Here is a 142,197-nt window from a genome sequence, read left to right as displayed (position 1 = left end):
TCTCTCTCTCTCTCTCTTTCTCTCTGTGTGTGTGTCTCTCATGAATAAATAATAAAATCTTTTTTAAAAGTTTCACTTATGAAGTCCTTGATAAAGCAGTAAAAATTATTCATTTTATTAGACCTTGACCCTTGAGTATATATCTTTTTAACATTCTGTGCAACAGTGGAAATCATGCATAAAGAGCTTCTGCATACTGAAGTTATGATGGTTGTCTCAAGGAAAAGCACTGTTTTGAGTTTGAGCTGAATTAGCTGCTTTCCTTGTGAGATACCAAAGGATGACTGGCAAATACGGTGTTCAGACTTGGTTTTCTTGAAATAGGAGCGGACACTGTCACTCATGAAAAAAGTTTTGTTACCAAGAAAAAAGTTTTTGTTACCTCTACTAATGTGAGCTTGAAAGCTTCTGAATACTCAAAGATTTTTCTGATGAGATCAGGATAGATATTAGTGAAAATTTATTTTTAACAATAAATAATAAAATTATAAACATTTGGAAGATCTGCATAACTTAGTGAAGCAGTATTTCCTAAATTATCAGCACATGATGTTACAAGATCACATATAAACAACCCATTCAAAGGGCAAGAGTCAAAGAACAGTGGATTTTAATGTAACATAGTATAAAAAGTTCATTAATATAGTATCAGATTTCAAGTTGCAACTTTAACTTAACCTTTAAGAAATGACCACCCACTAAATTTTAGTATAGTATCAAAGAAGAACATTTAAAATGATCATTAAAATACTCCCCTCTTTTTCAACCACATATCAGTGTGAGGCCAGATTTTCTTTATATAGTATAACTAAAACAATAAGAGAATACAGAATGCAGAAGTATGAAAAACCAGCTACTTTTCTGTAAGCTGGATGTTAGATTTGCAAAAATGTAAAACAATGCTACCCTTCTCTCTCTCTCTCTTTTTTTTAATGCTACCCTTCTCAATGATTCTTTGTGTTTTTAAAAATTTATTTCTTGGTATACAGAAATTTTAAAAAATTATTTCTTGGGGGTCCCTGGGTGGCTCAGTGGTTTGGTGCCTGCCTTTGGCCCAGGGGGTGATCCTGGAGTCCCAGGATCAAGTCCCGGGATCAAGTCCCACATCGGGCTCCCTGCATGGAGCCTGCTTCTCCCTCTGCCTATGTCTCTGCCTCTCTCTCTCTCTGTGTGTCTCTCATGAATGAATAAATAAAAAAATCTTTAAAAATTTCTTTTAGAGAGGGGGGTGCAGAGGGAGAGGGAAAAAGAGAATCTTAAGCAGACTCCACTCCCAGTGCAGAGCCCTATGTGGGGCTTTATCTCAGGACCCTGAGATAATGGCCTGAGCCAAAATCAGGAGTCAATGCTTATCCAACTGAGCCACCAGGCGTCTTTGATTCTTTATTTTGAAAAAATATTTTTTTTAACTTTCCAAAATGGCCAATGAGTAAGAGACCTTAGCTTTGTCTGGTCCCAGGAATTCAGCTAAATAGCTATCAAATCATTCTGAACACCTGTGAACTCAACCAGAGATCTAAAAAAAGAATTGCTGCAATTCTACAAATAGAAAAGCAACCATTTATTGCAAGAATGACAAGATGGAAAAACTCACCTCAAAAAAGAGAACAAGAGGCAATACTGACTGTCAGAGTCCTAATCAGTATGGATATAAGTAAGATGTCAGAACTAGAGTTCAGAATAATGATTATAAATATACTAACTGGGCTTGAAAAAAAGCATAGAAGACGCTAAAGAATCCCTTTCTGGAGAAATAAAAGAACTAAAATCTGATCAAGTCGAAATCAAGAAGGCTATTAGTGAGATGCAATAAAAAATGGAGGCTCTAACTGCTAGGATAAATGAAGCAGAAGAGACATTTTGTAATAGAGAAGGCAAAATGATGGCGAATAAAGAAGCTGAGAAAAGAAAGGTAAACAACTACTGCATCATGAAGGGAGAATTCAAGGGATATGTTAATCCATAAAGCAAAACAATATTAGAATAATTGGGATCAAAGAAGAGGAAGGCAGGGAGGCAGAAGGTATACTGGAGAAATTATAACTGAGAACTTCCATAATCTGAGGAATTCAAGTCCAGGAGGCACAGAGAATCTCCCTCAAAATTAATAAAAATAGGTCAACACCTCAACATATGTATTAGTGAAGCTTGCAAATCTCAGAGACAAAGAGAAACTCCAGAAAGCAACTTGGGACAAGAGGTCTGTAACCTACAAGGGTAGAAATATTAGACTGGCAGCAGACTTATCCACAGAGACCTGGCAAGTCAGAAAGGACTGACATGATATATTCAAGGTGCTAAATGAGAAAAATATGCAACCAAAAATACTTTATCCAGCAAGGCTGTCATTCAAAATAGAAAGAGAGGTGATAAGCTTCCAGAACAAACAGAAACTAAAAGAATTTGTGATCACTAAACCAGCCCTGCAAGAAATATTAAAAAAGATCCTTTAAGTGAAGAGAGAGCCCAAAAGTAACACAGACCAGAAAGGAACAGAGACAGTATGCAGAAACAGTGACTTTACAAGTAATACAATGGCACTAAATTCATATCTTTCAATAGTTACTCTGAATATAAATGGACTAAATGTTCCAATCAAAAGATACAGGGTATCAGATTGGATAAAAAAGGCAAGACCTGTTAATATACTGTCTGCAAGAGACTGATTTTAGACCCAAAGACACCTCCAGATTGAAAGTGAGGGGTGGAAAACCAAGTATCATGCTAATGAACATCAAAAGAAAGCTGGAGTAGCAATCCTTATACAGACAAATTAGATTTTATTTATTTTTTTAAAAGATTTTATGTATTTATTCATGAGAGACACACATGAGAGAGGCAGAGACACAGGAGAGGGAGAAACAGGCTCGGTGCAGGAAGCCTGATGCAGGACTCTATACCGGGACTCCAGGATCATGCCCTGGGCCAAAGGCAGGTGCTAAACCACTGAGTCACCCAGGAATCCCACAAATTAGATTTTAAACCAAAGACTGTAATAAGAGATGAGCTAGGATACTATATCATAATTAAAAGATCCATCCAACAAGAAGATATAACAATTATAAATATTTATGCCAGTAACATGGGAGCAGCCAATTATACAAACCAATTAATAACAACATTAAAGAAACATATTGATAATAATACAATCATAGTAGGGGACTTTAACACCCCACTGATTGCAATGATCTAAGCATATCAACAAGAAAACAAGGGCTTTGAATGACACACTGGACCCGATGGACTTCACAGATATATTCAGAGCATTCCATCTTAAAGCAACAGAATACACATTGTTCTCAAGTGCACGTGGAACATTCTCCAGAATAGATCACATACTGGGTCACAAATCAGGTCTCAATAGATACCAAAAGACTGGATCATTCCTTAAATATTTTCACACCACAATGCTTTGAGATTTGAACTCAATCACAAGATGAAATTTGAAAAGAACTCACATGGAAGTTAAAGACCATCGACTAAAGAATGAATGGGTCAACCAGGAAATTAAATAAGAATTTTAAAAATTCGGGATCCCTGGGTGGCGCAGCGGTTTGGCGCCTGCCTTTGGCCCAGGCGCGATCCTGGGGACCCGGGATCGAATCCCATGTAGGGCTCCCAGTGCACGGAACCTGTTTCTCCCTCTGCCTATGTCTCTGCCTCTCTCTCTCACTGTGTGCCTATCATAAATAAAAAATTTAAAAAAAATAAAAAAAAGAATTTTAAAAATTCATGGACACAAATTAAAATGAAAACACAATTGTTTAAAATCTTTGGGATGCAGCAAGGGCAGTCTTAAGAGGGAAGTATATAGCAATACAAGTCTTTCTCAAGAAACAAGAAAGGTCTCAAATACACAACATAATGTTACACCTAAAGGAACTGGAGAAAAAAAAACAGCAAATAAAGCCTAAAAACAGCAAGAAAAAAGAATTAATAAAGATTAGAGCCAAAATCAATGAAATAGAAACCAATAGAACAGATCAATGAAACTAAGAGTTGGTTCTTTGAAAGAATTAATAAGATCAATAAACCCCTGGCCAGACTTATCAAAAGGAAAAGAGGAAGGACCCAAATAAATGAAATCATGAATAAAAGAGGAGAGATGACAACCAACATCAAAGAAATACAAACAATTATAAGAACATATTATGAGCAACTTTATGCCAATACACTAGGCAATCTGGAAGAAATGGATGCATTCTTCATTCCTAGAAACATATAAGCTACCAAAACTGAAAAAGGAAGAAAGAAAACCTGAACAGACCAGTAACCAGCAAGGAAATTGAAGCAGTAATAGAAAATCTCCTAAAAAACAAGAGTCCCAGGGCCGATGGCTTCTCCAGGGAATTCTATGAAACATTTAAAGAAGAATTAATACCTATTCTTCTGAAACTGTTTCAAAAAATAGAATTGGAAGGGAAAATCCCAAACTCTTTTTATGAGACCAGCATTGCCTTGATTCCAAAACCAAAGACCCCACCAAAAAGGAAAATTACAGATCAATATCCCTAATGAACATGAATGCCAAAATTCTCACCAAAATACTAGCCAATAGGATCCAACAGTAAATTAAAAGGATTATCCATCACAACCAAGTGGAATTTATTCCTGGGCTGCAAGTGTAGTTCAACATCTGCAAATCAATCAATGTGATACATTACCTTAATAAAGGAAGGGACAAGAACCATATGATCCTCTCAATAGATGCAGAAAAAGCATCTGACCAAGTATAGCATCCTTTCTTGAGTAAAACTCTTCACAGTGTTGGGATAGAAGGAATATACCTCAATATCATAAAAGCCATATATGAAAAGCTCACAGCGAATATCATTCTCAGTGGGGAAAAACAGAGAGCTTTTCCTCTAAGGTCAGGAGCATGACAGGGATGTCCACTATCATCACTGTTGTTCAATACAGTACTGGAATTCCTAGCCTCAGGAATCAGATAACAAAAAGAAATAAAAGGCATCTGAATTGTAAAGGAAGAAGTCAAACTCTCACTCTCCGCAGATGACATGATACTCTATGTGAAGCACCCAAAAGACTCCACCCGAAAATTGTCAGAATTCATACAAGAATTCAGCAAAGTGGCAAGATGGCGGAAGGGCAGGGTCCCCAAATCACCTGTCCCCACCAAATTACCTAGATAACCTTCAAATCATCCTGAAAATCTACGAATTCGGCCTGAGATGTAAAGAGAGACCAGCTGGAACGCTACAGTGAGAAGAGTTCGCGCTTCTATCAGGTAGGAAGACGGGGAAAAAGAAATAAAGAAACAAAAGGCCTCCGAGGGGGAGGGGCCCCGCGAGGAGCCGGGCTGAGGCCGGGGCGAGTGTCCCCAGGACGGGAGAGCCCCGTCCCGGAGGAGCAGGAGCTGCACCAACCTTCCCGGGCGGAAAGGGCGAGGGAGTTAGAGCAGGACCCAGGAGGGCGGGGATGCCCTCGGCTCCCTGGGACACTAACAGGCACCTGCGCCCCGGGAGAGCGCCCGAGCTCCCTAAGGGCTGCAGCGCGCACGGCGGGGCCGGAGCAGCTCGGAGGGGCTCGGACGGCGGCTCCGCGGAGGGGGCTGCGGGGCGGGAGCGCGAATCCAACAGCGCAGGCCCCGGAGCACAGGGCGCCGGGACACAGCCCAGGATCCGGCCTCCCCCGGGACAGGCAGAGGCCGGGAGGGCCCAGGACAGCGAGGACGCTCCTGCCCCGAGCTGAGCAGATCAGCGGCCCCGCCCCGGAGCCTCCAGGCCCTGCGGACCGAGAGCCCCGTAGTTCCTGCGGGGGCTGAATCCAGGCTTCCAGAGTTGCCATAGCAACTGCGGCTGTTCCTCCTGGGGCCTCACGGGGTAAACAACCCCCGCTGAGCCCGGCAGCAGGCAGGGGCAGAGCAGCTCCCCCAAGTGCTAACACCTGAAAATCCGCACAGCAGGCCCCTCCCCCAGAAGACCAGCTGGACGGACCAGTGATACTCCCCCGTGTTCCAATACAACTTGTTTTTGGCCACTCTGCACTGAGCAAAATGACTAGAAGGAAAACCTCACCTCAAAAGAAAGAATCAGAAACAGCCCTCTCTCCCACAGAGTTACAAAATCTGGATTACAATTCAATGTCAGAAAGCCAATTCAGAAGCACTATTCTACAGCTACTGGTGGCTCTAGAAAAAAGCATTAAGGACTCACGAGACTTCATGACTGCAGAATTTAGATCCAATCAGGCAGAAATTAAAAATCAATTGAATGAGATGCAATCCAAACTAGAAGTCCTAACGACGAGGGTTAACGAGGTGGAAGAACGAGTGAGTGACATAGAAGACAAGTTAATGGCAAAGAGGGAAACTGAGGAAAAAAGAGACAGACAATTAAAGGACCATGAAGACAGATTAAGGGAAATAAATGACAACCTAAGGAAAAAAAACCTACGTTTAATTGGGGTTCCCGAGGGCGCCGAAAGGGACAGAGGGCCAGAATATGTATTGGAACAAATCCTAGCTGAAAACTTTCCCAATCTGGGAAGGGAAACAGGCATTCAGATCCAGGAAATAGAGAGATCCCCCCCAAAATCAATAAAAACCGTTCAACACCTCGACATTTAATAGTGAAGCTTGCAAATTCCAAAGATAAAGAGAAGATCCTTAAAGCAGCAAGAGACAAGAAGTCCCTGACTTTCATGGGGAGGAATATTAGGGTAACAGCAGACCTCTCCACAGAGACGTGGCAGGCCAGAAAGCGCTGCCAGGATATATTCAGGGTCCTAAATGAGAAGAACATGCAACCAAGAATACTTTATCCAGCAAGGCTCTCATTCAAAATGGAAGGAGAGATAAAGAGCTTCCAAGACAGGCAGGAACTGAAAGAATATGTGACCTCCAAACCAGCTCTGCAAGAAATTTTAAGGGGGACTCTTAAAATTCCCCTTTAAGAAGAAGTTCAGTGGAACAATCCACAAAAACAAGGACTGAATAGATATCATGATGACACTAAACTCATATCCGTCAATAGTAACTCTGAATGTGAACGGGCTCAATGACCCCATCAAAAGTTGCAGGGTTTCAGACTGGATAAAAAAGCAGGACCCATCTATTTGCTGTCTACAAGAGACTCATTTTAGACAGAAGGACACCTACAACCTGAAAATAAAAGGTTGGAGAACCATTTACCATTCAAATGGTTCTCAAAAGAAAGCAGGGGTAGCCATCCTTATATCAGATAAACTAAAATTCACCCCGAAGACTGTTGTGAGAGACGAAGAGGGACACTATATCATACTTAAAGGATCTATCCAGCAAGAGGACTTAACAATCCTCAATATATATGCCCCGAATGTGGGAGCTGCCAAATACTTAAATGAATTATTAACCAAAGTGAAGAAATATTTAGATAATAATACACTTATACTTGGTGACTTCAATCTAGCTCTTTCTACCCTCGATAGGTCTTCTAAGCACAACATCTCCAAAGAAACGAGAGCTTCAAATGATACACTGGACCAGATAGATTTCACAGATATCTACAGAACTTTACATCCAAACTCAACTGAATACACATTCTTCTCAAGTGCACATGGAACTTTCTCCAGAATAGACCACATACTGGGTCACAAATCGGGTCTGAACTGATAGCAAAAGATTAGAATCATCCCCTGCATATTCTCAGACCATAACGCCTTGAAATTAGAACTCAATCACAAGAAGAAGTTTGGAAGGACCTCAAACACGTGGAGGTTAAGGACCATCCTGCTAAAAGATAAAAGGGTCAACCAGGAAATTAAGGAAGAATTAAAAAGATTCATGGAAACTAATGAGAATGAAGATACAACCACTCAAAATCTTTGGGATGCAGCAAAAGCAGTCCTGAGGGGGAAATACATCGCAATACAAGCATCCATTCAAAAACTGGAAAGAACTCAAATACAAAAGCTAACCTTACACATAAAGGAGCTAGAGTAAAAATAGCAAATCGACCCGACCCCCAGCAGAAGAAGATAGTTAATTAAAATTCGAGAACTCAACGAAATTGAGGCCAGAAGAACTGTGGAACAGATCAACAGAACCAGGAGTTGGTTCTTTGAAAGAATTAATAGGATAGATAAACCATTAGCCAGCCTTATTAAAAAGAAGAGAGAGAAGACTCAAATTAATAAAATCATGAATGAGAAAGGAGAGATCACTACCAACACCAAGGAAATACAAACGATTTTAAAAACATATTATGAACAGCTCTACGCCAATAAATTAGGCAATCTAGAAGAAATGGACGCATTCCTGGAAAGCCACAAACTACCAAAGCTGGAACAGGAAGAAATAGAAAACCTGAACAGGCCAATAACCAGGGAGGAAATTGAAGAAGTCATCAAAAACCTCCCAAGACACAAGAGTCCAGGGCCAGATGGCTTCCCAGGGGAATTCTATCAAACGTTTAAAGAAGAAATCATACCTATTCTACTAAAGCTGTTTGGAAAGATAGAAAGAGATGGAGTACTTCCAAATTTATTCTATGAGGCCAGCATCACCTTAATTCCAAAACCAGACAAAGACCCCACCAAAAAGGAGAATTACAGACCAATATCCCTGATGAACATGGAGGCAAAAATTCTCAACAAGATACTAGCCAATAGGATCCAACAGTACAGTAAGAAAATTATTCACCATGACCAAGTAGGATTTATCCCCGGGACACAAGGCTGGTTCAACACTCGTAAAACAACCAATGTGATTCATCATATCAGCAAGAGAAAAACCAAGAACCATATGATCCTCTCATTAGATGCAGAGAAAGCATTTGACAAAATACAGCATCCATTCCTGATCAAAACTCTTCAGAGTGTAGGGATAGAGGGAACATTCCTCGACATCTTAAAAGCCATCTACGAAAAGCCCACAGCAAATATCATTCTCAATGGGGAAGCACTGGGAGCCTCTCCCCTAAGATCAGGAACAAGACAGGGATGTCCACTCTCACCACTGCTATTCAACATAGTATTGGAAGTCCTAGCCTCAGCAATCAGACAACAAAAAGACATTAGAGGCATTCAAATTGGCAAAGAAGAAGTCAAACTCTCCCTCTTCGCCGATGACATGATACTCTACATAGAAAACCCAAAAGCCTCCACCCCAAGATTGCTAGAACTCATACAGCATTTTGGTAGCGTGGCAGGATACAAAATCAATGCCCAGAAATCAATGGCATTCCTATACACTAACAATGAGACTGAAGAAAGAGAAATTAAGGAGTCAATCCCATTTACAATTGCACCCAAAAGCATAAGATACCTAGGAATAAACCTAACCAAAGAGGTAAAGGATCTATACCCTAAAAACTATAGAACACTTCTGAAAGAAATTGAGGAAGACACAAAGAGATGGAAAAATATTCCATGCTCATGGATTGGCAGAATTAATATTGTGAAAATGTCAATGTTACCCAGGGCAATTTACACGTTTAATGCAATCCCTATCAAAATACCATGGACTTTCTTCAGAGACTTAGAACAAATTATTTTAAGATTTGTGTGGAATCAGAAAAGACCCCGAATATCCAGGGGAATTTTAAAAAAGAAAACCATAGCTGGGGGCATCACAATGCCAGATTTCAGGTTGTACTACAAAGCTGTGGTCATCAAGACAGTGTGGTCCTGGCACAAAAACAGACACATAGATCAATGGAACAGAATAGAGAACCCAGAAGTGGACCCTGAACTTTATGGTCAACTAATATTCGATAAAGGAGGAAAGACGATCCACTGGAAGAAAGACAGTCTCTTCAATAAATGGCGCTGGGAAAATTGGACATCCACATGCAGAAGAATGAAACTAGACCACTCTCTTGCACCATACACAAAGATAAACTCAAAATGGATGAAAGATCTAAATGTGAGACAAGATTCCATCAAAATCCTAGAGGAGGACACAGGCAACACCCTTTTTGAACTTGGCCACAGTAACTTCTTGCAAGGTACAACCATGAAAGCAAAAGAAACAAAAGCAAAAATGAACTATTGGGACTTCATCAAGATAAGAAGCTTTTGCACAGCAAAGGATACAGTCAACAGAACTAAAAGACAACCTACAGAATGGGAGAAGATATTTGCAAATAACAGGGATCCCTGGGTGGCTCAGCGGTTTAGCGCCTGCCTTTGGCCCAGGGCGCGATCCTGGAGACCCGGGATCGAATCCCACGTCGGGCTCCCGGTGCATGGAGCCTGCTTCTCCCTCTGCCTGTGTCTCTGCCTCTCTTTCTCTCTCTGTGTGACTATCATAAATAAATAAAAATTAAAAAAAATTTTTTTTAAAAAAAGATATTTGCAAATAACATATCAGATAAAGGGCTAGTTTCCAAAATCTATAAAGAACTTATTAAACTCAACAGCAAAGAAACAAACAATGCAATCATGAAATGGGCAAAGGACATGCAGAGAAATCTCACAGAGGAAGACATAGACATGGCCAACATGCACATGAGAAAATGCTCTGCATCACTTGCCATCAGGGAAATACAAATCAAAACCACAATGAGATACCACCTCACACCAGTGAGAATGGGGAAAATTAACAAGGCAGGAAACAACAAATGTTGGAGAGGATCCGGAGAAAAGGGAACACTCTTCCACTGTTGGTGGGAATGTGAACTGGTGCAGCCACTCTGGAAACTGTGTGGAGGTTCCTCAAAGAGTTAAAAATAGACCTGCCCTACGACCCAGCAATTGCACTGTTAGGGATTTACCCCAAAGATTCAGATGCAATGAAACGCCGGGACACCTGCACCCCGATGTTTCTAGCAGCCATGTCCACAATAGCCAAACTGTGGAAGGAGCCTCAGTGTCCATCGAAAGATGAATGGATAAAGAAGATGTGGTTTATGTATACAATGGAATATTACTCAGCATTAGAAATGACAAATACCCACCATTTGCTTCAACGTGGATGGAACTGGAGGGTATTATGCTGAGTGAAGTAAGTCAATCGGAGAAAGACAAACAGTGTATGTTCTCATTCATTTGGGGAATATGAATAATAGTGAAAGGGAATATAAGGGAAGGGAGAAGAAATGTGTGGGAAATATCAGAAAGGGACACAGAACATAAAGACTCCTAACTCTGGGAAACAAACTAGGGGTGGTGGAGGGGGAGGAGGGCGGGGGGTGGGGGTGAATGGGTGACGGGCACTGAGGGGGACACTTGACGGGATGAGCACTGGGTGTTATTCTGTATGTTGGTAAATTGAACACCAATAAAAATTAATTTATTTAAAAAAAACTGTCCAGCTCATGGATTGGAAGAACAAATATTGTTAAAAAGGTCTATGCTACCTAGAGCAATCTATACATTCCATGCAATCCCTATCAAAATACCATCAACTTTTTTCACAGAGCTGGAATAAATAATCCCAAAATTTGTATGGAACCAGAGAAGAACCCACATAGCCAACAGAATGTTGAAAAAGAAAAAGCTGGAGGCATCACAATTCCAGACTTCAAGCTGTATTACAAAACTGTAATCAGGGATCCCTGGGTGGCGCAGCGGTTTGGCGCCTGCCTTTGGCTCAGGGCGCGATCCTGGAGACGTGGGATCGAATCCCACGTCGGGCTGCCGGTGCATGGAGCCTGCTTCTCCCTCTGCCTGTCTCTGCCTCTCTCTCTCTCTCTCTGTGTGACTATCATAAATTAAATAAAATAAAAATTATTAAAAAAAAAAACAAAGCTGTAATCATCACGACATTATGGTACTGGCACAAAAACAGACACACAGATCAATGGAACAGAATAGAGAACCCAGAAATGGACCCTCAACTCTATAGTCAACTCATCTTTGACAAAGCAGGAAAGAATATCTGATGGTAAAAAGTCTCTTCAACAAATGGTGTTGGGAAAACTGGTCAGTCACATGCAGAAGAATAAAACTGGACCATTTTCTTACACCATACACAAAGGTAAACTCAAAATGGATTAAAGACCTGATGTAAGACAGGAATCAATCAAAATCCTAGAGGAGGACAGAGGCAGCAACCTCTGTGATCTCAGTAGCAGCAATTTCCTGCTAGACACACCTCCAAAGGCAAAAGAAACAAAAGCAAAACTGAATTAATTCAGAAAATACTTTAACAAGATAAAAAGGTTTTGCACAGCAAAGGAAATAGTTGACAAAACCAAAAAACACCTGACAGAATGGGAGAAAATATTTACAAATGACACATCAGATAAAGGGCTAGTATCCAAAATCCATAAAGAACTTATCAAACTCAACACTAAAAAAAAAAATAAATAACCGAACCAAGAAATGGGCAGAAGACATGAACAGATATTTCTTCAAAGAAAACATCCAAATGGCCAACAGACACATGAAAAAATGTTCAACATCACTTGGCATCGGGGAAATACAAATTAAAACAATGATGAGATACCACCTTACACCAGTCAGAATGGCTAAAATTAACAAGTCAGGAAATGACAGATGTTGGTGAGGATGTAGAGAAAGGGGAACTCTCTTACATTGTTGGTGGGAGTGCAAGTTGATGCAGCCACTCTGGGAAACAGTATGGAGGTTCCTCAAAAAGTTGAAAATAGAGCCACCCTATGACCCAGCAATTGCACTACTGGGTATTTACGCCAGAGATACAAATGCAGTGATCTGAAGGGGCATCTGCACCCCAATGTTTTATAGCAGCAATGTCCATAGTAACCAAACTATGGAAAGATCCCAGATGTCCATTGACAGATGAATGGATAGAAGATGTGATATACATACACAATGGAATACTATTCAGCCATCAAAAATGCAATCTTAAAAAAAATGCAATCTTGCCATTTGCGATGACACAGATGGAACTAGAGGGTATTATGCTAAATGAAATAAGTCAATCACAGAAAGACAATTATATGATCTCACTCATGTGGAATTTAGGAAACAAAACAGAGGACCATAGGAAAGGAGGGAAAAATAAAACAAGACAAAATCAGAGAAGGAGACAAACCATAAGAGACTCTTAATCATAGGAAACAAGCTGAAGGTCACTGAGGGGGGTGGGGAGATGGGGTAATTGGGTGACAGACATTAATGAGGGCATGTGATGTAATAACCACCGTGTGTTATGTAAGTATGATGAATCATTGACCTCTACCTCTGAAATCAATAATAGATTATATGTTAACTAATTGAATTTAAATTTATTTTTTTAATTTTTCACAAAAAATGTTTGAAAATATTTATTTATTTAAAATAATAAAAATCTACTACAGGTTAGCATAAATAACAAAAACAAAAGCTCTTTGGGGTCCTCCAGTTTTAGAGTATCAAGAAGTCTAAAATGTCTGAGACTCACTGACTTAGGGAGATTTTTTTTTTAAGATGTTATTTATTTATTTATTCATGAAAGACACAGAGAGGCAGAGACACAAGCAGAGGGAGAAGCAGGCTCCATGCAGGGAGCCCAACCCAGGACTCAATCCCAGGACCCTCGGACCATGACCCGAGCCGGAGGTGACTTAAGGAGATTTAAAGTTGCCCAACGTTCATACAGTTAGTTAAGTGGTGGACCCAAGAGTCAAATTCAGGCATCCTGACTTCCTGATGTCATTGTTCTCAACATGAATTTTTTGATGCAGAGCTCCAAAAACATCTCTTACCTCTGAGAAACCGGGACTAGATCACATCAGGGGTAGGGAGTTCCAGGTAGGGAAGCAGAAAGCAGGTGCTCCTCATTTTCACTGATTTTGCTTGCAAGAGCCTTAGCATTCAATGCTATTCCAGTTACAGACATAAAGGCCTCTGGAGCCCTTCCCTGAGGCAGAAGATAAAACTTCTGTCCCCCTAAACTGTGAGTAAGATGACCCAGTCCTGTCTTGTTCAGGCATCCCTCATATTTTGAACTTTTTTTTTTTCCCACAACCCATGCTTTCGTAAGTACATATAAACAAAAGCTTCATGAAATAATTTTTTTTTTTACCACATGTGATATTTTTTAATTTGTTGTTTCATTAAAAAGAAAAACTGGGCAGCCCCAGTGGCTCAGCAGGTTAGCACTGCCTTTCAGCCCCGGGCATGATCCTAGTGACCCGGGATCGAGTCCCACATCGGGCTTCCTGCGTGGAGCCTGCCTCTCTCTCTCTCTCTCTCTCTCTCTCTCTCTCTCTCTGTGTGTGTGTCTCTCATGAATAAATAAATAAAATCTTAAAAAAAAAAGAAAAACCAATCATAATTTATTAAACTGATTTTACAACCACCAGCAGTTTGAAAAACTGCCACCCTAGAGGACTTCTCTAGGATGGAAGAGATTTAGGGCTGAGACATGTTAATACAGGCAGTCCTCAACTAAGGATCAGAATCTTTCCAACTGATGCTCATGTATGACTTGGTTATTTGAAATTTGAAACATTTCCCATGAAATAAGGTGGTTGGGAAGGGGAGGAACATTTACTGAAGACCTATTATGTGCATCATCTCATTTATTACTTCAACAAATGATCCTGATAGGAAAAAAATATTCCACTACATAGATGGGGAAAGTGAGGCTCAGAGGCTAATAACTTAATGTAGAATTGCTACTTGACCCAAGGCCATTGGAGTCCAAAAACTGTGCTCTTTGTAGTATACTACAGCATTTCATAGGTTTATAATAGTTCACTCCCAAACCCAACTCCTCAAAAAAACAAAACCAAACAATCCTCATTCAATCCAGATTTGGTAGGACACTATAGAACCTAATTACCATTTATGGGGATAATCTTTGTAGAGATTATCCTTAGTTATAACTTAGGCTCTCCAGAACACATTCTTCACAGTTGTAGCAAGTTTCTCACATCCCATTAATAACCCCAGACTTCCAAAATCAGCCACAGCAAGAATGGAATTCTCAGTGACTTCAGAGGTAGCAGGGAGACAAAGAGGAGATGAGGATTGCTTGAGATTCCCAACACCAGTAGAGAAAATACAGGCATTTCTAGGGTGGAGACAAAAGGAGGTAGTGGTGTCCAGATCCTCTGTCCTGAGTGGCCCACCTCATTTCCATACATATTCTGCTTTCGCGTCGGGCTCCCAGTGCATGGAGCCTGCTTCTCCCTCTGCCTGTGTCTCTGCCTCTCTCTCTGTGTGACTATCATAAATAAATAAACATTTAAAAAAAAAAAACATATTCTGCTTTCGGACATCCTTCTCCCTATTCCCCAGTAATATCTGGAAATGAGATACCCTGAAAGAACAAGCTCTCCTTTTGCTCAGCATTAAAATAACTCTATTATCGTAAAAGCTGAAGTATGAACCACCATTCCTGATACAAGAGTCTGAAGTAGAAACTTTACACTTTTGATATAGAAAGATGGCAGGTAGATGGATGGATAGGTGAATGGTTCTTGAGGGACCAGTTCTGGACATTTCCATCACAAACCCACTTCTAGGCCTGATTAAGTAGCTCCTACAATGAAAAGCGAAAAGCACCTGCACGTCTCCCTGCTGGTCCAAGCCTGCTGCTAGCTGTCCATCACAAGGTGAGAGGAATCCTAGCTGCAGGCCTCTGCCCTGAGTAGTGGCTCAGCTGGGAATAAAGCGTCACATATTTATTATACCCAAGTGGCTGAACACTTAGGAGTCGTTGGGTTTGCTGAGCTTTAGCCCTAGGAAGAACGAGAACTGGAAAGACATTTTCTTGTCTCCTCCCTTCTACTCCTTCCTTCTCCCCTCAACTTGTCTTACCTCTTACATTCTTTCTGACTCCACTTTCTGTGGCCAGGCATCCCAAGCTAAAGTATGAGCAGACAAATGTTTTATTAGTATTTTATTTGCATTTTTGGAGAAGATCTACAGTTTCACAAGAAACACTGATTTTTCTCAAACAATAGAAAAAAGGGGAAAGAAAAGAATCTATTGTCTTAGGAGAACAAAACAAGTCTCTTCAGCAAGCATTGGGCCAATTCAGACTGAAGGAACCAATGAAGCAGAAGGTACATACAGAAAGTTCAGATTTATCCAGTTTTAGGAATAATGCAAATGTCTTCTTGTCTAAATCTGTAAGGTTCCAAGTGGATCATCTCAGTAAAACTGGTACCAAGATGACAAACAGAGCCTCCAGGGTCCCACCTAGTTTGAGCATAGGGTGGCTCACTCTCCAGGAGGCTGCATCTGTTTACAGAACTCATCGAACTGCTGTTGCTCCAGCTCTGTCATGACTCTGTTGAGGGCATAGATCTGATTGGGAGAAAAAGATATGTTAGCAGAGAAGGCAGCTGCTCCACCTGTCTTCAGATGCCACAGGCTGTGGCATTTGAAAATGCCAGGACTGCAGCGGTAATGCAGGCACAGTGAGAACGGAACAGAAAGGCAGGTACTAATTCCATTTGGAGAATCAGGGAAGATGCAGTGAGGCAGGTGCTTGATCTGGCTTTTACGGGATCAGGAGGATTTGAACAAGCAGAGACTGGAGAAAGGACATGACAGGTGATGGCCGGGGGTAGAATGGAAAAGTACAGGATTAGTTCTGGAAACTTCAACTATGCTAATATGAAGGATATTATAAAGTAGAGTTTGGGGAGCTTGAGAAAGTGACAAGTATGTTGGAGCCTTCAATGCCTTGCCAAGGCCTCTGGACTTTGGCCAGACTCTGAAGAGCCAGCGAGATTAGCGTGCAGGGGAACAATCTGATTATATCTCTGCTTTGGGAAAGATAACTGGAGACCATGTGAGGGAGAAAGTGGGGGAAGAAGAGATTATAGGCCACTTATAAGGCATCATTACAATAGTCCAGGGAGGAGGCAGCAAGAATATGACGTAGGGCAGGGAGTGGGGATGGCAGAAAAACAGCAAGAGACATTCTCAGGTGAAAGGTGAGGCATCTACCTCATTCCTCACCTTTATCCTTGTGGTATCAATTTGTCCACTAAAGAACAGAAACATAAAACTTTTCAATGTGTAGAAGAGAAAAATGAAGGAGTGTGTTTATGTGCAGGTGATATAATTTGATTCGTTTAAGAAAAGACGAGGGGAAAAAAAGAAACTGGAAAGTGAGACAAATAGAAAACACAAAATAAAGAGCAGAAAAGGCAACCAAATGTGCAAGAGAGGATCATCAACTCCACAAGATGGTTCTTTGAAAGTACTGGAGAAAATCCTGTAAATCTCTGACATGAATTATCAAGATAAAAATAGGCAGTCATAAACATTATTAGAATCAAAAAGAAAACATAATTACTGATGTAATGGAAATTAAATCAAAATATTATGAACTTTGTGTAAGTTTGAAAACCCAAATGAAATAAATCCCAGGAACATAACATGATCAAAGCTGACTAAATACAAACTTTGAATGATCCTATGATCTTTCCCTCCACTTTTTAAAAAATATTTTATTTATTCTTGAGAGAGAGAGAGAGAGAGAGAGAGGCAGAGACACAGGCAGAGGGAGATGCAGACTCACTGTAGGGAGCCTGATGCGGGACTCAATCCCAGGACCCCGGGATCATGCCCTGAGCCAAAGGCAGACGCTCAACCACTGAGCCACCCAGAGGCCCCAAGATCCTATAATCTTTAAGGAAATGGAGAATTCCACACAGTGATGAAAACAAGTACAAACAACAAACAAATGATTTTCAAAAAGCATAATATTGATGGCTAAAATGGCTAACGTTTATGTTATGTATATTTTACCACAATGAAAACAAAGAAATGAATAGATGCAAATAGTTTAAAAAAAGAAAAGAAGCTGAGCCAAGAGAGTCAGTTACGGAATGTAACATTTATAAAATTCAGCAACATGCCAACTAGACAGTACATTGTTAGGCTACAAAACATTATTTGGGAGTTCACAGAGAAATACTAAAATAGTGCAGAACAGCAACAGCATGATCGGCATAAAATCAGGGAACGAGGGCACTGCTAGTGGGAAGGGCTGGGGATGGGACCAGAGTGAGGCCCCAGGAGCTTCAAATTACTGCTCATGTTCTAATTCTTTAGTTGGGTGGTAGTCACAGGGTGCCTGTTTCATTCATCTTCTTTAAGCTGTACATGCTATATATATGAATATATATATATATGAATATACATACATTCATTCAAACCTGTGCTTCACCCATTTGTGCTTTAATGAGCATGTTAATCTGCATGACTGAGCTGGGGACAGAGAGGGATATTAAGTAGCTTCTTAGAGAGCTCCAGATCCAAAAGGCAGGCTGGTGGAAGGGAAAATAAAATAAGCAGAGAAAGAAGAGACTTGAAATGGGTCAGCAGGTCCGAGCCAAGGAATGAAGGACTTTTAAGAGGGAAAGGGTCACCAACGGTTTCAAATGCAGCTTCAGGCCACACGTGCCCTCTGTTCCCATTTACTGGTCACATAGCTCCTTCAATCTAACTTTCTGGAATGAGGCATCTTTGTAGAATTGAACGGAAACTATGTCTCTTCCTGCCCCCAAGGGTCTTGTCACATTCCTATCTTAGGAGATTACATTCCAGGCAGCACAGATAAAGCAAACAGCAAGGCCCTTGCAGGGCAAAGCGAAAAGGAGCCAAGGTCAGATGTGGTGAGCTCGCAGTCCTGCCCCTCAGTAATTAGGGGTTCTGTACTTTCAAGTGAGAATAGTATCTTCTACTTCACAAAGTCACATATTTTCCATCTCCCTTCCTTATGCCAGGCAGGACTTAACAAAGGTCAGAATGGGAGTAGCAATAGTAAGCCCTGGTGTGAGCATACGCATGGTCATGCGTGTACAGGCTGGCCCTGCGCCTGGCAATATTACATTTCAATGTTCTGATATCCCATTATTGAATTCTGATATTTCATTTCAGCATGTCACCATCAATGCAATCAGTCCTTCCACCCAGGGTCTGCACGGTAAAAGCAGGCCAACTGCTTGGAAGCACGTGGTCCCTAACAACTGCTGCCGTCCACTGAGGGCTTTCTCTGTGCCATGCACTGTGTGAAGTACTTTACACACATTTCTGTTCCTTGTAACAATCTTGTGAGATAGATCTCATCATTCTCATTTTTCAAGGGGGAACCGAGGAACTGAGGTTCAGAGAGGTGAAGCATCTTGTCCAAGGCCCTACGGGGAGAACTGGAGCTCTTAAGGAGCTGGAATTTGGAGCTGGACTAAGAAATCTAACCTGTGGAACCTCACCCAAAGGGTGTCAGTAAGGATGTGAAGAATGTCAATATCTATCCCTACAGCATGCACAAAGGACAGTTTCCTCAGGCTGTTTCTTACAGCAGTCCTCAAACTGTTCCCCAAAGTACAACACAGTCAAATCATCTGGGGGCCTGCATCCAGGTGGGGGCAGGGAGGTGAAGGAAAGGGGAGGACGTGCATTCTAATTTGTTAGAATGCACATCCGTAGCTCTCAGATGGTCTGTCTCAATCCACAGGTGGACTTCAGTTTACAGATTCATTTCAAACATGTTATTCAATTTACTTAGTATATTGACTGCCTCTCCCACAGAACCCAGGCAGGGATTGAGTTCACCAAGGCATTCACCAAGGCAGGGATTCTTCTCTGCCTCGGCCAGTCATGACCCTCAGGCTCCTGCAACAATGTTGGGCACATAGTAGCAGCTCAGTATTTAATAGATGAATCAAATCAACACAAATTTAAAGTGTGCCACTATCAAGTAGGAAAAGAAGTGAGAAATGAGAACTCTCTTACACTGCTGATGGGAGTGCACACGTGTACAATCTCTTTGACAGCAATCTGGCAATGCCTAGTAAAATTGAAATACACACGGTAATTCTACTTCTAGTTATATATGATCTACAGAAATTCTAACACAGGTCCCAAAGGAGACATCTAAGTTTTTCACTACAGCAATGTTTTCAGCAGCAAAAAAAACCCAAATAATTTAGATTTTCATCACTGGAGGAATGGGTATATATACTGAAGTGTATTCATAAAATAGACTATGTATTGCTCTTTCTCCTCGATGCTCATTTGCTTTGTTTCTAAAACCAAGAAATAGAGTCTTAACTACAGAGAAAAAACTGATGGTTACCAGAGGGTAGGTAGGGGGATGGGGTGTGATGGGTGATGAGCACTAGGTGTTATAAGGAAATACTGAATCAGGGATCCCTGGGTGGCTCAGCCGTTTAGTGCCTGCCTTTGGCCCAGGGCCTGATCCTGGAATCCCGGGATCAATTCCCACATCAGGCTCCCTGCCTTGAGCCTGCTTCTTCTCTTTCTCTGCCCCTCCTCCCACTTATGCTTTCTCTCTCAAATAAACAAAATCTTTAAAAATAAATAAATAAAAATAAAATAGACTACTGTAAGCAATGATGAGGAATAAACTAATTATATTAACATGAATAGTTCTAAAAAACATAATGTAAGCAAAATGTAAAATAAAACACAAGATTTTATTAATGTAAAATTTTAAAACACAAAAGAACATTGTATATTGCTCAAGGATATCTATTAATATATGTGAGCATAAAAGCATAAAAAAATTATAGTGGATGCCCAGAGAGGGTAAAAGGGTATAAGACAGGAAATGAACAAAGAGGACTTTAAATTCACACATATTTTTTATCTAAAAAGCTCCAAGCAGGGATCCCTGGGTGGCACAGCGGTTTAGTGCCTGCCTTTGGCCCAGGGCACGATCCTGGAGACCCGGGATCGAATCCCACGTCGGGCTCCCAGTGCATGGAGCCTGCTTCTCCCTCTGCCTGTGTCTCTGCCTCTCTCTCTCTGTGTGTGTGTGACTATCATAAATAAAAATTAAAAATAAAAAAAATAAAAATAAAAATAAAAAGCTCCAAGCAATTATGACAAAATATTAGCCACTACCAATCTGGCAGGCTGAGTACCCAGGTGTTTGTTACAATATTTTGCTTTTCCGTATTTTAAAATTTCTCAAAAAAAAAAAAAAAAACGGCTAGAAAGAGGGAAGATTGTGCAGCAAGCTTTCTTCTGATATTACAAACTAAAATAAAAACACATGTCTGGGGCACCCGGGTGGCTCAGTGGTTGAGCGGCTCCCTTCAGCTCAGATCCCAGGGTCCTGGGATCAGGTCCCGCATCCGGCTCTCCATGGGGAGCCTGCTTCTCCCCCTGCCTGGGTCTCTGCCTCTGTCTCATGAATAAATAAATACAATCTTTAAAAAAAAGAAAGAAAATACATGTCTGGATGTGGTAGTGTGAACAGTTTAGTTTTTCATTTTCAAGGTGATTCTAAGTGTCGATTGAACAAAGAAATACGTTTGGTGGGTGTAGAGCTTGGGTCTCTACTTCTACTTATGAGCAGCTACTCTCCAGGCCAAAGCCTAAACATCTGTGCTCAGGAGTGTCCAACACTTGTCTCCTGCTGACCCCTCCCTTCCACGTCCCTTCTCTTTTCCCTTTCTTTCTCCCACAAAAGATCTGCACACTGGGGCAGCGTGGGTGGCTCAGCGGTTAGCGCTGCCTTCAGCCCAGGGTGTGATCCTGGAGACCTGGGATCCAGTCCCACATCAGGCTCCCTGCATGGAGCCTGCTTCTCCCTCTGCCTGTGTCTCTGCCTCTCTCTCTCTCATGAATAAATGAATAAAGTCTTTAAAAACAAAAACAAAAACCTCTGCACAGGAGTCATGTGGTGATGGGTTCTGGCATCATCCTGGACCTTAGTGACCTCCTAGAACAGCTGTTTCACCTGGAGGCAGGTCGTGCTCCCCTCACAGCTCTCCTCTCTACTAGTCTCTGCTCCAGCACCACCTCCAGCCGACCACAGGTACACCAGGTACACCTGCCTCCTCCTTAATCTCACCTCTGCTCTTTGCCTCTGCTTCAGCTCCTGCTGGGCTGATTTCTGCTTGGCCTTCTCAACTCTGCTGACAGGTTCTTTAACTTTGGATTTTTCTTTACGCGCTGGTGGATCCATGACTTGGCCTCCGAATACTTCTTAGCTCTCACCTGGATGGCGCAGAAGAGGCTGATTAACCAAGGAAAGAAAGGAGGGACGCCTGGGTGACTCTGCGGTTGGGTGTCTGCCTGCTGCCCAGGGCGTGACCCCGGGGTCCGGGGATCGAGTCCCACATCTGGCTCCCTGCATGGAGCCTGCTTCTCCCTCTGCCTATGTCTCTCATGAATAAATAAATTAAATTAAATTTAAATCTTACAAAAAGAAAGAAAGGGGAGAAAAAGGACTTCCAGTCACTTCCTTAACTACGCCCCTCAGGCCGGCCCCCTTTTTTGACAGCTGAGGCAGACTGACCCGGTGCTAAAGGGTTCGGTGGACAGGACGGACAGGGCTGACTCCCACCGCCATGACCTTGCTGGGTGTCCCTGGGAACAACATACATATCACAGTATCTACTTTTCTGCATTTTTAAATTTCTAAGGAAAAAAAAAAAAGAGCAAGAAATGAATAAAACCAACAGAAACAGGGAAGACAGTGCAGCAAGCTTTCTCCTGATATTATTATTATTTTTTAAAGGTTCCACTTATTTATTCCTGAGGGACACAGCGAGAGAGGCAGAGGCGCGGGCAGGGGAGCGGCAGGCTCCCTGAGGGGACTGGATCCCTGGACCCGGGGTCACGCCCCGGGCGCAGGGCAGGCCCTCAGCCGCTGAGCCCCCCGCCGCCCGGCGTCCCTTTCTCCTGACGGTAAATACGGAGACAATCAACCACCACGATCCAGTCTCCACTCTGAGCCTTCGGTCCGTGTCTGCAACACGGGACCGCAGCCCGTTCCGGGGCGAGAGGGCCTGCGGCACGTCCCCTCAGCGCCGCGCTGCCCTGTGAGGACAGGCCCGGCCCGGGCCTCGCGCCCACCCCGGCCTCCTCACCGACGGCGCCCGCCCGGGCCCGCCCTCCGCCCCGGGCCCAAGCCCGGCCCCGGGGGACGCTCCCCCGCCCGCCGCTGCCCCCTCCAGGTGCAAGATGGCGGCGGGCGGCGGGCGGCGGCCAGAGGGGGCGCCGGCCCGCCCCGCCCCGGGACTCCGGGACTCCGCCGCGTCCACGTGGGACAGCCCGGCCTTCCCCTACCTCCCGGCCTGGCGTCGCGAGCCCGCCGCGCCGCGGACTGGGCGGGGCTGGGGCGGCCGCCGGGGGCGGGGCCGGCGCGTGAGGCCCCGCCCCTCCTGGGCGTGGCCGCGCGTGCGCAGACAGTGGCCTCTCCGTTCCTTAACCCGAAAAGCGGGGGTGGTGTTCGTCGCCTCCTTGACCCAGGAGCTGGTTGGAAACAACCCTCCGAAGTGGGGAAACGTTCAAGCTCTCCGCTGAGGCGCGGTCTTACAATCGCGGTGGTTTTACGATTACAATTTCACAGTGACGTGAAATAATGTTACGCATTAAAATAGCGGGCGGTCGTCTTTCATTTGTTAGATTTAGGATTGAAGAAAATGCGCGTCTCCCTCTGCCTGTGTCAATGCCTCTCTCTCTCTCATTCTATGTGACTATCATAAATAAATAAAAAAAAAATTTAAAAAAAAGGGGATCCCTGGGTGGCGCAGCGGTTTGGCGCCTGCCTTTGGCCCAGGGCGCGATCCTGGAGACCCGGGATCGAATCCCACGTCGGGCTCCTGGTGCATGGAGCCTGCTTCTCCCTCTGCCTGTGTCTCTGCCTCTCTCTCTGTGTGTGTGTGACTATCATAAATAAATAAATAAATAAATAAATAAATAAATTTAGGATTGAAGAAAATGGTAGGTAAACGGTTTGACAACAGAAATCTCGTTCAGTCATAATAATAATAATAATAACAGCTGCCTCTCATCGGGGTTTATGATATTCCACACACAGTTCTTAGAGCTTCATATTTATGAACTCCTTTATTCCTGTTGATGACTATGTACAATAATGTACACGTGTAATAACATATTACTATCCCCATTTTACAGGTAAGGGAACAGAGGCACGGAGAAGTTAAGTCACATGTCCTAGTAGGGACCCCAGCAAGCACTTGAGCCAGGATTCAGGACAGGACACGGGCCTATCCAGAGGGAGACATGTCCAGATCTTCTGCTGCTGCTTCTTCTTATCATTATTCTTTTTTTTTTTAAGATTCTTATTTATTTATTCATGAGAGAGAGAGACAGAGAGAGAAAGAGGCAGAGACACAGGCAGAGGGAGAAGCAGGCTCCATGCACTGGGAGCCTGACATGGGACTCGATTCCGGTCTCCAGGGTCACGCCCTGGGCTGAAGGCGGCGCTAAACCGCTGAGCCACCAAGGCTGCCCAGATCTTCTGCTTCTGTCCCTCTTAGAATTAGGCAATAATTGAAACTATTGATGGATGCTAAGCAGGAAGTTGTTCAATGGGTATAGAGTTTCCGTTTTGTAAGATGAAAAGTCCTAAAAGTCTTTTTGCATAAGAATATGCGTATATTTAATACTACTATACTGTAAATAAGGTGGGAAATTTTATATGATTTTTTTAACCACAATAATAAAAAAACCCCACAACCTTTGACACAGCAATTCCAGTTCTAAGTTATCCTAACTAAATAATCAGAGATAGCACTATTCTTCTTTTTTTTTTAAGATTTTATTCATTTATTCATGAGAGACAGAGAGAGACAGAGACGCAGAGGGAGAAGCAGGCTCCATGCAGGGAGCCCGATGTGGGACTCCATCCCGGGATTCCAGGATCACGCCCTGTGCAGAAGGCAGGTGCTAAACCACTGAGCCACCCAGGGATGCCGGAGATAGAACTATTCTTAAAAGCAACAAAATGCAAACAATAAAAATCATTGTAACGGGGTTGATTAAATAAACGGTAGGATAACTGGCATGGGATTCTATGCAGCCATTAAAATGACGTAGAATGATATTTTTTGATATAATAAAACATTTTTATTAAATGAAAAAGTTACAAGGGGGAACAACAACATAATCACAGTATGTGTTTCATTGTTTCAAAAAGATTATTCTATACATATGGAGAAGACAATGTATGAAAACACACCAAAATGTAAATCCAGATTGTTTTAAGAATAGAGGGTTTTTTTTTTTTTTTAAGAGAGAGAGAGAGAGTGCGCACACAAGCAGGGGCAGGCACAGAGGGAAAAGGAGAAAGAGAATCTTAAGCAGCTCCACACCCAGGGTGGAGTCCAAAGCAGGGCTCAGATCTCACGACCCTGAGATCATGACCTGAGCCAAACTCAAGAGTCTGATGTCTTACTGACTGAGCCATGCAGGTGTCCCAAGAATAGAGGGGATTTTCTTTCTTCTTTGTGCTTTTCTGTGTTTTGCAAATTTCTACAATCAACACTTAAACAAGAATTATACTTTATTTAAATTCAGTTAATTGACATATAATGTATTACTGGTTTCAGAGGCAGAGGTCAGTGATTCATCAGTCTTATATAACACCCAGTGCTCATTCCATCACCTGCCCTCCTTAATATCCATCACCCGGTCACCCCATCCCTCTAGCCCCCTTCCCTCCAGTGACCTTCAGTTTGTTTCCTATGATTAAGGGTCTCATGGTTTTCTCCCTCTCTGATTTCATCTTGTTTTACTTTTTTCTCTCTTCCCCTATGATCCTCTGTTTTGTTTCTTAAATTCCACATATGAGTGAGATCATATAATAATTGTCTTTCTCTGATTGATTTATTTCGCTTAGCAAAATATTTTGTAGTTCCATCCACTTCATTGCAAATGGCAAGATTTCATTTTTTTGATGGCTAAGTAGTAGTCCATTGTACGTGTGTGTATACACACACACACACACACACATCTTCTAAATCCATTCATCTGTCAATGGACATCTGGGCTCTTTTCCACAGTCTGACTATTGCGGACATTGCTGTCATAAACATTGGGGTGCAGGTGCCCCTTCAGATCACTGCATTTGTATGTTTAGGGGTAAATACCTAGTAGTGCAATTGCTGAGTCTTAGGGTAGCTCTATTTTCAACTTTTTGAGGAGCCTCCATACTGTTTTCCAGAGTGGCCGCACCAGCTTGCATTCCTACTAACAGGGTACAAGGGTATACTCTCTTTTAATCAGAAGAAAGTCCAGCAAATGTTATTTTAAAATTCTATATAAATGTTGATTGGATTATTATTAATAATAAAAGTGGCCAGACTAGACTGGATTATATTACAGCTGGAAATGGGCAGAGATCTTTGGAAAGCTTTAGAAAGCCGACTAAAACAGACTGGATATAGGGGATGAAGGAGTGGAAAAGCCAAAGCAAAATACTGGAAAAACAGTGGACGCACCGATAAAAGTGATGGTATGCTGAGTTGGCTTGGGAAAGGCTGAGGAGGAGTTAGAGGGGTGTGGGTGCATGCGTGCATGTAAGAGACAGTTAGTTTACACTTAGAGGTGGCAGGAAGAGTTGTCTAGCTCTAGACTGGTACAGGCGTGGAGACACTGGTTTGGGATTCTTCATCAGGAAAGTGAGGCTGGGGCAGCCTGGGTGGCTCAGCGGTTTAGTACTGCCTCCTGCCCAGGGCCTGATCCTGAAGACCCGGGATCGAGTCCCATGTCAGGCTCCCTGCATGGAGCCTGCTTCTCCCTCTGCCTGTGTCTCTGCCTCTCTCTCTCTCTCTGTGTCTATCATGAATAAATAAATAAAATCTTTAAAAAAAAGGAAAATGAGGCTGGAGTCTGGAGGGAGGGAAAGTATCCTTCTTGTTCTTCTATGAGTTTATGATCTTTTCTTTTCTTTCTTTTCTTTTCTTTCCTTTTCTTTCTTTCTTTCCTTTTCTTTTCTTTCTTTTCTTTCTTTCTTTCTTTCTTTCTTTCTTTCTTTCTTTCTTTCTTTCTTTCTTTCTTTCTTTCTTTCTTTCTTTCTACCATCAACAGACTTGGCCAGTATGCACAATTCCCTAGTTGGCTGAGCCAGAGTTTACATTAATATAACTATGGAATATTTTTACAGTTGAGCTATATATCGGACTAAGATTACTTTCACTTTATTGAACAACCTTTCTCTCCTTGAGTCAAAAATTGCCTTTTTAAAAATTAACTTAATTATGCATCTATTATTGATTTTCACCTCAAATTCTTCATCTGGACCAGAAAACATCTCTTGATCTGGTCACATGAATCTGGTGATCTTTCTGGGTCTTTTTTTTTTCTTTTCTTTCTTGGAGACATCCTTCCTTGGGCCCATCCTCCTCTCTCCAAATTTTCATCTTGGCCTCATTGTCCAACTATTGTTCTAGGACTTCCCCTAACCACATTCTGGGGATTCCCATCTCTATTCTCCAGTGCCAAATCCCCTGGTCTCCCATTTCTGATTTATCCTCTCACTTTAGAAGAGCACAGTCTCCACTAACCTCCCAAGAAGGTGTTCATGGGAGGTAAATTTTTGAAACCTTGCTTGTCTAAAGACGGCTTTATTTTACTCTCACACCTGACAGTTTCGAAGGGTACAGATTTCCAAATTGGGAATCATATTCTTTCAGAATTTTAAAGGCCTTGATCCATTGTCATTTAGCCTCTCATGTGGCTAGACTCCGGAGAAATCTGATTTATTCTGATTTCCATCCTTTCCTATGTTATTTTTGTTTGTGAGTTTGTTTTCTGGAATTTTTTAGGGTATATATTTTTCCTTCACCCTTGGTGCTCCGAACCTTCATAATGATGTGTCTTTATGGTAAGTCTTTTTCTTTTTTTTTTTTTTTTTTTTTAAGATTTTTATTTATTTATTTGAGAGAGAAGGAGAGAGAAAGAGCACATGCAGGGGGAGTAGGAGAGGGAGAAGTGGGTGCTCCACTGATCAGGGATCCCGATGCAGGACTGGATCCCAGGACCCTGGGATCATGAATTGAGCTGAAGGCAGATGCTTAACTCACTGAACCACCCAGGCACCCCCCCACGGTTTGTCTTTTTCATTCATTGTGCTAGGCACTCAGGAAATGTGTAGGCTTCAATTTGGGGAGAATTTCTCTGTGCCAGGTTCCCTTATTTTTAAAATCTTTTCTGACTCATTTTGCATCTCTTGGTTTTGCTTATTCTACTTTATAAGAGATTTTCCTGAACTTTATCCTCTCATCTTCTGTTCAATGTTTATGTTCTGCTCTAAAATTTTGATTTCCACGAGTTTTTCTTGGTTCCCTGACTTTCTTTTTGGTAACCTCTTGCTTTGTGTTGTGGATTCAGGATCTTCTCTTATTTCATATTTTTGAGGACATCATTTGTAATTTTCTTTCACTTCCTAGATTGTCTTTGTTGATTATTTTGGTCTCTGGCTTTGAAGTTGGAGGCTTTTCTCAAATATTGATAAAAGCTACCACATCTTGGGTGTTAAGCACTGTCCGGAGTATTTTACATGTTTTGACTATTTAATTCTTACACCATACCAATGAGGTGGTTACCATTCTTATCCTCATTTACCGGTAAGGAAACTGAAACACAGAAAGGTTAGGCTCTCATCCAGGTCACAGAGCTTAGAAGTGGAACCTGAATCTAATCAAACCTCTAGCTTTCCATTGCACAGGAAATATGAGGGATAGAGAAAAAAAATTAAATGACACCACTAGGAAGCAATCAGCCAATTCCAGAATGTGAGACATTGTACAGACAAATTTCTAAGTTTTACCAATAATCAAGAGTATAGAGAAAATTTTTAAAAGAGGGGCAGAAGGATCCTTATAGAATAAAGACACTTTAGAAACTTAACCACAAACTGTAATATGTGTGTCTTGCTTGGAACCAGATTTGAACAACCACCTGTAAAAGACACATTTGATACATTTGCATATGTGTGAATGTAGGCTGCATATCAAATAGTATCAAGGGATTATTGTCATATGTGATAGCATGATGTATGTGGTTGCATGTGTATGTGTGTGTACCTTAAAAATTGAGGACTCTAAGGAGCTTCAGTTTATATGGGTTGTATTTTTTTGTAATTTGCCATAGTAGGAACTAAAGTAAGAAGTTTTAAATATAAAAAAAAGAAGTTTTAAATATAATTGTTAAATATAATTATTACTTCATTTAAAGACAAAAATAATACACATGTTACATGTTAAAACAAACAACATATGTTTTATGAAAACTATTTTCTGGGGCACCTGGGTGGCTCAGGGGTTGAGCGTCTGCCTTTAGCTCGGGTCATGATCCTGGGGTCTTGGGATTGAGTCCCACATCAACCTCTCCGTGGGGAGCCTGCTTCTCCCTCTGCCTGTGTCTCTGCCTCTCTCTCTCTGCCTCTCGTGAATAAATAAATAAAATCTTTTCGAAAAACCCCAACTATTTTCTGAAACAAAAAATTAGTGAGCAGGATGGCACTGTTTTACATATCTATACATCTCTTAAGTGTCTGGCTTGATAGAGGACAGCTGAGTTCTCATTTCAGCTCTTGCCTTTGATCTGTTGCAGTAGGCTGTGTGCTTGAAGTGGACGTAATTGTAATTGCATTTCAATTGCCTTCTCAGGTAATTATGGATATTTTCTTTGATACTATAGCCAAACGTGCTGAGTGATAGTTTCTGAAAGGTTACTGCAGGGTAGGATCTAAAATCATACCAATAAACTTTCTTGTCTTTTTTTCCCCCTTAGCTTTATCGAGATATAATTGACAGGTATGCAACTTGTAGATTTGATACTTATATATTGCAAAAACAGTTACCCCCATAAAGTTAGCTGATACCTCTCCATCATGTCACATAATTACTATTTCTTTGTTGTGGTGGGAACATTCAGGATGTACTTCTTAACAACTTGAACTTTTCATACTCTTATAGTTAAACCTACCGGTTTATCTTGCTTATTATGTAGATCTTTTACCTGTGCATGATTTTGTCAAGACATGCATTAATCTTTTGGAAGCTATTGGTCCATTGAGCTGTGCAGGTCTTTCAAATGTTGACACATTTCATTACACAACATCAAAAAAATCACTAATCATTAATGTCACTGCCAATCTCATGAGAATGATATTTTTTTTATTGGGAAGCTCTCAAGCCCACGGGAGCAGATGATGAAATGCCAACACGGGGTAAAAAAAAAAAGTAAATAACAACTTAGTTTTATTATGAACATAAGAATACTGGGGGACCTCGTGAAAGGGTCTCAGGGGCTCTCGAAGTTCATGAACCCCACAGACCCCACACACTGCTGTCCTAAAGAAACTCTTGCACACTTGGACCATGAAAGAATGTTCCTAGCAGCACTGTTTACAAAAACAAATGCCCAGACACATTTTTATCAATGAGGGAATGGACGAAATGTTGGTATATTTGTGCAAGGTCTATTCCACCACACAGGGGTGAGTGAATGTGAATCAGTGAATCAGTCTGGATGACTTTCAGTATCTTAAGCTGTACTCCACCAAAAAACAGAACATGAACTGAGTCCTTCTGGGCAGGAGTTTACTTAGGAGACGATCCCAGGAATCAGAAATGGTGGGTGAGGAGAAAAGGAAGAAACCAAGAACATGTGCTTTGTTGAGCTACTGATGTCTGTGGGCTACTGTGCTCATCCCCTCTGGGAACTCTCTGAGGTATCATGCGGAACACAGCTCAGAACTGTCCCTCCAAAGGTGTGAGGCTCGAGCATTTTCCACTGAGGCCTGTCACTGCCCAGTTGATCCCCTAGGGCATTAAGGTTCTTGAACCCCCGGGGCTGTGTACAGGTTGAACAGCCTTCCAGCCTTTGTAGAGCCCAGATTCAGATAAGCAAAGAGACACTATGGACTTTGAGGTGGCTTCCTGGCAGCTTGCCTGCAAGTTTCAACTACCTCAGAACCAGGTTGGGCATGGTGGGGGGGGGTGTCGAGGGGATGGCTGGGGGCCACCAAAAGTGTCTGCTAGACTCAGAAACTAAGACTGAGTGAAAGAAAATCACAGGGAATTATGTCCACAGTGCTCCATTTTTTTTGGTAAAGTTCAAAAATACATAACACATTATTAAAGGTACAATTATGGATATTATGAACATAGAGTTTTGGGTATTTTTTAAGATTTTATTTATTTTATTTGAGATAAAGAGGCAGACCATGAGTGGGGGGAAGGGGCAGAGGGAGAGGGACAAGCAGGCTCCCCGCTGAGCAGGGAGCCCCATCAATCCCAGGACCCTGGGATGCTGACCTGAGCCAAAGGCAGATGCTCAACCGACTGAGCCACCCAGGCACCCCAGTTTGGGATATTATGAAAGCAAGACAGGCAGGAAAGGGTTTATCACATGTTGGGAGACAGTAAGCAAGTCCGTTTGTCAGAAGGCACACGTCAGGGTGCAGCTAGAGATAAAAGCAGTGGGTAATAGAGGGTAGCTAATTGGTGGGTGTCTTTGAACCTGATCTTTGATTTAATTCTCATATGGAAAGTAAAGGAGTGCAAGCTTGTCAGAAAGAGTGTGATAGGATGAAAACATATTGAAGGAAATCACTACACAGCTTGGGAGGGAAAGGGGAGCTGAGGGGCAAAGATCCCTCACACTGGGTAGCCCTGGGAAGTTCCCTTGCTTTTAGGGAGCCTCCTCTCTGCTCTGTTCCTTTATCAGGGGCAGGCAGGCAGGGTGCGGCTTGTTGGTGTATAGCAGACAGCTAGAGGGAAGTGTGGGGGACAGGGGAGCCCCTGGCTTGAGGTTTGGGGCTTAGAATAAGAAGGTGAACTCTTCCCATGCTCACCTCCCTAGCCCTTCCTGATGTTTCTGGCTGACGCCTGATTTCCCTGAATGGACGGAGGGAGTGTTCCCAGCTTGGAGACGCCAGCTCTGCAGGTGAGGGACAAAGGGCCCCGATTCCAAAGGTGGTGAGTCCCTCTCCCTCTCCCTTCTCTTCATTCTTCTTAGTCCTTTGACTTTCTCAGGATCCTCAAGTTTGTTGCAGAAACTCACATTTTAGAGGATGAAATGGGGGAAGGGGAAATGAGCACAAAAGCATGAGTGACAAGGGGGCTGGATAGGTTTTGATGAGACACTCTCATCTCTCGTTTAAGTATTATTGTTATCATTATTCCAGCTATTATTTGCTTAACCCTTATTATTAGCCAGGTCCTGTGATGTGTGCATTTGGATTGAGCAATTGTAGATTTTCAGGGTCTTCTTAGCCTGCTTGGAGTTGTCAAGGAAACTTCTATTGCATGTCTTTTCTGACTTAGAAGCTTTTGAAATTAAACTCTTTAAAACTTAAATGTAAATGAGCACCTGAGGACAAAATGTTTCCAGCATGTGTAGTTGGAAAAAAAAAAGTTGCTATATGAAGAATTTTGCAAACCATTAAGGAGACAAATGCCCACATTAAAAAAGTGAACAAAGTATTTAGACAGGTAATTGACAAAATTCGAATAACAAATCAAAAAACATAAATTAAAACAAAACACCATTAATTTTTTTAAGAGAGATACCATTTTGTCACTTATTAAAATGACAAAGATTTTGTTAAAATCTTTATATTAAAATATAAAGCCCTGTGATGACAAGGCTGTGGGAAACCAGCAATTTCATAACTTTGGTAAATTGATATGACCTTTCTAGAAGGCAATTTGGCAGTGCGAATTAAAAGTCTATTTTAGGGATCCCTGGGTGGCGCAGCGGTTTAGCGCCTGCCTTTGGCCCAGGGCGTGATCCTGGAGACCCGGCATCGAATCCCACATCAGGCTCCCTGTGCATGGAGCCTGCTTCTCCCTCTGCCTGTGTCTCTGCCTCTCTCTCTCTCTTTCTCTCTCTCTCCCTCTCTCTCTCTCTCTCTCTGTGTGTGTGTGTGTGTGTGTGTGACTACCATAAATAAATAAAAATTAAAAAAAATAAAAGTCTATTTTAAGGATGGGAAATGATTAAAGTTACAGAGTCAACAGTTAGGGACTAAACCAAAATTAGGGCTAAGACTTCTAACTCTGGCCCTCAGTGCATTATCAGCTGTAGCCAAGCTTCTAATAGCAATGGATAGGAAAACCTAAATATCCTATAATATAGAATTATTTTAAAAATTCCCTGATATCCATGATGGAAAACCTAAGTCATTAAAAGAATATTTGATGGTATGGGAAAATGGACATAATGCAGTGCTTAGGGAAAATATCAGATATCAACAGTATCCACAGTGTGGTCCAATTTTTTTTAAAAAAAGCTATACACATGCACAGAAAAAATACTTGAAGAAACATATCTCTGGGGTGAAAGGATTACAGATAATTTAAAATTTTTTTAGCCATTCTTTTGGGTACTTTCCAGATTCTCTACATTAAGTAGGATAGAAAAAGCAATACATTTTATTTAATAAAAGCCTTTTTTAAAAATAGCTGAAATTCTATGGGGTTATCCTGGAAGTTAGTTGGAGCTGGCTGACTGGTGGGTGCCTGTCAGGGCAGGAAACACCTGTCCCAGAGGGCAATGTGAAGGGCTCACAGATCAGGGAATTTGAGGCTACAACCAGGGAACATAGTGAGGAAAAAGGGCTTTTGGTTCCTTGAAGTTGGATGAGTATAAAGAAAAGAATTAGAATTTTGATATAGCAATAAAAAAAGCATGTTTACATACAGCTGTGTATTGGGGGGACGTGCTGTACTGGGGGGACTTACAATAACAGAGGTAGCATCTAGACAGCCAGTGATGGAGGACTCCAACAGCCTCTATGTTCACCCTTTTATATTTTCAGTATTTTTTTCTATCCTGTCTCCCCTCTACCATCTTTTAGTTTCCTCCCCTGTTCTTAGGTTTCTTCTCCCCATCGGACTTGGAAATGCACGTTGAATACCATGGTTTTCCTTCACCCCTGCTCTGCTCTGCCCCCCCAAAGACATATTGTATTTAAAGTTATTGTTTTGATTATAGTAAAAACTTCCCAGTACTATTTTTTTTTTATTTATTTATGATAGTCACAGAGAGAGAGAGAGAGAGGCAGAGACACAGGCAGAGGGAGAAGCAGGCTCCATGCATCGGGAGCCCGACGTGGGACTCGATCCCGGGTCGCCAGGACCACGCCCCGGGCCAAAGGCAGGCGCCAAACCGCTGCGCCACCCAGGGATCCCCCTTCCCAGTACTATTAAAGATTGTCCTATGACGTGTATGAAATGCTGCATAGAATTTCGTTGTAGGAATGTATCATAAATAGTTCACTATTCTCATTTTAGTGGACTTTTCAGTTTCAGTTTTTCCTTTTCAAAAATAACTTTGTGATGAGCAACCTCACCAGCAAATCCTTATGCACATCCTTACTAATGCCTGTAGGATTCTTTTCTGGAAGTGAAACTCCTGGGTTAAAACTTCTGCATCTTTACAAATCGTTTGATACTTATGGCTACATTATACTTGTGACAGTTGCTTAGCATTGAACAAGAGAGTTGGTTTGCCCATGTGTGTGATAACTTTGGGGGTTATTATTTTTTTTTAGTATTAGATAATTTGAAAGGAAGATGCAACACATCTAACAGTGATCTTACTTTGTGGTTCTCTTCTTTGACTAGAGAATGGATGTCCTACTTCTGGTATCATCCTCCCCTGGGTTAGTCTGCTCCCACTGTGGCTTTCTCTGTTCTTTAATAACTTGTAATGTGCTTTGGGGAGACTCCCCTCCTCAAGCCACCTCAGCTGCCCTCATTACAGAGTGACAGCATGATGGAAGGATTTCATTTGCTTTTTATTCTCGAAATCTCGTGCAAATTATTTCACATGTATTTTCTATGAATCCTCACTATAGCCCTAGCTATGAGATAGGTACTCTTCTATTATTAGCTTCCTTTCATGTGTGAATGGAGAGGACACTTGGAGAAACTGACCAACTAAGTAACTAACCTGTCTAAGGTCACATAGCCAGGTAATGGCAGAGCCAGGGCTGGAACCCAAACCGATTCTAGAGTCTATCCTCTTTTTTTTTCTTTTAGTTTTTATTTATTTTTTAAAATTTATTTTTTATTGGCGTTCAATTTGCCAACATATAGCATAACATCCAGTGTTCATCCCATCAAGTGCCCACCTCAGTGCCCGTCACCCAGCCACCCCCACCCCCCACCCTCCTACCCCTCCACCACCCTTTGTTCGTTTCCCAGAGTTACCAGTCTCTCATGTTCTGTCTCCCTTTCTGATATTTCCCACTCATTTTTTCTCCTTTCCCCTTTATTCCATTTCACTATTTTTTATATTCCCCAAATAAATGAGACCATATAATGTTTGTCCTTCTCCGATTGACTTATTTCACTCAGCGTAATACCCTCCAGGTCCCTCCACGTTGAAGCAAATGGTGGGTATTTGTCTTTCTAATGGCTGAGGAATATTCTATTGTACACATAGACCACATCTTCTTTATCCATTCATCTTTCAATGGACACCGAGGCTCCTTCCACAGTATGAGAGCCCATCCTCTTAATCACTTAATAATCTCTCTGAATCTCGGAAGGTGGGCCTGTGGGGGGGTTTCCTCCTACATGATTTCAAGCAGCCCTGATTCATCGTGGAGCTCTGTGTCACTCTTGTGTTACAAAAGACCTTCTAGGTGAGGGTTTTGGGGATTGGGATAATTCCCTGGGATCCTGGGCCCTGCCTACTTCCATCTCCGATGATAATTAATAAGGCAGAGAGCTTTTCTCCTTTGCCTAAACTTCTCTCATTCAATTTCTTTTCTTTTTTTAAGATTTTATTTATTTGAGAGAGAGAGAGAGAGAGAGAGTGCATGAGAATGGGGGAGGGTTAGAAGGAGAAGCAGACTCTCGCTGAGCCAAGGGCTCCATGTGGGGCTCCTTGCAAGCTCGATCCTGAGACTCTGGGACTCTGGGATCATGACCTGAGCCAAAGGCAGAAGCCCCTCTGGTTCAATTTCTGAGTAGCTGTTAACCTGTGGAAAAGTGGGTGGGACAGAGGAAAAAACAAAGTCCTAACTGTAATCCTGACCACACTGTGTTCCAGTGCTCTTTGTGGCCATTTGCAACCCCAGGGGGTTAGAGATGGCTGTTACATGCATCATGATGGAAAAACAAAAACAACCCTAAGGCAGTGTGCTGTTTGCCATGAGAGAAACAGAATTGGAATTTTGCTCAAAGCTTAAGTCCAACTTCAGTTTCCCAACCTTCCTTTGACAGTCCCACCTCCTCCAAATCCCATTTTGCTCTATTCCAAGACCTTTAGGGGCCTGGCCTGATGATTTCTACAAAAACCCTCCTCCTTGAAAAGGATTTGAAATCTTGGGGAGAACTCAAGAGACATTATCTCTTCCTGGAGAGAGAGAGCGTGCGCACAGCTAGGGTTGGCAAGCTGGACAGAGGAAGAGGGAGAGAGAGAATCTCAAGCAGGCTCCATGTCCTGGGCTCAGCGAGAGGCTCCATCTCACAACCCTGAGATCATGGCCTGAGCTGAAACCAAGAATCTGCTGTTTAACTGATTGAGCAACCCAGCTATCCCATTTCGAGGGGTTTTACATTTAAACTTCATCCCCAGTTGTAGTATGAAAGATTTGTTTCCGGCTAAAGGAATTTCAGGCAGTAGCAAGTAGGTGGGGAGAGAGTTTTATACTAGGGAATCCTCTAGGGTGTGCTTGTGGTTTATGCGCTCGGTGAATTCATAATAATGACTATAGCACATTTCTCGAGTGCTTGCTCTACCGGACATTTGTGGTGAGTGCTCTCGATGCATTATCTCCTTGAACCTGGGAAGAAGGTTCCAGCTTTACAGATCAAGCACTGGAGGCCCACAGACAGTAACCAGTGTTCCCAGGGACACAGAGCTGGTACTTGAGTGGAGCCAAGACTTGAATCCACTGTAGGTGGAATATTGGCCCTCAACAGGCCCTTTTCGAGCCTGGCTTAGGACACTGAATGTTCTAGGAAGCCAGTGTGCAAGGGGCAAGTTCTCGTTCTTCCAGATTCGTCCCTATGCCTTCCAAATCACACTACTCAGTGCCTCCCCCTCCATGTCACCATGTCCTCACTCTTGGCACTTATAGATACACAACCATGACACCAGCCTCTGTGTTGAGCACTTACCTCCTTCAATCCTCACAGTCACCCTACCAGGAGGCACAGTTCTTATACCTATTTTAAATATGGGGGAACAATTCAGATGCAATGAAACGCCGGGGCACCTGCACCCCGATGTTTCTAGCAGCCATGTCCACAATAGCCAAACTGTGGAAGGAGCCTCGGTGCCCATCGAAAGATGAATGGATAAAGAAGATGTGGTTTATGTATACAATGGAATATTACTCAGCCATTAGAAACAACAAATACCCACCATTTGCTTCAACGTGGATGGAACTGGAGGGTATTATGCTGAGTGAAGTAAGTCAATCGGAGAAGGACAAACAGTGTATGTTCTCACTCATTTGGGGAATATGAATAATAGTGAAGGGGAATATAAGGGAAGGGAGAAGAAATGTGTGGGAGATATCAGAAAGGGACACAGAACATAAAGACTTCTAACTCTGGGAAATGAACTAGGGGTGGTGGAAGGGGAGGAGGGCGGGGGGTGGGGGTGAATGGGTGACGGGCACGGAGGGGGACACTTGACGGGATGAGCACTGGGTGTTATTCTGTATGTTGGTAAATTGAACACCAATAAAAATTAATTTATAAAAAAAATAAAAAATAAAAAATAAATATGGGGGAACAGGGATCCCTGGGTGGCGCAGTGGTTTGGCGCCTGCCTTTGGCCCAGGGCATGATCCTGGAGACCTGGGATCGAATTCCGCGTCGGGCTCCCGGTGCATGGAGCCTGCTTCTCCCTCTGCCTGTGTCTCTGCCTCTCTCTCTCTCTCTCTCTGTGTGTGACTATCATAAATATAAATAAATAAATAAATAAATAAATAAATAAATAAATAAATAAATAAATAAATATGGGTGAACAGAGCCTCAGTCACCAGGCTACACGGAGAAGTTGAGTCCTAAGTTTACGTGGAGGCGAGTAGCAGAGCTGGGATTCCCACTGCAAACTGCGTGATGTCCAAGCCCCGGCTGTGCAGCCTGCATGGGCACCCCACCTCCTTATATTGTCCCCCTTCCCACATCAAGCTCACCAGCCCTCTCTGGTGTCTCCCTGCGTCTGTCCTCCTAGCTCGGATGGAGATGGCAAATTCCTCTGGCTCCTGGCTGCCCGGCTGCCTCCTGGCCCTCGCGTTCCTCCTGCTGCCGGCGACCGTGTCAGGTGGGAGATGGTGGCCCTCTTTCCCGACCTGGGACACCTACCCAAGGAGTCTCAAGAACAAGGGGGCCTTATTTCTTGCCAAGTCCTGCTCTCCCCCCAGTCCTTTCCAATGCCCTTCCCAGCCCTGCCCTGCGCAGGGACAGCCTGGTCATCCATCCCCAGCTCCTGTGCCCGTCCCTCCCTTGCAGACACCCTTGTCCCTCTTTTGTCCACACTGCACAGGGCTCACCGGCGACCTGCACCTGGCCCCACTGGGGGGCACGGCCCAGCTGCTCTGCCCGCTGGCCCTGTGGCCGGTCACCGTGCCCACCATGGTGAGGTGGCTGCGGTCCCCACACCCTGACGGCTCCCAGCTCGTGCACGTGTTCCGGGACGGGACAGACCAGGAGGAAGGCGTGACCCCCGAATTCAAGGGGCGGACGGCGCTGCTCAGGGACCCCCAGGAGGGGAGCGTCATCCTGGAGATCCGTCATGTCCGGCTGGAGGACCGAGGGCCCTACCGATGCCAAGTCCAGGTCGGAAATGTGACTCGAGACGGCAGCGTGACCCTGCAGGTGGCAGGTTAGTCATTTCCAAAGGGGGACCGAGATGCCCCCAAGGTCTGAATCGTGGGGTGCGGTTAGCCCTAGGGCGTATTTGCGAAGGCCTGAGGATGAAGCCAGAGACTGTCCCACCTGGTTGGGAGGAACTTGGGGGTGGGGAGAGGGTGCGAGTGCAAGTGCCACCAACAGCCCCCCCAAGCTGCGGGAAGGGGGATGGGGCTCCGACAGGGACAGCTCCCCACTGCCAGGCATCTCTGCTCCCCGTCCCCCTCCAGTTCTAGGCTCTGACCCCTACATCCACGTGAAGGGCTACGACGCTGGCTGGATCCAGCTGGTGTGCAGGTCGGAGGGATGGTTCCCAAAGCCTTTGGCCCAGTGGAGAGACCCTCAAGGCAGAGCGCTTCAACTCGTGTGGGATGCTGATTCCCAGGAAGCCGGGCTCTTCCGGATAGCGGTGTCCAGCAGAGTCAGGGACAGCACGGTCGGGAATGTGTCCTGCTCCCTCCGCAACGTGGCCCTTGGCCAAGAGAAGACCACAGCCATGGTCATAGCAGGTAAAAGTCCCAGCAGTAAATGGGCTGAAAGCCCCTGGTGAAAAGACCTCCTTTAATGGGAACTTTATAAAGAATTTTCAATTTTCTTTTAAATTCTAAGAGTAACACGTGTTTGTGATAGAAAACTTGAAAAAAATGAACAAAAAAAGAAAAGAAAAAAATGAACATTTTAAAGAAACCAAAAATTGGCCTATAATGTCATAAATTAGAGAGAACCACCACTAACATTTTGGGACATTTCTTTCAAGACTTTCTCAGATGTGTGCATCTCTGAGAGCACATGTATTTGCATATGTGTTTGCATGTTTGTTTGCATGTTTGTTCTTCAGCTGGGTCTGTCTCCCTTCAATTACAATGTCATGAGCATTTTCTGCCCATGTCCTTAGAGAGTTCTCTGCAACATGATTTTTAAGGGCTTCACAGTACTTTGTTGTGTGGTTATAGCATAAGAAAATTAGTCAAAGCCCTATTTCTGGACATCTGGATGGTTTCCAATTTTTCCTCCTATTATAATGAGCGGTGCAGTACACGTCTTTACACCTATTTTGGGATGTGATTCTAATTTTTCTCTTAGAATGTGTTTCTGGAGGTAGAATTAAGGGTCAAAGGGGTATGAATCTTTTAAAGACCCTCGAAACATGGAGCCAGGTGGCAGAGCAGAGTGGTTTTAGAGCCAAGAAAGACAGACTGTGGCCTGGGGTCCCAGGTGAGAAGGAGTCATGACTTCTGCGAATTCCTTCTGTTTTCTCTCTCTGTCTCCCTTCCTTCTCTTACTACTGCCACTGCCTGTCACTAAGTGCTAAGTGCTTTACATGCCTGATCTCTTTAAATCTCCCAACAATCCAGTGGGACAGGGATTATATCATCTTTATTTTATAGATGATAAACCAGTCGTGGGGAGGCTCAGTCTCTTGCCCAGGGTCACACCATGTTGAGTGAGGTCTCGCATCCAGCTGACACCCTTCCCCACTTGTCACAGAGCCTCTTCTGCTCTTTTTTTTTTCTTCCGTTCTCCTTCCTTCCTGCCTAGGCTTTAGGTCTGCTGCTGTAGCACCACAGAAATTGTGCTGCCCCTGCTGGTAGGGCTCAGGGCCAAGATGTCACGACTATTGTTTCACAGCAGCGTGAGGACTTGATGGAGAGGCTGGTGGGTGCTCATGAGAAGACTTGAGATGACCCCTGAGGAAGCATGGCCTATCCTCCAGACTCCCCAGATAAGGGTTCCATATAGGGTAGGACAAGGTTGTGGATGAAAAAACTGAGTTTAATCCATTGTCTTCAGGCAGGACCATCAAATACACTCCTAAGAAATGAACTTCTCACTTTAAGGTCATCCCTGGGTCATCCAGGGTTGGGGTTATTGAGAGAAGCAAAGACCCTCACCAGTCTTGGCTAGAGGTTTTTCCCTAGACTCGATGGAGACAGTTGGGATGTGCTTGAGCCATCTACCATCAGAAGTGGGGTCCTTGGTATGGAAGAAGCTGTCAGATGTCTCTTTGAGGGTGGTCATTGGTGATTTCTGTTTTAGCCCCATCTCCAGGGAGGATCTCCTCCTCAGCAGTGGCTCTTGCTGTGATCCTGCCTGTCCTGGGGCTTCTCATCATGGTGGGCATTTACCTCATCTGGAAGCAAAGAAGATCGAAAGGTAACTAAGTGGTAAGGAAGTCCCAGCTGGCTGGAAGTGGGACTGAGATGTCTCTAGGAAATGGCCAGGAGTAGTAGACATGGACATGCATTATCCGTAGGTTGGGGACCCTGCAAAATGGCTGAGAGAAAACTGGTAAGAGCCATGCTTGGGGACTCACAATGCAGAAAGGACCAGAGAAACTGCAGAAAACTCCTGGGCAGAGCTGTGGATCCTTATCTTTTGATAAGTTAGAAAATAACTGATCATACCAGCCTTATAATTAATTAAGAAATGCAATTTTATACATTAGATAAAACCCCATAAATTTGGTAGAATTTCACAGGCTCACAGGGTTGCAAAGGACCCTGAAAGTCACAGAATCCAACACTCCTTCCCCCATCCAATGGTTCAAAGACCCTCTGATCCTTTCTCTTTTTTAAAAAATTCTTTTTTTTAAATTTTATTTATGATAGTCACAGAGAGAGAGAGAGAGAGAGAGAGGCAGAGACACAGGCAGAGGGAGAAGCAGGCTCCATGTACCGAGAGCCCGACGTGGGATTCGATCCCGGGTCTCCAGGATCGCGCCCTGGGCCAAAGGCAGGCGCTAAACCGCTGTGCCACCCAGGGATCCCCCTCTGATCCTTTCAAATAGTCACATTCCCACAACGACAAGGAGCACAGTCCTACTCAGGCAGCTTGAACCATCTTTGGACAGTCCTGCCTATTAGGAAAAGCCCTACCTTAAACTGAGCTGACATCCTTTTCTCTGTCTTCTAGAGAAACTTCTCTATGAACAGGTGATGGAGGTAGGTAAGTGTCCTGAGCTGAGGGAAGGGGGGATGCTTCTGTGTTTGCTGTTTTGTGCTCCCAGTACCCACTAATTTAAGTTGTGTACCTAAAAATTCCAACACCTGCTGTCCGTGGGGGCGGTGGTAGGGGTGGGGGTGGGGGAATCTATACTTGTTCTTTCCAGTTTTCACACTCTTACATGTCATAGCTTGCCTTCCAGTACATTTGGTGATTTTTGTATGTGAACTCATTGCTTGATCTTATTCTGTTGGAGTCATGTAGACCTGAGGCGGGCGAAGCTTTTAGTCATTCGGCAATGAGTAATTGTCTACTAAGCTTCCCAGACTATACTAGATGCTGGGGTCACAATGATGAATCAAAGTAGACACAGTCTGCCTTCTGGGAGCTTTCAGTCTAGTCAGGGAAGTATACGTGGGTGAAGAAAGTGCATAAATAAATGTGCACAAATGCCACCAGAGGAAGTTCTAAGGGTCGTAAAGACTGGAACCAGGAGGGGCCACCTGGGTGGCTCAGTCAGATAAGCATCTGCCTTCAGCTCAGGTCATGATCCCAGGGTTCTGGGATTGAGCCCCATGTGGGGCTCCCTGCTTGGCGGGGAGCCTGCTTCTCCCTCTCCTCCCCACTCATGCTGTCTCTCACTATCTCTGTCTCTCTCTTTCTCAAATAAATTTTTAAAATCTTAAAAAAAAAAAGACTAGAACCAAGAGGAACCAACCAACCAAACTTGAGGGACAGGAAAGGAGTCCCCAGAGGAAGTGATGTTTGATCTGGAGGATGGGCAGGCTTGGAGAAAGAGGGACCCGAAAACCTTCCATGGCAGAAAGAACAGAATGCAAGAGAAACACAGTGCAGAAGTGAGGGGAAAGGTGACAGAGGATGAGTCTGTGGACATAGCAGGGGTCAGGCCAGGTGAGGCCTTGTAGATCGTATGAAGGATTTTGATCTTTCTTTGGTCATGTGAAGGCCTGTGTCAGAGAGGTGGAGGTGGAGATAGGGAGCTTCAAGAGCTGATGAACTCAATAGGAGTTGGGGACCCCCCACAATAATGGCACAGAATCTCATTTACTTTTCTTTCTCTAGAAAATCTTCTCTCAGACCACGCAAAAGAAAAAGGTAATTATATGTATAGAATAAAGAGTAGGGAACAAATAAAAAGAATATATTCTTTCTATTTCTACATGAATGCTGACAGTTTCTCATACATACTTTACACACACACACACACACACACACACACACACACCTTCCATTAATATTAGAATTTACTTTCCAACATCAAGGGGCTATAGGGTGGTGGCTGGGGTGAGCAGATGCCCTTGGTCAGCATTCATAGATCTGGATTATCCTGAGTTCCCCTCATCAGCCTTTCTACCAATCACTTAAAAAGAAGGTCTATTTACTATTTAAAAAGATATTATTATGGTCATATAGGGTATATGAGAATCTCAAAAATCCACACAATTTTTGCATTTAAGAGAGGCAGTGTGATAAGATGGGAGGATCACAGGCTCTTGAGAAAGTGATTGGTTCGGCGACACCTGGCTCAGATCACGGGTCTGCCACTTACTGGCACTTTACTTGTCCGAGAAATGAGGATGGTCCCCTCACCTAACTGTTTTCAGGATTAAAATAGACAACTTAAAAAACAAAGTTCTTATTGCAAAGCCTGGTACCCCTTTCCCCCTCCCATCTTTCACCTTCATTAATTGAGTGTTTGCCCTGGGCCACGGAGGGTAAAAGTTAGACACACCCAGGATACAAAAATAACAGGGGCTCTGCCCTTGGAAGGTCTTGCTGGGAAGCCAGGTCACCGGCTCAGAAATGGCTCTGGACACCCTGATTTCCACATTCCCTCTCCTCCTCGCTTACATCTCCTCCAAAGTGGTGAGAGCATGGGCATGCACGGCTCAGGGCCACTATGGCCATTCTGTCCAAGAGCAGAAGGAACAGTGTGGTGTAGTGGGGCTGGGATCTGGCTGCGAGTCGGACAGACGTGGGTTGAAATCCTGCCTCCCAGGCCACTTACTAGCTGGACTACCCGGGGAAATTTCCATATCCCTCTGGGGCTCAGCCCACCACTCTACAAAATGGCAATACTAATTATATGCACCTCACTTTGTTGAGGGGATTCAGTGGCCACCTCATTATAAGAACGGGACACAATAAATGGAGGCTGTTAGTAATGAGAATAGTGAAAATAAACCATAAGCTCCTTAGGGGCCATATCATATTCGGTTTCACTGCCTGAGTGCACAATGCCTAACGCATGCCCAGCCCTTAGCACAGGGCCTGCGAGTGGACTCATAACTCATTCATAACTTTAATTCTTTGGGCAGGGCCTGCGCTAGGAGAAAATATAGACCAATGGTCCCTCCAGAAAAGCCACAAGCACAGCACTCCTTGGAAGCCTGCTGCTTGTGTCTCCAAAACTGAGACCTCCAAATGTATCAATATCTCTGCAGGACTTCAGGGGAGTTACTGTTGAGAATAACAGAGCTGTGTCAACAAGCCAATACTCCGCCTTCAGCTAGTTTTACACCATCGTTACTATAAACAGTAGGTTGTCAAAGGGCAGCAGGGCACACATGCATGTGCACACAGTCACAAACATACAGAAACACTTATATGGACAATAGAAAAGGAGCCAGGCAGAAAGGGGGGTAGAAGAGAAAGGAGAAACCAAAGTTCTGGGCAGCCTGGGTCATTGGGAAGGTGGCACAAGTGCCATGGGGTTCTCCAGTGTGAGCTTTGAGAGATGTGACTGGTTTCGGGGCCCACAGGATGGTCATCGCCCCCTTCCACCATGGGGGGATGGAGTGATGAGCCTTCCTGTATCCCAGGGATAAAGCAGCCCCATCTATTCACTCGTGCCTTTTTCTGTTGTGTTTTATAGGAAGGCTCCATAAAGCCCTCAGTAAGTTCTGCTCCTCATCCATGGCACAAACCTTCTGCTGACTGACATCTTTGCTTTAGGATGAGTGTCTTGGTTTCACTTCTTGGGGTGGTGGGGGAGGGAACAAGTGTACTTGAGGCCATGGAGGTAGGGGGTGTATTGGTCCCCAGAGTCCTCTCTTCTCAGATATTCCCTGTTCCTCTTTCCCATGCAACTGTTATCTGGTCCCTACATGGGAAATGTTCCACCAGGAAGAGCTTACCTCCCTTAGGTGGAGCCTCCTGGAAGACCCTATTCTTTCCCGAGGCATGACATTCCCTTAGATGGGACCTGAAACATATGAATCCTCATTAAAGTGAATATGTGGAGCAGTGTTTCCCCACCACTTCACGTATGGGAACCTCTTTATAACCCAGAAATCTTCAAAAATGTGACATGTCTATTTATTTTACATTGAAAAAATATTACTTAAGAAAATCAAGTGGAAATTGGGTGATAGGTTTTTTTTAATATTTTTTAGGTGATAGTTTTAAATGAACTTATACTTTATTCTTCTTGCACAACATCTACAAATATTTATGTTGTCATGACCTATATGCAGAAGATGCGTTATTGACCCCGTCTGTGGGGAAGTTATGGCGGGACTGAGGAATTTGTTGACTGTCGGGTCTCTGGGGAGCCCTGGCCCCCCACTGGGAGCCACTGCTTTTGCCAACCCTATCATGGGGAAGGAAGCTCAGGGTACTGGTACTGAAGATCTGATGTGGGGATGTGGTTGGGATGGGACTGCAATGCTCTGGGCACGTAGAAGCCCTTGTTCTGATTGGTCCAACTGTTTTTATTCTTTAGAGAAACTCCGGAGTGAACTGAGTAAGTGTCCCATGCTCTTCTAACTCCTCTATCACATTATCTCCCATCGATTCTGTATTTCCAGTGATAGCTCATCCCCTTGTTTCTTCTTTTATAGAGTTGAAAAGATCTGCGGCCAACTCAGGTGAGGTACACTTGTCCCACACCTGGGCCCCCACACCCCAGGAGTTCTCCATTTTTCTATCCTTTAATTCAAGCATCTCCTTTACATCTTCCAGGCTGGAGGAGGGCTCGGCTGCACTTCGGTGAGTTATACCAGTCAGGTCATCCACATGTCTGAGAGCTCATTGCTCTGGTCCTGTGGAATGCAGACTATCCTTGAAAGCTTTTTAAAATCAAATATATCTATCTGCTTATCAAAATTTTTAAAAATCTTTCTGATGTGGGGGGGCCACATTTAGATTTAGAAAATCTCCCCTCTTTTAGAACACTTTTGATCTTCTTATGGGTTCTCTATGATCTTTGAGATTTATCTCAAGTTCACTGCTTATATGGACTTCATCTTTGTGACTTGTCTGTTCCTGTCCTGTCCTGGCTACTTTTTGACTTGTGAGGATTCTTTCTATATAAAGTATACTAGTTCTTTGTCATGTTTTTCATGAATTATTTTTCCAAGGTTTGCATTTGCATTTTACTTTCCTTATGGTATTTTTGGATGCACAGGTGTTATATTTTTATGTAGTCAAGTTTATTCATCTTTTCTTGTGTAGTGTCTCCCATGCTTTCAAGTTTGGGAAGTCTTTCCTATCCCACAGTTGAACCCACAGGCAGTGCTCTTATCCCTCTCTACACACCTGCCATGTCCTTCTGTCTCCGAAGATCAGTTTTCTTGGTGGGGGGGCGACTTGGTGGTGATTAAGATTCTCCGAGAAGAGAATGGGTGAGGCAGATGCTCCAACAGCACAGACTACAAAAAGGTTTCGTAGTTTTACTCTAAACGATTTGCACATCTCTTTTTGTTTTATTCCTAAATAGTTGGCAAATTTTGGCTGCTATTTTAACGAGACCTGCTATTTTCACTGCTTTGTATCAATTTCCCCGGTGCTCATCCCCCTTCTGTTCACATGGCCTCCTTCAAGCAGGTGCAGTAGAATCAATGAGTCGGCAGTTGAGAGAACACCAGGTCACTTTGGTTAGCATTCAAGGAGCTCACAAACCTTTCCGACACTCATGGTCTGGCTTCCTCCCACTGCCCTGAGTACAGACGTCATGGGTTTACACTCCAAAAAGAGCCTGTGTTCTGTACTTGGGGGAAGGGGGAAGACTTACTGCGACCCTCATAATCCACAATTTTAAAGAAGAATCCTTCTCTCTATATTATCATTTAAAATGGTAATTATAAGCAGTGATTTTCACAACCAAAGTGAGCATCGCACACTCACTGTGTGAACTAGGCACTATGTCATGCATTAGCTCATCAAATCTGAATAACAGCCCTACTCCCATTTTACATGGGAAGGAACTGAAGGTGGGAGCTATATAACAAGGCCAAGGCCACATAATCAGCAAGTTGGCAGAGCTGGGACTCACACACCCTAGCTGGCTGCTGGGTCTCACGTCAAAGCCTATGTCTGTTATCATATGTTAGATTCCTTGGGACCATTGAAGACAGAGACAGGATTGAGGCAGATGAAATACTTTTTTCCTCTTTCAACTTAATAGACTGCCAGTGGATCTGGGAGACTGACAGTCTTCTCTGCACATGTAGGAGAAGGGGAGCCATGAACTCCAACAGGCCAATGATAGTGGTCACAGACCTAGAGATTATCTTTCCCTCCAGAGCTACCCAAATATCCCCTAAGACCTTGCCTTCCCCAGCCTCACCTGTCAGTGACTCTCTGCAGTGGCAGTGACCCTGGACCCGGACACAGCACATCCCAAACTCATCCTATCTGAGGACCGGAGAGGGGTGAAGCTTGGAGATAAAAGGCAACCTGTGCCCGACGGCCCCCAGAGATTTGACTTTGTCGTCAGCGTCCTGGGCGCTGAGTACTTCACGGCGGGCTGTCACTACTGGGAGGTGGACGTGGGAAACAAGACCAAATGGGCCCTGGGGGTGTGTAGTGACTCCGTGAGCAGGAAGGGGAAGGTCACTGCCACCCCCGCCAATGGACACTGGCTAGTCCGCCAGAGTAGTGAGAACACGTACGAAGCTCTCACATCCCCGCAGACCCCCCTGCGCCTGAAGGAGCCCCCGAGGTGTGTGGGGATCTTCCTGGACTATGAAGCAGGTGTCATTTCCTTCTACGATGTGACCAACAGATCTCACATCTTTACTTTCACCCACACTTTCTCTGGCCCCCTTCGCCCTTTCTTCGAGCCCTGTCTTCATGATGGAGGGAAAAATACGGCACCTCTAATCATCTGCTCAGAACTCCAGAAGTCAGAGCCACCGACTGGCCCCAAGCCAGAAGAAAAAGTCCACGCTAATGGAGATGTGGCCATGACGGTGGACCCTTCCTTACTGCCCCCTCGGGCACCCGAGCCTTTCCCACCCGAGGATATGATCCTGCCCTGGCCCTCTGACCTTGGCTCAGCCCTTCGGGGACTCAAGGTGCCTTCCTTTTAGGGTTGTACCTCATTACCTGCTCCCCTGATGGTCCAGCGCCCTGCCCTGGATTTCAGTCTGCTGGCCCAATACCTGAAACATCTCAGCTCCTCTCCCCAAACCTGGACTTTGTGATTTTGATTCAAACCACCTTTCACCCAGGACTCAGTTCTAAGCTCTGCTGTCTTTCAAGGGACCTAAAGTTCCCATTGCCCTGGAAGAATTTTTGAAAGCCAAATGAACAATCAGATTAGGTTTAGGTGGTGATGGTGAATGAGCGTTCCCAAGATACAGGGGTTCTGCACTCGAGGAGCTGTTTAGGAGAACCTCACCTTCAAGTGCCTCATCCTGCACTTGACCTTTTAGTCATGAAGTTATGGTGCCCAGTCCCCCACTTCTCTCCTATCCCCTCCAGAATGGCTTTTTTGCCCTCTTCTCAGTGCAGGCTTCTAGCTCCTAAATCCAGCTTTATAAAGTAAACATGTTTGGGGTCACATGCTCTTCCTTCTTTCTTCTGGAATAATGGGGGTGGGGAGGCTGGAGGGGTAAAACGTGCCATTCGGGTCTACTTCCCTGATGCTTGTTTACAATGAAGTTTCCTGACATCTAGAGCTAAAGTACATGTTTTCAAAGTTAACTTACCTATGGATAATAACCAGGTTCAGGGATTTTAAATGTGATAGTCACAATCCTGACAGGCCTCAAGAGCATGATCAGGGAGCTGGGCACACAGCTTTAAACATAGCAACCCAGCTGTGTGTGGCCTTGAAAAGACAGCCATGGATGAGTCTGTCTGTCTGTCTGTCCCTTTTGACTCTCCTCCTGGGATTTAGAGAAGTCCAGTTTAACCAGCAATGTAGAGGGGTTTTTTTTTTCCAGGAAGACTTTACTACTTGTGGTGCAAACAGCCTCTTAGGTCAGAGAGTATTGATTTCACATAGGAAGTTGGTAGCCCACATGTGAGGATAAAGTGAAACCTTAATTCTTTGGTGTGGATTTCAGAAAGAAGCCTACTCACTTTTTTTTTAAAGATTTTATTTATTCATGAGAGACACACAGAAAGAGAGAGAGGCAGAGACACAGGCAGAGGGAGAAGCAGGCTCCCTGCGGGGAACCCGATGCGGGACTCAATCCCAGGACCCCAGAATCACAACCTGAGCTGAAGGCAGACACTGAACCACTGAACCACCCAGGCGTCCTGAAGCCTACTCACTTTCAGGTCACTCCATGTATGCAATCTGGCCTCTTTGTGGAGGTACTAGCTATCAGTTTGCTGATGAGTATGCAGTTCTACCCAATGGAAACTGGATCTTTCTGTCAGAAGTTAGGGCTTTTCTGTTAATGCGTGTAATAATAGAGTCCTCCTGAGCAATATATATTTGTTATATTTATAGGTACAAAGAGATTTATTATAAGGAATTGGCTCACACAATTATGGAGGCTAGCATGTCCCAAGATCTGCAGGGTTAGTCAGCAAGTTGGAGACGCAGAGGAGCCAATAGTGTACTTCCAGTTTGAAGGCTGACAGGCTTGAGACCCAGGAAGAATCAATATTTCCATTTGAGTCTGAAGGTAGGAAAAAAAAGTTGATGTCCAGGCTAAAGACTGTCAGGAAGGAAGAATTCTTTCATACTAGAGGGAAGGGTTGCTTTTTGGGTCTATTCAGGCCTTCTGCTGGTTGGTTGGAGCCCACCCACATTAGGGAGAGCAATCTGCTTTACTCATTCTACCAATTCAAAAGTTAGTCTCATCCCCAAACACCCTTACAGAAAGTCAGAATAACATCTGACCAAATGTCTGGGCTCCCTCTAGCCTGGTCAAGCTGATATATAGCTTTAACTATCACAATGCGTGGGTAAAATTTTTTGTGTGCTTTTGTACAGCTCTTAAATAAAAGTTTGGTATTTGTTGTTTGGCATGATGTCATTTTCATCATGAATGAGGAGTTGTGGGGAAAGGCTTTGCATTGGTAATAGAAAAACACATTATGGGATTGGTTTTTTTTTTAAGATTTTATTTATTTATTTATTCATGAGGGACACACACACACACAGAGAGAGAGAGAGAGAGATGCAGAGACAGAGGCAGAAGAAGCAGGCTCCATGCAGGGAGCCCAATGCGGGACTCAATATGGGATTAGTTTTTGAACAGCCTTGAATCCACCCAAGCAAGCTTTAACCACAGTTAGAAACAAAGCGACAGTTTTATTTCTGACCTGCCTTCTCAGTATTTTTACTTATATCAATTTATAAGCAATAGCATACGTGGGGGATTTATATTTCATTCATTCATAGTTTCAAACATACTTTCTCGAATTGCCGAATCTTAAAACCAGTTCCCATCCTTCACACTGGCTGCACCAACAGGAAAGAGAACAGATATTTGTGGAAGCAGAAGCTTTAACTCATTTAATCCTTACAACAATTCTACCCTTTTTTAATGGGGGATTTTATGGGGGAGCAAAATCGTGCTCCAAACAGGCAGTAGAACTGGGATTATAAATCTAGTTTAGCTAGCTCTGAAGACAGTATTCTTTGCTCTTTGCACTGAAATACCATGCATATAGAATATGCTATTAGACTTCTGGCTACACCTTAGAAGCCTTATAGTGCCGGTGTGATGCATGGCAATGAGGTTTATGGACGTAGGACCAGGAAAAGTCCCTGTGCAGAAGTGTTTGGGAGACCCAGAGGCAGCTCCTCGAACAGGGGACGTTGAGCTTCTCCGAGAAGCAGCTTGGGTTAGCTGATTTTTTTTTTTTGGGGGGGGGGTTAGCTGATCCTTAATCTCCCTTCTAGGTCTGCAATCCTTTGACTTTGCATTCTAAACCTCGAGCAAAGCGCGGGACTCCAGGCTTCCCGGGACGTCTGTCTACCGGACCGTCAAGTGTCACCAGCTCCAAGTAGAGAAGAAACAGTACATGAGCCCTTGGAGGTCACGCAGCTTAGCTCTGCGGATTCTGCTACTTCCCAGAACCGCGGGCCCCGCACGTCGGGCTTCCAACGCGTAGAAGGAGACCCAAAGCCCCGGACGGGAACTCAGCCTCCGCCGCTGGGTTCTAAACTTCGCAAATTCCTTCTCCGAGTCTACGCTCTGCCTCAGGACTACAACTCCCAGCAGGCCTTGCCCGAGACTAAAGCTTATTGGCGGTCCCGCCTGGGTTTCTCGCGCGGAGGCAGCCGGTACAGCCAATGGGAAGGAAGGGTCCTCCTCGGGACCCAATCCTGGAGGGGCAGGGCGGGTCTTCGCCGGGTTCCGGCTCCGGCTCCTCCCCCGGCCCACCGAGGCGGCGCTGTTCCTGACCGAGCGGCGGGAGCGAGGTGGGTCCGGGTTGGGGCCGCGGTCGCAGTCTCGGGGAGCGGGGGAGGCGGACACGGCTTCGCGGGGAACTCTGAGCACCGTCCCCTCCCTCCTCCCGGGGAGTCAGAGGCTGTGGCTTTGCTCCCTGGGCCGGGCGGGGGGCAGGTGAGCTCGGCGGTCCGGTCGCCCCGACCGCCGCCCCCGCGGCCGCCCCCGCCGCGCGGCCCGGCGCCTGCCCCAGCACCTTCCGCAGGCCCCGCGGCCCTGCCCCGGCTTGGGGCGCGGGCCCCGCCCCGCTCTTCACCGCCCACCCCTCGGGCGGGGCCCTGACCGTCTGACCGCAGCCTGCGCCTCCCCTCCCCACCGCCCCTCGGGCGCTCTGACCCCTGCGCGGCTCCCCCACACCGCACCAAGCTGCCCTCCGCAGGGCCCCGTCCGCTGCCCCGTGCTTGACCCTAAACGCCCTTCACCCACTTTCCCGCGCGGCCCCTTCTCCGTAACCCAGGCCCTTGGCCCCCGGCACCTGTGAGCATCGGCCCGCGTGGCCCCTTCTCCGTAACCCAGGCCCTTGCCCCCTGGCACCTGTGAGCATCAGCCCGCGCGGCCCCTTCTCCGTAACCCAGGCCCTTGCCCCCCTGGCACCTGTGGCCATCAGCCCGCGCGGCCCCTTCTCCGTAACCCAGGCCCTTGCCCCCCGGCACCTGTGAGCATCGGCCCGCGTGGCCCCTTCTCCGTAACCCAGGCCCTTGCCCCATGCACCTGTGGCCATCGGCCCGCGTGGCCCCTTCTCTGTAACCCAGGCCCTTGCCCCCTGGCACCTGTGAGCATCAGCCCGCGTGGCCCCTTCTCCGTAACCCAGGCCCTTGCCCCATGCACCTGTGGCCATCGGCCCGCGTGGCCCCTTCTCCGTAACCCAGGCCCTTGCCCCCCGGCACCTGTGAGCATCGGCCCGCGTGGCCCCTTCTCCGTAACCCAGGCCCTTGCCCCATGCACCTGTGGCCATCGGCCCGCGTGGCCCCTTCTCCGTAACCCAGGCCCTTGCCCCCCTGGCACCTGTGGCCATCAGCCCGCGCGGCCCCTTCTCCGTAACCCAGGCCCTTGCCCCCCGGCACCTGTGAGCATCGGCCCGCGTGGCCCCTTCTCCGTAACCCAGGCCCTTGCCCCCCTGGCACCTGTGGCCATCAGCCCGCGCTGGCCCCTTCTCCGTAACCCAGGCCCTTGCCCCCCGCACCTGTGGCCATCGGCCCGCGTGGCCCCTTCTCCGTAACCCAGGCCCTTGCCCCCTGCACCTGTGGCCATCGGCCCGCGTGGCCCCTTCTCCGTAACCCAGGCCCTTGCCCCCCGCACCTGTGGCCATCAGCCCGCGTGGCCCCTTCTCCGTAACCCAGGCCCTTGCCCCCTGCACCTGTGGCCATCAGCCCGCGTGGCCCCTTCTCCGTAACCCAGGCCCTTGCCCCCGCACCTGTGGCCATCAGCCCGCGCGGCCCCTTCTCCGTAACCCAGGCCCTTGCCCCCCGCACCTGTGAGCATCAGCCCGCGTGGCCCCTTCTCCGTAACCCAGGCCCTTGCCCCCGGCACCTGTGGCCATCAGCCCGCGTGGCCCCTTCTCCGTAACCCAGGCCCTTGCCCCCTGCACCTGTGGCCATCGGCCCACGTGGCCCCTTCTCCGTAACCCAGGCCCTTGCCCCCTGCACCTGTGGCCATCAGCCCGCGTGGCCCCTTCTCCGTAACCCAGGCCCTTGCCCCCCTGGCACACCTGTGACCATCAGCCCGGTCTTGGCTCTTACTTCTTAGCCCTGGCCCCTTCTCCACTTCCCAATCCCTTCCACCCTCGATCCTCCCTGTACCCCGGAACCTAGAGCCTCCGGGGACCACAAGCCCCATGGGGCCTTCTCTCCCCAAAGCTTTGAAATGTGGCATGAAAGTGCATCTGTACTTTACCTGCCACTGTGCTCTCAGTAGATAGGGGGCTCCCCATCCCTGCGAGCCCCAATCTTGCTCACCCGTCCTGCAAGTCCCAGCTCAGATACCACCTTTGCCATGTAGCTGCTCATCCCCGATCTCTTAAGGGAGGCAGGTGTCCTCTGAACTCCCTTGGCACTGTTCTTACTCCTTCCTCCTTCCCTTTTCTCCCCGCCTGGGGCTCCCCACTCCCCTTCCTGTCTCCCTCCCTCCTCTCTCCATCACTGGTGTCTTGCTTAAAGGCGCTGGCTGGCTTTGGTGTGAGGGGCGCAGGTCCTAGTTCTGACACTCACGTGCTATGTGCCCTGGGGCAAGTCACAATTTCTCTGAGCCTCGGTCTCCTCATCTCCAAAATAAGTCATGAAAACGAAATGACGTGATGTGCATACAGTGTTCAGTCCCAGGCCTAGCACCTAGTATGAGCTTCAAAAATATTTATTGTTATTATTATTGGTTCCTGTATAACGTGCCAGGTAATGAGGGAAGCATTGATGAGTGGGTACAAAGATGACTAAGGCACAGTTCCTGACACCTCCCCCCCCCAGAACTTTCTACACTGTATGCCAGTTCCTGGAGTTTGTGTCCTGTTTCCCCACACTGGGCCATAAACTGCAGGTAGTAACCATAATCCTAAATCTTCTTGCTCTTATTTTGATCCAGCATGCGGACCTGAGTAGAGCCAGAGCTTGGTATAGATTGTAGGTTCTTAGAATAGCAGGATTCGGAGTGGGTGGGGACCCTGTAGCCCCCTGCAGAGAGGGGGCTGGGGCCCAAATTCAGATCATATCCGGGCCTCATGCTGGGGAGAGGTGGCCAAAATGACCCAGTCTCTCCCCTCAAATTGCTTATAAGCTGCTAGTGGAAACAGATATGTTTTTTTTTTTTTAAGATTTTATTTATTTATTCATGAGAGACACAGAGAGAAAGGCAGAGACACAGGCAGAGGGAGAAGCAGGCTCCATGCAGGGAGCCCGATGTGGGACTCGATCCCAGGACTCCAGGATCAGGCTCCGGGCTGAAGGCAGGTGCCAAACCCTGAGCCACCCAGGGATCCCCTGGAAACAGATATGTTAAAAGATGATTGCAAATCACTGTTAAGGGCAAGTCCAAGATTCTGCGGGGTCATAAAGGTGGAAGTGGGTAGATGATTCCTGAGAAACAGTGGGTGAGACAGACACAAAGAAGAATGAAATGGGTGCTGGAGACAGGCCTGGCCTTCACTTGTTCAACAAATAATAGTGAAGATCTACAGTATGTGACCGTCACTGCTTGAGGAATTTGGATTACATTAGAAAACAAAGATCCTGTCCCTCGTGGGACTTATGTTTTAGGAGGAGGAGGCAGGTTCTCCTTATTTAGGTTCTTCAAGAAACACTCAATAACAGGGTTGGGTAGGCTACAGTTCACCTCCCTTTGTCTTAAAGTTTTACTGGAACACAGCCACACTCATTCCTTTATTCCTGTTACCTGCGGCTGCCTCTGAGACGACAACAGAGCTGACTAGTTTCAGCAGAGATCCTAGGGTCTCAAATATTTACTAAATATTTACTGTCTGGCCCTTTCCGGAAAAGTTTGCTGGCCTCCACTGAGAGATTTGAGGCTCTGTCTGTATTTCACATTTGAGATTATATAGAGTCTTACACCATTTTTTAATTTTAAAAGTTTTTTCTTTCCTAACAAGATCACGTAAAGGCTCTTTTTCATTCTTGTAATCTCTGCAGGGCGAGGACAGAGTGTCCTCCACAGTGGTCACAGCAGCTGTCGTTTGCTGAATTACTCGTACCTGCCACAACACACTGTAGGCATTTCCTACGCACACAGAGCCCTGCAGCGTAGGCGGGTATCACGGTGTGAGTGACGGGAGTTGAGGCTTGGAGGGCGTGAATAGCCTGCACGGTTCTGTCGTGCGTGTCACCATCGGGATCCAGCCCTGAATGTAGCCAGTGCTCCTTCCATTACTGCTGTTGCGTGTTCCAGAAATACTTGCTGACTTGAAGGAAGTCTGTTGGTTTCTACCATCAGCTATCACAGTCTGTGCCTCCACCCCTCATCCCTTGGTCCTGTCACCCCAGCAGATCTGCACCGGCCCTCTGTGCCTTCCGAGGTGCCATCATTGCTCTAGGGCCCAGAGGAAACACCACACTCAGCGGCAGCACTTCGTCCCCTCTCCCTGTCCTGGGCTGTAGGAACTCAGCTGGCATCTGTTGATGTTTGCCTAGGCTGGGACTGTGTATGTGTAGCTGTGTGTGTGGGAGAACGTGGTTCATCTGTGTCTTTGTACGTGGCGTGTGTGTGTGTGTGTGTGTGTGTGATTTTGTGCGGGTGTGTAGCCGTGGCCGTGTTTGGGAGGGCTGTGTCTCTATATGTGGTGGGTGTGGCTGTCTGTGGCTATAAGCGTGTGCGAGTGCGTGCTGTGTGTGACTGTATGCAAGGCATTCTCTCCAGGTGCTCCAGTTCATTGAGGCTATTTCTGATGGATGGTTCCGTGGGGAAGGTGTACACGCCTTCAGCCAGAACAGATTCCCTGTGGCCTAGCCTGACCCCAGGAATAAAGGTGTTGGCCATTTGTGTTCGTTTTCAGGGTTCAGAAATGGGCAGTGAGAAGGAGCAGGATCCAGAACAGTACCTGCCTGACGAAGGGGAATGGGGTAAGCCCTGGAGAGTGGATGACTCTGAGGGTTTTCGGATCCCAGATGGGGAGAAAGAGCATGGGCAGGAGAGCCTGTCAGAGGGTCTGCAAGAGATCCATCCAAAAAAGCCCTGGCAGAAAGTCACTGTCCCCGCTGGAGAGCCTGGGGGCCCCAGGGCTCACCCGAGGCCCGAGACCGACGAGAAGCCCTTTATATGTGCCCAGTGTGGCAAGACCTTCAATAATACCTCCAACCTGAGAACACACCAGCGGATCCACACTGGCGAGAAACCTTACAAATGTTCTGAATGTGGCAAGAGCTTCTCGAGAAGCTCCAACCGCATCCGGCACGAGCGGATCCACCTGGAAGAGAAGCACTACAAATGTCCCAAGTGTCAGGAGAGCTTTCGGCGACGCTCGGACCTCACCACCCACCAGCAAGACCACCTGGGCAAGCGGCCGTACCGCTGTGACATCTGTGGCAAGAGCTTCAGCCAGAGTGCCACGCTGGCGGTGCACCATCGGACCCACCTGGAGCCAGCGCCCTACATCTGCTGTGAGTGCGGGAAGAGCTTCAGCAACAGCTCCAGCTTCGGCGTTCACCACCGCACACACACAGGCGAGAGGCCCTATGAATGCGCCGAGTGTGGGCGGACCTTCAGCGACATCTCCAACTTTGGAGCGCACCAGAGGACCCACAGAGGGGAGAAGCCCTACTGGTGCACTCTGTGTGGGAAACACTTCTCCCGGAGCTCAAACCTCATCCGCCACCAGAAAACGCACCTGGGAGAGCAGGCCGGGAAAGACTCCAGCTGAAGGACAATGAGGGAGAGGAGAGGGAGAGAGCCCAGCCTAGTGTCAGAGGATCTGTAGGATCTGCTGCTGCCCCCCTTGACCTCTAGCTCCTCATCTCACTTTGGAGAATGGATTCCTGTTGCCTCTGAAGCCAGGATCTCCAGGAAGTCCTGGGAAGGGACTCTCGAGTAAAGATCCTTGCCTCTCTCCAGGCCAGTGTCTTGTCTTGGAAAGTTTGGAGGATCCAGTCGTGGCTTCATCTCCTCGGGATGAAAGAGAAGTAGGGTAGGCTTAGCACGTGTTCCTATCGTTAGGGCAACCCTCCCCTGGCCTTTGAGGAAGCACCTGTGGGGTGGGCATCACAGTCTGAAGATCCTCCGGATCGAATATGAACCACTTAGGGAGTATCGTGGTGGCTGTTGGCTCCCATCTGCTGGGCCCCACCTGCGCTGGGAGGAGCAGCCTTCCCAATGCAAGGGGCCTCCTGGGCCTGGAGAAGAGGTCTGGTCCTGCCTTAGGAATGAAAGGGAAGCCCTCAGGGAGCCATGATCCAGGGACCTTCACAGTCTGCCATGTTTGTGACTTACACCCCCTGCAACCTGCATCTGTTCCAGAGTGATTAGCAGTAAAACCCTGCAATGAAAAGGACCTGTGTACTTATTTGGGGCATCAGGGAAGTGGGCGCTGGGGAGCTGGTGGCACTGCAGCCTCTGGAAGGGGGCTGGATCCCAGGGTGACTGCTCTGGAAAGCGGAGGAGAGCAGGCTGTGGCTCTGGGGCCTTTGAGGAGGAGGTCACAGTAACTGAGCATCCACCTCTGCTGTAGATTGTACAGCACACATTTGTGTCCATGAGCTGACACAGCAGCTCTCACGGGAGTAAGACGAGGACACGAGGGAGGAGAAGTGGAGTCCCGCAGCAGGGGTATGAGGCAGCCAGAGTTCACACTTGGGCCTCCCTTGATTCTGAGCTGATGCTCTTTCCATTGCTTGCACTTAGTGGCTTCAGAAGGAGGGGCCACGTGTGGCTGGCCTGGGACCATGCGAATCCCTGGAAGTGGGAGCTAGGGTGGCCTCTTGATGAAGCCCTGGACCATTTGCTCTATGGGAAGTCACTGCCACGTATTAGAACCGTTTCTCCTTTAGATTCTTGATTGATGCTTACTTATGCTTAGGAAAATGACAGTATCGGGGAGTAGGGAGTGAGGGCTGGGAACTCATAATGGGAGTCTTTGTCTTTAGTGCCAGTAGTTTAGTTCCCAGGCCTGGGACAGCCTGGCAGGGACCCTGCCAGCTTCCTGCCGTTCTGGTGTAGGCCTGGCTCCACGTGGCAGATATCAACTGTTTTCTCCATGGCAGTTTAATGTTCCCCCAGATTTCCTCCCAACAAATACAGAAGACCCCTCTCTACATCTCTTGCCAATCAGGTCCTGCTCTTCCAGAGTGGGGGGTCCTCTTCATTGGAGCTAATAGCTGGAATCTGATACTGGCACCACCCATACATAACCTGACCTGTCACATGGGATCCTGCTACCCACCCAGGAAGGGATGTACTAGGAGCTTTATACTCATTATCTTGTTGAATTCTCATATAACCCTGGAAAGTAAGAGTTACCCGCCTATGACAGCTGGAGAGACAGGCTGACAGAAAGGGATTTGCCCGAGATTACATGGCAAGTAAACGGCAAGGATTGAACCTATTTCTGCCTAAACCCAAAGCCTGTATTTTTTCCAACTATAAAAGACTTCCCAGACGACTCCCCGACATTTGTAGGACACTATAGTTTACAAAGGATTTTTTTTTAATTTTTATTTTAATTTTTATTTATTTATGATAGTCACAGAGAGAGAGAGAGAGAGAGGCAGAGACATAGGCAGAGGGAGAAGCAGGTTCCATGCACCGGGAGCCTGACGTGGGATTCGATCCCGGGTCTCCAGGATCGCGCCCTGGGCCAAAGGCAGGCGCCAAACCGCTGCGCCACTCAGGGATCCCTAGTTTTTATTTTAATCACCCAGCACTCATCACAAGTCCACTCCTTGATCCCCATCACCTGTTTCACCCATCTCCCTTCTGGTAACCATCAGTTTGTTGTCTATAGTTAAGAGTCTGTTTCTTGCTTTCTCTCTTGTCTCTCCCTTTTGCTCATTTGTTTTGTTTCTTAAATTCCACATATGAGTGAAATCATATAGTATTTGTTTTTCTCCAACTGACTTATTACACTCAGCATAAGACTTTCTACTCTATCCATGTTGTTGCATGTGGCAAGATTTCATTCTTTTTATGGCTGAGTAATATTCCACTTAGAATATATACCACATCATTATCCATTCATCAATTGAAGGACACATGGCTGTTTCCATAATTTGGCTGTTGTAAATAATGCTGCTATAAACATAGGGGTGCGTGTACCCCTTTGAATTAATGTTTTGTAGTCTACAAAGCACTTTTATTACATATACATTTTCCTGCTCCTTGAAAATCTGCATATAAGATATCTTAAACATATAGCCACCCAAACTTGTGTGTGTGAATTGGCATCCTCCCTAATAATTAAAGTTGCCCTCAAACACCACCAAGCATCAGTTCTCCTGGACCTCTTATCTCTGATCTCCCTAAGTGTCCTGTAAGGTAGTAGTATCCCCATTTTTGAGATAAGACAAATCTGAGAGGTTAAATGACCTGATCTAATGGCTAAGCTGGGATTCAAATCAGGTATGTGGGATTCCGAGACCAAGCTCTTCATTTTACCCACTACCATGTTAGGTCTACTGGTCCCCTGCCTAGGGAGCTTGGTATCATCTTTCCAGACCTAGAGCCTTAGCGACAATTGCTGTGGCTTTCTGGGAGTCTCTGCTGCCAGTAAGACCCAGAACCAATGTACCCAGCACTTGCTTTGATCTTGGGACATGACTTGCTGGCCAATCTTATTTGCCCCTTCTTGACTAAGTTCATAGGCTAGGGTTTGTTTTGGTCCAGACTTGAGTCCTGACTAGTCCACTTATTTATTACTCTCTGACTTCCTTTTTTGTTAACTTCCCTATTTGCTCTTTCATTCCCTGAGTGCAGGATATTGGCACATAAACCCAGAGTTACAGTGCAGGGTGATGGATATCATTATGGTTATACCTACGGTGCTCTAGGAGCCCAGGGAGGGCCTTAAACTGGCCTGTACTGGACATTGAGGTCCAAAATGGAATAAGACAGCCCCTCCCTGCTGGGAACTCAGAGGAAGGGAAACTCCTCAGAACAAGGTGTTGGGAGAACGAGATGGGAATGGGTAACTCTTTGAAGGGAGAGAAGGTGAAATGATGATCAAGTCTGGTCTTGAGTGAGTAGGTGTTTACTAGGCAAAGAAGAGGAAGGTCATTTCAGATGGAAGGGAAAGCTTGGTGTTTTAAGGAACAGTGAAACGTTTGACATAATCAGTGTCCTAAAAAAAAAAAAAAAAAATCAGAGTGTCCTGTGTGAGGAGGAGATGAAGCCAGTAAGGCAGTCAGGGACCAGATTCTGAAGGGTGTTGGATGCCAGGATAAAGAATTTGGGACTGTAGGGACAGAATTTTCAAGTGGGGGAATGGCATGATCATTCAGGCTAGTGTGGAGGGTGAACTAAAGAGGGCTGGGGCCCGTTTGATCTACAGAGAGTTCTGTATGATTGCCGCAGAGCCTTACCAGTTCCACAGAATGGGAAAGCTCAGACCCTCCACACAATTTCTGTAATTCCTGAGATTCATGCTCTCATGGTCTCCTCTTGTCTGAGGTTCCCACGGACTGTACAAGCCTCTGTTTTGTCCCTGTCAACCCTGTCACAGAACTAAGCACCTTCATTGGCTTCCCCAAGAAATTTTGCCACTCCAAGCCTTCTGTAAGTTTAGAATCCCTTTGAGAGACTGGCAGTCTTGGGGAGGGGCTCCCATCATGGCGTGTCCCTAGCTTCCTCTCTTCCCTCCCATTGCTACCCTTATCCTCTCCCAAATGCTCTGGAAATTGCAGATTCTTTTACTCTATTATGAAGATTTTATTTATTTATTATTTATTTATTTATTTATTTATTTATTTATTTATTTATTTATTTAATTTATGAGAGCTTGAGCAGGGGAAGGAACAGAGGGGGAGGAGGGGAAAAAAATCTCAAGCAGCCTCGGTGCTTTAAACTGACATGGAGCTTGATCTCAGGACCCTAAGATCATGACCTGAGCAGAAACCAAGAGGTAGATGCTTACTCTACTGAGCCACCCAGGCACCCCATCTTTTGCTCTATTATAAAAATCTGTTTGGCTTTCCTCAGCCCTTTTTGCCAATTTGCATATACAAACACATCAAGGAGCTCAGCAGAACAAAGGCCTCACCATTTAACAACATACACCTATCCCATAAAGCAGTTGCAAAAATAAACCAATAAATACCCTTGGAGATTCACAAAGTTTGTAAGCATATTAAAGGTTCAAGAACTCTAATCTGAGCAAAAAGTGATTGTTTCCCCTTCCTTCTGAGACTCCACTAAGATAACATAAAAGGAATCAAAACATAACAGCAAAAAGAATGGCAGGGAAGAAGGGTGGCAGGTGCAGAGACTTCAACAAAAAGTCATTTACTTCTAACAGTAGATGACACACATTGATGACTCAGCAGAGTGGAGTAAGCCACAGCCCAGAATTCAGGCCATGGAAGTGAGAGCCTGTCTTCATGGCAAAACCACAGAAAGACTCCGAGTTCATGGTTGGCAGGTACTGATGACAGACATGAAAAGCGGGTCTAAAAGCTATAGAGTTTGTAGAAGGTCTGTGCAGCTGCACCCATCACCTCCCTCTTGCCTCCAGAGTAGAGAGTAACTGACACTTCCCTCCAGACAAAAATGAACCACACACAGCTGGACCCCAGAAGGCTCATTCTATAGAAATCCAATAAATCTCTAGGAGAAATCTGGTGTGTTTAATATAGTACTAATATCCCAGAATAAAACTTTTGTCATTGTGACTTTTACAAACCCTCTCCCCACCTCATCCTTCAGCAATGACCCATCCACTCACACTGCAGAAAAGCCTTCCAGAAGACCCTACCCATCTTTCCTATTCAAGAGGATGGCCTCTCAGGGAAACATACAGCAACAGGGGAAACACACAGCAACAGAGAGAACCAACTCAATTACTGGGATTAATCAACTTGGTCTCTGTTATGCCACAAACAAGCAATGAGGAGCACCAAAGTTAAGAAGACAGCTAGAAGCATGAAAGGGAGAGACAAGGTAAATGGATTAAGTGACTCCAGACAATAGAAAGTTGTAATGGAGCAGCAGAATCTTTAAAAATCCCAATTATATCCTCGGGAAGATCTGGGAAGATACTACCTCCATAAAACAAGAAAGGTTGCTAGCAAAAAGAAACGATTGGAAAATAGGAAATAGCTTTTGGAAATTAAACATATGACAGCTCAAATCAGATAATTCAAGAGACCAGTTGGAAGAGAAATATCAAGAAAAGCCCCTACAATGTAGAGCAAAAATACAGATAAGGAAAGAAGATATAAAGCACATAGAAGATCAACCCAAGAGCTTCTTATGATGGACTGCTGGTCATCCTCCAAAATCTGCTCATTTTGTTGGAGCACTGAACTAGCCAACATTTCCTAGCCTCCCTTGCAGTTAGGTGTAGTCGCATAACTTAAGTTCTTGTCATTGGAAAATGAGCAGAAATGGTATGTGACATTTCAGGGCCTAGACCTCAAGAAAGCAGGCATGTCTTCACCTCATTTTCTTCCCCCCCTTTCACTAGTTGTAACCTGTGGGAACCCAGCTTTCATAGTTGCAGACTATCTAGTGCCCTAGTGCCAATTTGCCAGATAAAACATAGGACACCCAATTAAACTTGAATTTCAGGTAAATGACAAATAATTTTTAGTATAATTGTGTCCTAGATGTTGCATCATAGTGGGTGGTAGGGCAGTAGGATCAAAGGAAGTGGGTTCTTGAACTTAGCATGTAGCAGCGCTATCCCACTCACCTGCCTGAATGCTTCAGAAGTATTAATGAGAGAGAAACAGATTTTCTTGTATTCCAAACCATTGCTTTGTTAGGTCTCTTTTCTTTTTTCTTTTCTTTCTTTCTTTCTTTCTTTCTTTCTTTCTTTCTTTTTTTTTTTTTTTTTTTTACAGCATCTTAACCTTTTACCCTAACTAATACTTAGAGGTGAGTTTCTACCATAACAAGACTGGCACATCTTACTACAGATGGTATCTTACTAATGCCATTGGTCATCCTCCCTGCTCCCACATTTTAACATTTCCAAAATTGGAATATGTTCAATAATTGATGAGAGTTTAGATTCAATGAAATATTACATTATAAGAAAGAGACAAAGCAGTGATGTCACCAAGATGGTGGAGTAGGAAGTCCCAGCCTTCCCTGCCCAAAAGAGACAGTGACAACAACAAAACATGGACCAAAATACTTTTGTGAGAACTCCAGAAACCGACAGCTAGCACAGCTTAGCTCAGATAGTTCTTCCAGAGAGAGCAAGGGTGGTGGTAAGAAAGGCAGGGGGAAGAGTGGAACATGTACCCAATGTTCTGGATTTTTAGAGGGCTGCCCAAGGAACTGGTTTCTGTCTTACCTGATTTGGGGTACTGATGGGGAACCAAAATACTTTGGATGCCATTGAGTGTAAAGTACTTTGGATGTCATTGAGCACAACATAAACTTCTGGATGTCACTGAGTGGGGTGGCTTTGTGCTGGAACACCAGAGAACCTGCAGTACCACAGATAGACACCAGAGGGAGGAAGAGATATATGAGCTCCTGGAAAAACAAAAACCAACAAACAAAAAAAACTAGCCAACTTCTCTAATTGGGAAATTAGAGCATAAGTTCAGAGAAATTGCATCCACCCAAAAGGTTTTCAGAAGTCCCAGAATCTCTAGCCAGGCTGGTTATTAAAGGATTTCCAGTCTGTAAAAAAATCAGGAAAATAATACATGAACAAAATGAGAATATCAAGAAAGAGAAACTATAAAAAAGAACCAAACAGGGACACCTAGGTGGCTCAGTCAGTTAAGCGTCTGACTCTTGTTTTCGGCTCTGATCTTGATCTCAGGGTTGTGAGATCTAGCCCTTCATTGGGCTTTGTGCTGAACATGGAGTCTGCTTGGGATTTTTTTCTCTCTCTCTGCTCCTCTTCGCACCCGACCCTCCCACTTCTGCTTGCTCACTCTCTCACAAATAGATTAAAAAAAAAAAAAAGAAAGAACCAGGGCAGCCCGGGTAGCTCAGCAGTTTAGTGCTGCCTTCAGCCCAGGGCCTGATCCTGGAGACCAGGGATCGAGTCCCACCTCAGGCTCCCTGTATGGAGCCTGCTTCTCCCTCTGCCTGTGTCTTTGCCCACCCCAGCCCCCCCGTGTCTCTCATGAATAAATAAATAAGATCTTTTTTTAAAATAAACAATAAAAAAAGAACCAAGTGGAAGTTCCAGAGCTGAAGAATACAATAGCTGAGCTGAAAACTTCATTAGAGTGGTTCGACAACATACTTGATCAAACAAGAATCAGTGAACTCAAAGACCGGTTATTTGAGATTGTTGAGTCAAAAGAACAAAAACAGAAAAGAATGAAGAAAAGTGAAGGAAGCCTAAGGGATTTATAGGATATCATAAAGCCACCTAACGTATGCATTATCAAAGTTCCAAAAGGAGAAAAGAGAGAGAAGGGGCAGAGTGCTTAATTAAATAAATAATGATCAAGGACATACAATTTCAAGACACTCAATAGACTCTAAGTATGATGAATCCAAAGAGGGTCACAGCAGGACAAATTATAATCAAACTGTCAAAAATCAAAGACAGAGAGTCTTGAAAAGCAGCAAGAGAAAAGCAACTCACTACAGACAAGGGAACTCCCATAAGATCATCACTGTATCTTCAGGCCAGAAGTGAGCAAGATAATATATTCAAGGTGCTGAGAGGAAAACCTGCCAGCCAAGAATATCATATCTGGAAAAACCATCCTTCAAAAATGAAGGAAAAATAAACACTTTCCAGATAAACAAAAGTTGAAAGATTTATCCACTAGACCTGCCCTCCAAAAAATGCTAAAGGGAGTTCACAAGTTGAAACAAAAGAACGCTAGACAAAAAAAAAAAAAAAAAAAAAAAAAGCTAGACAAAAAATGAAAGCATATAAAAATATACAGATTGTTAGTAAATGTAAAAAAAGACAAATAGAGAATACTTTAATACTGTAATGGTATTGCAAAAAACACTTAAAAATATTTTAATAATTTATTTGAGAAAGACAGCACAAGCAGGGAGTAGTGAGAGAACAGGCTCCCCACTGAGCAGGGACCCTGACACAGGGCTCAGTCCCGGGACCCTGGGATCATGACCTGAGCCAAAGGTAGACACTCAACTGACTGAGTCACCCAGGGGCCTGCAAAAAACACTCTTAATTCTGGTATAGAATTTTAAAAGAAAAAAGCATAAGAACAACTGACTATAAAACTATGTTAATTGATACAATAAATTATATAAAGATGTAATTTGTGACATCAATAACAAAGTTGGAGGTGGAAAGATGCAAAAGAGTTGGGTTTTGCATATGGTTACAGTTGTTATCAGCTTAAAATAGATTATTACAACTCTAAGATGTTTTGTGTAAGCCCTATGGTAACCACACACACACACAAATACCTATAGAAGATAGAGATCCTGGGTGGGTCAGCTGGTTAAGCATCTGCCTTCAGCTCAGATCATGATGTCCTACTCCTGGAATCGGGCTCCTAAATCAGTGGGGAGTCTGCTTCTCCCTCTCCTTCTGCCAGCTGCTCCCTTTGCTTGTGCTCTTGCTGTCTCTGTCTTTCTCTCAAATGAATAAATAAAAGGCTTTTTAAAAAATACCTATAGAAGATACACAAAAAAAAAATTAGAAAGGAATCAAAGCATGTGAATACAAAAAAAATCTACAACATACAAGGAAGGCAGAAAGAGGAAACCAGGGACAAAATATCTGCAAGATAGACAAAGCAATGAACAAACTGTGGGTTTTAAGTATTTCCCTTTTAGTTAATTAGTTTAAATGTAAGTGGATAAGTTCCTCAATCAAAAGACAGAGTGGCTGAATGGATTAAAAAACAGCAACAACAACCAGAGCCAACTATATGCTGTCTACAGGAGATCCACTTTGCTTATAAAGATACACATAGGGTGAAAATGAAAAGAAGGAAAAAGATTCCATGCCATGAGTAACCAAAAGAGCATAGAAATGGCCATATTTATATCAGATAAAACCGACTTTAAGTTAAAAACTGTCAAAAGAGAAAAAGAATTATATAATGATAAAAGGCCCAGTTCACCAGAGAGAATATAAACATTACAAATATACACTGACTGAACATTGCAGCATCCAAACATATGAAACAAACATTGTCAGAACTGAAGAGAAAAGTAGACCATAACACAATTATAGTAGGATATTTCGATACCCCACTTTTAATAATGGATAGAACAACCAGACAGCAGATCAATAAGGAAACAAAGGGTCTGAACAACACAATAAAGCAAATGGACCTAACGTGTATATACAGAACATTCCACCCAACATCAGCAGAATACACATTATTCTCAAGTGTACATGGAATATTCCCCAGAGTAGGTCACATGTTAGGCCACAAAAGAAGTCTTACCAATTTTAAGAAGATGGAAATCATACCAAATATCTTTTCTGACTACACTTGAGTGAAACTAGAAATCAGTAACAGAAGGAAAACTGGAAAGTTTATAAGTATGTGGAAATTACACAACACAGTCATGAACAACCAAAAGGTCAGAGAAGACAAGGGAAATCAGAAACTATCTTGAGACAAATGAAAAGGAAAATACAACATACCAAAATTTGTGGGATGCTGAAAAACAGTATTAAGAGGGAAATTGATAGCAAAACATGACCACACTGAGAAAGAAAGAAAAAAAGCAAGCTCTCAAGCCAATGACTTGACTTTATGCTTCAAGAAACTAGAAAAAGAAGAACAAACTAAACCCAAAGTTAACAGAAGGAAGGAAATCATAAAAAGAAAGGCAGAAGGGATGCCTGAGTGGCTCAGCAGCTAAGTGTCTGCCATCAGCCCAGGGTGTGATCCCAGGACCCCAGAATTACAACCTGAGCTGAAGGCAGATTCTTAACCCACCCAGGTGCCCCCAAATATTTCCCAATTTTTTACAGAGTGTTTTTTTTTTTCAATTGAGAACTCATAGTCTTTGAAAGATACTGTTAAGAGAATGAAAAGATGAGCCGAGGATGGGGCTGGAATATGATTATAAAGAGTAGCACAAGGAGACCTTTGTGGTGAAAGAATAGTTCCGTGTCTTGATTGTGGTGGTGGTTACACAAATATGCACATGTGATAACGTAACACAGGTCTGCACATGTACATCATACTAATGTCATATCCTGGGCTTGACAGTGTATACTAATTATGTAAGATATAACCGAGATAATAGAATATATATGTACTAGTCTCTGCCCCCAGTTCCTGGCATCTAACTCCTGAAACTCGTGTAATTCCCTAAGTGATAAGAGCACTAGGAACATCTTTTGTTCTGATATTTGTTCTTTGACCCTGGTTTCTGAGGAACAGAGTTCCTAGGTCTCTGAGGATTTCTTTTGTTCTCTTAACGGCCCTTGGATGGGGGCTGGTCACCAGAACTACCAAGCCATGACTAGAAGAAGCTTGGAATTTTCAGCCCTCCCTTACATTTTCTAGAGAAGGGAGAGGGGCTGGAAATGGACTTAATCATTGAGCATGGCTATGTGAGGAAGCCCAATAGTATGGGGTTCAGGGAGCATGCAGGTTGGTGAACATATCCATATACCAGGGGAGTGATGTACTCTAACTCCACAAAGATAGAAGATCCTGTGCTCAGGACTTTCCCAGCCCTTGCTCTATATATCTTTTCTTGGTGTTCATCTGTATCCTTTATCATATCCTTTAATAAGCCAGTAAACATTAAATGTTTCCCTGAGTTCTGTTCTGGTAAATAATTGAATCTGAGAGAGAAGAGGTGATGCAAAGTTCTGATTTACAGCCAAGTTGGACAGAAGTTGTGGGAAAATCTGGGGACGTATTACTTGCAATTAGCATCTAAAATAGGGGGCAGTCTTGCGGGAATGAGTCCCTAACCTATGGGATCTGGTGCTATCCCCAGGTAGATAGTATCAGAATTGGGGTAAATTGTAGGTCACATAGCTGGTGTCATGGAGGATTGCTTGTTGTGGGGAAAGCCCTTCACGTATCCAGTGTCAGAAGCATTGTGGGTATAGTAGTGGTGTGAGATTAACAAGGGAACACAGGTTTCCAACTCAGTAACCATCAAGGGAAACTGGGTGAAGGGGACGTATGGCCTCTCTGCACTATTTTAAAATACCTGTGAATCTACAATTATTTCAAAACAAAAAACTAAAAAGACAAACAGAAACTTCTAAAATAAATGGTGTTTGGATAAGCCCCAGACCTATTAGAGAGAAAATAAAATTGGATCTCTATCTCACAATATACATAAAGTCAATTCCTAGAGTTTTAAAGACATTGATACTAACAAAATTATTAAAGAAAATAACATAGAGGACTGTCTTTGTGACTGCAAGATAGGAAAATATTTCTTAATCTGGTCAAGGAAGAAAAGGAAGAAAATCAACAAACTTGACTACATGAACATTAAACATTTCTAGTCACATAAAGAGTGAAAAGCTACAAAAAAAAGTGAAAAGCTACAAACTGAGAATGATTGCAACATATAAAATTAAGTATAATTTAATACCTAGAGTACACATTGTCTATAGATCAACAAGAAAAGACAATTAACAAAATGGACAAAGAAAGAAACAGTGCTTTCACTCAAGAGGAAGCATAAGAAATCCATAAACACACGAAAACATCTCAGGTTCATTGGAAATCAGGGATATGTAAGTTGAAACCACAAAGAAGGGGCACCTGGGTGGCTCAGAGGTTGAGCACCCGCCTTGGGCTCAGGTCGTGATCCTGGGGTCCTGGGATCGAGTCCTGTATCAGGCTCCCTGCAGGGAGCCTGCTTCTCCCTCTGCCTGTGTCTCTGCCTCTCTGTGTGTCTCTCATGAATAAATAAAATCTTAAAAAAAAAAGATTCAATTTCACAACTGCCAAATGTAAAAGTTGGATAATACCAAGTGTTAGCTAGACTATGCAGAGCAATGGGAGTGTTCATATGTTGCTGACAGTAGTATTAATTGGAAAAGTCCTCTAGGAAAATGGTATCGCCCTACCTTAAAAAGTTGAACAGGCCTGTACTCTACAAGCTAGTGATTCTACTAGGTATGTATCCTAGAGACACTTGCATGTACACACCAAGACATGTGCAAGAATGTTTATAGTGGCACTGTCCATAATAACAAAATAAGCAAAAATAATAAAAGTGACTGGTTTTATGGTTTTGAGATTTACCTATGTTATTACATGAAGCTGTATTTTTTTTCCTGCTCTATAGTGTAAGTACTAATGTATTAGGGAAATGCCACAATCTACCTATCTAATCTCCTCTCTATAAGCACTAAAGCCAGACTTTTACTAAATGTTCAAGGGTACAGATAATTCTTATATTATGCATAATATCCCCAAGGGGAGAAATTATCTAACTCATTTTTAAGAGGTTAATGTCATATTGATGCCAAGACCATTTAAGGGCAGTAGAATGGACAATCTCATTTATGAACACTGGAGGCAAAAATTCTAACCCAACAGTAAATTATATTTATTTATTTGTTTTTAAGATTTTATTTATTTACTCATTCATGAGAGACACAGAGAGAGAGGCAGAGACATAGGCAGAGGGAGAAGCAGGTTCCCTGTGGGGAGCCTGATGTGGGACTCGAACCCAGGACCCCAGGACCACGACCTGAGCCAAAGGCAGACACTCAACCACTGAGCCACTCAGGCGTCCCCCAACAGTAAATTTTAAAATAAGGTATTACAACCAAAATACAGCTTATTCCAGGAATGTAAGGATTTTTTGAAAATCAGAAACCATCTCCGCTTTTGGCTTCCTACCCCAGTCCCTCTACTTCTTCCAAGGCAGTAACACAGGCAAGGAGCACCATCTGGCCAGTCAGCCCCTACAATTACTCTGTTGAGGCCACATTGTAGAGAGCACCAGGGAGTGAATGTCTGGGCTTATTCATACAGAAACGCTAATGATTTCAACACAGAGAGAAAACAGAGTTGCAACTGCATGATTTATTAACTTAAACTGGCCAGAACTGAGGTCACCAGGAGAAATAGCTGTTTTATGGATCCGGGACCCAGAAACTCCTTTGAGTAAAAAGGCTCAAGGTAATATTTTCTTTCATGACATCACATGCCTTCTGCACAAATCCCTTCTGCCTCCCCAGAACTTCTCCCTAGGCAGAGCTAATTTCTAATTTCCATTTATTTATTTCATTTGCATGTGGTATTATTACCTTAGAAGATAACTCTTTTACAGCCATCAGTGTAATGGATGGGTTCAGGTAAGGGTCATCCAGTGGATGTTAAAACCACTGGATGAGATTGCTGCAGGATAGGATACTTACATAGTTTCAAAGTATCACTGTGTAGGTTACTTGTTAATCACAAAGAGGAAAAGGTACCCTTGAGATGGAGGCTGATGGGATATCCCCTGAACCACGGGATCAAACTTACCATCACCGGGGGCGCCTGGGCAGCTCAGTGGGGTTAAGCACCTGCCTTCTGTTCAGGTCATGACCCTAGGGTCCTGGGATCGAACCCCACATGGGGCTCTCTGCTCAGTGAGGAATCTGCTTCTCCCTTTGCCTATGCCTCTCACCCCTGCTTATGCTCTCTTTCTCTCTCTCAAATAAATAAAATGTTAAAAAAAAAAAACATCACCAAGAAGAGACAAACTGACGTCATGTGCCTCCTGACCGATGTGATGGGAAGTAAACATCATGTATATAGTATTTTTGCCAAAAATGATTAACCAGAATCTAATTGCGGGAGGGAAAGCGACCAAATCCAGATTGTGGGACATTCTAAAAGACAACTTCCCTGGACTCCTCAAAAATATTAGAATCATGAAAGCTTATCTATAAGTGTGTGTACACAGCATGTGTGTGTGTGTGTGTGTGTGTGTGTGATTAAAGATAAAGATTAAAGGATCCTAAGAAAGGCTTCACAACCCAATGCAGTGTGGGATTCTTAAATGAAGCCTAGATCAAATAAGAAAAAAGCTATAAAGAAAACAGGGAAGGCAACTGATGACATTTTAATATGTTATTGTATATTAGCTATCATTATATCAGTCTTACATTTCTTGGATGTGATAATGATATTGCAGATATGTGGGAGAATGTTCATGTCCTTAAAGAGTTACATCGTGGGGTGCCTGGGTGGCTCGGTCAATTAAGCATCCGACTCTTGATCTCAGCTCAGGCCTTTTTTTTTTTTTATCTTTTTTAAAAGATTTTATTTATTTATTCATGAGAGACACAGAGAGAGGCAGAGAGACAGGCAGAGGAAGAAGCAGGCTCCATGCAGGGAGCCCAATGCGGGATTCGATCCTGGGTCTCCAGGATCACACCCTGGGCCAAAGGCAGGTGCTAAACCGCTGAGCCACCCAGGAGTCCCTCAGCTCAAGTCTTGATCTGAGGGTCGTGAGTTCAAGCCCTGTACTGGGCTCCATGCTGGGTATGGAAACTACTTAAAAAAAAAGAAGTTCATGCTGAAATATCCACACATAAAATGTCATGATGTCTGGAACTTTCAAATGGTTTGACAAAAAAGAAAAAAGTAAGGGTGCCTGGGTGGCTCAGTGGTTTAAGCATTTGCCTTTGGCTCAGGTCATGGTCTCAGGGTCTTGGGATCAAGCCTCACATTGGGCTCCCCGCTCAGTGGGGAGTCTGCTTCTCCCTCTGCCCCTCCCCCATTTGTTCTTTCTCTTTCTCTCAAATAAATAAATAAATAAATAAAATCTTTTTTAAAACGTACACAGGGCTGGGTGGCGCAGCGGTTTGGTGCCTGCCTTTGGCCCAGGGCGCGATCCTGGAGACCCGGGATCGAATCCCACGTCGGGCTCCCGGTGCATGGAGCCTGCTTCTCCCTCTGCCTGTGTCTCTGCCTCTCTCTCTCTCTCTCTCTCTCTCTCTCTCTGTGACTATCATAAATAAATAAAAAATAAAATAAAAAAATAAAATAAAACGTACACAGATGGATAGTTAGATAAACAAAATGTGACCAAGTGGTAATAATTGGTGAATCTAGGTGTTGGGTAGACTATTAATTCATTATACTATAATTTTACCTTTTCTGGGGATTACTTTTCAAAACAAAAATTTTGGGGAAAAGCAAAACCAAAAAACTGAAAAATGCACCTAATGCAATTGGAAAGAGGCAAGGACAGCAAGGGATGGATGGAATCCAGTGCAGCCATTACTAAGGCTTTAATCCTAATTGGCTAATTACCTGCTGTGTTCTTGAAATCCTCACTTTTGGGGATCCCTGGGTGGCTCAGCAGTTTAGGCCTGCCCCTTTGGTCCAGGGCATGATCCTGGAGTCCCAGGATCGAGTCCCACATCAGGCTCTCTGCATGGAGCCTGCTTCTCCCTCTGCCTGTGTCTCTGCTTCTCTCTGTTTCTCTCTGTGTCTCTCATGAATAAATAAATCTTTTTTAAAAAATTAAAAAAAAGAAATCCTCACTTTTGTGGTCACAAAAAAGGGGAACATTCCATAATTTTTGCGTGTTTCACTTCTCTAATTAATCTGAATAGTTTCTCCTGAATTTAGTTTTATTTTTTTCTTAGTTAACCTTGGTGTCTCCTCCTGTACGATTAAATTTCTGCAGGAGTGCTGACAACACTGACTCTATCTTTGGCCCTCCATCTTGCTCATGTGCCCTCTCTCCCATTACCTCCTAGGACCTACATGTTCCAGGCCCGTGGAAGTTAACATATGCCTTGATTGTCCTAAAGTGGTCGACCAGAGGCGCCATGTTAGAGAACTCGTAGTGATGACTGGTGCACAGAAGGCCCCACTTGAGATAACTAGTCGAGGTCTTCAGGCGCACAGATGGCACCACTTAAGATAGCACTACCCTTTGACCTCACCACAACACCTCTCATTCTATAAAAGCTCTAGGTTAAGGTCCAGAGTGGGTGAAAAATAGCTGTGTGGTGCTGATTGTCTGCTTGCCTGGTCCTCTTGTCAGCAAGTTACTCTGGATAAAACTATAAACAGTGGGTAGTGCTTTGCATTGTTTTTCAGTTTCAAAGGGCCTTCTCAGTTTGGAGAATCCTTTACTGAACCTCCTCCATCTTGTAACTATTTCCCTTCTCAATTCCACCCCCGCTTGGATCAGTGCTGTCCTTTCAAAAATGGAATTCACTTTAATAGATTAAAGGAAGAAAACCATAGGATCATCTTCCCTGATGCCAGGAAAACATGCAATAAAATTCAGTGCCCCTTAAAAAATAAGAAAACTTCCTTAAAATAAAAGAGTAGCTATAGCAATATCTCTATCAAAACTCAGACTTTGGGGATCCCTGGGTGGCTCTGCGGTTTAGCACCTGCCTTTGGCCCAGGGCGCGATCCTGGAGTCCTGGAATCGAGTCCCACGTCGGGCTCCCGGCATGGAGCCTGCTTCTCCCTCCTCCTATGTCTCTGCCTCTCTCTCTCTCTATGTCTATCATAAATAAATACATACATATATACATACATACATACATACATACATACATACATAAAAACCCTCAGACTTTATGAGTAATCTTCTAAATCTTAGAAGCATTTCCTTTAACATTGGGAACTAAGCAGGCCAATAAGATGGGGGTACTTCTATCACCATTAATGCTCAGCATGACATTGGAGGTGCTGACCAATATAATAAGACCAGAAAATGAAGGCAGAAGTATAAGGATTGGAAAGGAAGAGATTCATTTGCACATTATATCACTATTTGCATAAAAAAATTAAGAAGAGCTAACATTTACTGAGCATTTAATATGTGTAGGTTCTGTTCAGTAAACATTACATGTATAATGTCACCTAATTCTACTTCTTACAAAACCCTAGGACATAGGTACAATTACTGTCCCCATCTTACAGCTGATGACCTAGGGCAGAGAAGTTAAGAAATTCACTAAAGACGAAGCAGTCTAATCCTGGGGCCTTAAGTTTTTTTTTTTGGGGGGGGGGCTTAAGTTTTAACCACATTCTATATTATAACTTCACTGCCATCAATACAACTTGTAACAGACAAAGAAAGGGTGAGACGATTCAGTGCAATAAAATTAACATGTCTTTGGAGCTACAGAAGAGGATATAACAGTGGTTCTCAACTTTGGTTACATATTAGAACCTTTGAAGGAGGTTTGAATAACCCGAATGCTCTGGCTGTACGCAGACCAATTCTGTTATACAGAATCATGGAAGAAGACTGGAAGGGCCTCAGTTTCTAAAGAAAAACAGAATTAAAATTCTTTAAAAAAAAAAAGATTTTATTTATCTATTCACAAGAGACACAGAGAGAGAGAGGGAAAAGCAGGCTCCATGCAGGAAGCCCGATGTGGGACTTGATCCCAGGACTCCAGGATCACACCCTGAGCCAAAGGCAGATGCTCAACCAACCTCTAAGCCACCCAGGTGTCCCAGAGTTAAAAATTCTTTTTTTTTAAAAAAAAAAAATTCTTAAGAAGGGATCCCTGGGTGGCGCAGCGGTTTAGCGCCTGCCTTTGGCCCAGGGCGCGTTGGCTCCCGGTGCATGGAGCCTGCTTCTCCCTCTGCCTGTGTCTCTGCCTCTCTTTCTCTCTCTGTGTGACTACCATAAATAAATAAAAAAAAAATTAAAAAAAAGAAACTATTAAATTCTTAAGAACACTCAAGAATTCACTCAAACTGTACTAGAAGTTTCCTTTCTTGCAACCTGGGTGAGGTTGCAAATTTCAATCAGATGAATTACAGGACATGATTTGAATCCAGGAGAAGGCTATGGACAAGAAGTCCCTGTTGTGGCAACTATAAGGGTGGCTCAAATAGAATCATCTTGGTAGCCTGCAAAGCTCGGGTCCTGCTATCCAGTGTTGAAACTCTGACTGATAAGGACCTTACTGTGTTAATAAATTGTCAACCCAATAGCCTCTGCTTGTGTAAGATGTCAGCCTCAGCCTTCCTGAGAAGGTAACTATATCACAACCGTGAACTGTTGAGCTGGTCACCTCAAGGTGACCTTCTCTGATGGTAACTCTATCATGGTTGTGAATTGTTCACCCAGTAACCTGAACTTTGCGGAGATGCTAGATCTTTATTCTCAGTGATTAAGTGATTTTCAAACCTGAAGAGGCTTAAAATTAAACATACAGATGATAAATATATCAAACTTATCATATTTATACTTTTGTGTTTAAAAGATGGGTATGTGTTATAATTTTGAAATAATATGGCCTATTGAAGAATCTGGTAGAGGGATGCCTGGGTGGCTTAGTGGTTGAGCTCCTGCCTTCGGCCCAGGGTGTGATTCTGGAGTCACGGGATCGAATCCTAGATGAGGCTCCCTACAGGGAGCGTGCTTCTCCTTCTGCCTGTGTCTGTCTCTTTCTCTGTGTCTCTCATGAATAAATAAATAAAAACTTTTAAAAAATCCCTTTAAATCTAACATATTTTTAAAAGATTTTATTTATATATTTGAGAGAGAGCAGAAGGAGGGGCAGGGGCAGGGGCCCTCAACCATGACCCTGAGATCATGACCTGAACCAAAACAGAGTCGGATGCTTAACTGACTGAGCCATCTAGATGCCCCAACCTAATTAATGCATATATTTTAAAGATTGATTGATTGATTTAAGAGAGAGAGAGAGAGCACACCAGTGTGGGGTTGTGGGGAGGGGCTCAAGCAGACGCCCTACTGGGCATGGAGCCCAACTCAGGGCAGATCCCATGACCCTGAGATCACTACCTAAACTGAAACCAAGAGTCAGATGTTTAACTGAGTGTACCGTCCAGGTGCCCCAACCTAATTAATATTTTTATATAAATATCATAAATTTATACATAGACTAGTATAATTATAAATTAAATTCTTAAGGCTTAAATAAAACCAAAGTTTTGAGTTTGTGGATGAATAAATGTAATTTTAACTAAAAGCCCAAGATATTATAGTCTTTTCTGTTCACAAAATCTGCCCTCAGATATGAGAAAAAAAAAAACCACACTGAAGTTATTATTATCATCTATATTTAACCAATGAAGAACTGAAGTTCAGAAAAGTCCAGACAGCAGTCAACTCCATGCATGTCTGGCTCTAAAGCCTGTGCTCTTAACCAGTGTCCATGTGGCTTTCCTGACTGACCAACCCTCTAAAAAGTCAGGTGACTTTGGAACAATTAAATAAAATTTCTTTAAGTGACTTGATTAATGTTTGCTAATATGCATTATAGATTGGCTTTATAGCTAAGCAGTCAATTTCGGGTCAAAGAAAGAGAATTTATTGGCTTATGTAACTGAAAATTCCAGCTGCAGGCAGTGTTGCTACAAACTAAAACCCTGCTTCTTTCTGCCCTCTGTCTATGGTAACTCCATTTAGAGACAGGGTCTCCTTTCCCTTCTGGTGCAAGATGATTGGACCTATTCCTCTGGACTCAAGCACTGCTAAAAAAATTGTGGCTGCCTCTCTCCCAAATGATTCCCCCAGAAGAGTCATTGCATCTCATTAACTCTGACTAGCTTACGGGTCTATTCTGGAACTAATCATTGTGTCTGCGTATATGTGATACCTTAATTGTCCATGCCTGGGATTGACACCAAGTTTGAGGTAGAGTCAACTCCACCACAAACACTTGGGCTTAGGGTAAAGATTGTGCAGTGTATGTAGGACACCATCAAGTGGACCAACACACGCATGTGGGTGTCCCAGAAGGGGAAGAGAAAAAGAAAGGGACAGAGGGAATATCTGAAGAAATAATGGCTGGGCAGGCCCTGGGGCGCAGTGGTTTAGTGCCGCCTGCAGCCCAGGGCGTGATCCTGGAGATCCTGGATTGACTCCCGAGTCCCACGTCAGGCTCTCTGCATGGTGCCTGCTTCTCCCTCTGCCTGTGTCTCTGCCTCTCTCTCTCTCTCTCTCTCTGCGTCTCTATGAATAAATAAATAAAATCTTTAAAAAAAAAAAGAAATGAAGAAATAATGGCTGAAACGGACAGAGGGAATATCTGAAGAAATAATGGCTGAAAACTTCCCACATTTGATGAAAGAAGTGAATATGAACATCTAGGAAGCTCCATGAACTCCAAGTAAGAAGAATTCAAAGAGAACCACACTGAGACACATAAGATCAAACTTTCAAAAGGCAAAGACAGAGAATTTTTTTTTTTTTTTACAAAGAGAGAATCTTAAAAGCAGCAGGAGAGAAACAAATCATCAAATACAAGGAATCCTCAATAAGATCATAACCAGATTTCTCATCTGAAACCTTGGAGGCCAGGAGTCAGTAGGCCAACATATTCAAAGTGTTCAAAGAAAAAAAAAAAACTGCCAACCAGGATCTACATGTGACAAAAATGTCTTTCAAAGGGGAAGGAGAAATTAAGATATTCTCTGATAAACAAAAGCTGAAGGAATTTGTGATCACTAGATCTGATCTTCAAGAAATGCTCAAGGGAGTCCTGTGAGGTGGAATTGACACCAAACATTAACTGAAGCCATATGCAGAAATAGAAAACTCAATAAAGGAGCACCTGGGTGGTTCAGTGGTTGAGTGTCTACGTTGGGCTCAGGTCCTGATTCTGGGGTCCTGGGATCAAGTCCCTCATTGGGCTGCCGGCAGGGAGCCTGCTTCTCCCTCTGCCTATTATCTCTGTGTCTCTCATGAATAACAAATAAAAGGTTTAAAAAAGAAAAGAAAGAAAACTCAATAAAAGTAAATACATGGTAATTACAAAAGCTAGCGTTATTGTAACAGTGGTTTGTGACTGCATTAAGGAGGGCACTCGATGTAATGAGCACTCGATGTTATACACAATTGACAAATCGCTAAATTCTACCCCTGGAACTAATAATACGGTATATGTTAACTGAATTTAAATTAAAAAAATTTTTCAAGAACGTGCATGTGCCTAGAAGTGTATTCATAAGGCTAAATAAATAATAAATTTTTTAAAGGATTTTATTTATTTATTCGTGAGAGACACACACACACAGAGAGAGAGAGAGAGAGAGAGAGAGTGAGAGAGAGAGGCAGAGACACAGGCAGAAGGAGAAGCAGGCTCCATGCAGGGAGCCCGACATGGGACTTGATCCCGGGTCTCCAGGATCAGGCCCTGGGCTGAAGGCGATGCTAAACCACTGAGCCACCCAGGCTGCCCAATAATAATAAATTTAAAGAAAAAAACTAATTATTGGTTTAAAAGCTGGTGTTATTATAACTTTGGTTTATTACTCCAAATTTTGTTTTTAACATAATTTAAGAGGCTGAAGAATTTTGAAAAATTATTAGTTTATAGTTTATGTTTTGGGGCACACAATGTATAAAGATGTAATTTTCTGCCATCAACAACCAAAAGCAGTGGGGAGAGAATTACAAAGGAACAGAGTTTCTGTATCTTATTAAAGTTAGACTGTTATAAATTCAAATGAGAATTTAACATCCTAAACTTTAGGATGTTAAATGCAATCGCCATGGTAACCACAAAGAAAATAGCTACAGAATATAAACAAAATAAACAAAAGAGAAAGGAATTTAAACATTTTACTTAGAAATGAAATCAACTAAACACAAAAGAAGACAGTAAAGCAGGAAACAAGAGCCAAAAAAAAAAAAAAAAGCTATGGGGCATATAGAAAACAAACAGCAAAACAATAGAAGTAAGTCCCTCCTTCTTGATAATTACTTTACATGTAAATGGGTTAAATTCTCCAATTAAAAGACAGACTGGCAGAATGAATAAAAACATTTGATCCAACTAGATGCTTCTACCAAAGACTCACTTTAGATCCAAAGACACAAATAGATTGAAAGTGAGAGACAGAAAAAGATATTCCACACAAATAGTAACCAAAGGTGAGTAAATATTACTCTCCTAATATCAGACAAAATAGACTTTAAAGCAAAAAAATTTACAGATTACTAGGGGATATTAGCAAGAGGGAAGGGTGTAAGAAAAAGCAGGCCAGCAAGTACAAAACCTTAAATGACAGGTTAAGTATTCCTTCTGCAATGTGTAGTCTCCAAGGCTATCCAGCAGGAAGGACTGGTAATCCCAGATCTGAGTGACAAGAACTGAAATGGGAAGACTCTGGAGGAAGTGGACTTGGTTGAAGAGGTATTTCAGTTTACTCAGAGAACAATAAATCTTTTCCCATAAATGACTTGACTTGAAATATACCTTATAGAAGTGCCTCTGAAGATATATCTCCAAGAGTTAGACGTGATTTTTGAAAGTATAAAATGAAAGGCTAAAGCTTGCCTAAGCTCCAGCACCTATTGCCCAACGAATAAAAGAACAACCTTATAGATTTTTGACCTGGTTGCTTTTGATCTAAGTGGTTTTTAAGAAAGCCAGCATAAGTTGGCTATATAATCATCATCATCATCATCATGTAACCATTTAGTGAGCACTTGCTGTGAGCCAGGTACCATTAGTCTCTTCTCATCCAACATTCACAACACTGTGATGGTATATGTTCAGTTATTATCCTCTTTTCATAGATTAAAAAAAGAAAAACCGAGTCACAGAGTCATATGCAGCATTACTTCAATTAAGGTTCTATGCTTCCTATTTCCAAGTCCTGTTCTCAGCCCCACATTTCACATACACAAGCAGTTGCACTTGGTGAAGAGCATAGAGCACCGCCCTCCCCACTCCAATGATGAGCTGACAAGAAAAGAACTGCTTGACCCCTTTATGTCTCAATTTGTTCAGCAATAAATAGAAATAAAAACTGCCTCTTTGTTGAGCAGAGGGATGGGAGATAAGACCAGTTTTTCCTCTTGATTGGATTTCAAAGGAGGCAGCTCAACCATGACAGAATGGGAGGCTGGTTAAGAGAGTGTAGAGAGCATAGTTCTGTTGGCAGCCCAAGGACAGTTGCCTCATCTTGACAAGGGGCATAATAATAATAGTATCTACCCCCTCGGGTGTTTCTAAAGATCTAACGTATTAATCGATGTCATAGATTTAGAACAGTGGTTGACAAATAGTACTCATTATCTAAACACCAGCTGCTATTGGTATTAAAGATAGAAAGTAGGCCACCAGGGATCATTGTGGCCATAAATATATATAACCTCCAAGCAGAGAGAGGAGAGAAGCCCACGCTCACCTTGGCTTCCTCTCAGCTGGCATTCAGTTTGGAGGATTATTTAAACAACAGAAAGCAGAACTCAAAGAGATGACCCAGGTGGAGAAAAAAGGGTTGGGAAATAAAAGTTCTTATTTTTTATTATGTATCTGGTCAAGCAGTACATGAAGAGTATACCACTTGGCCTTGCCTAATCCTCGAAGATCTCTGGGGTAAATATTCTTACCTGTGTCCCTTGTCTTAGCTCTCACTCCCACCTCTGTAAAAAGATAATAAAAAGTGATGGGACTTTGTGTCTGGGCAATATGCCCCCAGAGCCTGTACTTCTAACCCCTATCCTCAGTGTGTTGGGGGGACTGAGACATACTAAATTATATCACAATCTGCACTAAGGTGTACGGAAAAAAATGATAAGCCCCAAATACTTTGATATGCCTTGTTTAAAATTTGATTTTAAATCCAATCTTGGGACGCCTGGGTGGCTCAGTGGTTGAGTGTCTGTCTTTGGCCCAGGACGTGATCCTGGAGACCCGGGTCTAGTCCCGCATAGGGCTCCCTGCATGGAGCCTGCTTCTCCCTCTGTCTGTATCTCTGCCTCTCTCTCTGTGTCTCTCATGAATAAATTAAATCTTAAAAAAATAATAAATCTAATCTTGATGATACTTCTAATAACTTGAAGTACCTCAAGTATCAGAGACACTTCATGAGAAACTTTGAGCACAACAGCCACTAGTTGGCAGCAGCGTCCCAAGGAGCAGCTTCCCCCAGGGCGACGATGGCATAGATCACCTGGTGGAAAACAAGAGTATAGATGGCAGGGGGTGATCTGAGCGGATGAGGCCCAACAGGGGAAGGAGTATGCGGAGGTCAGAGGACAGCGTGATCAGTGCCTAGAGGATGGTTGGGGTGAGGTGGGGGCAGTGGTGATGAGCAGCGACGAGGCTGCTTCTGGGCGCGAGACTCTGATCCTGAACGGCCTTGAATTTCTGGCCTAAGGAAGCTAGACCTTATCCCAGGGGAAATGCGGACCCAGGCAAGGTGTTAAGTAGGAGAGAGACATGACCAGAGGTGCATTTTGGAGAGATGTGCAGGGGTGCGTGGCTGACTCGGTCCGTCGGGCATGAAACTCTTGATCGTGGGGTTGTGGGTTCAAGCCCCACACTGGTTATAGAGATTCCTTAAAAATAAACCTTAAAAAAAAAAAAAAGATTTGCAGTGTGGAGAATAAGGGGAGACAGAGAGGAGAGGGAACAGCGAGGACGTGCTGCCGTGATGCCGGGGGAGGACGAGGGCCAGCAAGCGCCGTGGGCGGAACGAGCCAGATGGTTAAAAATGCTGTTTTAACAGAAGGGAATGAATGTTCGTTCCCTCTTATTACGTGCACATGCCGAATTGTTGGATTTTCCGCCCAGAACTGCACCGGAGGAACTCGAGGTCGTGGACTTCCATGGGGTCCCTCCGCAGCCCCCGCCCAGAGTCTGCGGGGGGACCCGGGTCCGCGGGGAGGGCGGGCTGCGCCTGCGCAGTTGCCGGAGCACAGGGAGGCCGCGGCGGGCGCCCCACCCGGGCCCAGGGACAGCAGATGGAGCATCTCTCAAAGCGCCGGCGAGCTTAGCGAAGCCCGGGAAAGGACGGCGGCCGGGGGCAGCCTCCTTACCTCCTTGCCCCTTTCCGTCGGGAGCCGTAGGGTCACCCCCAGGGCGACCGCGACCCCCGGGGCAGCGACAGCCCCCAGCGCCCTGCGCCGACCCGCCTCCCGCGTGCGGCCCCGGCGGCCAGGCTCTGATTGGTGGAGGCCCGGGCCCCGCCCCCTCGCCAGCCAGCGCGCGGCTGATTGGCGGAGCCGCCGCGGGGTCCCGCCCCCTTCCGGCGAGGCGAGCGGGTCGGGGAGCCGGTCCGGGAGCCCCGCCGCTGGGGCCTGCGGGGCCTGCGGGCGCGGCGGGTCGGGGCGCGGCGCGGCGGTGCGGGGCGCGGCGCGGCGGCGCGGGGCTCGGCGGCCCCGAGCGGCTAGGGCGGCGGGGGCACGGAAGCTGCGCCTCCCGGAGCATTGTGGGCCGCGGCTGGGGCGGGCCCGGGCTCCCGGCGCCTGCGCGCGCCGCGCACCGGGCGAGGAGGGGCGAGGAGGGGCGAGGCCGGGGCGGGAGGGGCCCGGGGCCGCGCGGGGCGGGGGGCTCGTGGGCGCCGGCGCCGCCGCCGCCGCATCCTGGAGCTCCGGCCTCCGGTGCGCCCCGCGGGAACGGCTCCCGGGCTCTCCTCTCTGCACTGCCCCTCCAGGGCCCCTCGAAGCTCACAGGAAGGATGCGCCCGGGGGAAGTCCGCCTCCGCGAACCCCTCCCTGAGCCACGCCCCCTCGTTCGTGAGACGCGGATGGAGGACTGAGACCTGAGTACCCGATGGTAAGAGGCAGAGGCACTTCGTTTGCCAAGGGCCCGGTTCCCCGTCTCCCTCCCACGACCACGCTTCGTGCCGAGGGACTTTTACGGTTTTGCCTGAGCGCAGGTCTGAGGGCGTCTCCAGGCAAATCCCCGCCCCGGATCCTCTCGGCTGAACCTCTAGGGACAAATCTCCCTGGTGCTGCATTTCATCGACGGTTTCCCGAGTGCCTGCTGTGTGCCAATGCCGCCTTTCATGCCAGAGACGCAGATGAACCAAATGGACTTCTTTCCACCAAGTTGGTTAGAGGGAGAACCGAGGAGTTGTCGGTACAGGGTGGAAGGGCACAGTGCCCGAGGAAAGGAACAGGTGAACCTCTTGAGATTCCGGGGTGGGAAAGGGGGTCAGAAGTCTTAGAAGAGGCCACAGTGGCCTATCAGCTGGAGGGGGCATCGCCAAGTGAAAAGGATGGGGGAGGGGCGCTTGACCCTGTTCACTGGGCCCACTGCGGGGAGGGGGTGCTGGTAGGAGGGGTCAGGTATGGGGTACGGGTTGTGTAGTGTTGTTAAAATAGGGGTTCTAGCATGGCTTGCTGGGAGATTTCAGGCCTCTCCGAGCCTGTCAAATGCAGATATAGCACAGACCACACATTCAAGATAATGCATATCAAGGCCTGAGCACGAAGGTTGGCACTTAACTATCATTTTTGAATACCAGTTATCATGTGAAATAGAAATGCCTCGAGTGCCAGGATATTTTGATTTTCTCTGAATAAGGGGGACCATACAGATTTTTAAGCAATAAGGGTCTCCTATCCAAGTACTAAGCAGGCCGGACCCTGCTTAGCTTTTGGAGATCAGATGAGGTCAGGTGCATTCAGGGCCGTGTGGCCCTGGACTAAGCAGCAGAGGGTGCTGATCAGAAGTGCTTGGAAGCTCGAGTCACAAAACCCAGAGTCACTGTAGCAGGTGCTCCTCTCCCATCCAAATCTCCCTACCCTTAAAGCACAAGCATTTCAAAACCGTGTTTCTAAAAACCAGCCATTTATATCTGTTTAGGTAAGTTACAGAAGGAGTAAGGTGGTGTATTTACAAGTTGGTTTGTCCAGATATACTATAACTTAGTGTCTGTATTTAATATTGACAACCAAAAAATATATATAAATATCTTCCATCTATACACAGCAGGGCAGGAGTGTCCATGTCTTCTTGAGCAGTGAATTCTCAGCCTCCCATGGCCCTCCTCATGGTGATCGTCTGGCCCTCAGTGCAAAGGAGACTAGAAGCTGGTAGCCCAGTCTGGCCCTTCCCCTTTCCTCCCTGCACTCCAGTGCTCCCAACTGGTCTCAGGCACGGCAAAATTACTTTGAGTGGTTGGGCAGGAAGAGATGGATAAGGGCGAACCCTAGTGGAGCCTGATCCTCAGGGTAGGAAGATCCAGGCCTCAGAAGAGAGTGGCCACAGCTACTTCTTGGGGTAGAAGCCGCATAGTTCATAGTTCGATTAGTGTGTCCTTGGTCATAGGTCCAGCCCTACAGATTAGCGTGGTGAAGAAGGCAAGTGTCTAGGCAGGACTTGGTCCCCACCTTCAGGTACTGAGCCATTCGGGGTGAAGTCTGGGGTGTAGATACAGGGGACTCTGGCTGATAAAAAAATAGTAACAAAATCAGTAATAAAAAAATTATAAAACTTGTTGCTTGTCTGCATAGATCTGAGCAACAGTCTTGTTTTTGTTAAAATCCTGGAGCCATAGAAGTCCTGAATACTCTTCTGGACATCATTGTTGGCTGAACAAAGGAGCCCCAGGCCCAGCTCTGCTGAAATCTGTCAGTTTGGAAATCGCATCCAGCTGCCTGTGCTCCGAGAGATCCTTGGAGCTGCTGGGAGCAGGCCAGGCTGGTGGTGTGGGGCGCCTCACACTTGGGAATCGGCCCCCAGGGGGTGGAAGAGCTCCTCGGGTGTCTTGTCACTTTGGCTGGCTCCCCCCTGCCGGAAACCAGAAGCAATCTCATCAAAGGTCCGGCCTTTGGTCTCGGGAACTTTGAAGTAGGTGAAGATGAAGAACAGAACCAGGAGCACGGTGAAGATGATGAAGACGTACGGACCACACAGTTGCTGAAAGACACACATACACTTGGTTGGAGTACTGACCCTACAGCCTGGCTGTAGAACGTTGGCCTGTAGGACTTGGGGCCTTTGATCTGAAAAAGGGAACAGCTACCCACAACCCAGGAATGCTAGGATGACTCAATGAGCCTGCCTGCACCTGGCCTGTAATGGGCTCCTGGGAGCAGGGTCCCCCTGCAGAGCAGAAGGGAGACCATTCAAAGCTAAGGAGAGAACCCTGGAATTGCGGTCAGCATTTTTAGCTGTGGCCTGGGCTCCTGAACCTCAGTTTCCTCCTCCACAGGACTCTAATGAGAAGAGCTAGGAGAGCACTTTGCACAACAGTGCGGGGTCCTGCGTGGAAGAACCGTAAGCATGGAGACTGGGGATTCTCACCTCTACATACTGGAAGCACATGCCCACAATGAAATTTGAGGTCCAGTTGGAGAAGCCAGCCACAGCAATGGCAGCTGGGCGAGGACCCTGGCTGAAGAGTTCAGCCACAATGAACCATGGGATGGGGCCAGGGCCCACTTCAAAGAAGGCCACAAAGCCAAAGATGGCCACGATGCTGAGATACGACATCCAGGGCAGTTGTTCCTGTTGAGGACAAGAGAGGGGTGGAAAGTTAGATTAGGCTGTGATGGATGCACCAAGGAACAGGGCCGAGAGCTCTGGGCTGGGAGCAGGAGGCCTGGGGCTGATCCTGATCGGCCGGGTGACTCAGGTACCCTCCACTGGGTCCTGCTTCCCTCATCTGAAAGAAGCTCTAAGTCCTGTAGGACTGAGCGTGAGCTCGAGCATTCCCTCTGGGAATGGTAACCTGCTGTGCATGTGGAAGGTGCTAAGGTCCCTGCGGTCCCGGCTCTGGATGCAGAGCTGTCTGCCTGAAGCCGAATCATGTGGAAGAGCTTTGCTGGGGGCAGGTGTTAAAAATGACCATACCGTTGGCTTCCTTGACCAGAGGATGGACAAATGAGCGTTCGTGCCTGGAAAGTGGGTGGCACACGGTTCCCACAGAGGTTAGAGCCACAGGCTTGGGGCCGGCAGGCCTGAGGTCGGCTCCTGGCTCTGTCCTCTATCTGCTGCGTTCCTAACCTCACTGGGCCTACGTTTCCTCACTTGCATAATGGGATACTAACTGGACTACACGGGGCAGTGGTGGGTGCCGAGAGATGGCACGCTTCCATGACTTGGTGGGGAAGTGGGTCCTACTTTCTAGGGCTGTTCGGAAGATGAACGAAGGCCCGGGAGGAAGATCCTGAAAGGCTTTCCTGGCAGAGCAATTCCTGGGGAGAGGGATTTGGGTCCTGGGCCAGAGGTGCTGTGGTGAGAAAGCACCCACCGGGGAGGAGCCCATGGGAGACCAGAGGGGAGTGGGTGGAAGGGGATGGCCTCGGGGGCTGGAAGGTGAGCCCCGAGCCCGTGGGGGGAGGAGGAGAGGGCAGCCCCCACCCGGGCTCTGGATGCCACCAGCCGCGTGTGTGGGACCGGGAGCTCTCGTGGGCGCCCCCCCCACCCCGTCCGGCGCCATAACCCACCAGCAGCGCCAGTGCGATGGTCATGAGCACGGCACAGCCCGCCATGCCAGCCAGGCCTATGAGGTGCAGGGTCCGCCGGCCGGCGCGTTCCACCACGAACAGCTGTGGGCAGAGACCATGTCGGTGACCCCGCCGCACCCAGAGGCTCGCCCCAGGTGTTGGCAAAGCCACGCGGCGGCGCAGACACCCAGGAAGACTGTACTGCCTCCCCCCGGGGCTCGGCCAAGGGACCACGTGGGACCCGAGGGGCAAAGAGCTGGCTCCAGGCAGCAGGACGGGGTGACGGCGGGGCCCACCCAGAGCCGGACAGGGCGCATCCTGGCTGCCACCCCGGGTGAGCCGCTGCGCTTCCGTGAGCGTCAGCGCCCCGCGCGGTTTCACTGAGTAATGAGCGTGACCGAGGATGAGAGGAGCCGGCGCTTAGGAGAAACCCGACACCCGCCTGGCTCACAGCACACGCTGCCACTGGGTCGCGAGGCCCTGGGCCCCCTGGGCCCCCTGCGCCGCAGCGGACCGGAGGTGGGGCCCGGGCAGACTCACCGACACCACGGTGAAGGCCGTGTTCACGATGCCGGAGCCGATGGTGGCATACACGGGCTGCTGCACCCCCGCCTTCTCGAAGATGCTCGTGGAGTAATAGAAGACCTAGGGCACGGAGAGGCTGTTGGGGCTCGGCCGGGGCCACGGCCCTTGTCCTGCCTCTGTCCCCACGGGACACGGGGTGGGTCACAGACACAGGGCCCGCCGCACTGGGCCAGGGATGGCTGTCCTCGGGCAGGGCTGGTCTGTCTCAGCCGGGACCTGGGCCGCAGGGCTGGAAGGGGCGGCTGAGGGGCACTCACGGCATTGATGCCCGACAGCTGCTGGGACAGCTGCAGCACCACGGCGATGAGGATGGGCTGGCGGTAGGCGGGCGAGCGGAACAGCTCCAGGATGGTGACCTTCTTCTCCCGCATCATCTGTCGACTCTCCTCCTTCATCTCCTGCAGGTCGCGGGTCACGTCCGCCGTCCCGCGCAGCTTCTTCAGCACTGGGGGGACCGGAGGGAAGGTGGGGGTGGCTCAGAGCCGGAAGGAGGCCGGGGCCGGGGGTGGGGAGGAGGGCAGGGCCCTGCCCGTACCACTCTTGGCCCGGTTCTCCTCATTGCGGTTGATGAGCAGGAAGCGGGGGCTCTCGGGGCACAAGGGCAGCAGGACGCACTGTAGCAGGGCTGGGATGAAGATGACGCTCAGCAGCAAGGGCCACAGGTCCTCGTTGCCCATGATGGAGTCCAGGCCGAACACCTGGGGGAAGCAGGGGTGTGGGAGGTGGCCCGAGCACCCCTGCCCTGGCCCCTGCCCCCGGCTCCCCCTCTGGACTCCGCCTGCTGTGCCGTGGGCTACTGCTTTAGAGCAAGCACCCAATTGTTGGGGCGCTGCCAGGAAGCTTCGCTTCTCTGTGCCTTGGGTCCCTCGTCTGTCACCCGGGGAAAGCACCAGCAGGAGGACAAGTGGCACGGTTACAGATGTGGCAGCGGCCACAGAGCATGGGAGCTCTGGGGATGGGGAGGGACAGCCTCCTGGAGAGAACACAGTGTCCAGGTCAAGGCATCGAGGCTGGAGGCAGGAGAGCCTGGCACGTGAGGCACCTGTGGGCTCCCCTGGGGCTGGATCCCAGGGAAAGGACAAGACACAGGGATGAGGCGGTGGGACGAGAGGGGTCAAGTCATCTGGACTTGGCTCTCCCACCAGGGAGGCCCCAGGGGCAGTGAGTGGCACAGTGCTCTCCGGGACCCGACCTCCTAGCGCGTGTGCCATGAGGCTGCCCCTCGCTGGGCTGTGGAGGGCTGGGTGAGAATTCTAGTCAGGGCATCATCTGGACACAGACACGAGAGCTACTGAAGCGGTGGGGTGCGGGCAGTCCCGAGCAAAGAGACCCCACCCCAGCTCACCTGGGCAATGAGGATGCCGACAACGATGCCCAGCTGGTGCAGGGTGCCCAGGGCCCCGCGAAGGGCCGTAGGGGACACCTCCCCCACGTACATGGGCACGAAGCCTGTGGTCAAGCCACAGTACACACCAATGATGAAGCGGCCCAGGATCAGCATCTCAAAGGACTTGGCCAGTTTCGAGAAGCCCATGAGCACAGAGGACACGAAGGCCAGCAGGTTCATCATCAGCATGGAGTTCCGCCTGGGGGTGGGGGTCACAGGTCAGGTGGGTGCCTGGATCTCCCCCAGATTCCCAGGGGCTAGGTCACAGGCAACACCCCGAATGGGCAGAGAAGTCTCTCCCCCCTCCCTGGCCAGGGCCAGGGCCCCTTCTGCTCACCGGCCAAAGCGGTTCACAAAAAGGCCCACAGAGAAGGAGCCGATCATGCCTCCTACAGAGAAGATGGCCACGGAGAGGGACCACAGCGTGGTGAGCGTGGTGGGGGAGATGCTCTCCTGATAGCGGTGGATCCATGTCTGGTTGTAGAACTCCTCAATCACCTACAGGGGGAGAAGCAGCCCGCTGAGCGAGGTGTCGGGCCCCCCACTCACTGCATGTCCTTGAGCCAAGCCCCTGCCTGTTGTGGGCCTCAGTTTCCCCAGGTGAGAAACCAGGGGCTGGGCTCCATCTCGAGGAGTGGGGCGGGCTGTCATGCTTCCCCAGGTGTGGCTCCCGGAGCCCTGTGGTGTCACATGTCCCACAGAACTTGCTGGGGAGGCCAGCAAATGGCCAACAGTGGACGGTCAGGCCCAGGGCAGGAAGATGTTCAGGAGAAAGTGCTTCCCCCCACTTGGCCCCTTTCTCTTCAAGATGCCTGAGGCCCTAGGCTCCTGCCACCTGGGCACTCTCCCCAACCCCTCTGCTGGGGAGGAAATACAGCTGGACAGCTGGCTCCAGATGCTTGGGGACAAAGGGAAGGGCAGGCTCGCTGACTTCACCCTCACCCTCGGCCTGGTGTGACCACCTTGCGCTCCAGCCGGGCTCCCCAGCCTCTCCTAACTGCTCCCTGAGCGCCAGGCCCAGCTGCTTGTGGGGGTTCACCCTGAAGGACCCATGGCCTCCTCCCCCCTGCCAGGTGCCCAGCTGGGAGGGATGGGGAAGGCTAAGAACAAGGAAGCAGTTCCAGGAACTGGAAACACCTGCCCCAGGCGCCTGCCCACCAGCCCTGCCCCACACGAGGGGGGCTGGGCCCGATCCACCGGTTCTGCCCGAGAACACTCACCCTACTCTCAGGCGACACCGACACACACCCAGGGCCACAGGACTGGACTGACCCACCCAGCTGCCCGCGGAGCTGGGCATGGGCCCAACATGCCCAGAAACAGCTTCCTGTGTACACGCACCGTCACACACATACTCGTGCTCAGTCTGAATGCTCTGGCTCCCGCCGGTCACAAACCTGACTGGCCCTCTTCCCTTCAACCACTGACAGCTCCACCTCGGCTCCTTGTGCCCCCAGCCCACCGCCAGCACCCCTTACATGACCTCCTCCGCTGCTTCTGGAACCCCCAATCATCCCAAGCTCCAGGGGTCTGACGGAAGGCGGTGGGTAGCCACAATTGCCAAGGGGGAAACCGAGGCCCTCGGTCCCAGAAATGCTCACGGTTGCGATGGGTCCTTGGCCTCTGTTTCCTGCCCTGCTGCCACGGTCTATCCCAGGTCTGCAGACACCCGACAGGAGGCCAGGCTCCAGGGGTTAGGATGGGTTGACATGGGTGTAGGGAGGGCAGGGAGGTGGCCCTAATGATCTTCTTATGGGTCCCGAGAAGCCAGACAGCGCAGGGGGGAGGAACCTAGACAACTCTGCCACTGCGACTGAGGGCAAATCATGTCATCTGGGATGGTGACAGTAGCAGGATGCATGTCATAGTGCTGTAAGGGATTAATGAGACAGAGAGTGCTTGCACAGTGCCCAGGATCGTCACCGAGTCAAGGGACGGTTCTGGAACCAACCCAAGGGCAGTGCAGACCACTGACCAAGCCCTACCAACCCTGCAGCCCCTAATTCAAAATCCAGGCTCAGGCCAGAGATCAGCCCCATGTCCCCATCTCTACCCCAGCTCTAGGGCTCGTTCCACTCTCCATGGTTACTTGGCCCAGAGCGCCCGACTGGCCACCTTACCATGCTGAAACCTTTTGAGATCCAGCTCAAAGGGTCCCAGAAGTCTGTCCTCCCTGAGGGCAGGGAGCCTACTGGATTCACACGGGGGCCTATCCTGATGAGTGGATGGAAGGGTCAATGAGGAGAGGGCCTTACTTAGGCTCTCCTCCTGGGAGCCCCTGCTTCCGCTGGGGGCAGAAAGGCAGATTTTAACAAAACAAAACAAAGTGCTTCTGTTCTTCAAGGGATAGAACCAACCTCAGAGAAGGACTGGTTGGGAGAAGTAATGCTCCATTTATCAGGCTCTGCAGAGAACAAGCTGTCCTGGACAAGGGGACGGTCCAGATAAATGACACTCGCCCCACTGAGGACCCATCATTGGGGTGGAAATCTCTCTCCCTTCTGCCGATCTCACTCTGCTGCCCTTGGGGCTCTCTACAGGGGCAGGGAGAGGTATTTGTCCCAAATAGCCTTTAATTTTTGCCTCCTGTAGTTCTCAGGGTCTCCCTGTGCGCCCCCGTGGTTCAGATGCTATCTCAAGAGAACTCTCCACGTATCATTCTGATTTTCGCCAAGTCGTCTGCTAATGGAATTGCCTGAATTGCGTGCAAAGAGTCAACAAGTGCTGAGTAAGGGCTTACTGCCTAAGTGAGCTTCAACATGTGAGGCCGAGCTTTCAGGTCTTTAGCTGGCTGGAGATGTTGAGGCAGCCAACAAGAGGACCACATTCCCGGGGGCTCCCCAGCCCCGGTTAAGGGTGCGCTGGTGGTAACAAGTCAGAAGGACCAAGCCTTGTCCAGAGCTAGCTCAGGGGTTCATGAGCTCCCCTGCTACTCAGACCACTTTATGGGGGTGGGTGAGGGTAGGGAGCCAGCCCCTTTCGCCTTCCCTGTGGCCCCAGGCTCGTCCTTTCCACCCCCCAGCAGCCCTTCCTGGCCAGGCTGAGGCTGTGCTGGGGCTTCCTGCCTTTTGATCTGGCACCTGACATTTCTGGGAAGAAGCTAGGCTTGGTTTTCCATTTCTGCTGCTGGTGTGGGGACGCTGTGTCCTCTCGCTGCCGGGGGTCCATGCCCCACATGGGGCTGAGCTGGCCCTTGGCCCCGGAAAGGCGGCAAGTCCCTGAACAATCAGAAGAATCCTCCATGGGGAGGAGTTCTGGGGTCACCTTCCACCCACTGGCAGACCTCCCCATCCATCCCAGCCGCAGCTGAGTGTCCTTACCTGAAAAAGAGCCTATTCCCTCAAAAGGAGCCCACAGACCCAGTACCACCACAGGGTCACCAGCAGCCTCCACAAGCCTGGCTTGTGATCCCGAAAGCTCACTCCTCACCTGCTCCTCACAAGCCTGGGAGACACGCTCGCTCCTGCCGCCACCCCCACGCAGTCAATCACCAGGTCCTGCCAATTCTCCCTCTGGATCTGTCCTAGTCTCTACCCACGCAACACCTGCCCTAGGCCTCACCTGGATTCTGCCCCTGACGCCTCCCATCTGCTCCCCAGGACTCAATTACTCCCCATCAGGGCACCAAAGTCCTGCACGCACAGGCGCCAGGCTTGGCCATCCACCTGCCATCTCTGCTCCCTACCCCCCATCTCCCCAGCAATGATGGCAATTTTTAATTCACTAATATCTGGACCAACCAAAAACACAGGGGCTCAAGGACTTTTTTGGGAACAAATATTAGTTTAAAAATGCACTAGGCCACATCAAAGATTTCTACTGGGGACACACAAAGAGAGGCCATCTCAACCCTGCCTATGACAGTCTCAGAAAAGTTAGGGGATAGATCCTTCTATGGCCTTAAAACCACAGGTCTGCCCAAGCATCCTGCCCCTGCCAGTTCACAAAGGCAATCCTCAAACAGCAGCCAGGGTGCAAGCTGTCCAGTCTCCCCTCGTTAACCCCAGATGCCCACTTGGAGACCCCGTGGGGGACGGCGTGGCAAAGCGAGCTGCTCTGGGCATCTGAGGCCCTTGCACAGGGGCTCCCAGTGAACAGCTCCTCCTCAGCCTGGGGCTCTCCTGGGGGTGGCAAGCTTGCATCACATCTGACTCCCTGGGAATCTCCCCACTTCTCGCCCCGTAACTGTAGAAGGACCACATGCATGCATGTCTGCAGAGGAAGTTCGGACTTCCTCTGTGTCTGGGCAGTGTCTGCAGTCAGCCCTGGGCATGAGCCAGAGTCCGCGGCCTGCACACGGAATAAGCTGTTCCGCACGCTACCCCTGTTCTCTCCAGCAGAGAAGTGCCATCTTCAGGGGAGCACGAGGGCCAGACAAGGGTCCCCATTTTTTTTTAATTTTTTTAAAATTTATTTATGATAGTCACAGAGAGAGAGAGAGAGAGAGGCAGAGACACAGGCAGAGGGAGAAGCAGGCTCCATGCCCCGGGAGCCCAACGTGGGATTCGATCCCGGGTCTCCAGGATCGCGCCCTGGGCCAAAGGCAGGCGCTAAACCTCTGTGCCACCCAGGGATCCCAAGGGTCCCCATTTTTAAAGTGCCCGGAGACAAATTATCCTGAGGAATTCACAGTGCCAGAAAGAACCTCAAGAACTAGGGGCCCGCCTCCAGGAGTGTGTCCTCAGACCCTGCCTGGCTGCCCCAGGCACAGAAACCCAGCAGCCTACAGAGCCCCAGGGTGCAGACTTCAGCTCAGGGAAGAAAACCCTTCTAGGTTTCAGAGGATGAGATTGCCCACCTCACAGGTAGTGAGTTCCCTGTCAGCAGGAAGCATACAAGCCAAAGTTTAGAGCAGAGATTGCCAAGCATTGTATGTAAAAGGCTAGATAAACGGGCAGCCCGGGTGGCTCAGCGGTTTAGAGCTGCCTTCGGCCCAGGGTGTGATCCTGGAGACCCGGGATCGAGTCCCACGTCGGGCTTCCTGCATGGAGCCTGCTTCTCCCTCTGCCTGTGTCTCTGCCTCTCTCTCTGTGTCTCTCGTGAATAAATAAAATCTTTTTTCAAAAATTGAATTATTTTAAATAAATCAAAGGCTAGATAGAAAGCATCAGGTAGGGTCTGCTGACTACGTACGGACACAGGTGCAGACTTTTCTCCACCTGTCCCCCAACCCTTTAAAAATGTAAAAACCATTCTTAGCGCATGGGCCGTACAAAAACAGCTACTGGCTGGATTTGGCCTCCCTGCCAAATTCTTGATCTAGAATTCTAGATTACTGCCAAGAGAAGGGGTATGCTTTGGAACCTCTGGCTGGTCGCAACATCCTTCCCCGTAGATTCCCCTCTCCACCCCACAGTCTTCTAGATCATCCTGTGAGTCGAGAGTTAGAGCTCGCTCTCCAGCCCCTGCGCTCTCATCTAGGATGTTACTGGGGGGTGAGAGGGTTAGAGCCACCTCAGCTCTGAGCCCCAGTTAGGAAGAGGAAAGGGCCAGCGTGCCCAGCTGGGTGCCTCAGCTGGTGCTTCCTAGGCCCTGTGTTCCCCTCCCCCGCAGCTAGCCTCCCTCAGTCCAGAGTTTCTGTCTCCACAGCAACCCTCGGTCACACCCCAGGGTCAGCTGGGAGTTGAGAGCAGATGCTACAGGTGGGGCTGGACAGATAGCCCCACCTGCTAGGTCCCCTGGGGCCCCTCTCTGGGGCCTGGAAGAGGCCCAGGCAGCGGGCTGGAGCCAGGAGCTGGGCCCCGACCCCACAGCAGAGGTTCTGACCACCCACACTGCTGCTCCGGAAGGGCCCCGACACGGCCTCTCTCTAAACCCAGGCCAGGCCTTCCCTCTGGCCTCCTCCCTGGTCCCTGACCTCCAGAGCTTCCCCTGCCGGCAGACGGATCTTCGAGTCCCTGTGTGGTCCCCTTACAGCCTTTCCTGGCTCCCCACTGCCCTCCTCGCACCCCCACCGACCCCCCGTACCACCCAGGCACCCCACACCTCCGCTTGGGCTGCTTCTCTGCCTTCTCCCCGACGAGCTGGCTGTTCCTCACCTTGCAGAGAGCACACCCATACCCCTCTGAACCCACCCTCCCCCTTCTCTCCTGCCTGGCCCTGCAGGGGACACCGGGCTGTGTGGGGGGATGTTTTTGCTGGTCACACTGGCGGGAATGCTGCTGAACATCCTACCACGTGGGACAGCCTCCCACAACACCAAAGAACTATCTGGCCCCAAAGGTCAATGTGGAGAAAACCCCCGCTCTGTGGGCCAGGTACCTTCTCCCTCCCTGTTCTCTGCTCCTGCAGGGCCTGTCCACACCCCTGTCCATGCTTCCATCCATGTTGCCCCAGGACAGCTTATTTCAAAGGAACATGTGCTCCCTCGGGACTAAATTTCAACATTGGGGGCGTCTGATTCATCTGTGTCACTGGGTCCCAGCACAGGGCTGGGGGTAGAAAACCATGAATCTGAGGGGCTGAAGCGATGATATAGCTGTGACAGGCTGTGATGGTGTAAGAGATTGTGCAACTGTGTGTGGGAAACCGTTGAGAGGTCTGTACATGACTGAGCTTGACTTGGCCTGGAAGTCAGAGCAAGAGCGACCAGCTGGGTAGCGGTTGTAGGTGTGTGAAAGGTGTTTGGGGACCCATCTGGCCCTAGTATAAAACCTCCATTCCTGCTACGGTGGTCCAGACTCCCTGGACTCACATCCCAGACCTGCCGCTTACCAGCTGTGTGTCCTTGCTTTAATTGTTTAACCTCTCTGTGCCCCACTTCCTTAAAAAACAGGGATTATAGTGCCTCCCTAATGAGGTCAGTAAAAAAGAAACAACTGAATTGATTTCCGAAGCACTGAGAACAAGGCCTGGCACACACAGTAAGCTCTAAGGATTTGTATTAGTGGAAGTGAGGGAACGGGAGAGGGGAGGGACCCAGAACTTTCTGGATCTTGATAAGGAAAGGGAGAGACTGCCTGGAGCCCAGAGCCTGGAGGACCTGGAGGACGGAGCAGCCCTAATGGGCAGAGAGCACTGTGATGGGAGGTCTTGCCTCTAGTCCTTTGACTTACAGGCTGGGTCACCCAGGGCAGATCTCGTCTGCTCTCCAGGCCAAGTTCCTTCTTTGTCAAACAAGGAGGGCTGAGCCAGTGCACCATCAGGCCCCTTCCAGCCCCAGCCCCGGTTTCTGAGGATGCCTTATTCTGAGACATGCCTGACACTGTCCCTTGGCCAGGATCTCATGGTTTCTAAATGGCCTTTAGTCATCTCTGTTGGCAACTCAGCCATTTGAGGGAGAGTCAGTTCTCTCCACCCAGTATGGTGGTCAGGATGCTCTGTGGCTGGGCTTCCCTCCGCCCTCCTCCCCAGGAGACAGGAGGCCTGGAAAGGCGTCACAGGGATGTGGTCATCACTCCAGGGTGAGGCCTGGAAGCCACCTGGAGCTCAGCCTCTCACTTTCCAGGTAACCTCACCAGCCTGAGCTTCCTCTTGCGAAGGCAAGATAGCCCAGCCCCACCCACGCAAGATAGCCCAGCCCCACCCACCGTGTGGGGCTGCCGTGAGGACGGAATTTATGGGAAGGTGCTTTATAAACATTTAAGATAATGTTATGGTTAATTAACCACTTCCAGGAGGAAGCCCTTTGGGGCTTGTTTTATGGAGGAGCCCCGGCCTCTGGCATCCTCCCCATTGGTGCGGCACAGGCTCCTTCAGGGAGCAGGCCGGGAGCAGGCCGACCGGAGCAGCCCAGGGCCCCTCTTAGGCCCCCAGGGGCAGTTGGGCAACGCTCCCTGCCACCACACGGCAGCACGGCGGTCCCCGCTGCCTGGGCCACCTGCCTCTCCTCCCCTGATGGGCGAGTCCCCTTCAGGGGCTACCTGGCTGCCAACTCCCCCTTGAAGGGCCATGTCCCGCCCCCCAGGCCCGTGGCAGCCTGCCGTCCTCTGGGCTCTGGAGGCACCCGGAAACCCTGCATTAATTAACTGCGCTCTGGCTCTTCCGGTTGGGGGGGGGATGGGGGGGGTGTCTCCCGCCCCCTTGAGTCTTCGGAGGCTGGAGGTTAGGGCCGGGCCGGGTGGGGCCCAGCTCAGACCGTGTGTCACCCTCTACCCCTCCCGACTGACTGTCTGGGACAGAGCCTGGTGCAGCCCTTGTAGAGTGAAAGTGTCAGCAGGCCTGAGTCACCGAGGGAGGGCGGCCCGGCAGGCCCAGCTGCCGCCTCCTACTCTTGCATCACCTGATCCCCTCTCACAGGTTAGGTTTATCAGGTCCTCGAATCTGATCTGCTCTGCTCCGCTCTGCTCCGGTGGGCAGGGCTGGGGCCGGGCGTGCGGTGCGTGAGTGCAAGGTGCAGGTGTCAACACAGGGAGTGTGCGCTACAGGCTCTGCCGGTGGGCTCACCTGACCCCTGGAGAGCTGCCCCCAAATGCACCGGTAGACGTGGGGCCCTCAGTGACACCCCCCCACCCCTGGCCTCCTAAGCTGTTCCCCCTCCGCCGGCCTCCAATGGCCTCTGATTAGGGCCAGAGGCCCCAGGATGCAGGAACCTCCCGGTGCATTTGTCCACATCGGCAACTTAAGAAGTTTCTCAGTGGCTCCCAGACAAATGCAGTCCCCCACCCTCACCCCGTGCCTCTGCTCCCCCAGCCCCTGCCTCCTGGGACCCCTCTCCATCTCCCCCCACTCCCCCGCAGATTCCTTACAGCACATATGAAAAAGCATCCCGGGTGGACAACCCCTCCCACCACCACCCTCTTTTCTTCTCCACCAAGGCTCTTGGAAGGGTCGTCCTGGCTCTTTCCCATCCCCCCTCCATCCTCCAGGGGCTGCAAGGAGGTTTCTACCCACGTGGCTCCTCCCACTCAAACTTTGGTCACCAAGGGGGGACCATCCGGTGTCTGGCATTGGGCAACAAGGGGCTGACTTGTCCAGGTCACCTTCTGCGAAACTTGAGAGCACTCCTCACCCTACTGCTCGACTCTTCTCCTTTTATCCCAGTCTCTCTAGGACACCCCCCTCTCCTGCTATTTGGTACCAGTGACCAACTCCCGGTTTCCCCCCAGCTGACTCAGCTGACCACCCGCCCAAGAAACAAGGCCCCATGTCCAGGTGTTCCCTGCAATCTCCAACTGTGGCCCATCAGTTCTGGAGTGTCCCACCTGCGCCTGTCAGCTCCTCCTATACCTGCTCCCACTCCAGGCCCCACACCACCCAGGCCAGAAACCTAGAAGCCACATTTAAACCCCTCTCTCGGCCTCACACTGAACTCATGACCAAATCCTGCCCACTCTTCCTGCTTGGTGTTTGTTTTCCCATCCCGATTCCAAAGCAGCTTTCTCGCTATTTCCCTATCTCTCATTCCCCATCCTCAGATCCCTCCCACTGCCCAGATGCCCGGGTCCTTTCCCTAAAATGCAAATCTGATTATATCTGTCCTCTTCAATGAGTCCCTATTGTCCTCGGTCTGAAGTCCATCCTCCCAGCTGGGCCCACCCAGTGCCCACGCGCCTGTCCTCACGGGGCCTTGCCGCGCCAGTGGCTGGTATTTTGTAGATGAAATCTACCCAACAAGGCCCTTTGTAAGTCAGCCTTGGGTTTACCTTGTTGGCCGCCCCAGACCTTTCTCCTCCCACCCATCCTACCCTGGACACACCAGTCTCTCTCCTCTGCCTACCCAACTCTGTTCTGTTTCTGGAAAACACTTCTACCCAGATCTTGGAGTCCTCATTCTGTCATTAACTCACTAGGCGATCACAGTTGAGACCTCACTTAATCCAGGAGCTCTTGACTTTGGCCATACTCTAGAATTGGCTGGGGTGTGTTAAACATCCGATGCCCAAACAGCATCCCAGATCAAACACATCAGACTCGGGAGCATCCAGGGGGGTGCACTCAAGCACAGAACCCAACCTCCCTCTCAGGCCGTGCAGAATTTCCATCTGTATGATTCCCAAAAGGAGCCAGCTCCAAGGCACACACCTTGGCAGGAGCTGTTCAAAATACTCAGCTAAAGCAGGGCTTGGGGCTGTTCCCAGTGCGGGCGCCATCTCACACAAGTCTGGAAAAGTCCCGTCACCTCCGCTGCAGCTGAGCATGACTCAGCAGGCCAGGCCTTCCTGGTGACCTGCTCCCGGGCATCAGGCGTGGCCCCCCACAGCCACCCTCCGCCTGTTTGGAGGAGGACCAGCTCTGACTCCCGACACTGCCCAGTTCCCCTGGACAGGCTGTCGGTTCTCGGGGGCCAGCCCCACTCACCTTCTGGCCTCACCCTCTGGACAACAGAATGTGGTCCTGACCAGACTGTCCACTCTCCTTTCGTCCTCCCCAAGAAGGTACAGATTTTCAAACTGATAAAGCAGCTGGTCAGGAAGACAGCCTGAGGTTGTACAGTCTGACTTCTGAATCCACCCTTCACTAGTTATGTGACCTTGAACCCGTTGGTTATTTCATCTGCCCAGGGCCTCAGTCTCTGGGTCCATAAAATGGAACTCACCACCCAACCTCATAAACATATGTGAAAGGCAGGTATAGGGAAGGGACTCCTTATGGTATCCTTCCCTGCCCTTTGACCTCCTTTCCTCTCCTCTCCTCTCCTCCCTGAAGCAGGTGGGCTGAGCTGGGGGTGATCATGGGGGTCCCTCCCACCCTCAAGGGAACAAGTGGGAAGTGCCATCGGGAGAAGGAAGTGAGTACAGATCCCTACTACCTGTGTTTCCCCACGGTGAGACGCCACTTGTACTTGGGCCTGGCACAGGGTCTCTGGGGAAAGGAGGCTGTTTCCAAGTGGAACGGGATGCCGTACAAGGGGGGGTGCTGCTTATGGATGGGTGTGAGCACAGGCTTGGGGACCTCCCCGCTGGGAGGGCTCCAAGGCAGCCTGGGGTTGGATACCAGCTTCGTCCCTGCCTAGCTGGGTGATGCCGGGCAGGTCTCCTTTCTCTGGCCACTCTCCCCACCTGCAGGATGGGAACAGTGACTGTTGCCTGCCTGCCCGCCCGCCTACCTTGGAGAACATTGTGAGTAGCAAGTGAGATAAGCCCCACGAAGCCCTCTGTAACCCTTGAGGGTCACATAAATGAAGCATCACCATATCAAGCATAGCTTTGATGATTACAAATGTCTGTGTTGGGGTGGAGGTTGGTCAAGAGGACTTCGAAAGACCCCACCATTTTGCCCAACATTCCGAGGCTAAAACCAAGAGTTTTTGACCTGTTCAGAGCCAGAAAATTGGCTGGTGGGAACAGATGGTGAATTGATGTAAATGACGGACACCGAAGAGGCAGGGTGAGCGGGAGGGTGAGCATGTGGGGTCTACAGCGCACAGCAGAGTAAGCTGGTGTTGACAAGCCAAGGAGGGCACAGCACTCACCTTCTGGGGGGCATTGATGACTCCAGTGTTGTAGCCAAACTGCAGGGAGCCGAGTACTGCCCCTCCCACAGCCAGCATGAGACGGCCCGTCAGCTTCTGCAGAGGGAAAACACCACACTGTTACAGGTATGTCTGGGCGCAGGTGGCAGGGCAGGGCATGGGCTGGCAGGTTCCCTCGGTCAGATATCTTGCCTACTCCTGGCACCATACCAGTCCTTTTCCCAAGAAACTCGGCCACTTCCTGACCTCAGATGCCCCACACCAGCCCCAGTGACTTCTAGACACTGGGCTGGCCGGACTCATTCCTGGGAAGAGAGGGGAATTAGGGTCTTCTCTAGAATTCTCTGCAGCCAGGTCTTGACCCTCTGTGGAGTCTCATTCCTCTGGTGGAGCTATGCCCAGGGTCCAGGTGGCTCCAGACTCTGTTTGGGAGGCCCAGGAATCAACTCCCCTCTGCCAGGGGTGGGGGGTGGGGAGGGACGATAAATTATGGAGGAGGAGCAGCATAGGTAGGGGGGAGCACCCTGGATTTGGACTGGAAAGTGCTGGCTTCTGATTCCAGCCAACCTGCTACTAGTTCTGTGAATTCCAGCAGGCTGCTACCCTTCCTCAATCCTGCCTGGATCCCCATTTTCTTGTGTGGGGAAATCATGCTTGGCAGCATTGGAGATGTGGTCTTGCCCTCTCCTCCCTCCATTTACAGGGCAGGAAACTGAGTCCTGAGAGGAGACAAGCCCCAGATTACTCAGGGCTCTGCAAAAAGCCAGGCTGGAGCTCAGGGCTCCTGGGTCCCCATCTCGTGCCTCTCGTGGCAACCATCCACAGACCATGAGCTTCCCAGGGTTATTTGGACACAGATGACATAACAGGCAGGAATGCGCTTTGGAAAAGTACATGACACCGGGCAAGTAAGAGTGCTGGGCCAACGTGCTACGATGGGTAAAGGGCTGGGGAAGAAGAAAGGTGGTGGGGCTCTGGCCCCTGGCAGCCTGGGGCATGAAGATCGCAGGCAGGGAAGAGGCCGGCAGGTAGGAGAGCCCTGGGTGAGCAAGGTGCCTTGCTGGAGAAAGGGAGAGGACTTTTCTGCCTTTCAACATGAAGAAGCCAAGAGATGTGACATGAGGTCCCTAACTGATTGTGAGAGAATCAAACTGGGGAGGCAGAGAGGGGGTGGGCGCCAAGCAGGACTGGTGCTCACCATTGATCGTGTGTGCCACACCGGGCTGGGTGCTAGAGGGGATGGTCAGGAGCACCAAGCCACAGGCTTTGGCCTCAGTTTCCCCACAGAACCCAGAAGCAGCCCTGACTTCAAGATCCTCACAGATAGCACCGCGTTTATGGTGAATCAGACAGGTTCCTAGTACCGTCTTTTCATTTTCTAGAAGCTGTCAGGCCAACGACTGTGAAAGCCAAGGTTCTCCCATCAGAGACTGAGAAAGAGGAAGAGGCTCCGGCTAGCGTGAGCGCATGAGCAGAGTCTGTTCTTCACCAGGTGTGTGCGGGACGGGACGGTCTCTCCCCACCGGGCCACCTGGCCCCTTCCTGGCCCAACTGCAGACATTTATCCTAGGCCGGGGCTTTCCTCGTGGTGGGCCGCACTCCCTTTGGTTCCCATCCTTCCCAAGTTCTCCCTTCTCTTAGCTCTCCAGGCAGCCTCCAGACCCAGGGCTGTCAGCCCTTGTGTGGGTGGGGAGCACGGGACAGATGTCCTCTGTGGGCCCCAGCCCAGCAAACTCACAGGGTGACCACTGAGATGAAGGGAGAGGCTGTCACAAGGCGCAGAGGGTCAAGGGAGGAGGGCTGAAGAGTGGCATTGAAGGCCCCCAAGGTGAGGCACACGTCTTCACTCCCACGGGGTTTCTCACGGGGTTGTCAAAGTGGAGAGCCAGATAGATTTCTCTAGTTCACATTAGAATAAATATAAATAGGATTTCATAAAGTGTGGCATGGCTTTATGATAGAATACAGAAAAAAGAAAGCTCTTTACCTATTGATTTGGGACACTTCCCAAGATACATTAAGTAAAAAGCTAGCTTCACAGTAGGGTGCATTGCCTGCTTTAAAAAAAAAAAAAAGAAGAAGAAGAAGAAAAGGCTGAGGGTGGGGGGTGAGGCGGACCATACCTATCTACCTGCTTAAAATGACGCCCAAGAAGGGTAATGTGGCCCCTTGGGGGATCTGGATGGCAGAGGCTGGGTGAAGAAACTTTACTTTTACACCCTTCCGCATGTTTTTGAATTTTGAACCATGTGAGTGGGTCGTGTTCTCAAAACATTTTCTTTATAAGCCCCTTGGTTTCATATTACTTAGAACAAAGCATTTAGATAAAAATATAAGTGAAAAGTAATACAGATGACACGTGGATCTCTAGGAGCCATGCTGGTGGCACAGGAACTGTTTCCAGTGTGGCTCTGATGTTCCCGGGGTGTCTGGGCCTCCGAAGTTGCTCTCGGGGCTCCGCTGAGCAGCTGCGGCCTCTGGCAGTGGGGGCTCCCGGGAGCCAAGGACAGACCCTTGGGCTGGTGCAGGTCAAGGTCACACTGTGCTTTAGAAAACCCGCCTACCCACGCCCTGGTTACATCCAGAGCCGCACCAGGACTCAGGACTCACGAAGACTCAATGACCCGGGCTCCAGGCCCTGGATGAAGCAGGCCTGTGTCCTGACCCTTCATCAGGATGGGGTGGGGGCCTCCCCCGTGGTCTGAATTCCAACACCAAGGTGGGAGAAGGTGTGGTGGGAGCCCTGGAGGGAGAGACTTCTAATTTTGCCTGGGGACAATCAAAGATAGGTTTCCAGGAGGTGACATTGGACTTGGGCCGTGAAGGACGTGCAGAGAGTCGGCCAAGTGGGGAAGCAGTGGCAAGACTGCATTCCAGGTAGACAGAGCAGTACGTGCAGGGGAAGGAAGAGGGGCCTGACTCTGCTGGCTCAAACAGGGAGCGTTCAGTGTGGCTGGGTGTCAGGGCAGGGGGGGAGCCCACCGCAGCCCCTGGGCAGGCACGCCCCCCACCACACCCAGCTTGATGTGGGAAGAAAGCCGGAGAGAACCGCTGCCCTTCACTTGGGAGCTGGGATACCTGGAGGTCTCTGGGCTCAGTTTTCTGACGTAGGAAATGGAGGATCAGAATTCCTTCTCCCCTAAAGACTTGCTGTCAAGACATGATAGAGCCTGGCAGGGTTCCCCTGACAAGCTGAATCAGGGAAGGATGGGAAGCCACTCTCCCCAGGGCCACCTCAGCGCATCTGGCCCCACCAGCTCTCTGCCTGCAACCGAAGGGCCCTGATGAAATCCATTCATTTCACAGGTTTCCTTCGGGGCCAAGCTGATGGACTACTTGGTGGAGACCTAGAGAAGGGGAACAATTGTGGAGTCTGGAATCTGTGACTCCCAGGAGAGCCACCCCGGTCACCCATCTGTGACCACCCTAGGGCTGAGGCTACCTTCTAGAACATCCTACCCTCTTCCGGGGTTTTCTCGTGGTGTCCTCTGCAGTCTCTCCAGCTCGGGCTTCTAGTAGTTGAGAATACCCACCTGCTGTTCACCCACCAGTTGGGGAATTCCCGCCAAGAATGGGACCTGGGTCTTACCCAGCCCTGCAGCCAGAGTGCCCAGGGGTAGGGGGCATAGGACAGAACATTTGTAAAACAAACCACTTCTGGATTTCGCTTTCAGGCAAAACAGGCTCCATGTGTATCCATTTTGCCAGAGCCATGCTCATCCTAAGAGATTTTACCTTGGCCATTTATCGAACCCCTGGTGGGTAGTAGAACATCAGCTCTGAAGGCAGACACAGGCTAACAGGAACTCCCAACTCCTGGGTGAAATGAGGCAGACCCGAGTTCAAATCCTGACTCTCTAAGGAGTGCCACAGATATAAGTTCAGCAAACGTGCAGGCTCAGGGTGCCGCACAGAGGAGGACGTCACACCCCCACCCCCATCAGCCCTATCCCAAGGCGAGGGGCCTCCCCTTCCCGGGAAGCCACTGATGAGGTGTCAGCCTCAGGACCTCTCCTCCCACACACAGGGATGCCAGATGGCACCGGCCGTGTCACATAACTTGTTAAGCACTGTGGCCTTTTGACCCATGCCCATGTGCCCTTCCCAGCACAGTGCTCCAGCCCTGGGCTTGGCCTACAGTAGGCCCTTGGTCAATATTGGCAGAAGGAGGGCATGTGGCTACTGCCATTCAGAGGCAGGGCATTCCTTGCTAGAGGAAGGCCCAGGTGTTGGCACAATCCAGATGTTGCTCCCATCCTATCCGCTTCCCACAGCTTCCCTCATGGTTTCCTGATGTGCATAGAGGCACACTGGGCTAACTGCCTGGTCCCCAGTTCTAAGGAGGACAGGAGGGGGCGAGGCAGGGGAGTAGAATCCATAACAGCTCCCTTTTCATTTCTTTTGTGTATGTTTTTCCTAGGATCTCATTGGAACAGAATTCTGGACATGAAAAGAAAGAAAAGAAAAGAAAAAAACAGAAAAGAAAAGAAGCCTAAGGAATTGCAGAATTGCTATAACAGTCTCGTGTGACAGATGGGGACCTCAGGTCAGAGGGCAAACTCCCAGAATAGTCAGCAAACAAAAGCCAGGGCTGGAACTTGAGTCCTTTCGATTGCTTGACTGACAGTTTACCCTCCGCCCTCTTCCACCCTGCCAAGTCTTTTCAAAAAGAAGAGTGATGGGTTACCCCTCCAAAGCCTAACCTTCAGGTGACCTCAGGCACTGCCTCCTCTGGAGGCCATCTCCTCAGAGCTCTCCCCATGATGTCAGGACTTCTGCATGGCTGAGCCTCCCCTGCACCCCACGGTGGCCCTGGGGGCAGAAGGTACTCATCAATCTTAAAGCAGAGAGGAGAGGAGGGAGCTGCTGCATTTATCAGTACCTGCAGCACCAGTGAGGCACCAGGCACCATGCCAGGGTCTGCTTCCACAACTGTTCCACCATGAACAGGCGCTGGGGGAGACACTGCTCCCACTGCACGGACGAGAAAACGGGAGGCTGGAGAGGAAAAGGTGGATAACCAGAAGGTCCTTGGCTTCTGTGACGCTTCCGGTAGGAGGTCTCTGACACCAAGTCCTATGCCCTTCCTGCCCCTGTCCTCCCCCTTGCTTCTGGGCACTGACCCCTGAAGGAAACAAGGCTTCTACCCTGTACTTTCTATGTAGGTCAAATTCTATCCTAGCAACCTTTGGGGCCTTGCCCTGTCCGAGCCAGGATAGCCCAGGCCAAAGCTCAGAAACCTCTGGTCACTTGGGTGGATCTTGCTCTAAGCCTCAGTTGGCAAACTATGGCCTGTTGGCCAAATCCAGCCTGCCAGCTAAGAATGGGTTAACATTTTTAAGTGGCTGGAAAAGGGGAAGAAAAAAAAAAAAAGACTAATATTTTGTGTGACGTGAAAAGGATATCAAACTCTTTCAGTGACCACTAATAACATATTATTGGAACACGGTCACACTCACTGATTTATATATTGTTTATAGCTGCTTTTGTGCTACAATGGCACAGGGACTGCATGGGCCACAGAGCAGAAAAGGTTTGTCAGCTTCTACTTGAAGCCGTAGGTCCTTGGAACTGCTATGTGCAAACCTAGCACAAGAACCGCACAGGATTTTCCGAGCCTTCCACGTCATACCAGAGCATCTTCTCTAAGTAACCAAAAAGGTGTTTGTCCTAAAACGGGATGTTAGGGGATCCCTGGGTGGCTCAGTGGTTTAGCGCCTGCCTTCAGCCCAGGGCGTGATCCTGAAGTCCCAGGATCGACATCCGGCTCCCTGCATGGAGCCTGCTCCTCCCTCTACCTGTGTCTCTGCCTCTCTCTGTGTGTCTCTCATGAATAAATAAAATCTTAAAAAACAAAAAAACAAAAAACAGGATGTTAAAAGCAACAAAGTGGTTCCCTGGGGGGCTGTATGCATGGGCCTTGGGCAGGTCCCGACATCTGAAAAAGTGGACACCCCTGATAGGTACCCATTCCAATGGTGAGATGGGCACCAAATCGACCTGATGAGTTACTTTGGTCAGAACATGAAAATATGCAGAGGTCCCTGTTGGTGGACAAGTCCCAGCTCCCCTCACTTGTGTGACCTTCAGAAAGCCCAATCCCTCCAGACTTCTTTTTCTCCACAAGAGAAGTTTCCTAATAATACATTACTAAAGAAAAAAAAAAAAAACATTACTAAGGAAAGATAATATCTGAATGCTTGTTCCCTACACTATTCTAGTCAACGAGCATTCGGCAATAAACCAAACCAAACTCCCTGCCTTCATGAAACTTGATATTTTAGTTGGGGGTGGGAAGACAGAAAATAAAAACCTAAAAGACATCAGGTGGCAAGTGGTATGAAGAAAGAAAATGCTGTATCTTAATCACAGTGGGACATGCCTGTAATGGAATATTATGCAGCTGTTGGAAAGAATGCAGCACATCTGTATGTCTCCGATACGAAGCGAGTGCCAGGGTAGATTGCTAAGGGGAAAAGCAAGGTGAAAAACAATGTGTAGGATGTACATTTTGTGTAAGGAAGGAGGAGAAAATGAACTTGTATAATGGCACTTGGCTTGTATGTGCAGAGTAGATACAACTGTAAACACTGACCTGTCACCCACCTAGTGGTGGGTGAACAGGATAGGGTGTGTGGGGCGCAAAGAACCATGTAGAAAGCGCGATCCAGTTATAGGCACCCACATTCACCTGCCCAAAAAGAGGTCTGTTGAGGAGAAATGCCAAACCATTACAACTGGGAGAAGACGTTTACTCTTACTTGGTATGCTTCTCTATAGTTGACTCTATCACTTCCAAACATCTACGACCTGACCAGAGAGATAAGATTATCACCCCCACGGCAGTGGAAACAGGCTTCAACAGGATGTGTGGCTTCCCTGAGGTCAAATGGTAGAGCTGTTTCTGAGGCCGGCTCTGGGCTAGGCAACCTGGGGGACACATCCTGTCCAGCAGAGGCCTCGGTGGCCAAAGCTTCCATAAGCTGGCTCTGGCAAGAGGTGTCTCCCCTTCCGGGGTGCCAAGGCCCCTGGGAGGCCAAAGCCAGCAAAGGGTTGGTGCTGAGGTCTTAGAGAGGGTGAACTCTGCCCTCGGGGACCCCTGGGTGGCTCAGTGGTTTGGCCCCTGCCTTTGGCCCAGGGCATGATCCTGGAGTCCTGGGATTGAGTCCCACATCGGGCTCCTGGCATGGAGCCTGTTTCTTCTCCCTCTGCCGGTGTCTCTGCCTGTGTGTGTGTGTGTCTCACAAATAAATAAAATCTTAAACACACACACACACACACACACATACACACACACAAAACTCTGCCCTTGTTCTACCCTGAGTACAGGCCGAGGAGCCCTGCTCAGTTAACTACAAAATCCCAACGTTTATGCATTGGCTACTGCCTCCCTGGCTTGGTGGCTGGGGGCAGAGCCTCAGCCTCACTCCACCCCTCCCACGGAGGGAGGTAACAATCAGAGGTTTGTTTTGGAGGCCAGGCTTGACCTGACAGCCTGGTCACAGCCTCTCTGGGCCCAGAAGGCCAACGAGGAGCAGCACTCTCAGCCTCCACCATCCTGGGGCTGCCCGTTACCGAACTGAGTGGCTTTGTGACCTGCGTGCCCAGGAGCGGGGCAGGAGAAGGGTGAGGCTGCAGGTCCCAAGCCAATGCTGCACACTTCCCCCTTTGTTCCGGGCTTCCCCGGCTCTGCCAACTCTGGGGGAGGGGGAACTGGATGCCTGTACCCTCAGAGCCAGAGGAGAGCTCTAGGCCCTGCCACCCCGTGACCAGCAGGCGCTGGGTATAGCTGAGCTCCCTGAAGTCACAAGCTGATTACGGGGGATTTGGGATGACCCAGCAGCGGGGCAAGTAGGCTTGGGTCCCCGAATGGCTCAGCATGGGACAAGGATCGTAATGGAGATGTTTACACTGCCTGTGCACCCAAACCAGCCATAGAAAGGGTCTTCCCACATAAATAGCCACCACTTTGAGTTGGGGAACTTGGCCGGTCTCACCATACCTGGCCACGGGGGAGCAGGCGTCCAGATCTACAGCTCTGAGGAAAGCCACTTGCCCAAGGTCATGTTTTGTTTCCATTCACAGAAGGATTTCAGTTGTCAAGTTATGTCTAATCCAACCTTTAAACTCCTACTGAGCCCAGGAGCTTGGAAAGTCCTAGAGTGTAGGAATTCCTGCTCATTTGGGGTGAGTGGAGGGTGGCACACTGGACAAGGGTTTGGAAAACAGTGTCCTTTTTAAAATGCTCTGGAACACCTCAAATTCTTTGTAACAGCCTTATCTTGGACAAGTTTCTTTCCTTCGTGGTCCTCAGTTGCTCCATCTGTCCAATGGAAGGCTAGGCCATGCACTAGAAAGTCTTTTCCTGCTCCCACTTTCCTTTACCCTCTTATGTCATCCTAGAAAGCTGGCAGCACGTTTTGCAGTAGGAGGCTCAGTGTGTGACCTTGGGAAAGACATTTTTCACTAGACAGTGATGTCACCGCGGCTTGTATCTCCCTCACAGGGGAGGCAGGGCAGCCACATTAGCTGACCCATCTCTGGGCCCGGACTCCCACCCAGGTGCTACCTCTGCAAACAAGCCTCCCAACAAACTTCTGCTGCACAAGAGTTAGCCAGTGGGATCTTTAGCAACTGCCCCTCAAGGCCTGGGCATCCCGGGGCTCCCCAAAAGCTCACATTGTCAGAATGCCAGACTTCTGGATAGAGGCCACAACCCAGGTGGGACCCAGGTAAGTGCAGGGAGTCGTGGGAGTCCAAAGAAGAAAGGAATATTTATGGGGCGTCTGTGGGGACAGACACATTTTTGTCTGAATCCTTACACTCTAATAATGAAAATGACATCACTCTGCAGATGAGGCAAGTAAAGTAAACTGGAATTCAAAACCACATCCACAGGACTTCAAAAGTCTATGCTTTTGGAGCGTGTAGGAGGCTCAGTCGGTGGGGCGTCTGCCTTCAGCTGAGGTCATGATCCTGGGGTCCTGGGATCCAGCCCCCCATCAGCTCCCTGCTCTGCTGGGAGCCTCTCCTTCTCACTCTGCCATTTCCTCCTGCTTCTGCGCAATTCCCCCCACCCCCAACCGCGTCCCTATGTCAAATAAATAAATAAAATATTTTAAAAAAAGTGTATGCTCTTCATACCACTGAGGGGCTGAGGAGCTCTGCAGATTTCTGATTTCTCTTTTATCTGGAAGGCAGAGGCCCCAGAGGCCCAGGGCACCACAAGGGACCAGGGAGGAACTCTTCACAAAGGGCTGGGGAGATGTCCTCGCCTGCTGCCCAGGAGGGGGCATGCATGAACTTCTGGCTGGGAGAGGAGGCATGCAACCTGTCCCCCATTTCCTACTCAGTTAAACTTAGTGTGATGTGCAGAGAAAAGGACAGAACGCAGGGAGGTCAGTGGAGTCTATTCTCAGGGCTAGGAGGTGAAGGGGAGCACAGCAGAAAGAACTTCAGGGCGCCCTGCTGGCTCAGTCGGTAAAGCATGCGGCTGTTGGTCTCGGGGTTGCGAGTCTGAGCCCCAAGGTAGGCATAGAGATTACTTAAAAATAAAAAACAAAAACAAAACCCACTTTAAAAGAGAGAAAAAGAACTTCAGAGTCAGACACCTGCTTGAAAGACCCGGGTAAGGGAGGTAACCTCTCCAGGCCTGGGTCTACATCCTGTACAAAAGGGCTGTACTTGCTGATCAAACCAGCAGCCTCCAAAGAGAGAGGCTTTATTCCAGAATATATACTAGTGACCCAGAGAGGGTTTAGCCATTAAAAAAAAGAAAAAAAAAGTGTTTTTTTAAAACCATAACTGTTATCTGCATCTTTTTACGTTTCTATTTTTTTTTAAGATTTTATTTATTTATCCATGACAGACATAGGGAGATGCAGAAAGAGAGGCATAGACACAAGCAGAGGGAGAAGCAGGCTCCACGCAGGGAGGGACGTCGGTCCCAGGTCTCTAGGATCACGCCCTGGGCTGAAGGCGGCGCTAAACCACTGAGCTACCCGGACTGCCCCATTTCTATCTTAAGTAGGCATATAATCTACTAGTATAACAGTGTATATATGTGAATTTATTAATACAGATAAACCACTAAGCAGGATGTGCTCCAAAGTTATTTACTGATGGGCAGATGGTCCAAGCTTGGAGTATTGCTCGAAAACACCTACCGGCTACAGCATTTAGAACCAACTCATACAAGAGCAGCCTTAGAATTTAGGCAAATTCTCTGATCAGCCCAAAATTCAAGAAAGGGTGTGGTGAGGCGGGCCATCGGAGACTGAGAGCCCTTTTTCACCGGCCTGGGTTCAAATCCAGCCCTGCTTAGAGCTGTGAGACTTCAGGAAAGTTACCTCTCTTCTCTGAGCTCCAGGCGTGTGAGCCAGTAGGGCTCCTTACAGAGGGTCAGTGTGACACGGTGGCATTTTAGCCAGAAGTCTAGTAAACTGTTAAGTGGCTACTGATTTTTCTCCTACACTTTTCTGTCTCTGCTCAGAATATTCTTATCCACTCCACAAAAAAAAAAAAAAAAAAACAAACAAACAAACAAAAAACCCAGGTCCTGCGGAGCAAGACAGTTATGACTCTTGAGGAAGTAAAAGAGAAAAGTCCTTCTCTTTCATAAAGAAACTGAGGTCCAGAGAAGGTAAGTGGCCCGTGAGAGCCCCGAGATAAAACAGTAAATATGTGGACTCCAGGATCTTAAGCCCTTATCAGTAGCGGGAGTCACTTGTTTGATTTTTATTTCGTTATATCCATATGCCAGGATAAAGGTTCACCCAGGACTGTTGGGGTTGGGGGGGGGGGCTCGGGGTCTCATTTCTTTTTTTTTTTTAATTTTTTTAATTTATGATAGTCACACACACAGAGAGAGAGAGAGAGGCAGAGACACAGGCAGAGGGAGAAGCAGGCTCCATGCACCGGGAGCCCGACGTGGGATTCGATCCCGGGTCTCCAGGATCGCGCCCTGGGCCAAAGGCAGGCGCCAAACCGCGGCGCCACCCAGGGATCCCTCGGGGTCTCATTTCAAGCCCAAGGGCCAGGGTGGGGTGAAACAAGTCTGAATTCAACAGGTACGAAGGAGCCTTTGCCGGCGGAGAGGGCAGCGGGCCTCAGGCAGGCGCGCTCGGCCCAGGCGAGACCCCAGGGGACCCCTCGCAGTCCCGCTGGACCCCTGGGCAGCCCGCGGGAGCGCAGTCCTAACCCGCACTCCGGGTTTAAAAAAGGTGGCGGCGGGGGTGGGGAGGAGGACATCCTTGTGCCTCCCCAGCCAAAGGACCTGAGAAAATTCAGGAGGGGGCGCTCCAAAAAAAAAAAAAAAAAAAAAGTCATTTTAAAAGATTCTATGCAAGGGGTAAGAGAGGGTAAGAAACAATGCCCCGCACGCATTTGAGGGGATCCGTAAGTATCTGCTGCAAAGGAGCCGTTCTGAGAGTCACAAAGCTCCCCAGCGCGACGAGCGTCTCTAAGAGGAAGAAGGAGGTCCTATCCGGGCGGCTGCTTGCCCCCAGGGCAAGAGACCACGTCCGAGCCCCGCGAGCGGCCCCGGGGCCCCCGGGCCGCCGGCCGCCGGCCCCCGGCGCGCGCACCTCCCGCTGGGGCTCCTGCTGGGCCCCCCCCGGCCGGGCCCCCGGGGCCGGTGGGTGCGCTCTCGGCCCGGCCACCTCCGAGCACCTCTCCCCGCACTGGGGCCTGCGCCACGCAGAAGGGGGCCTCGGAGGCCCCGGGCGTCCCGGCCGCAAGAGTCCCCCGCGCTTCGGGCCCTCGCCGGGCGGGCGCCGGGAGCGCGCCAGGCCGGTCCCCCGCCCAGCCGCAGGCCGCGCGCGGAGCGTGGCCCCGGGGCGCAGGGCAGCCGCGCCGAGCCCGCCGGGTGGGGGCGGGTCCTGCCGCCTCCGCGCGCCGGGGCCGGGGCCGGGCCGGGGGCTCGGCCGGCTCAGCCAATGGGCGCCGCGCTCGCGCCCCCTCCCCCGCCCCGGGAGGAGTCTGCGCGGGGCCTCGGCCGCGGCGGTCGTGAGCGACGTGCCGCGCCCGGGCCCCCGGTGCCCCGGCCTCCCCCGGCCGCGCGGACCGCGTGGACCGCGCGGCGCCCCCGGAAGGAAGCCGGAGAGGCAGTGCGGGCGCCGAGGACGCACGCGGAGCCCCGCGCCCCGCGCCCCGCGCCCGCGCCCCGCGCCCGCGCCCGCGCCCCCCGCCCCGGCAGAGCGCGGCGCTCCAGGCCGGCGCCCGGGGGTGCGGGGGGCTCGGAGGCCAGCGCGGCCGGGGGCGGCGGGTCCGCGCCTGTGTTCGGGGCGGGGCGGGCGCGCCGCTCACCTTGCTGCTGGGCTCCATGGCCGCGCTGCGCCGGAGGCTCTGCGAGCGCCGGGTGCGCGGGCGGCGACGGGCGGGCGGGCTGCGCTCTCCGGCTCCGGCTCCGGCTCGGCTCCGGCTCCGGCTCCGGCTCCGCTCCCCGGGGCTCCCGCCGCGAATCGGACGCGGCCGCTCGGCCTCCCGCGCCCTGGCGAGCTCGCTCCCGAGACCGGAGACCGGGGCCCGCGACCTGCGCGCCAGCCGGGGCTGCCTCCAGCTTCTCGCCCGCAGCCCGGAGAGGGAGTTTATAGGACCCCGGCCATTGGCTGGCGGGCCGGCGGGGGGGGGGGGGGGGGGGCAGGGCCGGGGGCGGGGCCCGGGGCACGTCCGGGGCGGGGCTCCGCGGGGGCGGGCCGGGCGGGGCCGGGCGGGGAGGGGGCTGCGAGGCGGGCCCGCGCGGCGCGGCGCTGGGGCCCCCTGGGGCGCCCTGGGGCGGGGAGGCGCGCCCGCTGGGTGACGCCAAGCCAGTGTGCGCCCCTCTCTGAGCCTCGGCGACCTCCTGCGAAATGGTGGAGCCGTAGGAGGGCTCTGCAGTCCTAGGCTCCTCAGGAAGCTTAAGCGAGTTGACGTTTCTAAAGTGCTAGTGCTGGGGCGGCATCTGTTTCGCGGTAAGCAGTAGGTCAGGATCTGTTGGACCGACTACTGGAGGTCTCGCTCCGCGACTTTCTCCTAACCCCTCTCCACCCCCGACATTCCTGTTTGCAAGCCAAGCCTTGCTTTAGCAGGGCTGGGCCCTCTGCCGGAAAATCATACCCACCTCCTCCCTGGGCTCTCCTGTCACCGCCTTGGTGAAATCTTCTCTACCCCTGACAGTACATGCGAACCCATGGCGACAGGTGAGTGCTGAGAACACATGGGTCCTCGGGTTTGAGCCAGTTCTATATAGTACACCGGGTCCTAGCACCATCCTAGGCAACCTGCTGGCCTTTGAGCCGGTTTCATTAAAGGTAAAACGGAATCAATACCACCTCCAAGCTTCATGTGCTGTCATGAGAGAATTTCTAGAAAGCTGATGAAGTTCTCAGCACTTGCTGACACGCAGGAAGCCCCCCCCCCTTTTTTTTAATGGTGGTGGTAACATTTCACCTTATTTCCTCTTCTAAACCCAAGTCTTACTTGAGACACGGCAAAGGGAAAGACCCCCCTGTCCAAAATCCTGAGGTCAGGCTGAGTGCCCCCCTTTCCCTGTGGAGACGGACAGGGAGGGGTTACTTCTGGTTGGAAAGGAGGAGGCTGAGCTGACCACATGACTGCTGGACTCATCTGTCCAGACTGGGTGTCCAGTGCTGCCAAGGGGGCACCCGGGCTGGGCGTGGAGCAGCCCATGGACAGGGAGCAAGAGCCTTCCAGGCACACCGCTGCCCATGGCTTCCATTTCTCTGGTCTCCCAGCTGCTCAGCCTGCAAAGTGTGGGGGTTCCTCTTGCCACCACAAGCCTCCACCCCAGTACCAGAGACCACAAAGTCCTGCTGCTTTCACTCCACGTACCCCTCCCCCCCATCCTCCCTCCCTCCCTGCTGTTTGCAGGGCCTCCACTCCTCTGCTCTCGCCTCCTCTAGTCCTAACCAGCACTTTCAGGCTCATATGTCTGATGCTGCTTGAGAGGGAGCAGGCCCTGGCTTAGTTCACGAGCTCTCCTGCCTGACCTCTCCCACTGAGCATTTTCTTGTTTCTACCTTTGCTCGGGTTGTTTCTGAGCCACCCTCAGTGTGCCACAGTGCTTCTGATGGCACAGAGGACCTCTGGAATGGGGCTTCCGGAAAGGGTCCCAGAGTCCCCCAGGAAAGAAGCTTTATCTTCTTTACCCTTTGGTGTTTCTCAGTGAGCTCCTGGTCCTGTCTTCCCCCAGATGGAGCCCCCCCCCCCCGAGGATGGCTTCTGTGGGGGAGACACATGGGTGGAAGGAGTGAACGCAGGCAGTAATGAATGATCCTATGAGGAGCTAGCCTGCCTGCTTCTGCCAACACTTGAAGTCTTTCCCTAAGTACTTTTCTGGTTTTGCCACTTTCCTGCTCAGAGTCTCCATAGCTCCCTGTTTCCAGGCATATTGTGTAGGCCTCCTCTCAGCTGGGGGTATGTCTCATTCAGCCCACGGGTCACACTCACCACCAGGCTCCCTTTCCTTCTCTAGGCCAGCCCTGTGTGGGTCACTTCCCCAGGGTCAGAGGCATGTGAGTCTGTTGCTAGCCTGGGGAGCCCCCGAACTGGAAAGGATGCCAGAGGGGAAATGGGCAGCAATAATACCAAGTGGAGTGTGCAGGGATGAGAATGTGTACAGGAGAAGAACTTGTGCCATAGAGGAAGGCGAGGGGGTAGAGAGAGCTTCAGAGAAGATAGGGAGCATGCAGAGCAGGGTGTGGAAGGCTGAATACCAGGCAGACCATAGGGAAGGCCATTTTCGGCAGAGGGAAGAACATGCACAAAAACAGCAGACAGGGATCCCTGGGTGGCTCAGCGGTTTAACCCCTGCCTTTGGCCCAGGGCATGATCCTGGAGACCCGGGATCGAGTCCCACATTGGGCTCCCTGCATGGAGCCTGCTTGTGTCTCTGCCTCTCTCTCTCTCTCTCTCTCTCTCTCTCTCTGTCTGTCTCTCATGAATAAAAAATTAAATCTTTAAAAAACAACAACAACAAAAAACGTCACTGAGCAAATCCCTTCTCTCTGAGCCTCAAGACTCATATCTGTAAAATGGGTTTAATGATTCCCTCTTGGGCAGGCCTGAGGAAAAATGGATGTGTATACAAGTTTATCCCAATAAACAGTGCTAATTCATTTTTTTAATTGTATTTATTTATTCATGAGATACACAGAGAGAGGCAGAGGCAGAAGCAGGCTCCCAGAGGGGAGCCCGATGTGGGACTTGATCCCAGGACCCCCGAGATCATGGCCTGAGCCAAAGGCAGAAGCTTAACCTCTGAGCCACCCAGGTGCCCCAACAGTACTAATTCATGATGTCCCATCCAATCCCCTTCCCCTGGCGAGGGTAGCACTAGAAGACAAAGCAGAGTTGGCTAGAAACACAGCGTTGCTCTTGCCGCACCTCACCCTACCTGCCCAAACAGACCCCCATTATCTGCTTGAAATTCCATTTCTAGGTCCTCTCTTTCTATAAAAATTTCATGACCTGCTAGAGGCTATAGTTTTGAGGTAAATTCATGAGAAGCTATTATTAACACTGGATCCGAGGTTAGATTCGCAGGCGGGCTAGTTTATTTTTTGGGTGGCTGAGTCCTGGGAAACAGAATGTAAGTCCAACCATAGAGGGAACACCCGAGAAAGCCTAAATGGCATCTGAGCCTGGAAGGCTCAAGCTGGGGGGAGCAGAGCGCATGAGCTAATGCCTGGAGCCTGGCAGGAAGGTGCAGCTGAGCCACAGAACCGCAGAGCCCCACTAAGCAGCCCCAGGGGAGGCTGTGCAGGGAGGTGGCAGAGACAGGGGATGAAGTTAGGGGGAATCTGGGCAAAAGAAGCTGAAGAGGTGAGGTCCTAAAGGCCCTCAATTGCCAGTTTATAGGACTTAGGACTTCTTTCAGGGGTAAGTGGGGAGCCATGGAGGGTTTCTGAGCAGGGGAGGGGCCTGAGGAAATCGCAGCCTCCCCTTGAGCCTCCCCTGCTCTGAAGCTTTGAAGAAGGCTGCAGAGTTTGTGGGAGTCCTGGGGCTCAGCTTGCAAGGACCGAGGCCCCCCCCCACTCCCCCTCCACCCCAAGCTGTGCTCACACTGGCAGCTTTGTTCCCTGGAGGCTGCCTTTAGCCCTGGAAGGAACTCGCACTTTTTCTGGGTCCCATTCCAAGCAGTTCCAGGCCTCGCCAGCCAACCAGCCGGAGGAAGGGCTCTGGGACTGAGGGGCGGTGCCAGGTGGCCGGCGGCGGGCGCTGGGTGCTGTGGTGCGTGCCTGGGAGCACGCAGCACGTGGGCTCCGCGGCCTGCGCGGGGCGGAGGGCGGAAGGCACCCGGGAAGAGGGTTTTCTTTCTTTCTTTCTTTCTTTTTTTTTTTTCCTTTTCATTTTGCCTTTAAAGGCAAACGTCCCGGAGAAAAAAGCTTTGCTGAGTCAGCCGCCGCCGCTGCCTCTGATGCAAGGTGGGGGCTGGCCTGGAATGGGACTGGGGAGCCCCTAAACCTCTGGCTGTTGTGCAACTCAGATCCTCCCAGGCTGCAGGTAAACACGATGGTGGACTCCAGGAGGGCCCGACGGGCCAAGCTGGACGGTGGTGTGTGTTTTAATATTTTCATTCTGATTCGCACACCTGTTCAAACCACCTGCTCTCAAAGAACTTTTCAGAACTTCATCCTTTCTGTGCCCTTCCCCAGGGCTCTGCAAGCGTGCTCGTCGGAGCTGCCACCAGCTCGCTGATACTGGGGGCACACGGGGAACATGCCCCTGCCCCATTCTCTCCTGAGCACCAGGCTTCTTGTACAGCTGCCTCCACGTCAGCCCTCTGAACAGCCCACAGGTACCTGACACTCACCTTATTTAAATCTAAACGCTGATCGCCTGGGTGGCTCAGTGTTTTGAGCGTCTGCCTTTGGGTCAGGTCCTGATCCCCGGGTCCTGAGATCGAGTCCTGCAGGGAGCCTCTTTCTCCCTCTGCTTATGTCTCTGCCTCTCTCTCTCTCTCAGTCTGTGTCTCTCATGAATAAATAAATAAAATAAAATAAAAAGTTTAAAAAATGCATCTTTCCCTCCCTCCTAGTCCCCATCCCAGAGATGGCTCCTTCATCCACCAAATTGGCCCAGCCAGAGACCTAGCATCTTCCTTGGCTCTTCTCCTCCCCTCATCCCCTATATCCAGTCAGTCCTGCAGACTCTATTCTTACAAAATAGCACTGGGCTTGACCCTCTTCTTCATCCCCACTGGTCCCAAGCCAGCACAATCTAGGACCCCTGTGTATCCTGTTCCTACCTGCCACCACACCGGTCTCTCTAAAACACCCAGCCACCTCATCCTTTCTTTGTTTAACCATCTTTCCGGGCACAACGTGGTTATATCTCACAGACGTCATGGGGAGTAAAGCTGTATGCAAAAGACTGTGATTTCATGTGTACAAAGGTCAAACCGGGTGAAACTTACCTCCGGGTAAAACTTACCTCTGGGATTAGAAGTCTGGATAATAGTTACCCTTGGAGTGAAGGCAGTGACCATGAGCGGGGCTGATACCAGGGCTGGGATGAGGGAAAGGCAGGATCAACGTTACTGACGTTTTCCTTTTGCCCTGAGCTTTCATACGACTCAATGTGGCGCTACGACTAATCCTTTCTGTATTTAAAATTTTGATGTTTTGACACGGTGGGTTATTTTTTTTTTTAAGATTTTATTTATTTGGGATCCCTTGGTGGTGCAGCGGTTTAGCGCCTGCCTTTGGCCCAGGGCACAATCCTGGAGACCCAGGATCGAATCCCACGTCGGGCTCCTGGTGCATGGAGCCAGCTTCTCCCTCTGTCTATGTCTCTGCCTCTCTCCCTCTCTCTCTCTCTGTGACTATCATAAATAAATAAAAATTAAAAAAAATTTTAAAAAAAGATTTTATTTATTTATTCATGAGCGACACAGAGAGAGGCAGAGATACAGGCAGAGGGAGAAGTAGGCCCCGTGCAGGGAGCCCTATGCGGGACTCCATCCCAGGAGTCCAGGATCACGCCCTGGGCCGAAGGCAGAGGTGGTTAACCGCGGAGCCACCCAGGCGTCCCATGTCATTGTGGTTTTTTTCATTAATTTTGATTTTTAAAAAAATATCACACTGACTCATTATCTTGATGACTGAGCATTGGAAACACCCCTTTAAAATTTTACTGTGGAGGTTAGTACCTCATTTGCCATAGCCTCCTCCTTGCTCTGCTGGTGATGTTTTGTCGTCGGGGTATTGGTTACATGGGTGTGTTCAGTTTGTGAAAATTCATCGAGCTGTACGCATCCAATTTTTGCACTTTTTTCTGTATGCACGTTGTGCCTCAATTATGATTCCCCTTTTTTAATTTAAAAAATCCAGCTCTTTCCATGGTTCCAAGGGAATGTCTGCCATCCACTTCTTCTAGCATCTGCAGCACCAAGAAGAGTACCTGGCACAAACTGGGACTCCGTACATATTTGTTGGATGAATGAATACAGTATCATCCCAGTTAATTTAATTCCCATAAGAACCTGATGAGATGAATGTTTTTCTCTCCCATGTTCTTAAATGGACAGCAGAGATTCAGGGAAGTGAAGTAATTTGCCCAGGATCAGAGAGTGGGTGGTAGGTAGTGAACAGGTAGTAAGTGTCAGTTCTAGCACCTCGATGAAAAAAATAAACGAGCCAAAACCTTGACAAGCACTACTTGTTGAGATACCTGGCCCAGCACCAGCCCAAGCATCGGACCTGGGTCTGGCTCTTATCTCTTAGATTACAATTATTTGTGCCTTATCTTTCCCCAGATAATAACCTCTTTGGGGCAGGGGCTCTGGCACTCCTGTCTTCCCTCTGACCAGCTGGTTACTTAGCACAAGGAAAAGGTTCTCCATGTTTTTAACAAACAGGGCACCTGAGTGGCTCAGCGGTTGAGTGTCTGCTTTCGGCTCAGAGCATGATCCCAGGTACTGGGATCGAGTCCCACGTCGGGCTCCCTGCATGGAGCCTGCTTCTCCCTCTGCCTGTGTCTCTGCCTCTCTCTCTGTGTGTCTCTCATGAATAAATAAATAAAATCTTTAAAAAATGTTTAATGAAAAAAAAAATAAAAATAAAAAATGTTTAATGAACAAATGAAGCAAAGAATGAGCGACTGAGGGGTCTGTCGTGATATGTGGTGTAGAGCACAGGCATTGGAGAGAGATCTGCTAGCTGTGTGGCTCTGGACATATTACTAAGGCTTTCTGAGTCTCGATTTCCCCAACTGTAAAATAAGAATATCAGTACTTACCTCAAAAATTTATGAGAATAGGAAGTGAGGACGTGGTTGTCAGGTGACTGGCATATTTTAAATACCTGAGGGATGCCTGGGTGGCTCAGTTAGTTAAGGTTTGCCTTTCATGATCCTGGGGTCCTGGGATCAAGCCCCAAGTCGAGCTCCTTGCTTGGCAGGGTGCCTGCTTCTCCTCCCTTTGCCTGCCGCTCACCCTGCTTGTGCGCGCGCTCTCTCTCTCTCTCTAATAAATAAATAAAATCATAAAAAAAAGAAAATAGATACTCAAAAATGGTAAATATGATTATTATCACCTGCATTTTATATTTGCAAAACCTGATTTATTTCATTTCACAGTGGGTGGAATCAACCTGTTTCAGTTTCATACGTTGCTTTCTGAGGGTTAGGGGTTGAGGGGGTGTCTCTGGAGTTGGAAGGAGGGGACCTGATGCAGCCCCCAGGGCTTTCTTCCTCAAGACTACAGAGAGGGAGGGTGCTGGAATAGTCCGGAAGTTGGCTTTATGGCCCAGCTCCACCCTGCCGGTGGTGCTGTCTTTGCCAAGTTGTCCTCTTTCTGTGAGCTTCTATTTTCTCTCAGTAAGATAGAGCTCAGAACAATCTTGACCCTGTGGGGCTCTGGGGAGGGTTCAGTGGCTTGACCCTGGGCCTGGGGCCCAGTAGAATCTCCATTAAGGTTGAAACTGAGGAATTCATCTGACACCCTAAGGTAGGAACAGCAAGGAGCCCGGAGGGTCTCAGCGACCCTGAGAAGTCCCAAGGGCTAATGGGAAAAATAAATAAATAGCTTGACTGGTCTCTGTCATGTTCATAGAAACTTATTTCTCGGGATCCCTGGGTGGCGCAGTGGTTTGGCGCCTGCCTTTGGCCCAGGGCGCGATCCTGGAGACCCGGGATCGAATCCCATGTCGGGCTCCCGGTGCATGGAGCCTGCTTATGTCTCTGCCTCTCTCTCTCTCTCTCTCTCTCTCTCTCTGACTATCATAAAAAAAAAAAAAACAACTTAGAAACTTATTTCTCCTGAGAAGTGAAATAACAATGTCCTTTATGCCGATGCAACTTTTAAGTATGCCAAATGCCTTCCCACTCCTCATTCCTTTGCTCCTCACACCTTGTGCTGAGGGCAAGACTAGATTTATTCACACGGCCATGGGGCTGTTGAGGAGACCCAAGCATGCAGACGAGACCCAGGCATGCAGAAGTTAAAGCCACTTGCTTGAGGTCACACTGAAGGAGGAGTTTGATAGCAAACGGAAGGTAGGAAACCCAGACCTCTTAACTGCGGGATGCCACCGAGCAGCAGTCTGGATCCAGAAGTAGCACACAGCTCATGCCCCAAACGAGGGGCCTTGAGACCCAGCAGGTGTCACGCTGTGCTCACCCCCCTCCCCCAGCCCCCACCTGGATGCCACCTGGCAGTCACACGCACATTCATCACGGAGCAGCTGGCTGACTCACACCATTTATACCAGAGCTGACTCACACTTAAGAAGAGGGAGAGTGAAAACCAGAGAGCCCAGAGAAGCCCTCCCTTCTGCCTTGAGGCTTGAGATTAATGCCCCAATCCGTGGTAGTTTAGCTCTAAAGAAGGGAAAAGTGCTGTGGGCTGGCTGGAGACGGGGATCTCTGCACTCAGAGGCGGGTGGTGGCTCTGCTGCAGGCAGGTCTGCTGGGCGACTTCAGATAAGTCACTGTCCCTTTCGAAGCCTCGGCCTATCCCTTTTGTAATGAAGGGGTTGTTAACACGTACCTTTGTCATCAGAAGTCATGCGTATGGACAGCTTGCTGTGTGCCAGGCACATGGCTAAGTGGTTGGCAGGGAATTATCTTCTTTAATTCTTCTAACCAATCCCAGATGTACGGATGCCAGCCCCTTTTCCAAGGAGGGCAACTGAGGCACAGTTCCAGAGGGTCATATCCCAGTTGACCTGCAAGTAAGTAAAGTGGCAGGTCTGAGAACTGAACCCAGTCTGTCCCTAGAACTCTCATAAACTGCTCTACGTCTACTCCATTTATCTCGCTAGACCTCATTTTTCTCATTAAAAAAAAAAATGCGGTAAAGTATACATAACCTAAAATTTGCCATTTTAACCATTTGTAAGTGTATAGTTCAATGGCATTTAGTCCATTCACACTGTTGAGCAACCATTACCACCCTCCATCTTTGGAATTTTTTCACCTTTTGCAGGTAAAATGCCATACCCATTGAATAGAACTCCCCATCCCCCATCCCCCCAGGGCGACCACCTTTTTACTTTAATTAATTTAATGAATTACATTTAATTAATTTTAATGAATTTGACTGCTCTAGGTACCTCACAGAAACTTTCCTCATCTTTAAAACTATGATAATAAGAGTCCAGAGTTACTGATGCTTCTCTCAGTGGGGCAGTTGGCTCTGACTTGGATGTAAATTCCGGTTTTTTCATTCAACCGCTTGAGCTCCCAGGCACGTTGCTTAACCTCTCTGCTGACTCCCATTTCTACTCCCCTAAAATTGGCCTAATGAGCCCTGCCTTGTGGGGCTGTTGGGAGAATCACAGGAGACAATGGATGAAGGCGTTTGGCAAGTCCAACACCACTCCAGAGCTTGTCATATGTACTTTCTTCCTGGAATGCTGGGACGGGGACCCTGGCCTAGATTTATAGGTGAAAGAGCTGGAAAGATACTCAGATTGTACATTTCAACCTATTTACAGATGGGAAGACTGAGGGCCAGAGAGGTAGAAATGACTTGTCCAAAGTCGCACATGGAACACTATGCATCTGTGTGCATCTATGCCCTGGGCACAGTGCTCTGCATAAAGCAGGTGCCTAACAGATGTTTGCTGCTGAGGCTGGAAGGTGGAGACCATGGCATAGAGAGGGGGCCTTGACTGCTCGCTACGGAGCCCTCCCCTAGGGCAGCTTGCATTCCATCCTGTGTACCTGGGTTGTTTTGTTTTTTAAAAGATTTTATTTATTTATTTGGGGGGGAGAGAGAGAGAGAGCACAAGCAAGGGGAGGGGTAGAGGGAGAGGTCGAAGGAGGGCTCAATCCCGGGACCCTGAGGTCATGACCTGAGCCAAAGGCAGATGCTTAACCAACTGAGCCACCCGGGTGCCCCTGTGTACCCAGTTTTGTGAAGTGCCTGGCTGATAAAGCCTCTGCATACAGAAGGGGTGGAGCAATATTCTTCTATCTTGGGTGGTTCTTTTTACTGGTTCCCAGAGGCCCAGTCTTGTGGGGGAGAGTCCCTTCTTTCTTACACCCTTAGAGTAATAATTGTTAGGAATTTTTGGGTGCAAGTATAAATATATTAAAGCCAACTTCAGCCAGCAAAGGAGAATTTATGAAAGGCTACAGAGGTGCCTCCCAAACCAGGGACAGAAAGGCCACTGGGTGCTGACAAAGCTCTGCACTCAACGAGGAAGCTGCCACCAGGACCTTCGGTGTCACTCATCCCTACTTTATTCCTCTTTCTCTGACCAGACAGGCATGTCTCCACTTGGCAGATTATGCCATCACACGATGCCAGGACATACATAGGACCATCTCGGTGACCCTCAGGCTGACTTGAATGTCTCTGGGTCCTGATTCCAAGTTTGTAGATGAGAGATCAGCCCAGTGTGTGTGCGATGTTCATCTTGGGACCAACCGGCTGTGGTCAGGTGATTGGGTCATAGAGCACATACCAGGCTGGCAGGGCTCACCTCTGCGTGGGGGTGGGGCAGAGGAAGGTGTGTGATCCCAATAGAGGCATGAAGGCTGACGCATGCATGCATTACAAATGTTGTTGAATGGAGATATATACATTCATGGGCATGGAAAGAAAGCCCAGATAGTTTCGAATGAAAAAACAGGTTACAGAACAGCATGTTTATATTTTTCTTTTTTTGAAAAAAAATTTTTAATTTTTTAATTTTTATTTTTCTAAAAGATTGTATTTATTTATTCATGAGAGACACAGAGAGAGGCAGAGACACAGGCAGAGGGAGAAGCAGGCTCCCTGCAGGGAGCCCAAGGCAGAACTTGATCCCAGGACCCCAGGGTCATGACCTGAGCCAAAGGCAGACACTCAACCATTGAGCCACCCAGGTGCCCCTCTTTTTTTCTAAAGATTGTATTTATTCATTTGAGAGAGAGAGAGAGAGAGAGCCATTCAGGCGCCCCATCACATTTTTCAAAGTAAAGATGCATATGTAATGTAATTGAATCTCTGTACATACATGCTAAATGTTAATCGAAATTATGGGTAGCAGAGTTAGGGGTAATTTTTTTTTCATCTTTTGTAATGTCTGCATCTTTCTGATTTCTTTCTAAAGAATGAGTATCGAGGCAGCCCGGGTGGCTCAGCGGTTTAGCACCGCCATCAGCCCAGGACGTGATCCTGGAGACCCAGGATCAATCCCATGTTGGGCTCCCTGCGTGGAGCCTGCTTCTCTCTCTGCCTGTGTCTCTGCCTCTCTCTCTCTCTCTCTCTCTCTGTGTGTGTGTGTGTGTGTGTGTGTGTGTCTTGTGAATAAATCTTTAAAAAAAAAAAAGAATGAGTTTCGGTTGAGTAACGATAAAACAACTCTTACAGGGCTGCAGTGTGGTGTGCTAAGACATGTATCAGCTTATTCAATGAGTATTAAGCACCTAGCACGGGATGGTGTTTGTGTAAGCCACACAATGACTGGCCAACAGTAGAGGCTGGATAATCAGGAGCAGGCGAGGCTCTGCCTTCAGGTGGCTCACAGGGCTCTGGGTGCTCAGACACAGGTGCCTCTGCTTTAGTGCTCTACATACATTCTGAAAATCTGGGAAATGAGAACACTGGGGTGTTTCAACTATCTATTGCCGTGGAATGGGATAACTACTCCAAACTTAGTGGCTTTCAACAGCAATGATGTATTATTTCTCATGATTTTGTAGATTCGGCAATTCTGTTCCCCAGAGTGAAGCTGAATTTGCTCATGAAGTGGCATTCAGCAGGATGGCCGGGGCCATCCTCTGCACACGGTGTCACATCCTCCTCTGTCTCAAGCCTCGGAGCCTGGGCTTCCTTTTTATAATTTTTTAAAAAAGATATTAGTTATTTATTCATAAGAGACACACAGAGAGAGGCAGAGGGAGAAGCAGGCTCCATGCAGGGAGCCTGATGTGGGACTCGATCCCAGAACCCCAGGATCAATCCCTGGGCTGAAGGCAGATGCTCAACCGCTGAGCCACCCGGGTGTCCCGAGCCTGGGCTTCCTTACAACACCAGGGCTGGGGCCAGTAATAGAGTGTGTTCCATCAGGACAAACCCCAACGTGGAAAAACTTATGAGGCCTGCTCGAATCAGTGCAAATCATCGTGAATATAACTTGCTTTGTCTACAAGTGGCCCTAATAAGATCAGAAGTGGCCCTAATAAAGTCAGTAGACACAAACCAGTGCGATGCAGTGTGTTTCTGAGTCCGCTGACTCAGGCTGTTATAGAGAACACAGTGCTGACAGCTGAACTCCTGGCAGTGGAGATGAGGTCACTGCGTCCTCACCGGGCAGTTGATTGGGACAAGTCCTCTGCTTTCCGGTCCCGTGTCTGCAGGTCTTCTGGTAGTGACAGGGTACACCTGCCACACCTGCCACACCTGCCACACCCATCTTGGGTCTGGCCCTTTCCCCTCTGACCCACTCTGGAGGGCTTGCTGATCTGGACCTGGTTGGCTATGACTAACTGAGAATTATGAGGAGAGGCACATAAAGCTCCAGGACCCTGTGTCCTTGGCCTTAAACAGACCCATCCCTCATGGCCTCAATAACTCGTGATCTGGAGGACAGCTTCCTGGATGGTAGCAGAGGTCCCAGACTAGAGCCAGCATGCTTTTTCCTAGTCATGGAGCAAGCTTTGGAGGCTTTCTGAGCCTCAGTTTCTTCACCAGAACATGGGGGTAATAGAGCTTTCAGGATTAGGGACTTTCTCTAAGCCTAATACCTGTAACTCTCACAGGAGCCTCAAAGGTTGGAAGTACCCTACCCATTTTACAGATGAGGCAAAGTGAGGCCCAGGGAAGGGAAATAACTTGCCTGAGATCAGACAGCTAATAAGTAGCAGATCTGGAAACGTGAGCTCAGGCCAGCCTGGAGCCAAAGCGCAAGCAATCTCCTTTTTACGGGTTCCGTAAAGGATCGGGTGAGAAAAGGCCGGGCGCCAGAGCTCTGCCGCACGGTGAAGAACATCTGCAATTGCAGTGCAATTTAGAAACCCTGCTGCCAGCCCGGCTGGACTGGAACAGCCTTCTCAGTGGGTGGGCTGGCTGGGCTGGGGACCCGCCTTGGAGAGCCAAGTTTACCACTGGAGGTACATTACCGCTTTTTGGTCCAAGAAGGTACCTGACTTCACAGCTCTGATTCTACTTTGGTCTGCTCTCCCCTCCGGAGGAGGCAGGGCCCTTCACTTAGTGACCACTCCCCTTTCCACAGGGAGGTCTGGCCCTGGGCTATGCCCTTTACATGCACCTCCTAGGGCCTCTCTGCAGTCACTTCCCCTGGGATCCCATTCCCTGGATGGGGTGCTAGGGGCGGGTTTCAGGCTGACTGGGGATCCTGCCCTCCTAACCAGGCCCAGGAGTGCGGTGCTCAGGGCTGGACCACCAGCAATTACGAAGCCTCTCGTCCTGCCATCACCAGAGCCTCTTCTCAGCCCTGGTGGACAACCGAAGCAAGGCTGCTGTCTGCCTTCCAGGTGGGGAAACTGAGGCCCAGGCAGAGGAGGAGGCTTACTTCCTCCACTGCCCCAGACTGCTCAGTCCAGAATGCTGGATGGGGAAGGAATGGAGAAAGCTTGCCAGCAATGTAGGACTTCAAATGGCCCCAGCAAGGGCTGGACGTTCCTCCCATGGAACTCTGAGGTGGGGCAGGATGAGTAGGAGTGAGCTTAGAGGCCAGGCCAGTCCAGGAAGAGGAGAGGGCCAGTCTCTGGGGGTCCTGGGATGTGGAAGGGAGGCTGGAATGGGGCTTGGCTTGCCACTACAGACCAAAAGCTTGACAGGGGGGCCACGTGGGAGTATGGAGTTTAGGAATCAAGTGTCTGTGCTACTTAGGACAATGGCGAGTTTGGGCAAATATTTCCCTGAGCCTCAGACATACAAGGGCTGAAGTGTGGTGGGTAAGACTGTGGTACCTGGAGCACTACCTGGGTTAGATCCTGGCTCTGCCATTTCCAGTGTGACTCAGGGCAAGGGCGTTTGCCTCTCTGGGCCTCAGTTGCCTCATCTGTATGATGGGCCTGATAATAACAGGACTTAACCTCACCTGGCTCCTGTGAGGATTTAAGGGCCTAGCGGCCTATGTAGAGGGCTTCACGCAGGCTTTTCACCTAATCGGTCTTTGCCACCACCACCACCATCATCATCATCATCATCATCATCATCATCACCATTTACCTCAAAGGACCAGGGCTGCTGGTGCACATGGTCTGGTGCAGGCATTATCAGATAGTGACTGAGCAGGGTGACAGGTCTTAGGAGGTGCTATGAAATTTATAGGAAGGAGATGAAAGTTTGGCCCGGCTGGGTAAGAAGAAGGGTGTGAAAGGCTTCCTGAGGAAGGAAGTGGCATTTTCTGGGCTTCAAAGGATGTATGGAAGTTCCCGGGTAGAGGAGGCGGGGCAAGTCGAGAGATGAGTTTGAGTGAAGGCTCCGGGTGGTGAGAGAACCTGGGCCTGGCTGGGGACCACGGAGCTGTTTCGTTAGGCGATGTGTTTGGAACGAAGGGCAAGACATGAGGCTGCACGGGGCCGTTGGATCCTCATGGCAAAGGACTCAGGATGCCTTGCCTGGAGGTTTAAACTTGATCCAGTAGGTGGGGGAGTTTCTATGCCTGTCTACACAGCAGAATCACTCAGGATACTTGAAAAGGCACAGATTTTGTGGTCCCACCCGGCGATATTCTGAGCAGTAGGTCTCAGGTGGGACCCAGGAATCTCTCTGGTTCAGGAAATTCTGATGCCCGACCAGGTATGGGAACCCCTGCTATGGAGAAGGGGTACCTCTCAGCAAGGATAGGCCTCATTGAGATACCAGTCTCAGGTCTCTAAGATTAGAGCAGAGAGCTTGAGAAGGTGGGGAGGTAGTACAAGAGATCCCTGACTCAGACCCCCAGCCTCTTACCCTCTCCAACAGAGTCTCACACTCTGATGGCCACATTTACCACCAGGCATGGACCCCATAGACACTACTCCCCTATAGCCCTCTGGCCCCAGACAGGACAACCTTCTTTCCATCCATCCATCCATCCATCCATCCATCCATCCATCCGACAGATTTTGAGCTCCTTCACCATGTGCCTGGCCTGGTATTGGGCACGGTGGTGAATATAGAAGACACTCCACGCCTGCCTACAAAACTTTCCATCAGTTCAGCCTCCCTAAGCTGGCTGAGCACAGAGCGGAGTGCTTTGTCATCAGGAATGTGGCTAAGTACAAGAGAACTAGGACAGGAAAACCACCTGGTGGGCTCAGACAGAGACAGCAGCAGAGCCTAGAGGCCCAGCCTCCAGACCCCAGGGTTTCCTGGTTCCCCCTGTCCCATAGGCCCAACCTCCTCCCCCCTATGGCTCAGACCTTGCCTGCCCAGCAATTGGGGTCCTCCTCATGGTGCCCCTGCTGGGACGGTTGTGGTGCCCGGGGGAAGGGTGCTCTGTGCACCCCCAGCTCACGAAGAAGCCAATAGCCTTGGGTAAAGGCCTGAGCACCTCCCCTCAAGGGCTGGGTCAAGGAGCATTTCCTCACAGGGGTAGCAGAAATAACAAACACAAGGAAATGACAGGGATTCTGGGGATTTCAGAGCACGCAGCCTGGGTACAGGATGGCCCCATGCGGAGAGATGGGGTTAGAACCTTGCTGCAGCAACTTCCTCCCCTCCCCCGTGCAGCCATCTCCTCCATCTTCATGCTTCTATTCTGTTCTTTTGGTTCCTCACCATCCCTTGCCCACTCCAACCCCACCCACGCCATCACCACTGTGGCTGCTGCCAGGTCACTGTCCTGCTCACTCACTTGGTCATTCATTCATTTCTTCCTTCATTCATTCAACATGTACATACCATATACTGGACCCTGAGGATGAAGCGATCTGCAAAATATGGCCTCATGTAACTCCCAGCTGGTGGGTAAACAACCAACGGTTGAACTCTAATGCAATGTGTTGCCACTGTGAAGGGTTTCTTCTTTCTTTCTTTCTTTCTTTCTTTCTTTCTTTCTTTCTTTCTTTCTTTCTTTCTTTCTCTTTCTTTTTTGTAAGACTTTATTTTTAAGTAATCTCTACCCTCAACGTGGAGCTTGAACTCACAACTGCAAGATCAAGAGTCATATGCTCTTACAGACTGAGCCTGCCAGGCACCTTGCCCCTGTGAGGTTTTGCACAGGGTGCCAAGAACCCAGGGAGGAACCAAGAGAAGGCTGATTCTTAATGAAGAAATAGGAACTTGAAAAGAGCCTACCAAGCAGTGAGAACAGCAAGTCTGAAGGCAGTGAAAGATGGTTTGCAATGGCTAGAGCACAGGGAAGGCTCAAGGGACAGAGGGAGTGGAGGCTGGAGAGGTGAGAGGCACAGTCCACGAAGGGCCTTGAATGCTAGGCTAAGGAACTAGAACTTTCTTTTTTTTTTTTTTTAAGATTTTTTATTTATTTATTCATGGCAGACACAGAGCGGGGGGTGGCGCAGAGACACAGGCAGAGGGAGAAGCAGGCCCCATGCAGGGAGCCTGACGCGGGACTCGATCCCGGGTCTCCAGGATCACGTCCCGGGCTGAAGGCGGCACTAAACCGCTGGGCCACAGGGGCTGCCCGGAACTAGAACTTTCTATCCTAGGAAATGGGGAGCCATTGTAGGTTTGTGAGCAGAGGAGGGACGTGGTCAGATTTGCATCTCAGAATGACAACATGTGGAAGCTGGTTTGAGGGGATGGGCCGGAGAAGGAGAGGCCCAGACAAGCAGCCAGAAGAGGACCAGATATATGGTCCAGGTGGGAGAAGCCAAGACCTAACCAGAGCAGGGACAGGTAGGTGGGTCAACAGGTGTGCGCTCCTCTGGGCATAAGAACCAAGGTGAGCATGGGACAGACAGGCTGCAGAGCTGGCCCCACTCAGGGCAGCTGGGCATGTCCAGGGCTTGAGGGCCAAGATAGGTTGAGACATGCAGGAACTCTAGGAACTCTTGGGCTTTGGGCTCAAGGTCAACAGATGCAACTGGGTCTGCGTCTAGAGACTTGGGAGGTCCACAGCAGGACTCCGGTGTACATGCCAGAATCAGGGCAAGGTCCAGCCCTGGGAAAGAGTTCCCATGAACCAGGCAAGGTGTTACATGGGGATCACTCCCTGATCCTGAAGGGAGAGGCCACAAGGCAAAGAGCAGGAGTCTCTCCTGGCTCTAGTACCTTTATGTCATGAACCACCTCCCTTCTATAGCCACCTATAAAGATGGTCTGTGGGGGCACCTGGGGCTATTTTCTTATGCTGGGACCCCTTCAGATGAGGCTCCCCTCAGACTTCTCATATTGACTAATTACCATCTGCCCCTAATCTGGGCACCCAAAGTCTACACCGGGTTTGTCCTGCCCCTGGCTCCAAGCTCCTGCAAGGATGAACTCTGGCATGGCTCCACCTGCCAAGTGCACTTGGAATGTCACATTTACTGCCAGGACGTTTCTTGTAAAGATACACACTTCTATTATATATAATCCATCAATCCCACTGGTAGGTATTTACCCAAGACATACAAAAGCATTTATGTCTACCCAAAGTCTTGTATGTAAAAGCTCGTGTAACAACTCTAGATAGTAGCCAAAGACTGGAAACAATCCACATGTTCACTGGAGAAACTAATTGTGATCTATCCATACAATGGGTATGAAAAAGCATGAGCTAGCTTTTAATACATGCAACAACATAGACAAATCTCAAAACAAGTTGAATGAAAGAAGCCAGAAAAAAGAGAGAGAGAGAGTGAGTACATGATGTATATGATTCCATTTACATGAAATTCTAGGAAAGCAAACTAATCTATGTTGACAGAAAGGAGGCAGCCACATGGTAATCTGTGATGGAGGGTGGTGGAGGGATGAGTGGGAGGATCACCAAGGGGAATAAGGACCTTTTGGTGGTGATAGATATGTGCATTATCTTGGTGGTGGTGGTGGTGATGATTTCAAGTGTGTGTACATTTGTCAAAACTTGTCAGATTGTATAATTTAAACATGTGCCATTTATTGTATGTTGATTATACCTCAATAAAACTGTTTTACAAATCCAATGCCAGTTATGTACAGTCACAGCCACTCTGGCCTTTACAAGGCATCCCTCCCCTTGTCCTCCTAACCGCCAGGGCACATCGAAAGGTCAGTGTGCACCAAACACTGTGTGCTCAGTACTTGTACTACATAGGTGAAGCGTTCATTTAACCCTCACTGTAGCCTCACGAGGTGGTGAGGTGGCGCTGTCACTATTGTTTCTGGTGAAACTGAATCCTGCAGTTAAATCACTCCTCCCACCCTGCCAGGAAAGACCTTCTGACGCCCCCCACCCCACCAGCATTTATTCCTAACCTAATCCAAAGTGTTCTGATGTGTTCTTATGGTTATGCAAACATTGTGATGTTGGTGGAAAACTAAACTGAAACTTTTAAATTGCTTTCAATCAATCCCTGTATATCATTAAATATCCTAGCACATCCAGTGATATTTACTTTTCCATAATTTTGTCCGTAGGAAGACGATATTGTTACTACCATCATTCAATAACGTGTATAAAAATGTGTTCCCTCTCCCCTAACCTTATGTATTTACGAGGTCATATGCTCTCCTGCGTAAAGAACACCACGAAGAACAGCTTTTAGGTAGGTGATTTTTTGTTTTCAGGCAAAGGCCTGAAAAGTGGAATGCAAGGCACTATGTGTTACACTTCTCCTCCTTATCCTGCCCCCAAAACCCATGACTCAGCCTTTTCACTGCTCAGTCTGAGATGGAGCCTTTTGGGAGCTCGAATCCAGACCCTGACATCCTGGTGACAGTTGTCATTTTTGATCACCACACACACCCGTTACTCCCTACATCTGCAGGAAATAGCTCCCTCCCCAGCACTAAGAATAGGTTCCTTTTTTTTTTTTTTAAGATTTTATTTATTTACTTGACAGAGAAAAGAACCAGGGGGAGCAGCAGAGGGAGAGGGAGAAGCAGGCTCTCTGCTGAACAGGGAGCCCGACGAGGGGCTCCATCCCAGGACCCCAGGATCATGAGCTGAGCCGAAGGCAGACCCTTAACCAACTGAGCCACCCAGGCACCCCCAAGAATAGGTTCTGGTTGGTTTTAGCCAGTCCATATATCGACAGCTGTTGTCCCAGCTTGGCCCCAAACCAAATCAGAGCCAGTGAAAATCAAGGAGACTTCTTCTGGCATTCCTGAGAAGGAGAAGTGGCTTCTCTCCTCCATGGGTGCTACTAGGGAGACTCTCCTTTATGGGACAGTAGAGGGAAGCACAGGGAGTCTTTTAGCAGAATGATGGTTGGTGGTTTGAAGGATGCTGTAGAGGTCAGGGCAGAGAGAGAGAGAGCAAGCAACCCCCTCCCCATCCTTCATGATGTTGTTTGAACCACCTGAAACCAACTAACAGCTTCCTTCTGCTTAAATCAGTTTTCATTCATTCATTTAAATGAACAATACATACTCACTGCTCACTATGCGTCAGACACACATGTAGGAGCAGCATCAATTAGGTTTTCCGTGACCATAATCCTAAATTTAATCTTAACCTAATCCTTAGTTATAAACTACGACCCTGATCTCTTTCTGATGAAGAGCTTTCAGTGGCAAGAAGCAAAGGATGAAGAGGCATTAGTGTGAGAATATGTATGGTACACTAAGTGAAATCCCAGGAATATTCCCCCCCCCCCCAGGAATATTCTTAAGAAGATCCTACCGCACTGGGCCTCAGGAGGTCCAGATACAGGCAGGCCCCTAAAGATAAGGGACAGTGGCTAAATGTCGACAATCACAACAAAGAGATCCTGAAATGATTCATTCTCTGGACAAAATGTGATTCCTTTATAGATATTTAATAACAATCTGCACTGGACAAATGTGATAACTCACATATATTATACCGGACAAAAACAGTAAACTCTTTCAAGTGTATAGTATTAGAACTTTCAAATTTAAAAGTTTTGCTAATAAACGTTTTAAGTCCATTGCCCCTTCTTGGCTAACCTTCCAAAGGTCTCATTTTCGGACCCAGTGCTATGAGGCCCCTGCTCCACTGCTGACCACAAGGTCAGTCTTGGAGGTGGCCTTATGTATATAAAGAAGCCTGTATTTCTAAAAAATAGGTTTTATGGGCAGCCTGGTGGCTCAGTGGTTTAGCACCGCATTCAGCCCAGGGCCTGACCCTGGGGACCCGGGATCGAGTCCCGCATCCGGCTCCCTGCATGGAGCCTGCTTCTCCCTCTGCCTGTGTCTCTGCCTCTCTCTCTGTGTCTCTCATGAATGGATAAATAAAATCTTTTAAAAAGAAAAAAAAAGGTTTTATTTGAACATCATTTATACACAATAAAATTCTCCAGTTTCAAGTGCAAAATATCAATCTTGGGGCGCCTGGATGGCTCAAATGGGTAAGCATCTGCCTTTGGCCCTGGTTGTGATCTCAGGGTCCTGGGATCGAGCCCCATGTTGGAGCTCCCTCTCACCCATCTGTACCTTGCCTTTTGCTTTTTTAATGAGAAATCCCAACCTGTTCAAGCCAGTGCTGAAAAAAGAAATGAAAGCAAGTGAGTTAGAAGTGACCAGAATGAAGTGAAACAAAGTTGGATGGTAGTTGAGTTGTTGAGTTAGTGCTGAGATGTGAAAGTTAAAGCCTGTGCACACTCCTGGTGCTGGTGGTCCTAGAGGTTCTAGTATTGGAAGGAGAGACCACAGAGGCATCTGAGTGGCTCTGTCGGTTAAACAAATGTCTGCCTTCAGCTCAGGTCATAATCTCAGGGTCCTGGGATGGAGCCCAGCATTGGGCTCTATGCTCAGCGGGGAGCCTGCTTCTCCTTCTCCCTCTGCCACTCCCCTTGCTTGTGCTTTCTCTCTCTCTGTTAAATAAATAATAATTTTAAAAAAATGGTATCATTATAGGGGCATCTGGATAGCTTAGTCTGTTATAAGTCCGACTCTGGATCTCAGCTCAGGTCTTTTTTTTTTTTTTAAAGATTATTTATTTATTTATTTATTTATTTATTTATTTATTTATTTATTTATGATAGAGAGAGAGGCAGAGACACAGGCAGAGGGAGAAACAGGCTCCATGCCAGGAGCCCAACTCGGGACTTGATCCCGGTACTCCAGGATCGCGCCCCAGGCCAAAGGCAGGCGCAAAACTGCTGAGCCACCGAGGGATCCCCTCAGCTCAGGTCTTGATCTCAGGGTTGTGAGTTCTAGCTCCATGTTAGGCTCCATGCTGGGAGTGGAGCCTACTTAAAAAAAAAAGACATCATCATGAGTCTGCTCCTCCCTCTCCCTCTGCCTTTCCCTTCCACTCGAGCTCTCTCTCAAATGAATAAATAAATCTTAAAAATATATATAATCTTGACAAATGTACACATGTAACCCATATATTATAATATATAATAAAATTTATTTATAATAAATAAAGATTTATTATCTTATTATCTTATTACCCCTACATCTGCATACATATATCTGTATATCCCTACATATATTGTATATATTATTATTAATATTATATTATTAGATTATTCATATATCTATACCTTGATATATTGAGGTAGAGAGCATTTCTATCACCCTGAAAGTTCCCTGTGCCCCTTTGAAGTCAGTCCTCTCCCTCAATTCCTAGTGTCTGGCAACTACTGATCTACTTTCTGTCACTATAATTTTTAATTTCCTGGAGTTTCTTATAAATGGAATCATACAATATGCATCATTTTGTGTCTAACTTCTTCGACCTGGCATAATGACTTTTAAATTCATCCATATTCTTTGGGGATCCTTGGGTGGCTCAGCGGTTTGGTGCCTGCCTTTGGCCCAGGGCGCGATCCCAGAGTCCCGGGATTGAGTCCCACATCGGGCTCCTGGCATGGAGCCCGCTTCTCCCTCTGCCTGTGTCTCTGCCTCTCTCTCCTCTCTCTATGACTATCATGAATAAAAAATTTAAAAAAATTCATCCATATTCTTATGTACATATTACAATTGTAGTGGTTTGTTTGTTTGTTTGTTTTTTTTTTTTTTGAGGAGTAAATTCTATTATGTGGGTATACTACAGACTCTTAACCTATTTACCAGTTAATTGGCATTCAGGTTCCTTTCAGCTTTTGACTATTGTGAATAAAGTCACTATAAACATTCACTTACAAGTCTTTCGGGAAATACCTCTTAGGAAATATCCCTTGTGTAAAGACTTAAGAATGGGATGGTGTGGGTGTAATGTAAGTGTATACTTATCTTTATAATTTCCAAACTGTTTTTCAAAGTTGTACCAATTTACATTTCCACCAGCAGTGGAGGCGGTGGGGGTGGGGGGGGCGGTCTAGCTGTCCTCATGTGGTCAAATTTTTTATTATTGGTCATCCATATGGATGTGTAATGGCATTTCGCTGTGGTTTCTCTAATGACTAATGATGTTGAGTATCCTTTTGTGTGCTTATTGGCCATCTATGTATCTTCTTTGTTGAGGCGTCTGATCAAATCTTTTGTCCATTAAAATAATTGATTGCCTTTCTACTTTGAATTGGTCAGAACTCTCTATATTCTGGCTAAAAGTCCATTATCTGATACATGTTTTGGAGATGGTTTCACCCATCTGTACCTTGCCTTTTGCTTTTTTAATGTGTGTGTGTGTGTGTGTGTGTGTGTGTTTAAGTAGGCTCCACTCCCAGCATGGAGCCTAACATGGAGCTAGAACTCACAACCCTGAGATCAAGACCTGAGCTGAGATTCAGAGTCGGACTTATAACAGACTAAGCTATCCAGATGCCCCTATAATGATACCATTTTTTTAAATTATTATTTATTTAACAGAGAGAGAGAAAGCACAAGCAAGGGGAGTGGCAGAGGGAGAAGGAGAAGCAGGCTCCCCGCTGAGCATAGAGCCCAATGCTGGGCTCCATCCCAGGACCCTGAGATTATGACCTGAGCTGAAGGCAGACGTTTGTTTAACCGACAGAGCCACTCAGATGCCTCTGTGGTCTCTCCTTCCAATACTAGAACCTCTAGGACCACCAGCACCAGGAGTGTGCACAGGCTTTAACTTTCACATCTCAGCACTAACTCAACAACTCAACTACCATCCAACTTTGTTTCACTTCATTCTGGTCACTTCTAACTCACTTGCTTTCATTTCTTTTTTCAGCACTGGCTTGAACAGGTTGGAGTTTCCGGACTTCTCCCAATTGTGACTCCTTTGCCTCCATCTTCCTACTATGTTTCCCAGTGTTTCTTACTTCAAATTCCCAAGTGTGACCATCTGATTTGGCCCATCTCATCTTTTCCCTCCATGTCATTGGTTGCCAGGCAGCCCTCTGGTAGGTCCCCCTTCTTCCTTCTGGTTGGTTCCATTTATAGGGTCAAAGTTCCACAGTCTAAGTGTATCCGCTTGGGCTGTAAGATTGGGGACTGAGTGATGGCCTTGAAAGGAGTGTGGTGGGATGTCTGGGTGGCTCAGTTGGTTAAATGTTTGCCTTCAGTTCAGGTCTTGACCCCAGGGTCCTAGATTGAGCCCTGTGGTGGACTCTCTGCTCAACAGGGAGCCTGCTTCTCCCTCTTCCTCTGCCTGCTTGTACGGTGTGTGCTCTCTCTTTCTGTTAAATAAATAAATAAAATCTTGAAAGGAAAAGAAAAAAGAAAAGGAATGTGGTATGGTGGGTCCTGTGATGCAATGGACACCTCTCATATAGACCTCCAACCCTAGGCCCTACCTCCTCATAAAACTTGAGTCACTCTGTGATCTTAACACTGCTCATCCAGTCCATGAGAGAAACCCAAACCTCATTTATAGAATTTTTATGCTCAGCATTCATTATCTTCATCCTTCCTCTCAAGTCCTCCCACCCCTTTCTTTGTTCATTCACAGTCAGAACTAAAAGGCTCAGGAAAAGCATGTGCTCCAATCTATGAATCTGGCAGCTGAACAAACTGTGGCCCAACGAGCTAAAGTGAAGCTGCCCAAGTTCATATAGGGGCAAAATTATAGTATGGGCTTCCTGATTTTCCCAAGTTCCTCCCCCTCCCAACTAACCAGTATTTGACCCCTGCAGGCATGCCCACCTCCCACTCCCACTGGGGTCTTGATGGGGCCAGAAACTATCAGTACAGTGCAACAGAGGCAGATAGGGCCAGGGAGCAGGTGACAGTTAGGACTCAGTCTACCTTGTGGGTGGCAGGTGTCCCACCCCGCCCAGGATTAGGCTTTGGGACTTAGTGAGTGCCTGGGTCTCTAGGTCAGATATTGGCCAGGAGATGACACGTCCAGAGGCAGGGGACTGGCTGAGTTGGAGCTAGAACCAAGAGACCTATATTGGTTTCCTGCTGCTACCATAACAAATTACCATAAACTAGAGAGCTTGAAACAATAGAATGCATTTATTCATAGTTCCAGAGGCCAGAAACCTGAAAGCAAGGCACCAACAGGGCTTCAGTCCCCTCTGAGACTCTATTCCTTGTCTCTTCCAGCTTCTGGTGGCTGCAGGGTATTCCTTGGCTTGTGGCCACATCACTCCAGTCTCTGCCTCCAACTTCATGCTTCTTTCTCCTCTCTGTATGTATGTCTTCTCCTCTCTCTGTCTCTCTGACTCTCTCTTATAAGGTCACTCGTGATGACATTTAAGGCCCCTGGTAATTCAGGAGAAGCTCCTCTTCTCAAAATCCTTAGCTTCGGGGTGCCTGGGTGGCTCAGTCTGTTAAGTTGGAACTCTTGATTTCAGCTCAGGTCATGACAGGGTTGTGAGATTGAGCCTTGTGTAGGGCTCTGCCCTGGGTATAGAGCCTAAGATTTTCTCTCTCACTCTTTCCCTCTGCCCTCCACTTCTTTAAAGAAAAAAAAAATCCTTAGCTTAATCACATCTTTTGCCATATAAAGGAACATTCATAGGTTCCAGGGATTTGATGTGGGTATCATTTGCGGCACTGCTTTCAGCTCACCACAGGCCTCACAATCGTCTTCCAAAGGCCTCTGAACTGGAGGATGGAGTGGCAGGCCAGGGTTCTTCCCTTATTCCTCCTGGGAATAGAGGAGAACCTGGAGGTAGCCAAGAGGGGGAACAGTTATGGCCCTCCTACTCATTAGACACTACATTAGCTTGGGCCGCCATAACAAAATACCACAGACTGGGTAGCTTAAACAACAGAACTTTATTTTCTCCCAGTTCGGGAGGCTGGGAGTCTGAGGCCAGGGTGCCAGTGTAGCTGGGTTTTGGGTGAGAGCTCTCTTCCTGGCTTGTAGACAGCTGCCTTCTCCCTGTGTCGCCATATAGTCTGTCTTCCATGTACACATAGGAGGAGAGGGAGGGGGAGAGAGCGAGGGAGCAAGCCAGAGCTCAACCTCTCTGGTGTCTCTTCTTACAAGGACACTAATTCTGTCAAATCAGGATCCCACCCTCATGACCTCATCTAATCTTAATTACTTCTTTCAAAGCTCCATCCCTAAATTCCAGCATACTAGGGGTTCAGGCTTCAACATATGAAATTGCAGGGAGGGGTGTGTGTGTGTGTGTGTGTGTGTGTGTGTGTGTGTGTGATACAGTCAGACCACAACAGACGGTTATGCCTATGTTTTTAGCAAATCGTCTCAAGTAGGGATGAATTATATGACAGGTGAGGATACTGAGGCTCATAGATGAAATAACTTGTCCTATTAACTCACCCAGCTAATGAGTGTCAGAGTCAAGATTCAAAGCCAGGTTGGCCTGACTCTGAACCCACACTGCTTCCACTGCCCCAGGCTCTGCTGCAACTCCAGTTTAAGGCCCCACTGGGCCATGCACACACTGCAGCGCTGCTTCTGCTTCCACCTGCAGCACAAACTCAAAAGAGTTCACAGTCTCTTTCCAGCGGCATCCCCCCTTCAGCCCTCGAGAACCCAGATAAGCTTATAGCTCTCAGGCGTCTTGAAGAAGGTAGTCAGGGGTGCACATGCTGGGCTTCCCTGGGTCTGCACTTGCTGGAGCTCCATGTGGGGGTGGGAGGAGGGAGGGTCTGATGAGAATGACCTGGGTTGGGGGGAGCTGGAGAGAAAGCCCTTCTCCCCTGGAAGTAAGGAGAGCCTTCTGTTGAGGTCCAAGCACCACAACCTCCCTTGGGGATCTCTGGCAGTTTCTTTCACATTCTGGGCCTCAATTTCTTCATCTGTCCAATGGAGGATTCAGTTCATTCGTGAGATCTGAGTCCTGAAGCTCTGCGACTTAAAATACTATTGTCACTATCAAAGCCAACTGGTTAACAAAATGCTTACACTCATCACTTCCCCTTCGGTGAACATTTACTCCCACTGCCATGGGCTTGCCTGTGTGTCAGGCAGTGATGGGTAATAGAGGGCATGGGGAGGTAGCAGAGACCCAATTCCTGCCCTCGGAGGATGGCTAGTGCAGGTAAAAAGTCAGATAGGAAGGGAGGGCAGGTAGGAAGGTATGTAGTGTGAACAAAGGCCCTGAGGGGAGGTTGCTGAGGGGGAGGGACTCAGAGGGAGGAAAAGAGCTGCCTGTGACCCCACATTCAGTAAAGCAAAGACGGCATTTTTGTCTCCATTTTATAGTTAAGGAAACTAAGGCTCAGAGAGAGAGAGAGAGAAATGACTGCTAAGGCCACACAGCTGGTAAGTGGCCAGGCCCGCCTACACGTCAGGTCCTTGTCTTCTGGCAGTTTGCTCTAACACTATTGGGGACACTGGGATGAGGACAGGAAGGAATCTGACCCAGGCACTGCAGATGCCTGTGAAAAATTCTGTCTGGGGCAACGGACAGCCAACACATCCAGCTCCAGATATTCAGAGAGCACAACTTGGCCACCTGTGGATGTCAGGCCATGGCCCCAGGAGTGGAAGGGAGAATCCAAGTGTTTCTTGGAGCTGTAGCCTGCTGGGGTGATGACAGCCACCAGGGTCAGGGCAGTGACAACCCACGAAAAGTCTCCACCTGCTGAGGGTTTTCGACCCAAATACACCCATGGCCTCGGACATTCATTCAGTCATCCCCATTTTCATCCACTCCTTTGTTCTTTCATTCTGTCACCACATGGTATTGAGAGTCACCTGTGTATCTAGCCCTGCGTCTGTTTGGGACTCTTCCCTCCCTCTTGGGTCACCAATCCCCAGGCCTCTGGCCTGCATTCCTGTGTGGGCCTTTGTGTCTGTAATCGTTGCTCAGTGCCTGGAGCTGGCAGGGCAGGGGCCTGGTCTCCTGCCTTTCTGTTTGCCCTAAGGGAGATGGACCAGGCCAGCTGACCTCTCTGAAGCTTCTCTCTGCTGCTCCCAGAGCTCCCTCTCCAAGGACTGGGGATGCTACACCAGGTTGCAAGGGGGAGATATTTGTAAACACCAGGGCCCCACTCCCTGGGCCTGCAGATTAGGTCCAGAGCAGAAGGGCAGAGTGGAGGGGCCAGATCACGGGGCTCAGCCCTGTGAGCCACCCTACTGATAAGGCGGAGGCAACTACCACACCTCCCCCCAAATGGTAGGGGCCCAGCCTTCCGGCCTGCAGTTCTCCGGTGGCCTGCAAATCTATCCTGGGTGGTCCTCAGGCTTTGCCTTCAGCCGCTTTGATGGGGGATGGCCGGTGGGTGCGGCGGGGGTGAGCGGCCGCTCCCGGTCCGAAAACATTCCCTCTCCAAGTGCTTCTGATCTCCAAAGAGCCAGGCCCCATTCTTCTCCCCCATCTGCCCCGGGATTGCCCTGCACGGAGGACAAAGTGAAGGGGGGAGCGGAGGCCCGCGAGGGGGGGTGATGCAAAGGATCGTCCTGGGATTCATTCTCTAACCTTTCTGGACAGTGGGGATCTCCTGAGCGGCTGGTGGGGCCCAGGGCTGGGCACGGGGCTATGGGGCTACACGCACGTGCACGCGGGACCGTGGGCCACACGAGGGAGGGGGTGAGCGCCCGCATCCGTGGCGCCACCCTCCCTCCCTTTGATGAGGACAGGACAGGACAATCCGGCTTCCAGAGCGCTCGGAGACCGGTCCATCAAGGCCGGCGCCCAGATAAGGCATTCCGCAGCGCAGGCTCGTGGACCTGGACGTTCTTGGAGGTCTGGGGCGGAGTCCTCGTCCTCCCGCCGGGGGTGGGGGGCGGCCGGGCCAAGCGTGACGACGGGGGGGGGGGGGCGCCTGCAAAACCCCGGAGTGAGCACGTCACCACCCGTTCGCCCCCTCCCGGCCGCCAGCCTCGCCCCTGCGGGCAGCGCCCCATCGGTCTGGGTCCCGCCGGGAGGGGGGTGGGGGGGTGGGGGGCCCACTGGGAGCCCGCCGCCTTCCCGGGTGCGCCAGGCAGCCCCGCCCCTCTCGGCCGGCGGGGCCCGGGAGGCGCGGGCGGCCGCGCAGGTAGCGGGCAGGCGCCGCCCCGCCCGCGGGGGCTCCGTGTCACCTGCCCGGGCGCGCAGAGCGGACGAGCGCTACGTGCGCGGGCGGCGGCGGGGGCGGGGCGGGGCGGGGCGGGGGCGGGGCCCTCCCCCAACTGGGTCCTGCCCCTCCCCCCGCGCCCCCTCGCGCCCCGGCCGCCGAGCCTCCGCCGCCGAGACCGCGCCTCGCCTCGCAGCGGGCCCGCCCGCCCGCCCCGCCCCCGCGGCTCGAGCACCTTGCACCCCAAGGCCCAGCTCGAGGCCTGCTTCGGGGAAGCCGCCTCGGACTCGCGGTTTTAGTCACTGCCTTCGGGGCGCCCTGGGGCTCCGACCTGCTTCCCCCTGCAGGGCGGAGCGCCCCCGCCACCCTCGTGTCCTGGGGGGGTGGGGAGCGAGTGCGGTTGCAGGGGGCAGAGGGGAGCGGCTGGCGGGGACACCGCCCGAGCTGATGTGGGGGCTTCCCCGTCCGCCCTGGCACAGACCCCAGGGACTCCCTGGGTGCCCGGGACCTCCTCAGCCCAACCGACCTCTGCCCCCCAGTCCTGGCTCAAGCTGTCCCTCTGCCCGAGTCGCCCTCTTCAGCCGCAGTGGAAGCCCCAGCGAGCCTGCTCCCTGGGGCCTAGCGCTGACTGTGCACCTGACCTCCCTCCGCGGCACGTGCTTTACACAGAATGTTACATTTCCCCCTCTTCGTGACCCTGACCAGATAGTGAAAGGACAGCCTTCAAGGGGCCGACCTGGGTTTGAGCTCTGTGCTGAAGACATCAAACATCAAAAAGACATCAAAGATGAGCTCTCTCCCCCACCGCATAATGGGGCCTACCTCCCCCAGGCCTTCCTCTGGGGACAGCTGTTCCTCTGAACTGCCCCCTATCTCCTCAGGCCTCCCCCTTTCAGGCCAGAACAGGGCAGGGCCGGGATTCCTGGTCTAGGGCTAGGTCAGTCTGGGTCCTCTGTGGCTTTGGGCCTCCTTGAGGAATTTCAGGGGTGAGTGTGCAGGGCGTGTAGAGAGGTGAGGTGGGAGCTGCAAGAATGTGGGGCTCCCAGAGGGGAGGCTAGCAAAAGGTGGAGAGGGCGGTGCGAATGGGCCGCCCTGGGAAAAGGCCCTGGGAAGCAAGGGCTACTTTGAATGACAAAGGTTCCCTGGGGAGCAGAGGAAGGCTCTGGAGGGTGGGAATGTGGGAGGAGGAGGGTCAGAAGGGCGGGGAGGAAGCTGCTCAAGGGCTCCCATCTGCAGCGGCCCTTTCAAGTCCTGCTAAACCCATAACAATGAGAGGAACTGACCTGTGGACACCAGGGGCAAAGGATGATTAACGTAATTCACCGAGGAAATACAAAAACCTTATGAAAATGTCAGAAATCTCAAAGTACAAATGAAAAGGAGATTCCGGCTTTTCTTATCTGTAGAATTGGTCAAGATAAAAATAATGAAAACACCAGATGTTGGTAAGATGTGGGGGAAGCCAGAGCCTTTTCCTCCGCCGAGGAGGTAAAATTGTACGTTTCTTGCACGACCGTTTGACAGCGTGTACGAAAGCTTTTGAAAGAGTTATACTTTGATTTAGCAATTCTACTTCCACTATGCGCCCTAAAAAAATCAAAGGTTATTTATCCCAGCCTTATTCATAACTGGGGTAAATTAGGAAGTTTCCTAAATTCTCAACGGCAAGAGGCCTGAGTAAAGAGGCGATGCCACATGCGTAGAAGGAGGGCTGCAGGGGAATTAAATCTCACACTCTCAGAGAATATTAAAGAGATGAGGAAACGCTCAAGATATGCTAGTGAGTGAAAAGGGGAAGTTATGAAACAGCATGACTCCAATTTTATTCAATGTCTATATAAATATGCATAACAGCTGCCATGGATAGTGCGTGGCCCAGTGCTCTACTATGTGCTAGAAACTTCACAGTCGCTCCTGCAAGCGTCTCAGCAGCCTCACAAAGGGAGATTGTGCTAACTGCATGGGGGTGGGGTGGGGTGGGGTGGGGTGGGGGAGAACCTGTGAGGAAATTAACCCCGATTGTGAAGGATTTTGAATGCTAGTTTGTGCTCTGCTTTCCCCAACAGAGGTGGGAAGGCCGCAGAGAACTTTAGGCAGGTGAGCAACAACAGATGAGCAAAAACATCATCTACGTGGTTTTGGAAGACCATGGTGTAGCCATTTGGATGATGGACTTGGAGAAGCCAAGAGGTAGTGGAGACCTGGTGGAAGCCTGTTGCAGGGTTTGGGTGAGACAGGGCAACGAGGCCGGTGGATGGAGAGAACGGGATGGGCGTGGAGGGCAACCTCACCAGGTATTCAGGAGGTGGAGGACACACAGCCCTGGGGGGTGATTGACAGGATGTTGGGAGAGACAG

At 48.5% G+C, this 142,197-nt stretch overlaps 4 protein-coding genes and 1 long non-coding RNA gene across 6 annotated transcripts; 2 read left to right on the top strand and 3 right to left on the bottom strand.

Annotated features, from left to right (window-relative positions):
* Nucleotides 1-15,742: 15,742 nt before the first annotated feature.
* On the bottom strand, nt 15,743-22,972 carry SVBP (small vasohibin binding protein). 2 transcript variants are annotated; one of them, XM_055342184.1, is made up of 3 exons: nt 22,921-22,972; nt 21,701-21,846; nt 15,743-16,167 (listed from the first exon to the last, which is right to left on the bottom strand). In XM_055342184.1, exons 2-3 carry the CDS (start codon nt 21,812-21,814, stop codon nt 16,081-16,083), a joined length of 201 nt encoding a protein of 66 aa, XP_055198159.1. In that variant the 5' UTR covers nt 21,815-21,846; nt 22,921-22,972; the 3' UTR covers nt 15,743-16,080. The 2 variants fall into 2 exon arrangements, with proteins under 2 accessions (XP_055198159.1, XP_055198158.1); XM_055342183.1 differs by lacking the exon at nt 22,921-22,972 and adding an exon at nt 22,148-22,802.
* A 14,845-nt stretch (nt 22,973-37,817) lies between these two features.
* Nucleotides 37,818-47,767, top strand: ERMAP (erythroblast membrane associated protein (Scianna blood group)). The gene is made up of 10 exons (XM_055342136.1): nt 37,818-37,902; nt 38,125-38,463; nt 40,527-40,643; nt 41,403-41,435; nt 42,516-42,548; nt 44,329-44,349; nt 45,178-45,198; nt 45,296-45,322; nt 45,417-45,443; nt 47,043-47,767. The coding sequence occupies exons 1-10, from the start codon at nt 37,818-37,820 to the stop codon at nt 47,765-47,767; spliced, it is 1,428 nt and encodes a 475-aa protein (XP_055198111.1).
* A 3,261-nt stretch (nt 47,768-51,028) lies between these two features.
* Nucleotides 51,029-60,414, top strand: ZNF691 (zinc finger protein 691). The gene is made up of 2 exons (XM_055341992.1): nt 51,029-51,066; nt 55,590-60,414. Exon 2 carries the CDS (start codon nt 55,599-55,601, stop codon nt 56,451-56,453), a length of 855 nt encoding a protein of 284 aa, XP_055197967.1. The 5' UTR covers nt 51,029-51,066; nt 55,590-55,598; the 3' UTR covers nt 56,454-60,414.
* Nucleotides 56,570-81,480, bottom strand: LOC129520789 (uncharacterized). The gene is made up of 4 exons (XR_008666673.1): nt 81,377-81,480; nt 65,105-65,311; nt 63,039-63,174; nt 56,570-56,692 (listed from the first exon to the last, which is right to left on the bottom strand). It is a non-coding gene; the product is annotated as an uncharacterized LOC129520789 (long non-coding RNA).
* A 1,638-nt stretch (nt 81,481-83,118) lies between these two features.
* SLC2A1 (solute carrier family 2 member 1) lies at nt 83,119-112,233 on the bottom strand. Its single transcript, XM_055341460.1, has 11 exons — nt 112,230-112,233; nt 111,370-111,671; nt 99,064-99,159; nt 88,048-88,208; nt 87,669-87,909; nt 86,859-87,021; nt 86,581-86,768; nt 86,279-86,383; nt 85,739-85,840; nt 84,594-84,797; nt 83,119-84,206 (listed from the first exon to the last, which is right to left on the bottom strand). The coding sequence occupies exons 1-11, from the start codon at nt 112,231-112,233 to the stop codon at nt 84,006-84,008; spliced, it is 1,767 nt and encodes a 588-aa protein (XP_055197435.1). The 3' UTR covers nt 83,119-84,005.
* Between the last annotated feature and the right edge of the window lie 29,964 nt (nt 112,234-142,197).

The sequence above is a fragment of the Nyctereutes procyonoides genome, unplaced genomic scaffold (genome assembly GCF_905146905.1).
Source record: "Nyctereutes procyonoides isolate TBG_1078 unplaced genomic scaffold, NYPRO_anot_genome, whole genome shotgun sequence".
Lineage (NCBI taxonomy): Eukaryota > Metazoa > Chordata > Mammalia > Carnivora > Canidae > Nyctereutes > Nyctereutes procyonoides.
Note: the sequence above shows the minus strand (reverse complement) of the source record. Positions and strands in the feature narration are given on the sequence as shown.

Excerpts from the sequence above, each read along its gene's own strand:
- ZNF691 (XM_055341992.1), top strand. The coding sequence starts at position 55,599 with ATGGGCAGTGAGAAGGAGCAGGATCCAGAACAGTACCTGCCTGACGAA.
- ERMAP (XM_055342136.1), top strand. The coding sequence starts at position 37,818 with ATGGAGATGGCAAATTCCTCTGGCTCCTGGCTGCCCGGCTGCCTCCTG. Across the intron at positions 37,903-38,124 it reads GCTGCCGGCGACCGTGTCAG|GGCTCACCGGCGACCTGCAC; the intron begins GTGGGAGATGGT and ends CACACTGCACAG. Across the intron at positions 44,350-45,177 it reads AAGGCTCCATAAAGCCCTCA|AGAAACTCCGGAGTGAACTG; the intron begins GTAAGTTCTGCT and ends TTTATTCTTTAG.
- SVBP (XM_055342184.1), bottom strand. The coding sequence starts at position 21,814 with ATGGATCCACCAGCGCGTAAAGAAAAATCCAAAGTTAAAGAACCTGTC. Across the intron at positions 16,168-21,700 it reads AGCAGAGGCAAAGAGCAGAG|ATCTATGCCCTCAACAGAGT; the intron begins GTGAGATTAAGG and ends TCTCCCAATCAG.
- SLC2A1 (XM_055341460.1), bottom strand. Across the intron at positions 88,209-99,063 it reads TCATCAATGCCCCCCAGAAG|GTGATTGAGGAGTTCTACAA; the intron begins GTGAGTGCTGTG and ends CTCCCCCTGTAG. Across the intron at positions 86,769-86,858 it reads GGAGAACCGGGCCAAGAGTG|TGCTGAAGAAGCTGCGCGGG; the intron begins GTACGGGCAGGG and ends CGGTCCCCCCAG.